The 125,850-nt window shown below is 40.8% G+C and overlaps 5 protein-coding genes across 6 annotated transcripts; 3 read left to right on the forward strand and 2 right to left on the reverse strand.

The window, feature by feature from the left end:
* Positions 1-3,084: 3,084 nt before the first annotated feature.
* Positions 3,085-6,999, reverse strand: MRPS17 (mitochondrial ribosomal protein S17). Its single transcript, XM_014068188.2, has 3 exons — positions 6,870-6,999; positions 5,476-5,612; positions 3,085-3,477 (listed from the first exon to the last, which is right to left on the reverse strand). The coding sequence occupies exons 2-3, from the start codon at positions 5,584-5,586 to the stop codon at positions 3,187-3,189; spliced, it is 402 nt and encodes a 133-aa protein (XP_013923663.1). The 5' UTR covers positions 5,587-5,612; positions 6,870-6,999; the 3' UTR covers positions 3,085-3,186.
* Positions 7,000-13,175: 6,176 nt separating this feature from the next.
* LOC106550302 (NF2, moesin-ezrin-radixin like (MERLIN) tumor suppressor) lies at positions 13,176-47,054 on the forward strand. 2 transcript variants are annotated; one of them, XM_087717308.1, is made up of 18 exons: positions 13,176-13,422; positions 16,040-16,169; positions 17,367-17,492; positions 18,592-18,714; positions 23,653-23,736; positions 26,428-26,496; positions 27,495-27,577; positions 28,736-28,811; positions 31,106-31,243; positions 32,093-32,167; positions 34,590-34,703; positions 36,017-36,139; positions 36,670-36,887; positions 38,505-38,610; positions 39,700-39,827; positions 41,067-41,226; positions 43,369-43,551; positions 44,472-47,054. In XM_087717308.1, the coding sequence occupies exons 2-18, from the start codon at positions 16,080-16,082 to the stop codon at positions 44,505-44,507; spliced, it is 1,932 nt and encodes a 643-aa protein (XP_087573434.1). In that variant the 5' UTR covers positions 13,176-13,422; positions 16,040-16,079; the 3' UTR covers positions 44,508-47,054. The 2 variants fall into 2 exon arrangements, with proteins under 2 accessions (XP_087573434.1, XP_087573433.1); XM_087717307.1 differs by lacking the exon at positions 44,472-47,054 and having other exon boundaries at positions 43,369-43,628.
* SBDS (SBDS ribosome maturation factor) lies at positions 46,672-56,898 on the reverse strand. The gene is made up of 5 exons (XM_087717309.1): positions 56,684-56,898; positions 53,753-53,882; positions 52,378-52,578; positions 50,391-50,555; positions 46,672-48,187 (listed from the first exon to the last, which is right to left on the reverse strand). The coding sequence occupies exons 1-5, from the start codon at positions 56,809-56,811 to the stop codon at positions 48,059-48,061; spliced, it is 753 nt and encodes a 250-aa protein (XP_087573435.1). The 5' UTR covers positions 56,812-56,898; the 3' UTR covers positions 46,672-48,058.
* Positions 56,899-58,887: 1,989 nt separating this feature from the next.
* On the forward strand, positions 58,888-85,456 carry LOC106540770 (S-adenosyl-L-methionine-dependent tRNA 4-demethylwyosine synthase TYW1). Its single transcript, XM_087717310.1, has 16 exons — positions 58,888-59,031; positions 60,468-60,607; positions 61,257-61,391; positions 62,740-62,841; positions 64,908-65,102; positions 67,163-67,438; positions 68,747-68,869; positions 69,826-69,943; positions 73,243-73,295; positions 76,497-76,615; positions 77,378-77,487; positions 78,164-78,341; positions 78,987-79,122; positions 79,843-79,953; positions 81,954-82,121; positions 85,226-85,456. Exons 1-16 carry the CDS (start codon positions 59,028-59,030, stop codon positions 85,445-85,447), a joined length of 2,190 nt encoding a protein of 729 aa, XP_087573436.1. The 5' UTR covers positions 58,888-59,027; the 3' UTR covers positions 85,448-85,456.
* Positions 85,457-92,381: 6,925 nt separating this feature from the next.
* Positions 92,382-104,844, forward strand: PIMREG (PICALM interacting mitotic regulator). Its single transcript, XM_087719080.1, has 5 exons — positions 92,382-92,436; positions 95,885-96,195; positions 96,848-97,146; positions 98,147-98,242; positions 103,959-104,844. Exons 2-5 carry the CDS (start codon positions 95,914-95,916, stop codon positions 104,107-104,109), a joined length of 828 nt encoding a protein of 275 aa, XP_087575206.1. The 5' UTR covers positions 92,382-92,436; positions 95,885-95,913; the 3' UTR covers positions 104,110-104,844.
* Positions 104,845-125,850: the final 21,006 nt, after the last annotated feature.

Below are 125,850 nucleotides of genomic sequence, written 5' to 3' on the forward strand. Positions count from 1 at the left end.
TAGGCACAGAGTTAAACTTTTTAAACATTTTATAATGGTAGTGTGCCTCGTGATTTTTTTCATGAAAAAAGTGTGCCTTTGCACAAAAAAGGTTGAAAAACACTGTTTTAAAACACAGAATAGCTTCCTGCAGCTTCCTGCCCATCCCCCTTTGTCAATGAGCCATTAAAGCCTGAGCTAGTCCACTTACATAATAAAAGGTTTTCCCCTTCAGCTCCACAGTGATGGGATTAAGGCATGATAATATTGGCCCTTTTACCCAACTCGCCCCATGGCATCTGAGAACTCAACCAAACCTGGATTCAAAATGCAGCCTAGAGAGTTGCCCCTGCATGGGCCCATGGGAGTCTGACAACCAATCAGAATACAAGCTCAAGATCAAAGGCCAGAGAGGGCATAAAACCAGGGACTCGGCTTCTCTTCCTTCCTTGCCTTCCCTTCTCTGCTTCTTCACACAACCTTGAAGCATGCGATCACCTTTTCTGTTCAGGATTCAAGCCATGTGGTCCTGTCCACCATTAAACCATCTTTCCAAGCAGCCTCCATGTCTCCAGTGTCTTTCCCCCCACTTGGAGCCGAACCCAGAAGGACATTTCTTCCAACACTCATACAAAGCCAAACAACTAAACTGAATAGGCTTCTCCGAAGTTGAATGCCCCATATTTACAGGAAGCAAGTAAGTTTCAGTTCAGAGAAACATCAGAGTAAACAAGTTACCATTTCCAATAAGATACAGTATTTCCTCATCATTTTGTTTGCTTCTTTGGCTTTGATTTGCCTGTTTATTTTATCGGTTGTAACTGAATTCTAGTGCTTTACTAGCACCCACCCTTCTAGAAAAATGAAATATTTTAGGAAATATTAAAAGGGCAGAATATTTCCCCTAAAAAGAGAAGTAGAAACTCAGAATGCAGAAACTCAGCCCCCAACTTGGTTAATGGGCCATTAGGCCTGGGTCAGTCTATTCTACATAACAAAGATCTACCCCATTTCATTGCCCTTCATTGCATCACCCAAGTGTCAACCAAATTTAGCATACAACCTACAAAACTAGCTATGACCTTTGACAGCAACCAATCAGAATACTCTTCCTGTGCCCTAGGAAGCTGAAAGCCCAGAGAGGGCATAAAACCCAGGGATTCTCATCTCTTCCTTTTTCACCCAGGAGCTCCAAGGCCGTGGTTCTCAACGTTCCTAATGCCGCGACCCTTTAATAGTTCCTCATGTTGTGGTGACCCCCAACCATAAAATTATTTTCATTGCTACTATGTAACACCAGGAGCCACAAAACCTGGGTGGGTGTGGCCAACTCAACATCACTCCCACCCAGTCACATGACACCTCCCCCCCAGACATGCCTACCAAGGCTGTATTTTCTGTGAGAATAGGGTCTCTCTTCTCTCCCCCTCCCTCTCATTTGTTTTTCTCTATTTTTCCTCTCCCTTTCTCTTCTTCCTTCCTTTCCTTACCCTTCCCTCTTTCTTTTTCTTTCTTTCTCATTGAATATGATAGCAAATCCAAAATAAAGTTATTAATTGTAGGAAATTGCTTCTCTATAATCTTTTCATAGTGAACTCTTAAGTTGATAGGGGCTGGCAAGATTGTACTAACAGCAATAGGATATATATTTTGATTTCTTTTGAGTTTGACAGTATAATACGTTATCCAAAATTATATTATTTTCTGATGCATTTTTTGCCATCTCTTGTTATTTTCTTTTTAAAAAATCAGACTTGCTTCCAATTTGTGCCTTCTGGCAAACTGCAGTTTTCTTGGCAAGAGATTTAGCTTGCCATTGCTTTCGTCATAGGTCTGAGAAAGTTAGTTTCTTTCTTTTCCTTTCTTTCCCCCGATTTCTCTTTTTCCCCTCTCTCATTCTCTCCCTTTAGCTCTGTTTCTTTCTCCCTCCCCCCTTCTCCTAACTTGTTTCCCTCTATTTTCCCTCCCTTCCATTCTCTCCTTCTAGCTCTTTCATTTCTCTCTCTCTCTTTCTCCTCTTTTCTCTTTCATCTCTTTCTTGCACGTGCAAGCAAAATACCCTGCACAAGGAGAGCCCTGTGCAGTGCAGGAGAACTGGAGCTCTTCCCTCCCTGCACCCAACCCACTCCTGCTGCTGCTCCCCATTCTCCTCCTTCCTGAGCCAACGCGAAGGGGACCATGGCTCGTGCTGACCTGAGTCTGGCGCTGAGGAGTCTCCTGCGCTGCGTACCCAGTTTCTCACCTTATTGCACAGTGGCGACAGTGGGAGGAGATTCATCCCCTCCGCCTTGATCCTGGCCCAGGAAAGTATTTTGCTTGCTTGTGTGCAAGAGATGAGCGCGAGAAAAGGGCTGGAGCTCTTCCTGACACTGAGTTGCCTGCAAAGGATGCGGAATCGCAAAAGCAGGTGAGAGGCTCGTGCCTTCTTAGAGCAGAGAGCAGATTGCGCGATTGGGTTAGCAGGGAGCCGCAGGAGGGACCAAAGCCTATTAAGACTGTTACCCATGCTAACCATGGTCTTAATAGGGAATCTCAATGTACGCGGTTCCCACGTTCTATTATTTTATTTTCTCCGCCTTGTTTTACACCTCAGAAATGGTACCTCTTGGCTTTCTGTAGCTCTGCCCATCAACCTCCATTACTCTGAGCCAGCTACTTTCCCAGCATCCTCTGTGCTGCGCGCGTCTCTCTTGTCCCCCTCCTCACCTCCATCCCGGCTCCTACTCCCCCTTCACACCTCTCCTTCTGCCGCGCGGGGAACCCAAGCCGCTCCTTCCCTTTGGGGCCGGTTTCTTGCCAGCCTCTCCGCGGGAGGCTCCTTGGCAACCCCTGTGAAAAGGTTGTTCCACCCCAAAAGGGGTCGCGACCCACAGGTTGAGAACCGCTGCTCTGAGGCATGTGATCCTGTCTGCCACTAAACCATCTTTCCAAACAGCCTCCATGTTTCCAGTGTCTTTTTCCCCACTTGCAACTGAACCCAGATGGACGTTTCTTCCAACAATTGGAACTGTTTAAAATATTCAGTTTGTACATTGCTTTTATGCTCCTTCAGGCAGGAGTGAACATATAATATTTTAAAAACAAATGGTGACATTTTATTGCATGTACACACTACCTTCAGTTTATTATTAATCATGCTTCCTACATAGATCAATAAAACTTTTTCCTTGAGACAGGCAGAGAAGTCCCAAATAATTTTCCAACTTTTCATTTATCTGGAGAAGAAACTGTTAGTTCTTGGAGTTTCTCACTAAGAAAGCTAGTATCTCTGTCAGTCAGATTTTCTGTGTCTGAGACACCTTCCAGGAACTTATGGCCTGCACACGGTTTCCCTGTAATGGGATCAATTACTTTCCCAACCTTGTACACAATCTCAGCAAGCTCATGTTTCACATTCTTGCTTTTTCGTTCAGGCAAAGCTTTCAGAAGGACAATGTCTCCCTCGATGCATTGTTGCTGAGGATCATGAGCAAAGTATGTTTTTCGCTTCTTGTAGAACTGTAGAAGAGGGAAAAGAGTGTGAAGATCAATGGTTGGTAGTTGCATTATTTTGGGAAAGATTAAAATTATGGGTTTACAATCTTTACTGGGCATAAGGATTCTGATATTTAAGAACACCCGAAATTTGAATTGGAAGAAATGCCATAGAAAATTATATTGTTCTTTGTCCTGCTTAGTTCTAGGGTCTACTTGTTTTGTACTATGCTGGCCTAGTTCTTATAGTAAGTTTATTGGCACACAATATGGCAAGGGGTATCGTTTTTCAACTAGCTTGTTTGCAGAGCCTGATTTGGGCTGTGAGGGAGTGGCTAGCTCAAGGTCACTCAGCTGGCTTTTGTGCTTGGTAGCGGTCATGGGAAATACCATATAAAATACTTTTACAAATGTGAGGGCTTTGAGTTTAAAGACTGCAAATAAAAAAAACCATAAAAGTTTATAAGAATTAGTGCAGATACATAGTATGCCTCCATTTACTTTACCCATGTAACAACTATATGTATGTAATTTATCCTGAAAGAGAACTTACTGGTGCTATCCAGTGAACTTTCTAGATTGCAACCATTACTCCTAATTTCTCTCCTAAATAGGTATTTTATTCACTGGCATTAATATTGATAAACAATACTGGTAGTAACTGAAACAGAGAAAAACAGAATAACAGAACCTTCTAGTCAAGATTCTAGCTCAAGCAGGGAACCCTATACCGTTTCAGATAAATGGTTGTCCAATCTCTTCTTCAAAACCTCCAGTGATGGAGCATCCACAACTTCTGGAGACAAGATGTGATATTCTTGCCTCAATCAGATTGTACCCAAACATGAGAGAGAAGAGACTGAAATAAAGAAGACCCCCCTCAATGATGTTTACCCACCAGTATCTGATTATTTAACAGTATTTGTCTGGGAAAGTACAATAGGAAAAGTTTTAAAAAGGTATAATACAATCTTAATCCAAAGCCTACAATTGACATTCCCAACCAGTGCTACTGCAATGTCACCTTTGTCTCTTTATCTCATGAGAAAAAGGAGACTCTTTTAACAGATCCTCTTTAGTGTTGTAAAACAGTGGTCCCCAACCCCCGGTCGTGGACCGGTGCCGGGCCGTGGAGTACCTGGCACCGGGCCGTGCAGCAGCCGGGGGCTATGATCGCTGCAGCGGCCGGGGGCCATGATCGCTGCAGCGGCCGGGGGACATGATCGCTGCAGCGGCCGGGGGACATGATCGCTGCAGCGGCCGGGGGACATGATCGCTGCAGCGCAAAGGCTCCTGGGCCGTGCGCAAAAGCTCCTGGGCCGTGCGCAAAGGCTCCAGGGAAGAGAGCCCCGCGCAGGTACGCCTCCCCACCCCTGCGCGCGCTCAGCGGGCCACGGTAAAATTATCAAAGGCTGACTGGTCCGCGGCGATAAAAAGGTTGGGGACCACTGTTGTAAAAGATGCTAACAGCAGATTTATATATATATAATGTATATATTATATACATATACATACATACATACATACATACATCAGACAGACACAACTAATTGAACTCATTTTCAGGGCTACAATTCAATGATAGATATATAAATTTAATATGTACAGAATTAATGTTCTTTACTGTTACCCGTAGCCAATTCAATATATTTGTTTTTTGCTGGGTATCTAGAGATCTGAGAATCAGTTTTTGTTTTAAAAACAACTTAAAAACTCAGGGTTTTTTTGCTTTTTAATTTTAAAACAACATACGTAGATAGAAACTTTACAAAAATACTGTCAGACCAGATCAAATTACCTTGAATTAACTGCATGTTAGCATTAAGATTAGGACCTGGGATCAAGTGGTTGAAGGCCACTTTTTAAGCCACACAGCATCTTATATAATCCTAGCATTGTATTTTTATATTATCTTTTCTCACTAGATCTCATAATAATGATTTTCTCAGTAACTCCATAAATTAGGCAATGGTGAGAAATGATTCTTCAAGCTTACACTCCCGGCTCTGAAGAAATCTTTACCTTTATTAAGTAAGGGTCCAGTACCAGCCTTGTTACTCTCACTTTAGCTGTCTGGTGCATTTTGGTTCCAATTACTTTCCCTATGATCCATCTTGCATGAACAGCAGACATGACTTGATTGCTATCATTCAGCTATCCTGCAAAACAAATGTAAGTATAATTTTAGTAAAGAACTTTCATGCATTGTTGAAGCCAACACAGCTGGAAAACCTTCTGCTAAAATATAATTTTTCCTAATATTTCAACTTTCTTCTCAGGGTTAGGAGTGATTATTTAAATGTTTAAACAGCTATCCATCTCACACAATTGACCGTCAGCAGCTTAACAAGATTAAAACAACAACCCTGCTAGACAATTCCTTGACCTCTAAGAAAACCCTCCATTCAACCGTAACAACAGTATTGTATTTCTTGATTCAAATACCTGGGGGAACAACCAGGTCCTCAATGCCTTGCAAAAGGCTAACAAGGCTGAAGTAATCTGAATCTCCAGAGAATGCTATTCCACAGGGCAGGTGGAGCCAGGGTTCATAAATACATTATGTAATAGAAGGGACTGGGAACCTACGCTCTCTACTACAGATAGTGAGATGGGCAGAAACAATGGGAGAGAGGTATCCCACAAATAATCTGGCCCTATGGGTCATTATAGATAATGACCAGCACTTTGAATTGCACCCAAAAAAACCTACTGGAAGCCAGAACAACTTGTGGAGCAGGATTACAAGGAATACCAAAAGCTGTCTGTACCACTGCATTGTGGACCAGCTGCAGCTTTTGAGTGCACTTCAAGGGCAGCCCCATGCACAATATGTTACAGTAATCCAAACAGATGACTAAGGCCTGATTCAACACAAGCAGGCGAACTGCTGGCCCAGGAAGATGTGCCATTGGTGCACAAGGCAAATGTGTGCAAGACACCCCCTCTGGGGAATTCTGGGAGTTTCAGACCACCCACCCTGAAGTTGCTGAAGTTTGAAAAACACTGGTTTCTAGAACGTGTGCAGGAGCAAGGAGCATTAGGCATAAAAGTCTATAGATTCTCAGTCATCCAGGTCATGGTTGTCCCAAAGGTGCTTTTTGAAAGAGAAAAGAAAGCCCTAATGGGAGCATTAGGCATTTTACCGCTTTGAGTTATTTATGAAAATAAAAGTGGGATATAAAAATAAATTAGCCATTCTGACATCAACGTTAAAACACTTCACTACCGGTAATCTTAAAAGAGGTGCCGGGCGGGAGATAATACTGGGAATTATCTGCCTCCCAGTACAATTCCCACGAATCCGCCGTTCCCGCTTGGTTCCCAGCCCCACAGAGGGAGGAAGACACCGTTTTCTCCGGGTTACCGGGTTACCCATTTGCGCCCCCTCCCTCCAAGTCATTCGAAGCCCTTACGCTCTTCTGGCTGAAACCGGGAGGTGGGATCCAAAAAAGGAAAGGGCGGAGCCAGAGCCGGAAGGATCGCCGTTTCCGAAATGACGTCTTAGAAAAGGGGGGGGGGTGGCCGGCGCCGAGAGGGCATTTCGGGGCTGCGGGAGTGAAGCGTTCCGGGTTCAAGGATTGGGTGGCTTTGGGCAGAGGTCTTCAAACTTGATCACTTTGAGACTTCTGGACTTCAACTCCCAGAATTCTTCAGCCAGCTGGCTGGAGAATTCTGGGAGTTGAAGTCCACAAGTCTTAAAGTGGCCAAGTTTGGGGACCCCCGACTTTGGGTGAAGCTGGCATCGTTAATTGAAAGCGGCATGGCTTTGACAAGCATTTCTTTGATAGCAATGGGGAAAACAAATTCAGTGTAACTGAAGCTTTTTCTAACACGCAGAGGTCTTGTAGTCTGGTTTCCTCACACTTTTAATTTTTTTTTAATCATCCCGTCTTTATTGTTATAAATAACTCAAGGCATCTAACGTCCTTAAGGCACTCCTTTTCTCCCTCTCATTTTGCTATAATTGTAACGCTGAGAGGTAAATTGAGCTGAGATTGACCTGCCTGAAATCACTTGAGACTTTCAAGAAGAGATTGGACTGCCATTTGTCAGAAATGATGTAGGATCTCTTGCTTGAGGGGGTTGGACTAGATGATCTATATGGTCCCTTTCAACTCCTGTTAAAAAACACGGGTGGCTCTCATGCCTAAAGTGGGACTAGAACTCGCAGTTTCCAACGGTGCTTTTTTTTCAAGAGGCAACTGGTTTTTCTGGGTTTATTTTGCAGATGTTTCTTTGAAGAAGCATACAGTCAGCTCTGACTGTATGAGAAGCAAACATCTTCAAAGAAAAACCAGAAAGTCCAGTTGCCTCTTGAAAAAGCACCTTTGGGGCAACCATGACCTGGATGACTGAGAATATAGGCATTTGCAGTTTCCTGGTTTCTAGCCTGGTGCCTTAACCACTAGATCAAAGTGGCTTTTGTATGTCATTAAAAGCTGTTTTAGTGGGGGTACTACATTTTTAAAATCCCCTTTCAAATGGTATTTTTTTCTGGCGTGCTGCTTATACTTTTAACAACTACATGATGATACAAAAACTAATGTCACAGTAGGTGGCAGCACCTGCTCCTCTTTGGATGGTCCTAAGAAAACCGCTAAACCGGATAATAGTTGGTTAATAGTTGCATGAAAGAACAGTGTAGGGTATCACTAGATTGAACACTTAATAACATACTGAAAAAAGGCAATGACGAACCATCTATATTGTTGCCAAGAAAATAAATGCCCATGAGAAATGGAAACTGATTTGAGGAGGAGTTTATGAAGCTTTCCTATCATTTGCATACTGGTATTTGGAAAAGGCAGATATATTACATTTCTATCAATATCCTCATGGGAAAAAATGATAGTGATACAATTCAATTTATTATGTGCATGTTTGACAAAGTTCCATTGCTTAAAATTGCTGTTTTTATATTAATACTTCAAATAATGGAATAAAAATAGAATTAATTGCACTATATCATTTTAGAGTTAAATTCAGAAAATGCTTTGAATACTCCAGTTTCTTACAAAAATATACCTAAACACATTCTCAGGCATTGTCTTCATATATTTATTCTGCATTTGTAATCCTTAGTCATCCCTACTTACTGTCCCTCGTGCCCTAATCACTTCCTGATATGAATATTGTAATGTATTTTTAATGTAGTCTTCTGTAATGTAATGTACTCCACTTGGGGTTACCCTTAAAGACTTAGACTTCAGCTGTGCAAAGTGCAGTACCCAGGCAGTTATGTGTGTTTCTAGTAGAATTAACATTACATTCCTGCTCTACAAAATACATTAGTTACCTGTTCTGACCCCCCCTCGGTCCGGTGAGTAACGCCGACACAAGCTTATTGTTAGCCACGCTTTATTCACAGCCCACACACAACTCACAAGCAAGACGTTGGCAGCAACCCAGACTCCCACAGACAAGAGATACAAAACAAACAAGAGCTTCTCCAGCTTGTTTGAATGGTTGTGTCCTGCAAAAGGTCTCCTCCCAAAGTCTCTTCTTATGTACTCTCTTGGGAGGAGCCAAGCCACAACCACCTGGGCTTGATTATCTCTTATGAATCTGTCTCCGTAACTCTGCCCTTCTTTGCCTGGCGTCAGGGACAAACTCCCTTTGATCTTCCCCACTGCTCCATGCCTCAGGCGCCTCCTGGTGGCCAACCACCCTCTTTGGTCCCTGCTCGGAGTCTGAATCCTGCCCAGGGTCCTCCACATCTTCCAGAGCCGACTCATAGGGTCCCTTGCTATCGGAGTCCATCGGCAGCTCCAACGGCTCCTGCTGGGCCACAACAGTTACCAATCATTTCCAGTTCTAATTCAAGGTGATAGTTTTGACTTGTAAAGTCCTCCGTGGCATGGAGCCAATTTATTTGAGGGACTTCCTCTCCCGGATTTGGTTCCAGTATGTTAGGTTTAGAAGACTTTTTCTGCTGTGGCACTTATGCTCTGATATACATCCCCCCCACCAAGTGAAACCGTCTCCCATCAGTTCTGACTTTCTGAAAGTCTCTCAAGACCTGACTGTGGCATCAGACTGGGCAACCCAGAAGACTGATGAAATAGCTCCTTTATTAACACCCTCCACTATTCCTTTTTTAATTTTTTTTTTTACAATTTTTAAAAATGTTTTGTAATGATTGTTTTGGGTATTATCTATTTTAGCATTGTTGTACATTGTCCAGAATCACTTATTCTGTGAAATAGGCAGCTGTACTAATTTGAAAAATGGAAATGTTGCTGTGTCATGTGAGCACAGCAAGGCACAACTTAGCCTTGTGTGTTGTGTAAGCTACACCTAGCTGATGTGGTTAGTTTGATTCAGTGTGTCATGCAATCCAGGAATATGAGTTGAACTGAGTAAGGTCATGATTGCATTATTGTGTCATTTGAACACATTATTTGAAAGCCAAAATGTGAATTATGTTTGGGGATGAAATGAGAAAAATGTTAAGTTTTAAGTAAGTAGATCAATTGATATGGCAGTACTATTCTCTACATAGCAATATACAGTAATATTTAGGTAGGATAGTTGGGATCCTGCATGTTGTGTTTCAGACCTAATCTGTATAATACCAGGTTGGAGAAGACTACACTAAATTTACTTTCAACCTTCTTACCCAAGTTGTATTTTGAAGAACATTTAATACATCTATTTGTACTTAAATGGCCAAGAAAAGATTCAAATAGACTTCGGATATGGCTGTCCAAGAGGAAGTCCTTGAAGTAGCTGAGTCAGCACAAATCAGCCTTCCAAGTAGAAAAATAATATCGAACAACTTACATGCCTCAACATCTTGTCTACAGCACGTTTTAAACAACTAGATTCCACGTTGAGATAATGGGAGGTTCTGTGGAGTTCCATTTGAAGAAAGATTGTACATCTGTGGTGTTGAAGACATCCCACATAACCTGTATAATTGCAAATTATGTTCTACAAAAAGGGCTATTTACTTAGATATTTAAAAACTAAACAAATATTGAGACACCCAGGTGAAACTATACTTCATGTAGGGAATGAACCTCTATATCACTAGCAAGACAAATATTTACATCAAAGGCTATTTCAAAGAGGATAGACTAAGATAGGTTTTCACTGCAAAAATGATGATTATGAGTACTACTTTCACTATTGATTTTAAAGTTTTTGATATGATTATATGACTAAGGAATAAAAAAAATTACCTTCTTAGATCTGCTTTAAATTTACTTCTTTTCCAACTTGCAACTATGGAACTCATGCATCTGAGACATTCTTCTGAGACATTCTTTTTGCAATAAGGGATGACCAGGCACTTACTGCCTTTTTATTTGATTAAGGGCAATGTTTATCAACCTCAGGAATCTGTAGATGTCTGAACTTCAACTCCCAGAATTCCTCAATCAGCATTAAAAACATGCGATAGAGAATATCCAACATTTCTGTGCAGCTACCTCTTTGGAAGGAGGAAATATGATTGCAACATTTCATAGAGGACTGTCTAACTTCACTCAGAACTTTACTATAAATTTCCAAGAGGCATCAAATGGTCCTGCCTGAATGTCACTTCTGGAGAAAAAAAGATGAGGTGTTTATGCTTTGTCTTTGGATATTTTGCTCACTAGGAGATGATCATTTGTTTCTACAAGTGCTGGTGTGCTGATTGTTTAAACTTTTACTTGTAGTTTCTCAGGAGCAAGGAAATTTTTGATTGCATTGATACAAAATATTAGCATTAAATATGGACATCCAGCCTACTAGTGGGTAGCACGAAGATGGTTGATTCTGTTCACCAAACCATGATTCAGTTAACAACAGATCTGCAAACACAGCCTTTATTAAAATTCCGACCCTTCCCTTTTTTTCCTTTTAGCATGTGTGTGTGTACAGTTCATGACTTACAACCATTTGTTTAGTGATCGTTCAAAATTATAATGGCACTGAAAAAGTGACATGGCCATTTTTCAAACTGATTATCGTCAAGTCAAGTAGGTTTTATTGTCATTTCAACAATATACAGTACAGTACACAGTGAGATGAAACGTTTCCCCAGGACCAAGGTGCTACATCAGACAACATAGATAAAAAGAAAAAGAGCAGAACACAGAACTACATATAGCTCTAAATCTAAGAACTTAAAGAGTGTTGAGGAGTCTGATGGCTTGTGGAAAGAAACTGTTACACAGTCTGTTGCAGTATTGCCATGATCACATGATCAAATTTTGGATGCTTGGCAATTGGCAGGTATTTATGAGGATAGTAATGTCCCAAGGTTAGGTGACCATCTTTTGCAACCTTCTGATCCAGTAAAATCAATGGGGAAACCAGGTTTACTTAACCATGTTACAAAGTTAACAATTGCAGTGATTGGCTTAACAACTCTGGCAAGAAAGGTTATAAAATGGGGCAAAACTCCCTTAATAACTGTCTTGCTTAGCAACAGAAATTTTTGGCTCAATTATCCTAAGTCAAGGATGCCTGTATATAAAAATCAAACTAGTTTTTTTTTTGAAAGAAACAAAAAACTGAAAGTACTTAAAGACTAGCAGTTGTACTACGGTAATAGCAATATAGCAATAGCAGTAGACTTATATACCGCTTCATAGGCCTTCAGGTCTCTCTAAGCGGTTTACAGAGAGTCAGCATATTGCCCCCAACAATCTGGGTCCTCATTTTACCCACCTCGGAAGGATGGAAGGCTGAGTCAACCCTGAGCCGGTGAGATTTGAACCGCTGACCTGCTGATCTAGCAGTAGCCTGCAGTGCTGCATTTAACCACTGCGCCACCTTGGCTCAGTCGGTGCATATATAAATATCTAAAACATAGATCTAGAAAGAGCTTTTATAGGGGTAGCATTTGGTTTCTGAAATTCCCCTTTTCTACATTTTACAGTTTTATTTTATTTATATTTTGTTTTTCTTAACTGCCATCTTCCTCAAAGGGAGTTGTTTTATATACTTAAAATATAAAAGGTAGTTGACTATATATATAAAGATTTACCTGTCTAGTTCTGTCCAACTCTAAGGCATGGTGCTCATTTCTTGGCTGACGGAGCCAGCATTGTCCAAACACATTTTCCATGGTCATGTGGCCAGCATGGCTATATATCAATGGTGCATGGAATGCTGTTACGTACCCACTGAAGTGGTACCTATTAATCTACTCGCATTTGCTTTCAAACTGCTAGATGAGCAGGAGCTGAGGCAGGAATGGGCGCTCAACTGGTGTAGCACTAGGGTCTCAAACTCTGTCAGCTGTTTATCTGCTAAATCTATACCCCCTCACATGCATACATATTTGTATGCACGCACACACATGCATGCATGCGCACACACACATGTATATTTGGTACTTTTGTTATTTGCAAGCCCTTATGTGAAGCTGTACAACTGAAAAGCAGGATATAAATAGTGCATGGAACAAGAAGCATATAAATGATGATTCGGTACAAGTTATCTTCTGTGTCCCTGACATGGAGAGAGATGGAGAAATAAAGAAAGAAGACACAATTAGTCATGTTCATCACACTTTAGCCATTGCAAATATTGATGCTCTGTCTATGGTTAATGATTAATTCCGCTGAACCTAGAAGGAAAGAATGGACTATAATGATGTTAGAAGACCTTGGAGTTTTTCCCCTTGTGGTAAACAGTATTTAAGAACTCATAGTGATGGTAAAGTGGGCGGAGTCTGAAGAGCACCCAGGCAGGAAATGGTTCCCCCCCCCATCACCTGGGAAAGTAAATTCTTTGATTTCTCCGAAGGCAGTCCAGCTGACATGCTCCAGTTTAGAGCAAACAAAGGAAGGGGAGCCGCTGGCACATCAGTCCTTGTATCTTATTTCTCCCCAGCGACGATGCACGTGTGGGCTACCAATTGCAACTTCGGGGACAATTGCTTTTAGATCCTCTGGAAACGGGGGAAGGGATTAAAGACGCCAATTCGACTTCAGGCGTGGAGTTTAAGCGTGCAAAGCACACCGAGCGGTAAGTAAGCAATTGGACCAGGTCTGTCTTTCTCTGCAGTTTTATGGGGAGGGGGTGGGGGGGAGAGATTTCTAGCAACAGCATTATAAAACTAGCACCGTGTTTGTGAAGCGGGAGACAACGCTAGCTTTAGCAAGAGGTTTCTGTTGTTTTTTTTAATGTGTTTTAATTTGTAATCTCAGATCCAGGAATGGAAAACAGTGACAGATACAGCTGTGCGAGAAAGACACACACACACAAACAGAGAGAGACACATATATTCTGTGTCTGCAAAATCATGCTGGGAATTTCTTTCTGCCCTCTCATTCTTTTTCCCTGTCGGTCTCTTGACATGGACCGCGGTTCATATTGGCGCCTTTACTGTTCACGCGGGGACTTCTGCTCTCTCGCTCCTGCCCGATCCGCCCCACATTTCTCCAGGGAAGCTTTGGGGTGATCTGTCATTTCGCGTGATCACTCAGGCAGAGTAACACTCCCCCCCCCCCCAAGAGCCGGCATCCTTTCTTCTTCCACGCTCTGTGCAAAAGAATACGGAGTTTTCTTCTGCGTGGGCTTGTTGTCCAAGGTATTTCACCGTATAATGCAAGATCTGACCTCCCCTCAAATTGTGGGAACCCTAAACCCCAAAGTCCTTGAGTCACTTCCAGTCCTAGCTATGAATTCATACAGCAGAGTTTGCTTATAGTCTCGTTTGCAAAACGGGGAACATGCTTCTGAACTATTTTAAGAGGGAGGCGAGGAAGTAGGATTTACTCCTAGGTCAATACTTAGGGGTCTCAAGATCTACCTTTGCTTGGCTCTTGGAGACCTTCTTTACATAAACCTATTTTTATGAGTTGTGAACTTCAGGTAAAAATGGGGAGGGGGGCGAGGTGGCAGTGCCCTTCACCCCATTGTTGACTAAGCCAAAAATGCCATCTTATTGCTAATGTTGGCATTATATAATGATATTCAACCTCTGGTCCAGTTGGATTTTGTACTGTTTCTATTATCTATTTGGGACAGCAAAATGGTTTGAACTGGTCATGCCTGATTTGAGAGACTGGCTACCACAAGTCATTCTTGCTGCTGGAACCCAGATTCTGAAATATTTGCCCCAATGTATTGTATTCTGCAGGTGTTAATATTATTCTGTTTCATATGCCAACAGCTTTTCTAAGCCTTTCTGCAGTCTTTTGGAGTTGAATTCTGTTTACATGTTTTTTAATGGGCTGTTTGGCATATTTATATTGATTTTAGGTTTGTTTTATTCATTTTTAACTATTGTGGGCAGTCTGTAAGGGCAATGTTCAGTAGACCAATGGAATGCAAAAGCGTTATTTACCACCCATGAAACATTTCAATTGGGTTGTAATGAGTTAAGTGAATGGATTTAAAAACATTTGCAGTAACTAAAGAAGGTTTCCCGGGTTACACTTAGTCTTTAAAAATGCAGAAATCCAACAGAAGCTGAGACCATCATGTGAACAAATTACTATACTGTAGTGGTATTACTTCTCAGTTGTCAGTCTATCCACTGCCTCTGAATTCTTTTTGCTTGCTGTTCTCTCCACGCCCCTTAAAAACATGCTGTCCCCTCTCCAAAATTCGGATAGTTTTTTCGATTCACTCTATGTCTGTTGCATAAACCAGAAAAGATGGGATATTTAATCACCAACATCTGCATGATTCCCCAAAGCTCTGGGAAAGCTTTGGGCACAGAATTACAGGCAGGAAGAAAGAATCATAGGATTTAATGTAAGTTGTTCAATCAAGTTGTATAGGCATTCAGCTGACTTCATAGGACAGTTACTTTTTTTTTATCTTCCTGGTTTTCACAAACTATTTGCCTTCACTAGTAAATCCAGCCTATTTTTAGCCCCACAAATATTCAATACATTTATTGACACTATCCAATTAACACGGCCTTTGGGTTTGGATCCTTTCCATGACGTATTTTTATCTGCTTCCAGAGAGATCTTCCAAATGTCATTTGGGATATTTTTGCCTACAGCCTTCACTTGAAATGAAAATAAACTTGTTCTTAGGCTAAAAGGTGGAGTTTATTTTTGATGAATGTCTGGACTTGTTTCTCCTGTGTTATCTTGGCCTAAAAGTTTATGCTGTATTTTTGGTGCCTAAGGCACCAATAGTTAAAGTTTTGCTGCCTTTTAATTATTAGTCAAATGTGTATAGCCACCCGTCTCACAATAATTTTATTACTAGTTGTGATAACTCTTGCTATAACATTGGGATAACCACCACTTTAGATGACTTTCAAGAGAATGGATCAAATTAATGAATGGTTGTTTGCCATGATAGTACACAGAAATATGCTGCTAAATATTACTTACTGAGGAGAAAGAATTGAGGGTTTCCTAAAAACATCTGTCTGGCCTCCAAAGAGAAGAAAAGGTTCTTTGATAGGACTGTTAGAGATAAACCAGAAACTTGCTGATAGGACTTTTTGAGATAAGAGTGATTGAGTGATGGTGAGCCATGAATCTATCAGAAGCTAAATTAAACTTCCAGATTCATCCGCATTATATTTGAACCTGTTATTATAAGTTAAAAAAAAAGATTGTTTCTAAGTATATTTACTTTGGAATATGTTGCTAATTATCTCTTCTTTTTTCAGACCATTTCCTCCATTGTGCTGCTCCAGGGAGGCTTAAAACATGTCTATCACGGGACTAAAGAAGAAGCAGCCTAAAATGTTTAAAGTTAAAGTTTCAACAATGGAAGCTGAAATGGAATTCAGTTGTGAGGTATTTTGTTGTTGTGTTGATTTCTAAGGGCCAGAATTTTTATCCCGTTATAAGATTTATATATCTGCTTCTCTCACTCTCTGAATGTAAAAAGCTGACATATCAAGGAAAAGATTACACTAAATGCCTTTTTTTGACATGCTAATTGTTCAATTGCAGGGATTTTTGTGATGTGAATTTAAAAAGCAACCCTTATCACCAGATTCAACTGCTGTAATTGCAGTGATTTTCAGGCTGTTTGCCTCTTACCTGGTTCATGTGCCATTCACTGATCTGTAGTATTTATTTAAGAATATCTGTTCTATCTCTGAGTGCCTGTTAGAACTTTGCCACATCTCTTTCAGTCTCTGCTTATGGCAGATAATTTCTGCTGGGCTATCAATCTCAGAAGAGGCATGGCTGTCTTTTCTTCCAACTGGATGATCTGCTAGATCAGTGACAAATCACAATAATTAGGCACCCTAAATGTACATGGTTTCTAGCTGTAGAAACCAAGTGCTTCTAGTTTAATTCAGTAAAGAAATTTGGGAGAACATTGGTTGATTGAAGTTGCCCAGAATTTAGATCTCTAAAGGAATAGGGGGAGGTAGTAGAACTGGTGTTGTTGAGGCTTGCTTTTGAAGCTATCTTGGCATTATCACATCTCACGTGTGCTAAATTAACAATTTCATTGTTTTTATTTTGTACAATGAAAGACTATACTAAGAATTAGAATTTGAAGATTCTTCCTTCGTCAGCCCACTGAGTTGAATGTGGGGCTTTTATGGGAGAACAATTCATAAATATATTTATATAGACCTTTATATGGGATAGAATCAAGATCACGTAAAGTGTTAATATCACTTTATAATGCCTTGGTAAGGCCACACATGGAATACTGCCTTCAGTTTTGGTCGGCACGATGTAGAAAATATGTGGAGACTCTAGAAAGAGTGCAGAGAAGAGCAACAAAGATGATTAGGGGACTGGAGATTAAAACATGAAGAACGGTTGCAGGAACTGGGTATCTCTAGTTTAATGAAAAGAAGGACTAGGGGAGATGTACTTGAAGAACACACAAAAAACAAATTTTGTACTTACCATCAGAGGCTCTGGCATTCCTATTTTTACACAGAGTGAATAGAGATATTTTTTCACACTCAGATGTCCTGATTATCTATCCATTCAAAATTGATTTTGTACTATTGCAATCCACAGATGAAGTGGAAAGGAAAAGACCTGTTTGACCAGGTGTGTCGTGCATTGGGGCTGAGAGAATCCTGGTACTTTGGCCTCTGGTATTCTGTCAAAGGAATGGGCATTTGGTTGAAGATGGATAAAAAGGTTTGGAATCTAAACTTTCATTACAAAACAATACACATCGAGAAAGACCTAAAGATATTCTAAAAGTTTTCTTCCGAGATGGTCAGCATTTTTTTTAATTTTATTTTTGGCTCAGGGATCTCAGTTTGTTTTGAAGGAGGGACAGAGGGCCTTCAGGAGCCAGGCCAGGCAAAATAATTGGCTCTTTTGAGAGTATTTAAGTGAATAAATCAGCTTACCTTTGATGTAAAAAAGAGTAAAATGCACCATCACAATTGTAATGGTGAAATTGGGTGTGTGTTTAGTGAGGTCAGAAGAAATGAAAGACAAAAGACCTGAAAGCAGAGAGATACCATCTATGCCCATCCTTAATTTACAATGATAATTTTTAAGTGTAAATGGTGGTTAGGCTGAAAAACACATGTGCACATTCATATTCATGTGCATTTTCAAACTACATTCCTTCTACCCCCTAATTGAAGTCCTCTTTGCCTCTAGACTGGAATATGAATGCTTCTCTACCAGTGACTCATCATTTATCTTACATTTTTGGTCCTTTAACTTTCACAGAAACTGGAGAAAAGAAGTACTATAGGGCCATTAGCACCATTGATAAGATCTTTCTCCTCTTACTATCTCCCAGGACTAAAAAAAGGGGGAGGGGGGAAGGGAGTGGAGATATATGTGTGAAATGTATCAGTTCATATGCAAAGGGAGATTGGAAACAATGGGAAAGACTAAGAAATTTACATTTGTAAATCTGAAATGGTTTGGGAATGGAAAATGCAGGAGAAAGCCTTGCTCAATTTGGTTATTTCTCCCCCCCCACACACACACTAAAGGATGAAGATCAGAACATAAAATGCATCCATCTAAATGCATCTAAATATGTGAAAGTTGAAATGCAGTTTTAAATTACAGTAATTTCTTTACCTGGCCATTGATGCTAAGAAGTTGCTACAAGCACATGTGAACTAGCAATGAGTGAGGTGCAAAAAAAAGTCCTAGGGTGACATTGTGAATTCATGGCAAGAAAGAGTGGCTTTGGGCTTCTGCTTTGCCAAACATGCTTTTCCTAATCGGAGGTGTTTAGTTGTTCTGGTTTCTTTTTTCCAAACAGGTTTTAGATCAGGATATTCCCAAAGAAGATCCAGTGAACTTTTGTTTTTTAGTGAAGTTTTACCCTGAGAAGGTTGAAGAGGAGCTTCTGCAGGAGATCACCCAACACCTCTTCTTTCTGCAGGTCAGAAGGTATTTCTTTTATTCAGAATTGGCTTTGAGATGTCATGCTTGTCTTTTGAACATCATCATTATCATCATGTTTAACCATCTATGATCATCCTCTTCCTTGGGGCACTCCTTAGGTTTGTGCCAACTTTAGGGTTCTAGGATTAGTTGAAAGTAAAGGGGTCTTCAGTGGGTCCTCTTTTGGTTTTGGGCTTGTTAGCCGATTTGTTGCTGATCATTTATATGCCATTTCTTTCTGGGCTCAATCCACCAAGAGGAAGAACACCAAAAGAGAACGATTGGTGCTATTCCCTTGCTTCATCCTTGCATAGAAATTTAGTGAGTGTGGAACCAAGAAACCTTGGGAAATGACACTAATCCCTTCGTTGGATTATACATCATGTCTGATTTCGACAGCACTGACTTCTGATATCAGTCTTGTTTTCTATTTCTTAGAGACTTGCATAAACTGCGAGCCCTCTTCCTTGAATTAATTGTTGCTCATAGATCTTCCAATTCAGGATTCAAAACTGCATCTGTATAATCAACTAATGGAAAGAGGAACTGGAACACATTCAGATACCTTCTGAGTGTGGGCAGCTAATTTTGCTGTATTTAACGAAATAGAGCTAATTGCTATATTTGCTATATTGGGAAGGGTTACATGTCCTGTTACACCAGTGCAGAAATTGGAGGATGACCCAAATGAAACAAATCCAGAATTCATGCAGAGGTTCTGTGGGAAGCCCTTTGTGTTAGAGGCTACACTTTGGATCCTTATTCTTATTCTATTTTATCTTATAAAGCACGGCTTCCCAAACCTTTTCCTTCATTATTCAAAACCATTTGTCAGAAAGTCTTATTAAACTGCAAGGACTAGTTATAAATCCCTTCCTTTAGCATTGTAGTAACTGTGACAGAAATTATCTTTTAAGTTATTTCAAAAATTGCTATGTAGTTTTATCAATTTTGTCTTAATGGGGATACTTTGGGAGATTTTCAAATGCATTTTTAGTACATGTGGCATATTTCAGTCAATTTAAATGTCTTTCTTTATTGGTTTTTGTATCATTACTAAAAGAAAAGCCACTTTTATCCAATTTGGGGGTAATTTACCTAGCTTTAGGAAGCACTGTTATAAAGTATATTTACTTTATATATTTATTAAAGTATATTTATAGTTTATGAAGTGTGGTGTTCCTTGATTTGTAGGAAATCAGAAAACATTATTGTAAAGGTAAAGGTTTCCCCTGTCCAGTTGTGTCCAACTCTGCTAGTCCTCCAAACAATTATTGGGAAGTAGATGGAGGTATCAAAAAATATCCTACAGTCCTAAGGGAGTCAATATGTAATGATTTATGATCAAGAAATGGGCTGGAGGATTCTAGAAGTGGAAGTTCACACATTGTAAAGTTGCTAAGGTTGAGAAACGGCACTTATGTGAGATGAAGGTTTTGATGAAAGAGATTCTGGCATTCAGCTCTCACCCCCAACCTTAAATTTTTTTAACACCTCTCGCCTTTTAAGCAATTGCCTAACTCTGCAGCAACCAATATGGAAAACTTCAGATTTAGTGAAATCATATTATGCAGGTAACAACCGTTCTTAAACACATGTTCAAGAAGCTTTGCATTATTCCCCACTTATGAGTACTTTGATGTAATTTCAAATTGTAAGGACACTGTTTGCCAAAAGCTGGGGAGAGGGACTCCTGGTCTTTTGTAAAAGTTGCATCTCTTACCTTTATTTGCCAGCCTGAGGAAGTGTGAAAATGTCATGCAGGTGTAAGGAGAAGGCTGTGTGCAGTGTGGGTGGGCAAGATGACCTGGAGGCTCCAGGAAGTTGGTGAAGGGGGGGTGGGGGAGTGGATCTAGAAAACATTTATTCATTGATTAAAGTATTTATAGCTCATATAAGGTTCTCAGGAAAAGCCTTAATCCATAAAACAAGCAAAGTGAAGTAAAAATGAGTGATACCTTGAAAATTTAAAACAAAAATAACAATGCCATAATGAAAACAAACAGACTTTTAAAGGGATAAAATGGCATATTTAATCTGTGCTTTGGTAAAAAGCCAGGATTTCATCTGGCATTGAAAAGCAAATATTTTTGTGTGCTCTCTGTTCTGCAGGAAAAGGAATTTTTTAGGGCAGGGGTATCAAACTCGCTTCACTGAGGGCCACATCAGGGTTGTGTTTAACCTCGGGGGGGTGGAGGGTCATGGTCAGCGTGACATCATTCATGTTGGGAGTGCCTGTGGTGGCCCAAGCGCTCTGTCAGCGAAAATGGGCTCTGGGGCCCCGTTTTCGGCCGGGATGGCCTCCTGCAACCACTCCCGAGCTCTGTTTTTGCTGGCAGAGGCACCACAGGCTGGACCTTCGCTGTTTCCAGGGAGGCTCCCCACATCAGATCTAAGCAACCTGTGGGCCAGATGCAGCCCACAGGCCTTGAGTTTGACACCCTTGACTTAGGATGCCAAAAAACAGGAGTCCTACCCCTATTACTGCATTTGATCATTATCAACCGGAGTGGGGTGCTGGATTTCAGAAACTAGTTTAATGTAAACAGCTAAAACCCTGAACACATGCTTCGGTTATTACCTTGGAACCAACTTTTCTTTGGAAGAGTTGATCCACTAGATAGAATCAATTTCCTGGCTTTTCTGCTTTTAACCATTGCCTTGACAATTATAATTGTCAATTGTGGGCTGAGCTAGTTGGAAAGAAGTCTGTTTCTCTTTTCCCTTCCTTTTCTTTTCATCTCCCTGAAAGCTACTCATTTTCTTGCAGTTCCTTCAAACCTGCCTTGGCTTGTTCCCCTTGGAGGAATGTAGTTTGGGGAATTTTTTTGCAGTTCCAAAAGAAACATAAAAGTGGAGGCAAAGCAACACGTTTGAACTTGCTGGGTTTCCTAACGTTAAAATTTAGATTTGCAGTATAATTGGGGTAAGAGTGAGAGAATAACCTATGCAAGGATTTGTATACTTAAGAAATCCAACCTGTTAAAATGTATTGAACCATTTGCTTGGTTTAAGAATGCAAAGTTATTATGTACAAGGCAATTCCCCTCATGGCAGGAGGAATGAGAAAGTCACAGTGTTTAGTAGTAGAGATCAGCTACTCCAGTAACTGTCGCCATACCTAAATGAATTTGATTTTTAAAATTGACTTCTTTAGGTTGTCCCCTTTTCAGACTTTAGGATGAGATCTGAGCTTTAATTATTTTAATTGCACTAATAATTATTATCTCTATACTGAAAAAAAAACCAGTGGGGCTATAAAGAAATAAGTAGAAAAAATTCTAAATAAAAGTAAGAATCCTTAAAACATTAAATTCAGAAATCTATACATGGATCATTTAAAAAAGCAAAAGAAAAGCAGTAGAACACCCAATCACAACTCAGTTTGATCCTGGCACAGTTATTCCGTAAATGCCCTATTTGATTGCCTTCTAAAATAAAGACAATTTAGAAATCAACTTATCTTTCTAGGCAGAGGTTCTGTGGCTCTATAGTCTTCTATGTTTGGAAGAAAACAAGGGTGTTTTCTCCCATATGTTATATTAAGATAAAGATTCCCCTCGCACAAGTGTGTTAGTCATTCCCAACTCTAGGGCGCGGTGCTCATCTCTGTTTCAAAGCCGAAGAGCCAGTGCTGTCTGAAGACGTCTCTGTGGTCATGTGGCCGGCATGACTTAACGCCGAAGGCTCACGGAATGCTGTTACCTTCCCACCAAAGGTGGTTCCTATTTTTCTACTTGTATTTTACATGGTTTCGAACTGCTAGGTTGGCAGAAGCTGGGACAAGTAATGGGAGCTCACTCCATTACATGGCGCTAGGGATTCGAACTGCCGACCTTTCTGATCGACAAGATCAGCGTCTTAGCCACTGAGCCACTGTGGCGCTTATGTTATATTAAACCTCCCAATTAAAACAAACAGCTACACATGATGAATGAACAAGGAACAAAGAGAAAAAAAACGCAAATTTTATTAAAAAGACAGGAGTCATAAAAGGGAGATAAGATAGGGTGAGTGAATACATTAAACAGAATTGGGAACTCTAGCCATCTGATCATGTTATTTGATTACAGTTACCAGAGGAGAGTAATACTGAAGGGGCACAATTTCTACAAGCTTGAAATAAAATTGTCAGTGGCACAAAAGGTATAATGGGAACTCCCCCCTCTCTTTTTCCTCAAATTGCTAGCATTCCAAATAACAAAAAGAAACTTTGCTTGATGGTTCATTCAGGACACACACAAGAAAAGCACAAGATAAATGCAGCATTGTTTTCTGGAGTTTACCAGGCCATATTTAGGGGACTGAATAGAATGTGTAAGCTTCTCCAAACAACAGTGACCTGAACAGTATTTGAATTAGACCCTACGTGCAAACACAGTGTTTCTCGGAAAGATAAAAAACAGAAGCAAGCACAGGAATTGTTTTCAAGCCTTCTTGTTGGATTTTGAAGAAGCCTTTAGCTGCTCTGGAAAATAGAATGCTGGTTTAGATGAATCTGATTTGCTAGATTTTTCCCCTTATTAATTCCGATACTCTACATTTCTATGGTGGAAAACAAATCATAGTGGAGAATTATAACTTTTCTATTTTGATTGTGGATTTTCTCAGTATCTGGCTGACCACTAACAAAATAGAAGAGTGGACTAAATAATCCCTTACTGATCTGATCTTCCAAATAGAAATTAGATACAGTTTAGAAGGTAGTTATTATGCAGCATGCTTTAAAAGCATATGTAACTACTTTGAATATTCTTGGTATTTTTGTGCATGTCTCTACAGCGGCCAACATTTATTATTTTTTTTCACTCAAAAACTCAGCTAACGGTTACATTTCAGGTGCCAAAACAAAGTCTGGGTGTCTATTATTTTGTTTTCAAGCTTTGGCTGGGTCTTAGATTTTTCTTCTCTTTTTTTTTTCCACCTTGTGTCTTAGGTTAAGAAACAAATATTGGATGAAGAAATCTACTGTTCTCCCGAGGCTACAATTTTATTGGCGTCTTATGCAGTTCAAGCCAAGGTGAGGCTTTATAATTGTTAGTTTGTCGCCTTTTATAACACATACGCAGAGTGTTAATTAACACAGAAAAGGATCTGCTGAAGCTTAGCTGGAAATAGGAAGTGGTATATTTTTCACCTCATCTGTCTCCATTTTGGGGTGTTTTGCAGATTTGTTTAATGAGTACACTCTGTTTAGATTTCGAGGGAGGTCAGTGAATTAAAACGCAGAGAGGAGATTGAAATATCTTCATTTTAAACAAAAAACCACTATGGAACAAAATGCAATTTAGACTGCAGAGGGCATTCTGAGTACAGATTGCTTAGTGAAGTTATGCTGGATCTAGCAAACAATGGGCTTATTTAACTATTGTGGATTTAATTTTATAACCATAGCATTAACTTTATGACCATGGCATAAAATGTTATAAAATTGAGTCAGTCATGTGGGTGACCCATTATACGACCATCACAACTTATGATCTATGGCACAGTCATAAGTTAGGGTCTACCTGTAAGGTGATAGTTGTTCTTCCCTACTCCCCCTTTTTCGTAATTAAAAATAATTCTGCAGCATGCATTTGAGGAATTCCTGCATAATGTCGTGTGGGAAGCCCCCACTTCTAGAATGAAAAATTTGGGGAAATATTAAAAAGGCAGAATGTTTTATTTCCCTAAAGGAGAAACATGCTCTTAAAGACAGAAAGCAGAACCAGCCTTTCTTAATAGCCCCCAGGAGATGTTTTGTGCCCATTAAGAAAGATTGGGCCAGTCTATTCAGAAACAAAAGACCTTCACCTCCAGGCATGGGATTAAACATTTTACACTCTCCTCCACCCAAATTCTAAGAACAGAATATGACCAATTAGGATTAACCCACTACCATTTAGCAGAAGACACCGAGCTCATTACCTTGCACAATTTCCTAAGGGCATTTCAGACATTGCAACCCTCCCCCCTCCTGCATTTCAGGACCTGTATAAAATCCTGGCACTCATCTAGTTAGTTGTTTCAGCTGACCCAAAACTGCTGTTGGTTCTGTTTATCATTACATTTTCTTCCCAATCATCCTCCATTTTATTTTATTCCCGACTTGGACCTGAACCGGATAGATTTTCCTTCCAACAGTCTCTTCCTGACCTTTCCTCTTCCCTGAATCATCCTTCAGAAAGTTAAAGGGGGAGGGGGGGCAGCTGTAACTGTTTCATTCATCCAACTTTTCTTAGCACTGAACAGAGAACTGCTTTACCAATCCTTGCTAGTTACTGGCAGAAATCAACCAGCTTTAGTTCAGAACTGAGGCAGATCAAATGAAATGAGTGAACATTTTCCCTTTCATTATCCCTAAATGTCTTTGGGCATATAATATATATAACTATGATAGGATGGCGGCACACATTGTAGCGAGATTTCATACTTGTTCCACTGTACTGCTAGTGGTAAACTAGCTATTTGGAGATGACTGGAATTAGATCGTGGGACTCAGTGACGCTACATGTTTATTGATTGATGAAATTTATACTCTGTCCCAAAGTGTTAACTCTGGAAGGTTTATGAAATGAATCTATAAACACAAAAATCTGGAAAATTAAACAGCAATCAATTAAAAAAACACCATAAGAACAACACACTCTGTAACCTACTTTGTTACCCATTCTGACCCAGGATCTTGGGACTCAATTTCAATAGGGCTGATGGTTTGGGGCCAAAGGGTATAATGTTTAGAGAAACCTGTGAATTATGATCTGTAAAACTGGTTTAATGATCAAGGTATGGAATACATCCAAAAGCCTATGCACTATTCAACAGCCATTGTTATAAAAACTAAGGTTTATGGACAATGTGTGAGCCCAGCTTGGATGGTTTGCTTACCAAGCCATACCACTAAACTGTAGTTCTCTCTTTAAGGGGACATTAGGATCTTCTTTTCCTAGTGATTGGTGCTTAAGTTACAGCTGGACCCATTGTAGCTTTACTGCGTTGGCGGAGTTGACAACAAAATCTAAAGGGGATCCATCAAGAGTTATGGCACTGGATCAGAGGTGGTATTCAGCAGGTTCTGACCAGTTCTGGAGAACCAGTAGTGAAAATTCTGAGTGGTTTGGAGAACCGGTAAATACCACATCTAACTGGCCCCACCCCCATCTATTCTCTGCCTCCCAAGTCCCAGTTGATCGGGAAGGCATGGGGATTTTGCAGTAATGTTCCCCTGGAGTGGGGAGGGAATGGAGATTTTACAGTAATCTTCCCCTGCCACGCCCACCAAGCCACGCCTACCAAGCCATGTCATGCCCACCTCGCCCACAAAACCAGTAGTAAACATTTTTGAATCCCACCACTGCACTGGATTCTTCTTGAGCTGTAAACTAGTGTATGTTTGGTACTAGCTGGTTAAACTTCAAGCATATTTTGTCAGTACTAAAGGACAGGAAGGTAAAATTCTCAGGACAGAAAGGTAAAATTCTGAGGAAAAGTATTTCTGACAGCGTCTTTTTTTTGCTCCTATGGAATTGCAAGGTGTAAATCACACTTCAGATTTCACTTGTAAAAATCTTTTAGAGCTTTAGCCATTTTAGTTGTTATTTTATGATCAAATGATTCAATGTTTTCTCTCTCTTTTAAAAAAGTGTTAATTTAGATCTTATACTATGCTGTCAATTCTTTGTATACAGTCTTTTCCTGTTGACTCATCTGATACTTTTTTCCCTTACAGTATGGTGACTATGACCCAAATCTGCACAAACCAGGTTTCTTAGCTCCAGAAGAGCTTTTGCCAAAAAGAGTAAGTGTTTTCACACTTTCCTATCCTCCTGATCATGAATAGGAACCCTCAGTTACCCAAAATAGCAGAATTAGCCAGATAGGGAGCAACGGATTTGCATGACTCATAAAGCAACTTCTTCCCAAAGACCAGTGATTTCTATTCACTCTTTTAGGACAGATTGTTCCTCTTTGTTTTCTAGAGAGTGGGAAATTTTAAAATTCTGACATTCGGTCAATTCTCATGCAACTATTGGAGAATGTGAGTTCTTAGCTTCTCCTTCGAGATATCTTCTCCAGGGTTATGAGCTCAAAATGAGTTTATAACCTGACCTTGGTGTTTTTATTCTGGATTAACCTTCTTCCAGATAGACTCCCGATTGCTCTTCACAAAAGGGAAATTTATGACAAAATCAAACCGAAGTTAGGAGTTTTTTATTAAGTTGCCAACAAGCTGAAAGGCTTCTGTCAGCCTCTGCTTTGCTGCTGCTTCGGCTGCCATGAAACGGGGAGGGAGGGCATGGTATTTGGGAGGGGTTACTAATTGTGCTGGAGGAAGATTCTGGAGTTCTGCTGCCTGTCGGACTACGCATGCGGAGGAGGTTCCCGCCAAGGCTAACAGCACCGACATTCCATCTTGGTGATGCCTTTCGAAGTTATCTCACATCTGACACTTAGGAGAATTATGATTGGACTGTAACTGGGATGCCAAGGGGTGGGGACTTTCGCGCCTAAATAATCAGTCTTTTCTTTGCTATGCTTCTAATCATTTATAATTAGTAAAAGTACACTTGATTTCTACCTATGGAGTCTCGTGGTCTTCTTTCCTAATTACTCAATGAAGAGGTGCTGACAGCTTCTGGAAATGGGAGTCAGTTTGCTTCTAATCCTGCAGCATTTTAAGTCATATGTAATTCTGCAGGCCCTTCCAGTTTGTCATACCAGCATGAACAGCCTTCTAGAGATTTGAAAAATAAATATTTTTGCCATTGTTTTCTTTTTTGTTCTTTACTTTTCTAGGTTCTCCGTCAATATCAGATGACCCCTGACATGTGGGAAGAAAGGATTACTGCTTGTTATGCTGGACACCAGGGAATGGCCAGGTACTGCGAGCACCCTTTGCTTGTGCAACTGTAGTTGCAAAAAAAGGAAAAAAAAAGGATTTACATCCATTAACACCTGGTATTGGGGAGGGGGGCAGTGACACACTTTCTGCCCCTTTCCAATTTGTGTGCAACACTGATGCAAGTTACACTCCTTCCATATTTTTGTGCAACATCATGATAGAAGGACAAAGGGCAGGTTTTCAGTTTCTAGTGGTTAAGGCATTTGGGGCAGTCTCTCTCAGCCCAACTCACCTCACAGGGTTGTTGTTTTTGTGGGGAAAATAGGAAGAGAAAGGAGGATTAAGTTTGTTCATAGTGTTGAGTTCTTTATAAAAATAATAAAGGTAGGATAATAAAAAAATAAACCAAGATGTCACAATACACATTACATGATTTTGACACTCTGCCCATGTTCATCTATTTTTTCCCTGGAACGTAGTAGAAGCCAATAAAAATTTAGATTAATTTAAATTCCAACCCTTGAATTCACTTCTTGATACAAAGTTTGATCAAAACAGATGGGAACTTAGAAACTCGTGTTCTCTCACCACTCTGCTTCTGGCTGTTGATCTCACCTCTAGGCAAGATGGGTGGCATACAAATCTAATAAGTAAATAAAAAACTGTATTTTTGTCAACACTTCATTTAAAGTGCTGGTTCCAGGCTTTTTAAGACTAAAAAGAACATATCTGCTTAAGAATAATCTTTTTTGATAATCTGTCCATCACTGTTTGTGGTGTGCTCTGTTCAAAGCCTTTAGTTGTTTTACAGATTGTTCCAAGAGCAGAACTTTTTACATAGCATTACCAGGACTTCAAAATATTCTTCCAGGAAAGGCATTTTTCAATTGGGGGTCATTCAGTTGAATATAAAACTTGTCCCAGAATATTTTGAATTTGTTTGGATATGCCAAGTGAAGCTATTTCTACGTCATGGTTGAATTGCCCATCTATTTATGTGATTTTTTTAAATAGAGGCTATAGTGCAATTTGTAAACATCTTTGATTAGCAATGGTAATAAAGCTAGGTAAAAGTATTTCACAGTCAGTAAACACAGCCTAGGGGTGACAGTAATATAGATCAACATGTTTTCTTTATAAAACAAGAACAATCCTTTCCAAGTCTTTTTTTTAAATAAATATTCCATTCTTCTAGATATGAAGCTGAGATGAACTATCTTAAAATAGCACAAGATTTGGAGATGTATGGGGTTAATTATTTTCCAATTGCTGTAAGTATGTGTGATTTTTAATGCATCCGATTCAGATTTTTCTGACAGTCCCAGATATTTGATTGTAAGTCCCTTGTACCTCAGCAGTATTGCTAGTTAAAAAAAAAAAACCAAACCAATGGGGTGGGGGTTATGGGAGTCATTCATAAATTCTCATCAGCATTGCCTATTGGGATCTGGAGCAATTTCCCTGACTTCAAAAGTGTTCTCCATTGTGAAATGCCATGACTCTTAAGCAGATTTCTTGTTCCAGTGGTGGGTTTCAAAATTTTTTAGAACCTCTTCTGCAGGTGTGGCCTGCTTTGTGGGAATGGCTTGCTGGCCATGTGACTGGGTGGGAGTGGCTTGCTGGCCATGTGACCGAGTGGGGGTGGCTTGCCAGCCATGTGACTGGGTGGGCATGGCCAACTTGTAAAATGTGGTGAAACTCACTTAACAATGCTTTTGCTTAGCAACCGAAATGTTGACTCAGAAACTCTGGCATTGAAGTATGCAAGTCTTAAAACTGTCAAGTTACAAGACTCTTGCACCCCTAACCCTTTAGACCCCCCCCCCGGGGTGTTCAAACTTGACATCTTTTAAGACTTTAAGGTTTACATAGGACTCTTAGAGGCGGGCGGGGCGATTGGTGAGTAAGCCAATCAGTGAGCGGTGGGTGGGGCAAGCGTGGTGCGGACGGGCGGAGGGAGGGAGGGAGCTGGAACTGGTTATAAATGGCACGATAGATTTGTGGAACATCTTCTATAGAAGAGGTTAGAACTGGCAGGAACCCATCATCCCTGTCTTGTTTTTACATTTTTCAATGTGTATTCATGTTAGCTAACCTAAAGAGAAATTCTAGTTTATAGATCCCTGATGTTTGACTCTTTTATACTGTATGAAGTAATGGGGAAGAAGCTTCCAAGAGGCAAAAGTGCTGGTTATGTACTTTATACAGAGTAGTTGAGCTGCAGTAAGGATAATTAGGTAAGACAATAAAATTCCCAGTTAAGGCAGCTGTTTATAGATATGGATAGTCCTCAACTTATGACCACAATTGAGCCCCAAATTTACGTGAGAAATTTGTTAAGTGAGTTTTACCCCATTTTATGACTTTTCTTGCCACATTTGTTAAGTGAATCATTGCGGTTTTAAATTGGTAACATGGCTGTTAAGTGAAACTGGTTTTTCTATTGGCTTTGCTTGTCAGAAGGTCGTAAAAGGGGATCACATGACTTGAACCCAGCAACCGTCATAAATATGAGTTAGCTGTCCAGCATCCAAATATAAGTTACATGACCATGGGGATGCTGCAACGGTAATAAGTGTGAAAAATGATCATAAGTCACTATTTTCAGTGCCGTTGTAACTTTGAACAATCACTAAATGAACTGTTGTAAGTCAAGGACTACCTGTATTCCTCGACTTACAACCATTAATTTACCATTAATATTGTTTGAAATTAGAACAGCTCTGAAAAAGAGTCACCTAATCTGCAAAATGGGAAAGAAATGAAGGAAGGAAGGAAGGAAGGAAGGAAGGAAGGAAGGAAGGAAGGAAGGAAGGAAGGAAGGACATGACGAGTTCTTGCACTTACCGTACATAGTGGTGGGATTCAGCCAGTTCACAACACTTTGGGAGAACCGGTTGTTAACTTTCTGACCAGTTTGGTGAACTGGTTGTTGGAAGAAATCATTAGGGCAGAGAACCAGTTGTTAAATTATTTGAATCCCACCACTGATCATACAGCTGTTGCAGTGTCCCCATTGTCATGTGATCAAAATTTAGGTGTTTGGCAACTGGCATGTATTTACAATGTCTGCCGTGTCCTGGAGTCAGGGATCACCATTTGCAATCTTCCCAACCCGCTTCCCACAAGCAAAGTCAATGGGGAACCTGGATTCACTTAACGACTATGTAATTCACTTAACAATTACAGTGATTCCCTTAAGAAACATGGCAAATAAGGTTGTAAAATTGTGAAGTGTGACTCCCTTAACAACCACCTTGTTTAGCAATAGAAATTCTGGTCCCCGTTGCAGTCATAAGTCGAGGACCACCTGTGCCATACATCTGGAATTGTGAAATGTGCATTTTAGGCCAAAATAAGTTGTAACTGATTGTTGTCAGACAGTGAATATATTAACCAATAAAGGAGAATATTTGTAGCCCAGGGTTGAAATGAGGGATCCTTGGTGCTCCCTGAAGTAGATTGTTTTCTTCCAGATGTCTCATTACCCAAATAAAATAACTTCAGCAGGGCTAGTCAGTGCACAAGATGAATATATTGATTTTAACCTTGGACTTCTCCGCAGCAAAAGAAGAATCATACAGACTTCCTGCTTGGGGTCGATGCCAAAGGGATTCATGTCTACAGCATCAATAACCGTTTCTCTCCAAATAAGTCTTTTGAATGGAGCAGCATCCAAAATATTTCTTATTCTGATAAAGAGGTAGGGGGATGTGCCACGGCAGCGGTCCCCAACCTTTCCGCCCTTGCAGACTGGCAGTGCGGTGGCGGCGGGGGAGGGAGAGGGGATGGTTTTTCATTGCATTTTTGCTACATATTTATGAAAAACATAGAACTGTTTTTTCTACTATGTCTGTTTTTCATTGTGTTGTTAGAATGGTTGTTTTTAATGCTGTAGAACCGTGATGGTGAACCTACCTATGGCACGTGTGCCACAGGTGGCACGCGGAGCCCTCTTTGCGGGCATGTGAGCCGTCACCCAGCTCAGCTCCATCACATGCACGTGCCTCGCACCAGCCAGCTGATTTTTGGCTCTCTGTTGCACATGTGGGAGACGCACGCATATGTGTGGGGGCAGGCAGGCGGGGGGATTGCATGCCCAAGTGTGTGGGGTAGGGTGGATTGCATGCGCATGTGTGTGGGTGGGAGAGAGCGCAAGCATGTGTGGTGCGTTCCCCCGTGCCCATTTTTGGTCCCAGGAGGCTTTAGGGAGGCCTACTAGGACCAAAATGGGGCACCGGGCAGGGAGGGGTATTGCGTGCATGTGCGGGGAGGTCACGGGGGATTGCACGCATGCACAGGGGATCGCAGGGGGAGCGCACATGCATGGGGAAGCAGAGGGGTAATGCACGCGCGCATGGGGGCGCATTGCATTGTGGGTGTGGGCATGTGCCCATGATTTCGGCATGCGAGGACAAATAGGTTAGCCATCACTGCTATAGGATGTCATACTTTACATCCATGGGTCTCTAGTGGAAACAAATTTTGTACATGGACTTAGTATATAATGATCATTTTTTTAAAAAACAACCACACTCCTCTTTTCTTTCAGCTTACAATTAAGCCCATTGACAAGAAAGCCGAGGTTTTCAAGTTCTTCTCCTCACAGCCTAAAGTCAATAAACTGGTGAGTGCCTGTGAGATTATCTGTGGAGTCCTTGGTGCTGTCTGACTTGGCTTTCTTCATGTAGACATTTCATTACCTAACTAGGTAACATCATCAGTGTGAGTGAATGTGGGGGAGTGGTTTGCTCCCTGTTTATGTATGGTAGTTTGCCCTGCCAGTGTTGATGTAATTGTGGTTCTCTTCTTTCTGTCCCATTTTTGTCCCATTATAAACATGCCCCATTATAATAATGGCCGAAGACAGTGGCCTGACCATACCAATCTATGCTCGGTTGGAACAGAGATCATGTGACACTGAATTGCTCTGACTGCCTAGACCCATGATTGCGAACCTGTGGCATGTGTTCCACAGGTGGCACGTGGAGCCGTTGTCAGGGCATGCGAGGCTTGTGCATGCTGGCCAGCTGACTTCGGCCTTCTTTTGAGGCCATTTTTCGCCCTTCAGAGACTTCCCTGAAGCCTCCAGAGCATTAAAAACTGGCCCTACAGGAAAACTGGAAGTTCGGGAACAGACTTCTGGTTTGCTCGTAGGGCCGGTTTTAGCCCTCTGGAGCGTTCAAGAGCCCTCAGGAGGCTTCCCTGAATGCTCCGGATGGCAAAAACAACACGAGCAAACCAGAAGTCACTTCTGGGTTGCTCGTACGGTCGTTTTTTGCCCTCTAGAGACTTCAGGGAAGCCTCCTGAAGGCCCCCGAAGGCTCCAGAGGGCTAAAACCAGACTTCTGGTTCCCGAACTTCCGGTTTGCCCGTAGGACCGGTTTTTCGCGCTCCAGAGACTTCAGGAAAGCTCCTGAAGCCTCCGGAGGTCCTCCGGGGTGGTGTGTGTTTTCGCCCTTCCCAGGCTCCTATAAAGCCTCTCGAGCCTGGGGAGGCCGAAAAAAAGCACGCCAAAAAATTGGAGCGCTGGTCATGCGTGCATGTGTGCTGTGGTCCCAAGCATAGCATTATGGGTGTGGCACGCCCGCCCACGAGCCCCTGCGCTCCCCCTGCTTTTGGCACGCGAGCCAAAAAAAGTTTGCCATCACTGGCCTAGGCGTTGCCGAATGATTTTATTTTTAGTAATAACAATTAAAGCCATAAATGATTGTGAGGAAGCAAATGAGGGAGTGGTTTGTTTTTCAGTATATACAATATCTATCTAAACATTAAGATATGTAGGATACGACTTGCTCCATTTCCCATAGCTAGGAGAGCCAAGTTAGGTGAAGATTTATTTATCTTAAACTTCCTACTTCTATTATACGGATTAAAAATGTGGAGGGAGGGAGGGGGGAAGCAAAATGTACAAGACTGGGAATATCTAATAGTCAAACAAAATAGAATTATTATTCTATTCTATTCTGAGCCAAGGTGGCACAGTGGTTAGAGTGCAGTACTGCAGGCTATTACAGCTGACTGCTAGCTGCAGTTCAGCAGTTCAAATCTCACAACTCAAGGTTGATTCAGACTTCCATCCTTCCGAGGTGGTTAAAATGAGGACCCAGATTGTTGGGGGCAATCTGCTGATTCTGTAAACTGCTTAGAGAGGGCTGTAAAAGCACTATGAAGTAGCATATAAGTCCAAGTGCTATTGCTACTGCTATTATCAATTGGTAGAAGGACCAATCATTCTCAGTTCCTAGGGCGTGTTGGAACAGCTGTCTTTAGAGATTTTCTAAACACCAAAGGGGAAGGATCCATTTGGAAGCCCAGGGAATCTGAAAGGAGGGGGAAGTGATAGAACATGCACATTTCTACCCTTCCATTTATGCTCTGGGTAGTGCTCAGCTATATCCAAGTTCTGTACGTTCCTTCATTAACCTAGAGATGTATCAACTTAAAAATATATGTGTGTAGCTCTCCATTATGCCAGTCCTAAATGAAAACAGTCTTCTAGGTAATGTAAGGTCCAAGACAAATACAGATATGGAGCAGTGGTGGGTTGCCAATTTTTTTTACGACCGGTTCAGGCGCACTTGCGTGCTCACACTTCTGCGCATGCACAGAAGCGTCTGGGCGGGCGGAGCCTCCCGCCACCGCTACCACCGGTTCACCCGATCCGGGTCAAACCAGAAGCAACCTACTTCTGATATGGAGGTTTTCAGTGGACCTTTTAACAGGAAATAATGAGGATTATCAGAATGGCTGATAATATAGCATTCCTATAGTATCCTGGTTTTTTATATTTTCCTGAGGCACGTAGACAGTAGTTGCTCAAAACCAAATCAATCAGATTAATTTTAGGTTTACCTGGAGAACTAAATTGAGTTTCCCTCCCTTCAGAGATAGATATTACTACATTGCTGAGTATTATGGCGTAATACATGAAGAATTGTGTTTATATTCTGGACTTCCCAAACACATCTGATAGACCACTGAAGGAAACAGAATACTGGAGTTCTCTTGGATAGTTCCAGACATTTTTCTTTTCTCCTTTCTTGCAGATCATGCAACTCTTCATTGGAAATCACGACTTGTTCATGAGAAGGAGGCGAGTGGATCCCATTGAGATCCAGCAGATGAAAGCTCAAGCCAGAGAGGAGAAAGCAAGAAAGAAGGTGACTCTTAATTAGATACACAAGGAATTTTTCTTTGATGCAGAATCTCGGTGTACATGCAAAGTAAAGAGTAATAATAATCATAATAATGATACCAATAAAATAATCATAATAGCAAAAATAATCATAATAATGATACCAATAGTGGGGAAGATGAGAAGGATAATTCTACAGTCATACAGAATGGGGGAATATAGAGTACTTAGACATAAAACAATACTGTGAAGATTAGGTACTCAGCAGAGTGATCGCATGAGGGAAAAAACTGCCCCTGGGTCTAGTTGTTTTGATATGTAGTACTGTATAGAAGCAGCCCAAGGGAAGGAGTTGAAATAATTTATGTCCAAAATGTGAGGGGTCTGTAGTTATTTTCGCAGGTCTCCTTTTGACTGGCACAATATACAGGTCTTCTATGGAAAGTAGACTGGCTGGAATTGTTTTTTTCTGCAGTCCTAACTATCCTTTGGAGCGATACGGCTCGGTATGGCCGTACCAGGAATATCCGGGAGAAGCAGCCACTGTACCAGTACGGTGGCTCATTGAGCCCACCCACCCACCCACATTCCATGGCCGTTTAATACTGCGACCGGCCCATTGTGCAGGCGTGCACAGCGTGCGCGACCTCCACCGAGCAACTGGGTGCCGCAGGGCGTTGGTGTGCGCATGCACGCACAGCACGCGTGCCCGTCTAGGACGCCTGGCCCCGTGCAGAGCGTACCGGCTGCACCGGGGTCCAGAACCCACCACTGCTTTGGAGTCTGTGCCTGTTATAGTGCTAACTTCCACGTGTGGCCTAAACATACGTACATATTCAATAAAAGCATTAAAATAAACTGTTTACACCTGGTGAAGAGAATTTGAAAGGGCAATGCTATGCATTTTTCTTGAGGCAAGGATGTTTTTTAAAAAAGTAGATTTTGATGTATTTCTCTATATATAATGGTGAGAAGTTTAATATGTGGGTTTTCTTTCTTTTTTTTAATCAGGAACAAAAAATTCGGATTTCCTTCTTCTCTTTTTTCTGTTGTGCTGTTTGTTGTCCAAAGAAGTATTTCTGGACAGTAAAAACAAACAACCAACCCACACTAGAAAATAAATATGAAATCAATAACTTAAACCTGCAGTTAATTTTTGGAAGATTGATTTGCAAGATGACGGGATAGGGTTTGCAAAGGATAGGTCCCAGCCCCTAGGAGGTTAGAGTTGAAAAATATGCAATATAAGAGGGGGACTGGAAAAACCAGAACAAAGTGAGCCTGGCTACATTCCGCTGTGCAGTTCTTGCAGATGTCCAACCTTGCTCATTCCCTCAGATGGAGCACCAGAGGCTGGCCAGGGAGAAGCAGCTCCGGGAGGAAGCCGAGCGAGCCAAAGAAGAACTGGAACGACGCCTCTTTGAGGTGGAAGATGAAGCTCGGCAAGCTAATGAGGCGCTGGTGAGCATTGCTGTGGTAATGAAGCCTAGTGGTCCAGGGCTTCTGGTCAATTGTCTCCATTTTGCACTCACTTAATTTTTTTATGTCATACCTTACTATTTTGTTTTATTGTTTTATTGTTTTATCGTTTTACTATTTTGTTTTATTGTTTTATTATTTTGTTTTATTGTTTTATTGTTTTATTGTTTTATTGTTTTGTTGTTTTGTTGTTTTGTTGTTTTGTTGTTTTGTTGTTTTGTCATTTTATCATTTTATCATTTTATCATTTTATCATTTTATCATTTTATCATAATTTTGTCATAATTTTATCATAATTTTATCATAATTTTATCATAATTTTATCATAATTTTATCATTTTATCATCATTTTATCATTATCATTATTTTATCATTATCATTATTTTATCATTATTTTATCATTTTGTCATTTTATCATTTTATTTTTTGAATTGATATGCCACCATCTCATTATCTAGAGAGCCTCTGGGCAACTCACCATATGAGATGCTTGTTTTAAAATTCCCCTCCAGCGCCGTTCAGAGGCAGCAGCAGAATTGCTGGCTGAGAAAGCTCAGATCGCGGAGGAGGAAGCCAAGCTGTTGGCTCAGAACGCTGCAGAGGCAGAGCAGGAGCGCCATCGATTAGAGTTGGCGGCCTTGAAAACCAGCGAGGAGAAGCGACTGATGGAGCACAAGATAAGGGAGGCTGAGCTGATTGCCATGAAGCTGGTGAAGGAGTCCGATCGAAGGTGACACTCTGTACTAGAAACTTAGTTGGTCATTCTGCATGTGCTCCCTCGGGTGTTTTTGATGAAAAACACATGTACAGGTAGTCCTTGACTTACATGATTGGTTGCTCAGCAACCATTTGAAGTTACAGCCTACCTGGAAAAAGGGAATTTTGACTCTTCTGATGTTCCATCAGCAGGGTTCTAACCATGTTTTATGATGGTTTTGCTGAAAACCAGAAATTAATCCCAGTTTTTAGCATAACTATGCTATAGCAAACAATGGATTTGCTTAACAACCATGGTATTCGCTTAACAACCACTGCAGAAAAGATCCTTAAATTTGATCAGTCCCGTGACTGATCCATTTTATGACTGTCAGGCTCCCTTATGGTCATATGTCAAGGACCTGCATTTCTGCAAGCTGCCTTATAGCACTGCGGTTAATAAGTCCCAAGGACGCATTGGCTCGGTGGCTAAGATGCTGACCTTGTTGATCAGAAAAGTCGACAGTTTGATGGTTCGAATCCTTACCGCCATGTAACGGAGTGAGCTCCCATTATTTGTCCCAGTTTCTGACAACCTAGCAATTCAAAAGCATGTAAAAATGCAAAAAATTCCCTTTGGTGGAAAGATAACAGCATTCCGTGCACCTTCAGTGTTTAGACATGCTGGCCATATGATCATGGAGAGGTCTTTGGACAGCACTGGCTCTTCGGTTTTGAAATGGAGATGAGCACCGCCCCCTAGAGTTGGGAACAACTAGCACATATACGCGAGGGGAACCTTTACCTTCACCTTACAAGTTAGAAACATTTTAATATGTTCCTCATGAACTATTATGGGTATAAATGCTAAGTGCTGCTTTCTGATGGGATCACAAGACAAAAAGTTAGGGCTGGAAAATGAAGGCCTGGGTTTAAAAGTAAAAGACCAATCCAATTATTCAGGGATAAATTATACCGTAAAGAAAAATATAACTGGGAGAAAGCAGAGGCAAGCCATTTCTCTCTTGCTGCCCAGAAAACTCCATGAATGTGTTTGTGAAGTCATAAAGAATCAGGTTTTTTTTTAATTTGTGACACTTTTTTGGACTGTATCCTGCTGGCATTCTGGTTCCTGAATTTTAGAGGGATTTTTTTACAGTATAAACAGCAAAAATGCATGCGTATAAAAAAAGTAATTTTAAAATTATATTTAATGAAGTACTTATAATTGCTTTAAACTGCAGTTATCATTAAATTGCATATTTAAGTTGCATATTACAATTTAATCAATAGTATTTAAATCCACACATTTTAAATAGTTTCTAAATTGCACATGAATGTGAAACACAAGTGAATAATTACCTCTTTTCTACTAATCTCCCAATTATTTTCTTAATATTATGGCTAATCTTTCCGTGTATAGAAAAAAAAATCAGGAATTAATATGGAGAGATCCTTGATAAACTGAGGCTTAGCAGTTACCATGGTTACCTGATACCATGGATTCTCTTAGGTTCTGCTTCTGAGTCATGAGGCAGCCGCAGAAATTATTAAAGTTTATTGAAGCCAATTGTGCTTTCAAGGCCTTAGTTAAGGACTTTCTTTGAAAAATATGGATTGATTTGCTTATGACGATAATTTGGCTTCTCAGGGTCAAAGAAGCTGAACATTTAAAGCAGGACCTACAGGAAGCCAGAGAAGCCGAAGAGAAAGCAAAGCAAAAGCTTCAAGACGTCAGCAAGTTTAATTCTCCTCCTGTAAGTTTTTTTTTTTAAAAAAAATACATGATTGCTTTAGAGATAGAATAACAATGACGTAATTTATCCTTAGGTAAAGAATAAACCTGCAATAGGTACAGTCTCTCTCTCTTTGGAAGGCAGAGAATCATGGGGAATGTAGTATTCCATTCAAAGTATCTCAGCAACCTTTTCAGCTAGAATTATGGGGCGTCTTTCTAGGAAGGACTGATTAAAAAGGAAAATGTGGAGTACTTGGTGTTCTCTGAGTTTGGTTGTTTGCTTGCAGATGTCTTATGCAACTACCATGTTTCCCCGAAAATAAGACTGGGTCTTATCTTATTTTTTGCTCCAAAAGATGCATTAGGGCTTATTTTCTGGTTAGGTCTTATTTAGGGGAAATACGGTAGTAATTGCATATGTCTGGCTGATGATCTTAATTGGGGCTTATTTGGGGGGGCTTATGTTACTTGCATCCTGAAAAAACTATGGGAGGGCTTATTTTCTGGTTGTGTCTTATTTTGGGGGAAATACGGTACTAATTGCATGTGTCTGGCTGATTATCTTAATTGGGCCTTATTTGGGGGGATTATATTACCTGTATCGTGAAAAACTATGGTAGGGCTTATTTTCTGATTGGGTCTTATTTTTTGGGAAAGGTTAAGTTTCATCATTAGTATTGATGTTACTTGCAAGGTGGTTAACTAGTTGGGTAATGAAATATTTGCAAGCAGACAACTACGTTTAGAGAGAAAAAGAAACTCCATAGTTCATTCCTGAGCTACAGATATTATCTTCTTTTAAAAAGGGAAATATTTGAAGTTGCCAAACATAGAAAGGTAAAATGAAAGGTCCCATTACATTGTGTTTGTAGATGCTTTCAGGGTAGACAATTTGTTTACCTCAGGCCAACAGGCATCTCTTTCTACTAGACTAGAGCCTATCTACACAACTTCCAGTCAGATCTGTGCTTGGCTGTAATTATGCCACCCAGTGGTGTGTGTCTTTCTGTGGCATTTTCTGCATAGCACAATCCTAGGGGTTCAGAACCTATTCCTAAACAATGTAGGATTCAATATCACAGGTTTTTGTTTCTGTGGTCTTTTCTAGCATACTGTTAAGTCTACTTCATTTCCACCTGTGGACACGAGGGATACCAATGGTGACAAAGGATTTGTAAAGATGGATTTAAGAGACATTGATCTGAAGAGGCTTTCCTTGGAGATAGAGAGAGAGAGGTAGGATTGTCCTCCTGTGGCTGAAATAAGGCCAGGCAGATTCCAGATTCAGAATGTGAATGGATGAAATTTTGTGCCAGAATGGAATTCTTCATGCTTTGTACCTTTATTCAGAACCTTATTTTGGTTCATGTTATATAGTATATTAGGGATGAAATGGCTCAGTGGCTAAGACGCTGCGCTTGTCAATCAGAAAGGTTGGCAGTTTGGCAGTTCGAATCCCTAGCGCCGCGTAACAAAGTGAGCTCCCATTACTTGTCCCAGCTGCCAACCTAGCAGTTCGAAAGCCCGTAAAAATGCAAGTAGAAAAATAGGAACCACCTTTGGTGGGAAGGTAACAGTGCTCCATGCGCCTTCGGTGTTTAGTCATCCTGGCCACATGACCATGGAGATGTCTTTAGACAGTGCTGGCTCTTCGGCTTAGAAACGGAGATGAGCACTGACTCCTAGAGTCGGGAACGACAAGCACATATGTGTGAGGGGAACCTTTACCTTTACCTACATTGGCATTAGGTATTTCTGTTCATCATAGAAACCATATCCCCAATACTAGAAATATTAGACACTAACTAGTTTTTGCACATCTATACGAACTCTATGATCTCTTACCATCATAACAGAAGCTTTACTTAAAATAGGCCAAACTCTAAGGTAAAGGAGATCTTTTGAACTTTTTATCTGAAATCTGAGCAAAGGCTACTTCAGAAATAGTAGAATCTCTTTCTTTGCCACATATGGGACAATACATTTGCATAAATTGAGCGCTATGCAGCATAAATCTTCCCCTGTTCAAAGCAAGGGTGGTGTGTCATTTCTGTGATTTGATAATCAGAGGCCATGGACTTTAGTAACGATTGTGAAAACTCAAAATCTGAGTCCAAACAAGGAATGCAAACACTGCAACTTAGACAGACTTTGTTTGCTAGATTATGAGTATACATTTTTTTTAACCTGTAAGAGCCACACAGCTTATCCATCAGTAGTTTGTGACTTTGAGCACTTCTCATCCCAAATCAGAGTATTCAATTTGGGAATTGTATTTGGTCCCACATGTTGGACCACACGTGTAAGGTACAGCTTAGTTAGGTTGATTCATTAAGATTCTCAGATCCTGAAATCTGTTTTCTTATAGTCCCAGGTACTGTACTAGTTCTGGCTCAGGTACTGGTTTAATTATGTTCACAGCCCATTTGATTATCTCTACTTTATTTACAGTTTTGTTTTGTCTGTGCTTCACAGGTTGGACTACCTAGATAAGAGTAGAAAGTTTGAAGATCGTCTAAAAGAACTCAAGACTGAAATCCATGCTCTCAAAGTTGAAGAGAAACACGGCGGGCTTCTTTCTCATTGGAACATAATCCTTGACTCTTTGGACCATTCATCAGAGAAGGAATATAAGGTTCCCATACAGTCAAGCATTTCTTTATTAAATTTGTAACAAATGCATACATTATTTTAGCACTCTTTCATGAGTCAGCTGGAGGTATCTCCCAGGCACTTGTAAGCTTGGTTTAAAAACAATGACTTTTCTTACTAATGTGTCCCTGGATCTATGGCTGAAATATTTAGGACTGTCATAATGATTCCAGCGATTAAGACTGTGGACAATAAAAAATGAGAATAGGAATGGGTTTCACCTTTACTGAATGAAATTAATAAATATAGTCAAATAAACTTCAATACTGACTACATTTTAAAAAGTGTAATAACTGCTGGTATGTAGTGTTGGAAAAAGCTTTCTTTGTTGAATGATTACCCAGTTTCTCTGAAAAGAAGCCCCCCCCCCCGATAATAAGCCCAATCGGGCTTTTGAGCACATGTGCTAAAATAAGCCCTCCCCTGAAAATAAGCCCTCCCTTAAAATATTGCAATGCAGCAGCTGGCATGAGCTGACCATGCTTGTCACCTCCTGTACTTCAAAAATAATAAGTCCTCCCCAAAAATAAGACCAAGCGCTTATTTTGGGGGTCAAAAGAAAATAACTTTGTCTTATTTTTGGGGTAGCTCTTTTCTCATATTGAAGGAAGCAAATAATCTTAAAAACAAATTAGCCTTAGTCATATACAGATTAAGGAAGATTTTACCAAGTAACCAAACTGATTTGACATAAAGTACTTTAACTGAGTACATTAGAAGTTGTTTTCCACCAGATTAAATGTTTTGAAATTGTCTCTCTTAGTCTGCATTAACCAATTGCAGCTTTTCAGGTTCTGCTGAAGGAGGCTTTCACAAGAAAGACCAGGCACTGAACTTGATAGTCTTGTGTTTTTTAGCAGGAACACCAATAAAGGATCAAAACAAGACAGAACCTGTATTGTGCACCCTCCTCTTTGCATATGCTCCATTCTTATTTTCTTTGTCCTTAACCTTAAGCAAAATCCCCTAAGCTCTGGGAGATCCCCACAGGATGTTTTTCTTGTTGTCACCACTAAATTATTTTCTGATTTAGAAATTCTTTTCCTCCTTTGTTTTCATATGTCTAAGGTAATGTGGCTAAGTGAAATGTGGGGAAGACACGGGATAACATTTAAACAGCTCTTGCTGGAATTTTATTACAAAATATTTTAAAATTTCTAAATACTACAAGACCCCATCTTCCTGAGTAATGGAGGTTCCCCTACAGTGATGGGAGTCAAAAAAAATTACTACCAGTTCTGTGGGCATGGCTTGGTGGGCGTGACATGGCTTGGTGGCATGGCAGGAGAAGGACACTGTAAAATCTCCATTCCCTTCCCACTCCAGGAGAAAGTTACTGTAAAATCTACATTTCCTCCTGATCAGCTGGGACTTGGGAGGCAGAGAATAGATGGGGACGGGGCCAGTCAGAGGTGGTATTTACCGGTTCTCCGAACTACTCAAAATTTCCGCTACCTGTTCTCCAGAAGTGGTCAGAACCTGCTGAATACCACCTCTGTTCTCCTAGTCTAGGATTCTGAGTCTCTACCATACTTGCCCTTTTATCTAAGCTGCACAAATCCCTCTCCCCGTTTCCTTCTTCTGAAATACACACAGTGGAGCTTGCATTGTCATGTCTTGAATGACAGTTCCATCACCCAATCATCCCAACTTGTGAAATTAATCTTCTACACATTCTTCTCCTGCTCCTGAATCTTTAGGTAACTACCCTTCCAGGGAAAATGACTAATAGTACAGTTGTTTCTGTAGTTCATCCCTATGAAGCTGCTTTTAGAGATGCTTCAACCTGATCATTTTTTGAAGGTGACTCTTCAGAAGAAAAAAAGATCACTTGAGTCTAATAATAGGATTCTTGTAGAATCCTGACTTGATTTTATGTATTATCCCAGCCAATACAATATTCCTAATGTTAATCATAGACATTACATATATATTCTACTTAAATCATTAAGACTTCTGGAAATAATAATTTGTGCATTTCACACAAGTGCACTTCAGTCCTTCATAAAGGGACAATTTCCAGACCAATAGAGTTAAATTTGGTTTTTTTTGGCTTTCAGAATGTTTCATGTTATCCTGAATAAATAAAACCTCAATTAATGGCTAATATACTGCTTTTTAAAAGGCTCCTGTTTGGATGAAAACTCTTGAAGCAGACCTGTTTAATAATCTTCAACCGTCCTTTTCACCATCATGCCTGCTAAACGTGATTGAGAATACCATGCCCAGTGCAGCAACAGAAAACTCTTTTCCAACCCATCCCCTGGTTATTAATAACATGGAAACAGGACACCGAAAGCACATTAAGGTAACCGGCTTTGCATTTCATTTTCTGTATTCCATATCGTACAATGTCCTATCTACAAATCTTTTCCTTTGATGATTTGTCTGTATCTCAATGAACTATTTACACAACAGTTGGTGCTCAAGATTTAAGTCAGCCACTGATTTGAGCTTCTGCTCTAGAAACTACACAGATGCTTTGGGATACTTGTGACTGGACACAAAGTGCAGTTATTCCTTGTTGCTTATCTTCAATATGCCATTGAATTTGGAAGTACCATTCAGCTCCTGGGTTCAACTGACAGATCTACTCCCTGTCAGTCAGTCAGTCAGTCAGTCAGTCTATCATCTTTCTCTCACTAATTTTATATTCCCCTCATCTGTTGATGACTCTTTCTTCAAATGCCTTTTCCCAAAGAAAAATCCAAGAGTAATCAGTACTTTCAAACAAGTATTAAAGAGAAAAGGAAAGGAGAATAGAGTCAATATAATAGCCATGCGATCAGAATTTTTAAGTCGCACAATGAGATTTTTAACTTGATATATGGAGTTATCTTCTCTCTCTGTGAACTATTGGATGAGGGGAGATTCCATGGAGTGGGGGGAGGAAGAGAGGGAGGGAAGGGTAGTTAGATTTGTTTCAATGCCTTCTTCAAATACCAATCATACCTGTCATATGTGATCACTTGATACATTATACAAATGTGATTTAGAAATGTGGTTTCTTCATTTCTTGGCTTTGGGAAGTGGTGAAAGATTCAATTTTACTCCTATTCTAATATAAATTTTTATATTTTACTGCTTCTTTATACAGTTGCCTTTAAAAAAAAATGCATATCATCTTTTATTCTGTGTTTTTAAAATGTTTCAACCCCTCTGCTCTAAGTTTAAGTCTATTTGCCTTATACCAAATATTTTTCTTATACTTTCTTTATGGCATCTTAGGTCCAACAGCACAAAACAGATGTGATCTATATCTGAAACAACAGAACGACCAGATTATCCAATTCAAGTTATCCATCCAAAGATTTCTAGACTACTTTCATATTCTGGGGAAAAAAATACACCTGCTGCTTAAAGCTTAAGAATGGAAATATTCCTTTTTCATTCCTAGGAAGTGGTGCTCATATAGGTAATACCAGCCAACCAGAGATCTAAGTTTGCAAGTCTAATACACCTTGTTATTTAATACATCATCTTGACAGTAATTGAACATTTCTATTGGGTTACTTGAAGATTTATCATGCCAATGTACGTTGTAAGAAAAATCTTAAGAAATTCAAGCAGATATATTCTAGTACGTTCCCAAAGTCAGCAATTCTATTAAGTTACTTGGGAGTTAAGAACTGAGTTGTACATTCATTTAAGAATTATGAACAACTTGCTGTTAAATTTCACTACAAGCAATGGGATTGTATCACAATTTAACTAGATTAAGGTCCTGTACATTTAGAACTTTTCATAAAAATGTAAATGTAAATTTATGATTGTGAATATTTTTATTTTTGTAAAGTGTTCTACAATTATTTCTTTCTTGTTTTTCTATGATTAAAGGACAAAATTTTAAATGCCCAAATCAGTTTATTAAAACAGAATCCATGAGTATCCTATATATGTCCTTAAGCTAAATCTGGGTTGGGTTTGTTCAGCTCTTTTGCTGAAAATAGAGCCTGATCCTATTCACACACTGTATTCTCAACTGTAAACCTATTTATTATTCTGGCACAGACTGGAGACAGTTTTAATTACTACAACAGGAGTTTCTTCTGAGTACACAAACTTAGGACTGTGCTATTATTTAATTTGTATCTCATCCTACGATGAATGAGGGTTGTTTTTTTTTTAACAAAAATAAACACAGAAATAAGTAAAGGTAACAATAAGCTTATTTTGATGTCAGTATCTAAGTAAAAAATCTGTGTTTTATTTTTGTTAAAATTCAAAGCAACATAAATCAAAAAAATTATTCTCTTTCTGTGAGAAATGAAACGGCAGGAAAATAAGCCAACGAATAAGGCTAGAAATAGGTTTAGTTTCCTTTACAAGCTAGCCCAAAACAGAAGTCCGCTGTTGAAGCTTTCTTAGCACTGGTGTTCAATTATTTGATTCCAGTTGACATGTCAACTGGTTCCTGATCACAGCTGGCTTGTGTCCTTTTTCTTGCAGCAGCCATGCTTCTGTCTAGCCATTTGACACTTTTCCATGCACAATATACAAGCGTCAAATGGTTAGACAGAAAACCAGCCATTTTGACATTCAGCACAGCTGCCATTTCTACTATGGAAGTTTGTAGCACCTGACTCAGGAGAATAAAGCCAACTTCTAAACAGAACGCATTTGGTACATGCCTTGTGAGCTGTCCCATTGAAATGGCACTTGGTCTATACTTTTTCAATTCATCCTCTGTTCCAAGGTTAGGTGAGAGGAAGATTGTCTTGTAACAGCTGTCAAACAATCCTATATAATTTACCCCAATACTCAGAATTACAACATTGTGGTTATTTTTAATGTCACTTAAAAATAAATAAATACTGAAATTCAATTCCTGAATTGTGGAGATAATGTGGGAATAGTAACAGTGATGACACTGGAAAAAAGTTGCCGCCTGGATGAGATTTTTAAAAGGGAAAATATTTGTCTGTATTGCTTAGTTTCTCATATTCTGCTAACAAAGTTAAAAGCCAGTTGCAGAACTGAGTTAGGTCCTACAGCAAGGACTAAAATTGCTTTCATTGATCTGAAGGTTCTCTAAATTGGTAAATAGTTTCTCCCAGCACTGATAGCCTTGACCATACTGGCTATTAAATTCTAGGAAATGCAGATACTTGAAAGTGTACTTGGGCTGGAAAAATGGACTAAATATATGGATAAAACAATAAGGCTTCCTGAATTTGAGACCATACTACTTGATGGGGAGGCAAAAAATTATGAGGTTCTGGAAGATAACTCAATTATTTGCTTCTCATCTTTAAGTAAGATAGGAGAAATACAATTCAAAGATGATACTGCTACATAGTGTCTTTCTTCTCCTTCACCATTTGCTAACATATAGCGGAGTCATCAAGAAACATAACTTTACATATCCATGCCACATAAGTAAGGCTATATGAAATTACAGTGCTTATCGCCAAAAAAAAGTCTGGAAAAAGAGGAAGCAGTAAAGTTTATTCATATTAGGACAAACTTTGTGAGTAGAACTCCTTGGAGTTCTTGTTAGTCATGTAGTTGAAAAATTAAATCACTGACACAGAAACTACTGAGCTTTGTGGGCTGGAGATTAGGATGATAGCTGGAAGGTGCATATTGTTAAAAAAAATAAGTCAAGGAAAGACATCGTGAAACCATCCTCAAACCTATGCTTTGGTATCTTTCTTGGCATATTAATGACAGCTTATAGACTGTAATTGGTATTCATTAGAGAACTCATTTTAAAAATCTAAGAATTTCAAACTTAAATTTGATATTCTATAATAGAAATTATTGTGATGTTGTACATCAATGTTTATAATATATATCTTTAAAGTGTCTGAGGAGGTAAAAAGTGCAGCTTTCCTCAAAGAATCCTCTTATAGTTTGCACTATGAATTCCAAGGATAAGAAAATGACAAATATCAGGCCATGCATGTATTGTTCTTTTTGACAGAAGCCCTATTAGTTTACTCATAAGAAACAAACTCACTTTAGAGTTTTGGGTTGACAATGAACTAGTCTCTGTTCTTTTGGCTCACTCTTAAATATTAAATTAGTATAACAAATAATGCTAAAATAACACTGGAGCCAAACTAGTTCTTTTACTTGGATTTAAAGGTTGTCTAGTTATAACAAATGTTTTCAAGATTAAGTTATTGTATTTCTTTTTTCCAAAATAAACTTTCTGAACAACTTCTGGTTTCAGTGTCAAGTCAGTATTTTTACAATTTCCCCTGGAGTAAAGAATTGGATCAATATTAATAAATTCCAAGAGCGACTCTGGAAAGACAGCCACTAAAACTCTTCTGATGGTCTGTAAATCACCATCCACAGAATTGAGCTACTGTATAATTAGGACAATACTATTATTGTGCACTTCATTCAAAGCAACCAATGGTTGTCTATCTCAGAGTTTACAAATCCTGCTGGTAAATCCAGACATTAATCGGCTTGTTTTGAGGGAAACCTGAGTTATTTACTCAGGATGCTAATTCTGCAGTCAATTCCTTCCTTGAAGCCTTTTGCTTTTAAGGAAAGACATTTTGGCACTTAACATTAAATTGTCACTTTGCAGGTACACTCAAAGCAATCAACATAAGCGTAAACTCTGTAAAGTCCCTTCGTTATCAGGTAATCGAAGGGCTAAGTGGGTTTATAAGGTACCTTTAGTTGATACCAACCATCAGAGTTTGGGGAAGGAGCAGAGGATACCTATATAAAACCTCAAATGGAAATAACTACATAAACCCTCAAAGGGAAAAGCGCAAAGGTCAATCCTCAATGAAGCAACTCTAGGATGCCTTTTAATACAGTCTTTGCACAGCGACACCATAAGCACCCAATTATTCCAGGCGTTCATCACCTTCTTCCACATCTTTCAGGTTGAGAACTTCAAGGGTTCCTTTGCCTTTGGTTTCACACCTGATCAATTCATCGATCTCCCGGAAGCAGCCTGGATCCACAAGGCAGACCTGCAACATTAGCACTGTGTTAGGTTGGAAAGCTTGTTGCAGCTTCTGCCAACCTGGCAGTTCGAAAGCATGTAAAAATGCAAGAAGAAAAATAGGGGCCACCTTGGTGGGAAGGTAACAGTATTCAGTGCGCCTTTGGCATTTAGCCATGCCAGCCACATGACCATGGAGACATCTTTGGAAAGCGCTGGCTCTTCGGCTTTGAAACAGAGATGAGCACTGCCCCCTAGAGTCGGGAATGACTAGCACATATGTGCGAGGGGAACTTTTACCTTTTTAGACTGGAAAGGCCATATCTTACAAAGAACTGTCCTGGTGAATAAGACCAAGGTGGACCCAACATCTTTCTTCCCAAAGTAACTTACAGGTAGTCCTTGACTTATGACAACAATTGGGACTGGAATTTCTGTTGCTAAGTGACACGGTCATAAAGCTGGTTACATCCCTTGGCAATGATAATCCCTGCCATCCCAATTGTTGTCGTTCCCATGGTCATTAGGAAAGGGAACTTCCTTTAAAGAACCAAGTCACTAGGAAAACTGGCAGGAGGTTGCAAGTCCCAAGTGGCTTGGAAGCAGGTTGGTAGGCAGGTAAATGGCTGCTGTCGAGTGGGGAAAGGCAGGAGGAAAGATTGGGGATGGTGCACAAAGGTGTGAGGGAGGCGCAGGGAGGGTATGAGAAGGAGGTATGGCAGAAATCAGGCAGGGGATGTGGGAGGGAAAGTTGTGACTTTCTCTACCAGCTTTCCTAATAACCTTCTGGAAAAGCTGGCAGAGGTCGTCACAAATGGTAATCATGCATTCATGGGGTGCTGCAGCTGCCTGAAAGGGCAAGCCCAATGCCAAGCAGTCAGATGGCAATCAAGTGACTGCTGGGGTTCTGGAATGGTCAGAACCCCCAAGGACCAGTCATAACCACTATTTGTTCAGCACTGTCGTAACTTCAGAACAGTTGCTGAACAAATGGTGGTACGTCAAGGAATACTTGTAGCTAGATGCTTGCAAGAACAAGGGTATAAAAATGATAGCCATCCCTCTATTTATTCCCATTACCTCCCTGACCAACCTGCTTTTACTCCCACTACTGTAGTTTTGTGAAGTTTGGCTCTAATGGGGCAAAACCATTTAATAATTCTCCCTTCTCTACGAATATGCTAGATCTCCTCTTAAACCCTCTAAATCACTTGTATGGTGATGTCAGTAGCAAGTTATACAAGTAGTCCTTGTTTAGCAACCATTTGCTGTTACAACATTGATGAAAAAGTAATTTTATGGCCAGCCCTTGCATGTATAAGAGCTGTGGTGGCGCAGTGGTTAGAATGCAGCATGTACTGCAGGCTACTTCTGCTGGCTGCTGGCAGCTAGCAGTTCAATTCTCACTAGCAAAAGATTGACTCAGCCTTCAATCCTTCTGAGGTCAGTAAAATGAGGACCCAGATTGTTGGGGGTAATATGCTAACTCTGTAAACAACTTACATGAACACATTTGCGGTTTCAAGTAGCGACTGCTCCACTTAACAACTAAGTGGTTGCTGGTACCATCTGTAGTCACTAAACAAGAACTATTTGCATATTGTATAAATTTCCTTGTTTTGAATTTCTTGCTAGTCTCATGTCACTCCAAGTTTTTGCAATGTGAGAATTAGATCATTTCTCACTGTTTTCACCATTCCATGGTTAATTTCATAAAGCTGTTCTCCCCCCACCCCCCAAAAAAGTGTTATAATCCTGAGTGTTTTGATTTGTGCCTTTTAGAGGTTTTACCAGCTCCAGGGTATTTTTTTAAATGGAACGGAGAAAGAACACTAAATTGGACTGGAATGTCTATATATTACACTTCTACCCAACTACGTTAAAAACCCAAAGACTGCAATTCACTGAAAGGCGCCAAATTCTCTTGAATTAGAAGAAAAAGGAAATGCAGATGTGTCACAATGGAATCTTTGCAGCATCCCTATCTTTTGCTAAGGTCTTAAATGTTCATATACCAAACTGCTCCATGCTTATCCCAATGCGCTGTAAAACATCTTCTGCAAGAACCAATGAGGTTTCCTTTACAAGCAATCATACAAATGACTGCAGTGTAAATATCGGTCCTTATTTCTACCCTCCAACACTTTGGGTATAAACCTTCTTGTATAAAACCAAAAGCACAGTAATAGCTTTTTCCCCAAACAAAAAGACTTGGACACTGGGCTGCTTACAATTTCCAGCTGTTCATCAAAATCCTCGCTTTCGATTACTTTGATCAGTGGCTTCAGCTTCTCTTTCAATCTCTTGCCTTCTTTCCGAGGGAGGATGAAGCGTAGCCTCATGTGTGCCCGCTCAATCTGCATCGTCTCCTTCAGCTGCTTGATGACTTCCAAAGCCTGCAGAAAAATCCAAACTAATGCACTGATTTTTACATTTTTATCCCGCTCCCCTTGAAAAAAAAATTGGAAAAACTTAGTCTCACTTCTGATTTCCTATTTTTAGCTATATACAACATTTGTTCTGCTGGGCATATTTTTACATCCAAGACTAACCAGTCAAACGGAGCTGATGAGAAGACCTCTTGCTTTTTCCGAAGAAGAACTGCATTGCAAGCACGAGAAGTACAGCTAACTTGTTAATTTTTAATAGATTAATACAGCACCCAAGCATTGCTATAGTTCATTCTACATGGGGCTGCCCTTTAAGATCATCAAGAAAGTTCAACTGGTCCAAAATGCTGTGGTTTGCTTGCTTGCTTAACTATTGAGGTCCAGCCCTAATCAGAACGAATGTATGTGTGGTGATTTTAAATCTGGCTTTTTTATTTTTTTTCATTATTTCTTTTTTCTCTTTTTTGTAAGCCGCCCGGAGTCCCTTGGGATTGGGCGGCCTATAAATCTTATTAATAAATAAATAAATAAATAAATAAATAAATTGTGGTACAGCTGCATTAGATTGTTGTTACTGGAGTTACACTGGTTACCAGTTTGTTTCCAAGTGCAATTCAAAGTGCTGGACATTCTCTATAAACCTCTATACAGCTTGCAGCCTACATCTGTTCTTCTTAGATTCTGCCTAGTAGAAGTAGATGAATATCCCCTCCAATTATGATGGGAAGCATTCTTCTTTTGCACCAACATGACTTGTGAGGCAACAGTGAATTCTACTCTTATGTCCTTCTAAAAACTAGGGAGAACTTCCATTTTTAAAAAAGAAATATGGAGATTGAATTGTTGGTGAATCATTGGTGCCAGAATATTACAGTATTTTATTTTACTTTGTTATGTTGTAGAATAGTTTTAGATAATGCCTCCAAATGTGAGTCCACTTGGCTTTAATCCCTATTATGAGACAGGCAAAACAAGTTGGAAATAGATAATGCTCTTTCTTGCAACGATTTCAACTTTATGAAACTCCCTTTCCAGGCCTAACTTACTATCTTGACAGCCGTAGCTGATGAAAGATAGCAATACACAGTTTTGATTTTTAGATGTTGCAGAACTGTCACTGTTTTCTGTGCATTTTCTCCACTATACCTAAATGGTTTTACTTTCTCGTAAGTAAAGACTTAGTTTGTATGAAGGAATTTTTTTAAATATTTTCCAGAATTAATAACAGTATCTTCAGGATTTAAAAATGCTGAGTTTGAAAATATCCATCCATACAACAATTGGCACAATACTGTGTTAAAAGAGAGACATTGCAAGAAATTCTACAAAATTCAATGCCCAACTAATGTTACCAATCTACAGGTTTAAGCATCTTTCAGGCATCTGCAGAAGAAAAAAAGAAGTAACTTTAAAAAAAAAAACCACCTTTCCCATTTACTTGGTGATAGGTCAACTCAAGCCAGATAATCAGGTATTCCCTGTTACTGCAAAGTAGTATATAGTCTTCAACTTATGATTGCAATTGGATTGGATTTCTGGCCATAAGTCATCATGGTCCTAAATAATGTACCCACCTAACCTGATGTCAAGTGCTTGAAATATGATTGTATGACCATGTATTGAGTGTGGGGTATATTTTATGATGGCCAGAAGTATGTTAGAGGCAGTAAAAACACCCATTCCAAAAATGTCCTAATTTTCAACTGTTGTCTGAACTGCCATTAAGTGACCAATCATAAGTTGAGGATTATCTGAAAAGGGAAAAGCTAGTGTCTCCTCATGCTTATAATTTGTAGGCACAAAGTGGCTTCCTTCGGAGATCATCTACCTGCTGCTTGGTACTTTTCCCAGGTTTGACTGAATAGTGTATATCCTTCATAGCTCTTTCAATAAGGATGACTGTGTAGGGTCTCTTGGTTTCTGGATTGACACATTTGTCTGCAACTATGGTTGCAATGTCACGAAACATCTGCTCCAGCTGACTGTGCCGTTCTTTATCAGAGACCTGCAATTCCCCTTTGGTTAAGATCTGAAACAAAGAAAAGTTTATTAGGACTTGGCCTTTTTCAAATTCAGAAGATGTTTTATGCATTGTCATTAGAAATCTGATTCTGCTTTCTTTATGAACATTAGAAGAATGGCTGTCCTAAAGAATCTCTACAAATTACAAAGTAGAAATAAAGAGTTCCTCACATTAAGTTTCATCCTTGGTTACTACATGGAGATGTTCTTCTATAGTTTTGGAAGCAGTAATACAGAAGGTCTTGGGCCAGTCACTTTCTTTCAGCCCTATGAAATAGGCAATGGCAAACCATTTTTGAAAAGCCTTGTCAAGAAAACTGCAGGGGCTTTTCCAGGCTTGTCATTATTTCAGAATTTTGTCTTCCCAGTCTACCCTACAATCTGAAACTTCCCATTACTCTCCGATCCAAGTAGGCAACATTTACCATGTTAACATTTGCCAATGATTGAGTAAGCACTGCTATTAACAATAAATGTAAAATGAGCATTGATTGAGCATTGACCATAAGAGCCACTTTGCAGATGGGCGACAAAGTTTAATTAATAATAAATATCAACAAGGCTATGGAAGACTGAATCTTTAAATCAGAGCATAAACTGCATAACATTTTAACCTTCTCACAGAACAAGCAATATGGGATGAAGCCATGAAAGAATTTTTTTTTTGCTTGAGTTAAATTTTTAAAATATTTTAAAAAGAGTCAGTGTAGTATACATTGGACTAGGACTGAAGAGCCAGATGAAGTCCATTCTCTGCCATGAAAACTGATTTTGAGCCAGATCTTATTTTACTCCAGCCCAAATCACCTTAAATAGCTTAGGGATCTCAAGTACCCTAAACCAGTGGCCCCCAACCTTTTCAGCACCAGGAACTGGTTCCATGGAGAAAGGTTTTTTTGTGGACTGGAGGGGGCATTGTTTTATGTGGTGCCTGCATCCCATGGATGGGCCTTTGTTTGCTTGCGTGGCCTGATTGCTGACATGCCACAGCCCGGTGCTGGTCCACAGATCAGGGTTTGGGACCCCTGCCCTAAACACTGACCCCAGGCTGACCTAAACACATAAAGGAATTATATTTCTACTATCTATTTTTTGTGATATATTGTTTGAGTCACCTTTAAAAAGTTTAAAAAAGATAAAATTAGACAAAAACATTATTTTTGCACAATTTCAATACCTACTGTTTTGCAGATTTCTGTCTGATCGTCTGTGCCAAAAGCTTTGACGAGGTCTTCCTTCTTTGCCACTTGACCTTTGGAGACATTCACAAACACTGAATGTGTCTGCAAAACTTCATCAAGGTCCTTTTCACTAGAAAATTAATTTTACTTGTTAAGCACATTTTAAATAATGCATGCAAACAACCAAAGTATTTAGATAGTCTTGTTTAATCCATACTGATTACTGCTCTTTAAAACTACCTCTGATTCTATTACTATTGTTAGGAATATAATTCTAATGGTTGGGTTGGCAATATATAAATCATGTAACAATGCTATACCTGTTTCTTTAAAGCATACTGTAAAATGTGATTGGTTGCTGTTTTCCTCAATTGGCCATAAGAGGGAGCCAGAATGACTGTTAGTTCTCTCTCTGTTTCGTTAGATGCTGGGCTGAACTGATCTAAGTGCCGTAAGCTATTGTAAGTTTTGCAACTGTTAGCAAACTTTGAATACTGAACTGATTATATGATACTGGACTATGTTATTTGGATTATCCCTTAACTGAAAGACATTGATGACTGACTGACTTATCCATGTATGACTTGGACTGTTTGATGGACTCTGATACCTCTATTTCCATGAAAGTAAAAGCCTATTTAAACTGCAGTGTCTCTGTATGCTGATTTGTGTGTTCTCCAACACAACTCTCACAACACTTCGCTGAACTTACTCACTCTCCCAATGGGGAGCTTACCTAACAACTATGGCAGGGGAATCAAATTAAACTGCTACATTCCATAAGCCGGATACTGTAGTGAATAATTGCAGAGTTCTATCTCAATTGGCAATGACATATTGTCAAGGAATAAGTTTGTAATTTGGTTAAAAATACACAAATGATTAGGAAACATCTAAATCAGTTAAAAATATTAAAGAAAGCAATACTAGTCCAAAGGCAAAGTCCTATCTGCTATTTATCAGTAAAGAGTTAGCCATCCAATAATATTGACTCAATAATTACTTAATGAGGTTGTTTCTCCACTGAAAGAGATGATTGTAACTCGCACCTCCTATTCAAGCAGCAGGTAGAACCTCTGGCTTTAGTGGCTTCACCCAAATTTGGTTAAGTGCTGCAGTATCAACACTACTTAAACCAAGATGCCCTGAAGACAGTATCTCATGTTCTAATCATTGGGCTACATGGAGCTACATTGGGAATGAATTCAAAACTGCACATTGTGAGACTTGTCAGTATATCATAACACCCATTTTAAGATCACTGTACTGGTTGCTAATTTCCATTCTAACCACTGAGCTGTAGTGGTGCAGTGGTTAGAATGCAATATTGCAGACTAATTCTGCCGACTGCCAGCATTTTGACTCTGACCGGCTCAAAGTTGACTCAGCCTTTCATCCTTCATGTAAAATGAGGACCCAAATTGTTGGGGGCAATATGCTGACTCTGTAAACTGCATAGAGAGGGCTGTGGAACACAGTGAATGGGTATATGTCTAAGTGCTATTGCTATTCCAGACCTAATTCAAAATGTTGGTTATTTCCTTCAAAGCCGTATCAGGCACTGTCTTTTCAAAACCAAATCTATTCATAAAGTTTTCCAAAGAGGACCTCTTAAAAATTCTTGCCCTGGAAGAAGTGCAGGGGAACGGGCTAGATGTTATAAGGCAATAAATACATTGCAAAGATTTATCTTTTTTGGTTTGCAATGCAAACAGGGGAATAGAAACTTAAATAATTTAAACAAAAGTTTACATTATTCTTCACTTGGGAGTGAGTTCTATGTCATAAAGTTCTTTATTATAAGGATGACAATTTTGAAAAGGGTACATTCATATAACTAAGGCAAATTATATAGAGTTGCATATTGTATAAAACTAGAACAAAACATGGTTAAGGCAAAGCACCTTAATCATATTTTGTTCCCTATGTTAAGCATTTATTTATTTTGTTCTGCTTTCCTTGTATCATCTAGCTTTGAAAGAAGCTACTTTGAAATTGTCATTTTCTCCAGTTTCTAGCACATATATGGGGATGTGGGGAAGACATGGGGCAGCTCCAGCTGCTTTGTTCTCTTACGCTCCTGGGTACACCTGACTGTGTGGTGAAAGGTCAGAAAGGAAGTGCAGAAGGCTTAAATTTGCCGACACCTTTTGCTCAGTGGTGTTTTATTCTTTACTTTATTTTTATAACAGTTAAATGAGCAGGATATGTTCACCACTTACTGATAAACAGGAGGCAGTGTATGAGCACTTTATTGTTTGCTGGCAAGTGGTAAAACTCCAAGAATAAATATAATAAATTCTGTCTATTTTGGGCTGATGGGAGGTTCATGAAACCTCTGTATTGAGGTAATAATATGTAACAACTTGTCTCTCTAGTCTGAGAGCTCAAAATAAGGAAGGTTCATTGTTCATTAAGTGAAATCTGTTCTGAAAGATGATCCATTTGGTGTAACTGGAGCAGCCCTTGGTCAGTGCCAATAGAATATAAATTTATCTCAAGCTTTAGACAAATTTTAAATGTCAATGACATGGGCAGCTATATAAATTGAAATATTTACCCTTGATTTTATTTTATGCTACGCCCTTCTATCTATTTGCTTATCCTTTTATCATACTACCAGGAACTGCGGTTAGTAGACAATACTTATATAAACAAGATGAATATAGAAGTGTAAATATAGTAGTTGATTTATAACAGCAACAAAGTTCAGAGTTTATGCCCTGCGATTTGCACATGCTTCAAAGTAAATATTTTAAATCAACTTGCTAACTTAAGAGAAGTTGCAAAATTGGGGGGTTATTGACTGATTTTTTATTTAGGCTAGTCTCGCACTCTGCGTAAACACGGAAACTCTGGCTTTGCCAAATGTCAGCGGACACGAACGGGAGTTTTCTGTTCCTTTCCCTGCGGCTCCCAGCCCCCACTCACGCGCCGCTCCGCCAGCCCATGACTTTGTTCCGGTAACAGGCGATCTCAAAACGCTTCCCCGCCCGTCGGATCCGCACGACGGCCACATTGGTCAGGCGAATCTGGTTAGTCGGCGTGAAGATCGCCATGATACCCCCAAGTATTTGCCGCCGCCGATGAACAGGACACAAGTCAACAGCTGAGCCTCTTCCGCCGCTCCGTTGTGACGACAGAAGTGCCCAAAACCTCGCGAGAACTGTCTCTCCAACAGTCCGTCCTTAACTCACTCGGGTGGGAAACCAATCCCCAGGACTAATGATTCCCCATTAAAAAGTGTCCTCTCGCGGTTTACCAGGAGGGATCGCACACACAAAAAAAACAAGTTTACAAATCTGACTCTTTTATTGCGGAGGTTTGATTAAAAATGCAAGTAGCGCAAATTGTTTTTAAGTTTTTAAAATAAAAAAAATAGCCAGGACGGTTGCTTAGGAAGATTTGTCTTCAAATCCTTGAACTGATGATCTTGGACTTGTCACTGTGCAGGTTCATGTAATCGTATCTAAACATTGTTTTGTTTAAACTCTGCAGGATCTGGGTCGGTCACCGGGACTAGAGGCTTAATCTTCCGCTAGAGAGAAGTTCCCTGTGGACGGCCTCCAGCATGAATCAGAGAGCGTGGGAAACGAAACCCCTGGTCGGGGTGATCGACCCAGATTGGATCCTGCAACATTATCCTGGGAAAACGTATATTCACTTTCATTCGAATTTAAATTGTTTCGATGTATTAGCCCGTTGTGGTTTGTTCATACCCTCCAGACCCAGAAAGCTCAGTGGAGCTTTAGTTGATTGATATTTCACGAGAAGAGTCCTCCACTCCTCTGCTCGCCACAGAATACCTTATGCTACCAGACTTGAAATTTTGGGCTTAAGACAATTTAGGTCTTCACCGTCTTTGGTCTGATCTAGGTGTAGTACATAAAATTATCTGCTACAATGTCCTACCTGTCGATGACTACTTCAGCTTCAACCACAACAACACAGGAGCTCACAATAGATACACTTATGGTAAACCGCTCCAAACTTGATTGCAGAAAATACTTCAGCAACACAGTGATCAATGCCTGGAATGCTCTACCTGACTGTGGTTTCATCCCCAAACCCCAAAAACTTTAACCTTAGACCTCACCCCATTCCTAAGAGGTCTTTAAGGGGCGTGCATAAACGCACCAGCCTGCCTACCATCCCTGTCCTAATGTTTCCTTGTATTCGTAGTCATTTCGTGTATTCATAATCATGTCTATACTTATATTTGTTATCTCATTCATGCTTGAAGAAAACAAACAAACAAACAAACAAAATGTCTTTAAAACCATTGATGAAAGAAATGTCCTTCTGGGTTCGGCTCCAAGTGGGGAAAAAGACACTGGAGACATGGAGGCTGCTTGGAAAGATGATTTATTGGTGGACAGGACCACATGGCTTGAGTCCTGAACAGAAAAGGTGATTACATGCTTCAATGTTAGTGGAGAAAAGAGAAGGGCTGACTGAGATGCTGAGTCCCTGGTTTTATGCCCTCTCTGGCCTTTGATCTTGAGCTTGTATTCTGATTGGTTGTCAGACTCCCATGGGCCCATGCAGGGCAACTCTCTAGGCTGCGTTTTGAATCCAGGCTTGGTTGAGTTCTCAGATGCCATGTGGCGAGTTGGGTAAAGGGCCAATATTATCATGCCTTAATCCCATCCCCTGGAGCTGAAGGGGAGAACTCTTTATTATGTAAAGTGGACTAGCTTGGCCGCCTTAATGGCCCATTGACAAAGTGGGGATGGGCAGAAAGCTACAGGGAGCTATTCTGTCTTTTAAAACATGTTTCTTCCTTTTCACAGCCAGAGAAATATTCCCCCTTTTCAATATTTCCTAGGATATTTCATTTTTCTGAGAGAGAGCTGGGTGATAACTTCCTACACCATCCATGGCTCAATGTCCCCCCCCCTCTATTCTAACGCGAAGCCTTTAGGATCCGTGTTATTTAAATGCATGGATTTTCCACTCTCCTCTCAAACTCTCCGATACATTCGATTCTGGAGACGGAAGAGGCTTTTTTATTTCTTGATGAAAAACACGCACGCTTTGGAGGGAGAGAGTTTTGCAGCGATCACCGGCGCCGGAGGGGGAACTTTCTCTTCAGCCACGGAGAGGTTAATGTCCTCTTCCCAGCATGCCGGGGGTGGAAGGTGCAAAATGGCTGCGTCTGCGAGCTCGTGGGGCGAGTGATGGGGCTGCTGGGGAACGACCCCCGCTCCGATCCCGATAGAACCAGATAAACATCGTTCGGTAGGGTCGGCAATTGCCGCTTGGGAAGGAAGACATGGGTAAGTCCTCGGAGGCGAAAAACCTTACTTAATTGTGCTTAGATGCGGTTTATTCTCCAGAAAGCATGCAAAGGTGGGGTTTTTTTTTGACAAGCGACGGATTCTTAAACCTTCAGCGTATTTTACGCACACGGAAGTCCTGGAGCTCGTTGAAGATTCAGGATCTAAAAAGTTGTATAATTTCCGTAAAAAGCAAACACGGTTCAGTTGGAAGCTGGGTTGGGCAAGGGCAGCGGTCGAAAGTTTGCTGGGAAAATAAATAGGACGATTTTGCAAGGTTTACTTAAACATTACCTGACATTTAAGAAAAAGCACTTAGTGACACTTACCCACAAGTATTCATTCGTGATTGCATAGACCTTATACTCCCCATCTCAAAATGTATTTGCTCTTCCTTGATTAGTAAATATTAATTTATAAAAGTTATAGTTTTCTTATTCGTGTAATGGTTCTGATGATTGCTTACAAAAGTACAGTAAAAATAATAGTACAAGTGTAACTAAAAGTATAAAACACAAGAAAACCAAACAAGTATGGTCAAACTTAAGTACATTATGGCAGAGCTTGCTTGATCTCTAGTGGCACTTTATTTCATATTTATGTATTCAATTTATATGTCTGCCTATCTCAAATATATAAAAAATATAATAAAGCAATTAGCACAGCATGAATCCTATCCCCACAAAAGCTGAATTAATTGTTGATGTCAAATATCTAGCAGGGCTCACAATGGATGCTATAATGATAATTAACTTAGGAAACAAAAATGAAAAACTCAAGCCAGATCTTTTGTATGTGCATTTGACATCAGTACTCATAAAAATAATGTGGTTTTGACAAAGCTGCAATCATCGTGCTTCTTTTGATCCCACTGAGGACATAACTTACAGATGATAATGATGGTGGGAAAATATCTGGGAATAGTAACTGATTGCAAATGGAGTATGAGCAAGCAACATGATGTTGCTGACAAGGCACATGCAATTTTAGGACTGCATCAACAGAAACATAATTTCTAAATCATAGTAAATAATTGTTCCACTCTTTTCTGCTTTGGTCAGATCACTGCTCTATATACCATAAAGGCTGTGGGTATCACACTTTGAGAAGGATTCAGAGAACTTTGAGCAGGTTCAGAGAAAGTCAAGAAAGATGATCAGGAGACTAGAAATTAAGTCCCGTAAAGAAAGGTTGAAGGAATGGCAATTGATGTTTTAGTAACGTATCTGAGATGCTTTAATTTTGGCTCCTGAGTTGAACAGCTTGTTGGATTTGATGTCCTTAATGGTCCCTGCCAAACAGTACAGTTCTAAGATTATACAATGATAGTGCCTCTTTTAATTTGGTCTGAAGCATGTTTACCAGAGAACAAATTTCCAATTTATCCTGATATCTGGCTTTTATAAATAGTAACATTTTGTTCTGTTGTGTTTCAGATACTCCTGCAGACACCTGGGACAATCTCCATGCTCACTTAACTTTCCTGTGGCTGAACCGATTTTACCTCTATTCATGTGCAGCTTTTGGAATCAGCCTTTGGTTTTGCTTCCAGTTCCTCAACAAAGCCAAAGAGCAGGTAATGTTATTCTCATTGTGTCTAATATTTTCAGTTCTGGTAACTTCAACCTCGATGGAAAGATGATGGAATCTCTGTGGTTGCAGCCTCCTGAGAGCTCAAGCAGTTGAGAGACTAAGAAACATTCAATAGCAAAATATCCAGAAGTATTTGCATCCCAAAGGGGGCAAATTCTTCCCATCAAAAATGTAGTACTATCTTCTGCAGGTTTATTCAGAAATTAAACCCGTTGAGGCAAACTACGCAAGTATAGTTGTAGTTTCTTGTTTTTTTCTCCAGGGAATGAAATATATTTATAGAATCGTGTATATATATTATCTGGTACATAGAACATCTGGAATGACATGATTTTGGCAAACATAGAGCCAGGATTAGGGTAAAATACAAATGTTCTGAGGATATTTTATAAGGACAAATTGATATGTTGTCCTCTCGGTATTAGTGGATGATATTTCTTGCCTGGCTACTTAATTTCTCTTGTTCAGGTACAGGATGTATTCCTCTGTAAGAGAAAACTTTCTTAGACAATTCTGTTTTTTTAACTTGTATGTCATCTGCATTGAGGCGTAAAATGACTATTTTATGGCACCAGGAAAAAAGAGATAAAGTTTATTTCTGAGACTCTGTTGTTTAAATATTTCCTTTGTAGAACAAAAATCGCCTTGCAGAATTTAGAATTCCTAAAATCACAGCTGCTGAAAAAGAACAGCAAGATCCAAGCCTTCAGAAAGTCCATGTAGCTGGAGTGAAGGTATTCTATGGTACCCAGACTGGAACAGCAAAGGTAAATAGTTCATTAATCCAGCAAGAGGTGAATTAATTTATCCTGCAGCCATGTCTTCTTTCTCCTTTCATTGAGTAGAGTTAGTTGACCATTTTCAGAAGAAAAAAAGCACACTCAGATATTTTTGGTTAATTCCTACCTTCAGAGTTTGGCCCTTTTTTATCCTAATTTGAGTCCTGAAAATCTGTTACTTATAAAGAAATAATTTGAATATGAAATTGTTTTGGGGTGTAATAAACTGGTAGTGATAGTGAACAAAAGACATAAGAAAGGGGATTTAAATGCTGTCCAATGTTTCCTTAAGTGGTGCATAGTTATACTCAAAAACTGGATCAAAATTAAAGGCTTCTTGGCTGCTACATCCATAATTCCTGCCTTGAAGTTGCAAGTGTCATGTAGCATTTCCGGTATTAGATTTGCAGTACAGAGATTACAGTTCAAATTCTCATTCAACACTAACACCGTCCAGATAATTTTCAGCCAGTAACTCTTTTTTTCATCCAAGCTCACTGGGATTGTAATTGAGGAATAACGTGCCCTTTTGGGCATTTGTAGCAGTTGTCCTGTATCAGATCAGAGAACAGTATCCTCAACTTCAGCAAACCAGCATGGTGATGCACAGAGTTTTCAAGTTCCTGTCGGAGAGCCACATTTCTATCTCTTTCTAGCAAGAGGACAAGGGCTACAGTATAAGATTGATAAGCAAAAGTGTGTGTGGCTGATCATAGATAGCATAGAGAGTAATGGAATTTGAGGATTGGGGAGAGATTGGTGTTTTGTTTTCGTTGCGGTAAGCCTATTTTTAGAGGGTACATTGTACTCTTAGAATTTTTCCATTTGGAAGACATTATTGTTGATTTTTTTATAAGGAATTGCAACCAAAGGTTTGAGAGGTTGTGTGTGGCAGGTTGCCCATCTCTGCTTTTGTGAGCTCCCACTCCAAGTCCTTCTGAGTCCTATTCAGAGTGGAGATTTTTCCTGCCAGTTTAGATACATTAATGTTTGTGTACGGGCATCTTCCAATCACAAGAGTTGCTGGAATCCTTCCATTTCAGCGTTTTCTCACTGCCAAATACTGGAAGCAGCCTCTAAGGTTTTTGTCCTCTGGGGTTTCTCCTGATATCTGCAGTTCTTAAATAATGGTGGGGATTATGTGTGAGACCAAGCTGCTGTTTCAGTGCTAAACCTTAGCATCTCCCTGCCTTGCACCCAAGAATCTTTGAAAAATAGCAAGAGATAAAACTGAAGCAATTTCTTCTTCATAGATCAGTCAAAGCATCACCTAGTGTGGCTTTCTTGTATGAAACAGATCTTCACTGGGGTTTTTTTTTTCTTTCTTTCTCTCTAGCGGTTTGCACTGGTACTTACTGAAGCTGTTGACTGCATTAATTTGCCAGCAGAAATTATTAACATGGAAGATTACGATCCGGATGACTCTCTCATAGATGAGGTTTGTACTTCATCTCTTCTAGCTGGAATGTCATTTGTGGGTCCTCATGGTTTGATGGCTCCTGCTTTAAGAGCAAGTAAAAACTGTGGCCAGGAGAGCTGTGGGAGGTGCATCACCTGAGGTCTTGCTTGGAGCTGGATGAACTGAGGATGGTTGTTTATGCCTTTATTATCTTTTGATTTGTTTGTTTTCAAGTCAATTTTGACTCCTGGCAATTTCCTGGACAAGTCCATGCAGTTTTTTTGGCAATTTTTTCAGAAATGGTTTCCATTGCTTTCTGCTTAAGGTTGAAAAAAAAATGACCACCCAAAGTTATCGCGCTGAGTTTGTGCCTAAGGCAGAATTACAATTCTGAATCTCTTAATTTTTAGCCCAGTGCCTTTAACCAAACTGAGACTCCCTATTAGATTACTGCAATTTGCTCTATGTGAGGCTGCCTTGAAACCACACCAAAATTTCATGTGATCCAGAAGGTATCGGCATACACATTCAGTTACATTATTGGTATATTACACCTCTGTTCTGGGAGCTGTATCATTACCAGTGGATTTCCAGGTACAATTTAAAGTGCTAGTCACTAAAGCCATATATGAATCTGAGCTTGGGGACTGTTTTTCCATATTAGTTTCTGTCCATACTACCTGGACATCAAGGGAAGCCTGTTAAGAATCCCCATTTCCCAAGAAGCATCGTGATGGGCAATAGTGACATTTTCTACAGCAGTACCCTACCTTTGGTATAACATGGCCCCAAAACAACAATTACCTCCAGCCTTATGGTTTTCCAGATACAGGAGAAAAAAAATAGCTCTTCTAAAGGACCTTTTTGATTAACTGTATACAGTAGAGCCATTTTCCATAGTTCTATAAATGTATCCTTTTATTTCTAGTTGCTGTTTTAATTTTATTCTAAACCTGTATTCTGTTTTTAACTATGTACCATATTTTTTGGAGTATAAGACCCACCTTTTTCCTCCCCCCAAAAAGGGTGAAAATCTGGGTGCGTCTTATACACCGAATACAGCATTTTTGGCCTCCTGAAAACCCTGTCCTGTTTTTTGCAAAAATGGGCGCGCAGAGGGTTTGGGAGGCCTGCAAAGTGCTCCTGGGGGCTGGGGAGGGCAAAAATAAGCGAAAAATGAGCCCGTTTTTCATAAAAACGGGGACTTTTTTTGCCCTCCCAAGCCCCCAGGAGCACTCTGCAGCCCTTCCAAACTCTCTGCACGCCCTGTTTTTTCGCTCATTTTTTGCCCTTCCCAGGAGCACTCTACAGCCTCCCACACCTTCCACGCAACCCGTTTTTGCGAAAAAGGGGGCTGTTTTTCTCCTCCCAATCCCCTCCCCCCCAAAGCATTGCATTTTTGCTCTCCCCAGCCTCCAGGAGCACTTTGCAGGCTTCTCAAACTCTTTGCATTCCCCTTTTTCACAAAAAGTGGGGCATGCAGAGAGTTTGGGAGGCTTACAGAGTGCTCCTGGGGGCCAGGGAGGGCACAAACTTATTTTTAAAAAATTACTTCTTCAAAATCTTGGTGCTTCTTATACTCCGGTGCATTTTATAGTCCGAAAAATACGGTAAATTGCCTAAAGTATGGTTGATTTCAGATGGACAGATTAGACAGTGACAGATGACAGAATCAATGTCCTAATGGTTAACAGCAATATCAAAATAACATTTTAATTGTTTGATTATGTCATCAAGTAAGTATCAACCCTTAGTGACCCGATAGACTTTCTTCAGAATGGTCTGTCTTCCATCAAAAGAGAATAATATTCCAAATAGCGATGTTATTTGGGAGAATTTGAGGAGAAAAAGGCTACAAAACATCTCCTTTGCATGAAAAATACCATACTAATAATATATTGAACAGTTAATAGTTTGATATCCTTGAGTGGCATGCAGAATCTGAGAAGGAATGGAGTGAGAAGAATTCTTTTCATCTGAGTTCAAAGATGAGTTATTTTGAATGAAATTTTGGCATTTCTTTTTTTACTATGAACAGTAAAGAACTGTGGTTGATTTAAATGTTATGACAGACAAAAAAAACCTGTTTTCCTTTAACTGTTCAGATAAGCAGCCAGAATATCTGCGTGTTTTTAGTTGCCACTTACACTGATGGCAAACCAACGGCGAATGCAGCCTGGTTCTGCAAGTGGCTGGAAGAGACGGCCAATGACTTCAGAGTTGGCAAAGCATATCTGAAGGGCTTGCGATACGCTGTCTTCGGTTTGGGAAATTCGGTGTATGCTGACCACTTCAACACTGTGAGTACCAGTTTCCTTTTTAAAAAAAAAAATCCCACATCTCTGCATGTTATAGATAACAGTTTGTTCTCAAGTTACAAGCACTGTTGATCTCAGAATTGTAGTTGTAAGTCATTGTGGTCATAAGTCAAACGCTATAGGACCAGTGTCAATTTTGTAGAAATGGTTGTAAAGTAAACCAGGTGATATTTTAATATCTTCTCCTTTTCAACAAGTGACAAATATAAATGGTTATATGGACTCAGTAGAAAGCCATGAAATACAATAGTGGAGCATGAACATTATTTTCACTTTAAAGAACATCTGGTGAATTTGCAAGTTAGAAGGATGGCTGAAAAAAAAATTCGCAGTCAGAAGAGTATTTTTCCCCCCACTACTCTGTCACTCTGACTGAGATGTCCAATAGTGACTGTCTTACGTGCTGGAATCTCTAGCATGTATACACTGTTGAAACAGCAACGTCTATGCTGGCTTGGGCATGTCGTGAGAATGGCCGATGGTCGGATTCCAAAAGATCTACATGGAGAATTAGTGAAGGGAAAGCGCCTCAGAGGGAGACCACAGCTGCGATATAAGGATATCTGCAAGAGGGATTTAAAGGCCTTGGGAATGGACATAAACAGCTGGGGAACCTTGACCTCTGATCATTCAGCTTGGAAGCTAAAGACGCAGCATGGCCTTCTCCAATTCAAAGAGACACTTATTCGGCAGGCTGAGGCAAAGAGGCAGTCCCGGAACCAGCGAAATTTGGGGGCTGGGCAAGGGACGAATGTATCTGCCCTCAGTGTGAAAGGGATTGCCACTCCCGAATTGGCCTTTTTAGCCGTACCAGATGCTGTTTTAGGACCTCTTTCCAGAGAACGATACCGTAGTCTTTTGAGACTGAAGGATGCCAAAGAATGAATGAGTACACGTTGGATTAATGGCATCTTTACATTTAACAGATAGAAAAATGTGTGTATTCTCTTTGATTCTCTAGTACAGTGATGGCTAACCTTTTAGGTCGCCATGTGCTGACCTGCATGCCGGAAATGGCATGCAAAACCATCCCGCCTGGACCCCACGGCCTCACTGGCCTTCGCGCGCGCAGTAGTGCCAAAACCTGGAAGAGCAGCATTCCGGCACACATGCAGGGCCGGCACCAAAACTTCCGATTTCTGGCGGTGCTCCCGCGTGCGCGAAGGCCAACTGACCAGTGTATGTGTGTGCACAGGAACGTGGAAGAGAAGCCAGCAAGGCCTCACATCTTGCGTGGGATGGCTCTGGGTGCCACTTCTGGCACGCATGCCATAGATTTGCCACCATGGCTCTAGTAGTTACTTCCTCTAATATCTTTCCCGAGTTTGCTATATACTGTATTTTTCGGTGTATAAGACACACCTTTTTCCCTCAAAAAAGAGGCAGAAAATCTGGGAGCGTCTTATACACTGAATAGAGCATTTTTTGCCTCCTGAAATTCTGCCCCTTCACCAAATGTCCATGCATAGCCTTTCGGAGGCTTTCAGAGTGCTCCTGGGGGCTGGGGAGGGCAGAAATGAGTGAAAAAAGGTCTGTTTTTTGCCCCCTGAACCTCCAGCAGCACTCTATAAGCTTCCTAAAGGTTACCCATGCCCTTTTTTTGGACAAAAATGGACCCATTTTCACAAAAAAATGGACCTTTTTTTGCTCGTTTTTGCCCCCTTCCCCCACCACCCAGGAGCACTCTACAAGCCTCCTAAGGGCTATTCATGCCCTTTTTTGAGAAAAAAAAATGGACTTGTTTTTGCAAAAAATGGGCCGTTTTTGGGAGGTTTGCAGAGTGCAAAAATGTTTTAAAATTTTTTTCCTCTTCAAAATCTTGTTGCGTCTTATACTCCAGTGCGTCTTATGCTCTGAAAAATACGGTAATATGAAGGCTCTTGTGGGTTTAGAGACAAAAGTGTTGATGGAAGTGATACAACAGGAAGAAAAAAGGAGGTGGGACAGACTCTTTTGAATTTGGAACTTTTCAAATATGCCCATTAAATCGTTCACCTGTTATGATCCAAACATTGCCTCTCTGCCTCTTGTTTCCTCTGCAGGTGAGCAGGAACTTTGACAAGTGGCTGTGGATGCTGGGTGCTCGACGCATTCTGTCATGTGCTCTAGGGGACAGCAATGTGGTGAAGAGCCAGCATGGAAGCATTGAGGCTGATTTTGAGGCTTGGAAGGCCAAGTTGCTCACGAGGCTTCAAGCTCTTGCCAAAGGGGACCAGAAGGCCTGTAGTGGGAGATGCAAAAAAGGGCAATGTAGATCCAAATCAAAAGGGAGCCAAGAAGCAAAAGAACAAGAGACCTCAAAACATGGGGGGAAAGAAGTAAGTGGAGAGGACTGGTAGAACTCTATGATTTTGGCTCTCTTGCTTGTTTTGTGTGATGAACCTTATCTATATGTGCCTATATGTATTACAGAACAATCTGGGATTTTTTTTACCCTTCTTTTGAGCTGCATGCATAGTTCCATAACTCTGAGAATTTTCTCCACCTTTTTTTTTGCTGTTCACACCTCCTCCATTTATCTTCTCCATTCACTTGTTCCAATAATTCTATTTCTTATTCTTTCCTCATTTTTTTTTTTGCTGCTGTAGAATCAAACTCATTCTTGGCTCAGTGATTCAGTGGCTCAGTGGCTAAGACACTGAGCTTGTCAATCAGAAAGTTCAGCAGATCGAATCCCTAGTGCAGCCTAACTGAGTGAGCTCCCGTTACTTGTCCCAGCTTCTGCCAACCTAGCAGTTCAAAAGCATGTAAAAAATGCAAGTAGAAAAATAGAAACCAACTTTGGTGGGAAGGTAACTGCCTCCGTGCACCTTCGGCATTTAGTCATGTTGGCCACATGACCATGGAGATGTCTTTGGACAGCGCTGGCTCTTTGGCTTTGAAACGGAGATGAATACCGTCCCCTAGAGTCGGGAACAACTAGCGCATATGTGCGAGGGGAACCTTTATCTTTAGAATCAAACATCCTATAAAGGGTTGTTTAGGAGCTGATTCTAATCCTGCTCAATACAGGAATCCTGCTGAAAGAGTCTCTAACAGTTATCTGATGTTCTTCTTACTCATTTTACCATCCTTCAGTCTCTCTCCATGTCTTTGTTTCTGTCCCACTGTCAGCTATTTCTTTTACTGCTAGACTCTCTATGTTTTTCCTGCCAGTCATATTGATAGTTTGCTTCACTCAAGAAATTGCTCTGTAGCTGGAACCTTTGTAAATGTTTCATCGTAGCTGGGTTTACTACATGCTACATCAGAATTGGTTAGGCTCCTATTCATACTAAGAGAGAAATCATTGTTTACCAACCATTACGATTGATTTGTACAGTTTTCTAAGCCAAAAATCAAACAAAGCACATTATACCTTTAAGATCCTTCAAGTGTTTTTCTTAAATTTTCTGAGTTTTACTGGTGTAATCCATGGAAAAAGTAGATTTTGAGTTTGTCTCTTCCAGGGCTACGTCTTTATGAGTTGTATTATGCTGGTTATTGGTACACACACTTCTGACCACTTTCTGGAGAAAGCATCAAAGAGTGTCAGTGCTGGACATAAGGACAACTCAGTTGATAACTCATTAACTAGAGAATGGAAACTTGACTTGTGCTTTCTTGTTCCTTGTTTTGCATGTCAGGAGGAAGAGTTCTTTGAAACCACAAGTGAGGAGGAATCAGATACAGAGAATGGTAGAGGTGAAGATAAGGTTGTGGATGTTGAAGATTTGGGCAAAGTGATGGGCCAAATGAAGAAATCTCAGGTAAGGAGAATTTTGCCCTTGATCCAAAGACCTTTCTGCTTGCACATGTGTTTCTTGACTTAACAATCATTCAGTCACCATTCAAAGTTACAACAGTGTTGAATGAATGATAGTTATGACTGGTCCTCAGAGCTCCACATGAGCGTGATCTGGGTGCTTGGCAACCAGCTTGCAATTACAGCCAGTTACAGTGTCCTGTAATCATGTGATTGCCATTGCAACCTTCCCTGCTGGCTTCCCCAGAAAGTCAATGAGGAAGCCAGCAGGAAAGTTTGGAAGTTGCTGGGTGAAGTTGTACACCTTCTCCCAGCTCCTTTGTTCTTGCACTATACAGGCCATTTGCCCAAGCCTCGTCAGGCCTCCTTTGCACCCTCTCCCACCCTTCCCATGCTACCCATACATTCTCTCCATCGCTCTCTCACAACATCTTGCACCCCTTCATGCCCTCCCCAAACTGGCAGCAGTCACTTGCCTTTTGGCTTGTTTGTAACCCACTTGAGTTTGCAACTTCCTACTGGCTTCCCCGTTGACTTGGTTGTGGGAACCTAGCAGGAAGTTGTCTTGCCTAATGATAATGGGATTTGGTTAACAAAGGCCACTGGGACTGCAGGAATTTCCATTGCTAAGCAGTAGGGTTATGCTTTACAATCCATTGCTTAGCAACTGAACTTACAGTTGCTTTTTGTAAATTGAGAACTACTTGTATTTCTAGGATGTCCCTATTGTTACGCTGCTAACTCCTGGCAGCGATAGCAGTAGAAATCACACTTCTTTCTGTCACTGAATGTCTCAGTTGCTAGTACAATCTTAATTGTCCATTGTAAAAATGCCATCCTATGAAGCTGGCCAAAGCTGTAGCATTTCCATAGCATTTTAATGGAAGGATTTCTCCACCTGTGAAGAACGAAGCAGAACAGATCAGTTCCTTTTTTTAAAAAAATGTTGTTCTTGCACAGAAAGACCATCAGATTAACGGAGAGGTTCCCATTGGAGTTGGAACTCAACATGGCAGAGGGGAGGATGAGAGAAGAGAGATGATCACCCCTGCTCTTCGAGACGCACTCACAAAGCAAGGTGATGGAGTTGCAGTGCAGGGGCAACCTATGTTGATTGTCATTATAATTAGTGTATTTACTGTAGCTATTATTGGTGTTTTAAATGCACTCAATCAATTTTATTTACAGCTAAAAGGCCCCAGCCAAGAGATGCGATGGCTCAGTGGCTTAAGACACTGAGCTTGTCAATCAGAAAGGTCAGCACTTCGGTGGTTTGAATCCCTAGTGCCGAGTAACGGAGTGAGCTCCTGTTACTTGTCCCAGCTTCTGCCAAGCTAGCAGTTCGAAAGCATGTAAAAATGCAAATAGAAAAATAGAAACCACCTTTGGTGGGAAGGTAACAGCGCTCCGTGCACCTTCGGCGTTTAGTCATGCTGGCCACATGACCACGACGACATCTTTGGACAGCACTGGCTCTTCGGCTTTGAAATGGAGAGGAGCACCGCCCCCTAGAGTCAGGAACCACTAGCATGTGTGCGAGGGGAACCTTTACCTTTACCTTAAAAGGCCTGAGACAAGTTACATAATCATAATCTAAACTTGGCATTAGATCAAATGGCTATAACAAGTAGAATATTTAAAAACATTACACAATAGATTTAAGATGCCATCTCATTCATTTGTTATTAAAAGCCTTTTTTTATAATCACAGTTAAATATCTGGCTCTTTCTGCTGGGATGCTTAGGATTTTCATTTGCAAGTGAAAATTTGCATATTCAGAAGAATCTCTTCCTGGTTTAGATTTTAAAATAGCACAAATAACTTCCTTCCAAAACTTATAAAATTTACAACGCAACAAAAATACAATCCACTCGTTTAGAGTTCCATTAAGGGACAAAATATCTTGAGAGATGGGATTTTTAAAAAATCTACCATATAACATACTTGATGACAACCCATTTAACCTGGTTTTCAAAAAGGCTATTCTGTGTTCAAATATTTAGGGAGTTGGAATGTATCATTCCCAATGTTGCAGGTGAACACAATTTAAATGTTTTAGATTATTGTTAGCCACTCGAGATGTATGTTGAAATGGGTGGCCACGTAAGTCTTTTTAAAGATTTGACAGATAGACTCTAATGTAATTGGGGAAAGGGGCATAACATTTGCAGCCATATTTCCTAAAGAAATGTCTTTGAATATTAGTAGCTTGGGTTGGGATGTTGTTCGTTTGAGCTCCTAGTTTGGCGATTTGGCTGCAAATGTTTCTTCCTCATTTGAGGAGACATCTTTAGTGCACTTTGGATTGTGCGTGTCTGGGGGAGCACTGAAATCAGACCAGGACTGATTTAGCTATTTAAAGGCCAGGGCTCCCCCAGACAAGCACAATCCAAAGCGCACTGAAGATGTTTCTTTGTGGACAAAATGTTTGCAACCAAATCGCCGAGCTCGATCGAACTCAAACCAGCAATATTATATTTCATAATATTGTCCAGACTTCTCTTCAAGCTAGCGTTTATTTCTTTATATGTTATGTTCAGAAATTGAGCAGCTACAGGAAGACAAGCTTGGATATTGCAAGAATTTTGGGAATTGGTGTAGTGATGTAGTTAGAGCTTCTTATAAGGAAACCTGATGCTCTGGCTCCCACTTTCCATGAAGCTTATTGAATAACTTCGATTCTGAGACTGTTCTTCAGTGGGTAACCCCAACTGGCGTGACAAACTTCTGCATATAATTAGGGAGCAGACCCCACACTCATTTGGACTGAGGATGTTACCTAGTAAGATAAAGACTCTGAGCTTGTTTTCTGCAAGCAAACCAGAAGCTCAGACACTATAAAGGCCTCCACTGTTGAACCCTGAGCTACATATGTCCTATTGGAACTCTTCTTTTTCCTGGTCTATTTTGCAGGGCTACTGTGAGGATAAAATGGTTGGGAGAACCATATAGGTCAGTGGTGGCGAACCTTTCTCGCCTCGGGTGCCAAATCATGTGCGCGTGCTGTCGCACACGCTCACGTGCCCACCCCAATAATTTAATAACCCCCATGCCGTGCTCCCTGCACATGCACACATGGAAACCGCCACCACCTGCTTCCCCGCGCATGACTTTCTTGGAGTCTGGGGAGGGCAAAAATGGCCTCCCCAGCTGCCCCGGAGGCCCTCCGAAGGCCAAAAACGGCCCATTTTTCAACTCTCAGTGGGCCTGGTAGGTCCATTTTTCGCCCTTCCCAGGCTCCAGAGGCTTTCTAGGAGCCTGAAGAGGGCGAAAACGGCCTCCCCTGCTCCCCTGGAGGCCCGAAATGGCCCATTTTCCAACTTCCGGTTTACGGGAACCTCCGGAGAGAGAAAAATGGCTCAACAGGCAACCCAGAAGTCCATTCCCGAACTTCCGGTTTGAGTGTTGGGCCGTTTTTCGCAGTGCTTCTCAATTTTGCAAACTTTAAGATGTGTGGATTTCCAGAATTCCCCAGCCAGCATCAACACATTTTAAAATTGCCAAGGTTAAGAAACACTGCTTTATTGTAAGAGGAGTCAGTTGGAGACAGAGCAATTAAATGGCTAGGTTTATATTCTTTTGTTTGTTTTGCGTGTTCATTTTTGTCTTCAAGTCAGTCTTGACTCTTGACAATTATTTAGTTAAGCCCTGCAGTGTTCTTGGCAGCCCGCTTGGAAGTAATTGCCTTTTCCTTCTTCTTAGGGCCGAGAGAGACTGACTGATCCAAGGTTACTTACTTGATTTTGTGCCTAAGGCTGGATTAGAATTCACTCCCCCTTTCTAACCCAATGCCTTCACCTCTACTGGTACATCAAAATGGCTCTCTTATATATCATGCTAAGCCATAATTTACTTGACCGTAGTTTATTGAATAAGGCATGCACTGAGACATAAATCATGCTTTTCACAGTATTGAAAGCAATATAATCACATAAAATAGTCAAAACCAAATAAAGCACCTTGTGCTTTACACTATTCTGAGAATTCAGATACTTACTGGAGCTGACTTTGAACAAAAGTGTTTGCTTGTATTAAAGTGCTTATATTTGATAGCCCACAAGGATCTTTATTACCATTTCTTTCTCCTAGGCGCTGCTTGGACAGTCCAAGCATGGGTTAACTTCAGCTTGCTGCCCAAGGACTGAATTTAAAGATTGTGTAGCCACGCCTCCTGCTCCCTTTAGAGGCCAGTTTAAAAAGCTCAGTCGCCCTAAAAGGATGCAGTTGGGGAGCTCCAGTCCTTGAGCAGCAGGTTGGACTCTCCAAACAGAGCAGAATAGTGTAGCCTTTTATTAATTTTGTATGGAAGTTAGAATAGGTCTTCTAGTTGTAGTTTCAAAGTTTCTCCAACCCCCTCTCTTTTTCCCCCCATTCAGGTTATAGATTAATTGGGAGCCATTCTGGAGTGAAGCTTTGCCGTTGGACAAAGGTGCTGCTTTTCGAATCAATTTTTAAATTTATTTATTGGTAGAATTTATTGGCCACCCATCTTACCATAGGGCCGTGATGGTGAACCTATGGCACACGTGTCACGCAAGCCATATTTGGTGGCATGCCAGCCGTCAGCCCTGGCACGCATGGACATGCCGGCCAGCTGATTTTTCGCCCTCCCCAGGCTTCAGGAAAGCCTCCGGAGGCTGCGGGGAGGGGGCAAACAATGGCCCCAAAGGGGCAACCGGAAGTTCATTCCCAAACTTCCGGTTGGCCTGTGGGGACTGTCTCCCCCCCCCCTCCCCGGCCTCAGGAAAGCCTCCGGAGGCTGGGGATGGTGAAAAACGGTCCCAATGGCCCAACCGGAAGTTCTGGAACAATCTGTTTCCGGCCTCCGGAGGGCTTCTGGGGGATCGGGGGTGACCGTTTTTACTCTCCTCAGGCTTCAGGAAAGCCTCTGGAGCCTGGGGAGAGGGTCACGCATGCATGCGTGCGAGGGTGGCGGGGTTGTGTGCACATGCACAAGTGGGTGGGGAGATTGAGTGGGCGCACACAATTTTGACACGCCATAAGAAAAAGTTTCGCCATCACTGCGATAGAGTAACTCTGGGCAGCTTACAGTCATAAAAATGTATCTATACATATACAGTTAAAACATAAATAATTAAACTGAAACATTAAAACCTAAAGGATCTGTTATTACTAAATCAACCACCTCTACTGTGCTGCTCTCCACCCCCCACCCCCACCGGGGCCCCAAGCCAACTGCCAGAACCAGGTTTTTAGGCCCTTACAAAAGAATAGAAGGGTTGGGTCCAATCTCACATGTGGGGGGGGGGGGAGATGTTCCAGAGCAGGGGGCCTCCAACTTTGGTAACTTTTAAGATTTCTGGGAGTTGAAGTCCACAAGTCTTAAAGTTGTCAAGGTTGGAGACCCCTGTTCCAGAGGGCAGGAGCAGCAGCAGCAGAGAAGGCCCTCCTGGACCCCACCAGCCAGAATAATTGGGCTGATGTGACCCGCAGCATGCCTTCTCTGCCAGCATGAGTGGGATGGGCCAATCCCAGTGGGGTGAGATGGTCCCTCAAGTAAACCAGTTATGGTGGCGATAACAATAGCAACTAATACAGTGGTTCTCAACCTTCCTAATGCCACGACCTTTTAATAAAGTTCCTCATGTTGTGGTGACCCCCAACCATAAAATTTATTGTTCCCCTTTCTTTCCTCCCCTCCTCCCCTCTTCTCCTCCCTCTTACCCTCTCTCCTACTCCTGATTCCCCTCTCTTACTTCCTCTGCTTTTACCCTTTCTTCCTTTCCCTCCTCCTTCTTCCTCCCTTCTTCTTCCCCTCTTTCCTCCCCTCCTCCTCTCTTCTCTTTCTTACTCTCTCCTACTCTTACTTCCCCTCCTTTGCTTCCTCTGCTTTACCCTTTCTTCCTTTCCCTCCTCCTTTCTCCTCCCTTCTTCCCCTCTCTTTCCTCCCCTTCTCCTCTCTTCTCCTCTTTCTTACCCTTTCTCCTACTCTTGATTCCTCTCCTTTACTCCCTCTGCTTTACCCTTTCTTCCTTTCCATCCTCATCTTTCCTCCTTTCCGTTGTTGTCCTTGCCTATTTACTTTATCTGATGGGTTCTCGGGGTGGCATTTCAGGAAACCCAACTTTATATTTTCATACATATCATTTTCTCTGTTACATTTTATTTTTAATAATAATTCCACTTGTATTTTTAAATTGTTTAGTTGCATTGCATTTTTTTTTTGCTCTTTTCCTTTGTGCATAGTTTATGGTACTTTTAGCAAGCAGGTTTTCATTGTGTGAATGGGGCCAATTCGGGCTCCTGAGCTTGGCTCTTGATGACAGGTCTGGTTGTGGATTTAGATGTAGTTAAAAGTACCTGGCAGCGGCATGGAAAACATAGCCGTGCACACACCCCGCACAATTACAGCCCGGAGCAGGACCTAAGCCCCTTCCTCCCTCGCAGGAACACTTTCCCTCCATTACGAAGTCTCCGAGGTTAATTGTACAGGGTGTGCGCGCGCACCTATGTGTTTTACGGTGTGGAGCCACGACGATGCTCTGCGCGGCCACTCTGGAGCCCATCCGTGGGGATTTCAAGGAACGTGAGGTGGAGTCTAAACTTCAGATTCAAGCCGCCTTGGGCCTGGATGCTGCCTTTGCCGCCCCTGCCGCCGGTCCTGTCCTGCGGGCTAAACTGAGCTCGGAGGCTTTTTGGCTCCCAGGAAAGGCTGGCAGGGGAGGACAGGCCCCGCCCATCCAATCCTTCTATCCTGAGGAATTCCACTTGGGACGGAAGCATAGCTTCATGTAGCTTAAGCCTCTGTTTAAAATCCCATTTAAAGGGCAACTTTTTAATCTGTGTTAAATAGATTGCTCGCACGAATTAACCGCTACGTGCTCCCACGCCTGGTTGTAATGATTCTAAGAAAGAAAGAAAGAAAGAAAGAAAGAAAGAAAGAAAGAAAGAAAGAAAGAAAGAAAGAAAGAAAGGGGAGGGAGGAATGGAAGGAAAAAGAAAAAGAAAGAAAGAAAGAAAGAAAGAAAGAAAGAAAAGGGAGGGTGGGAGGAAAAAGAAAAAGAAAGAAAGAAGAGGGAGGGAGGAATGGAAGGAAAGAAAGAAAGAGAAAGAAAGAAAAAAGAAAATGGAGGGAGGAATGGAAAGAAAGAAAAAAGAAAGAAAACTGGGTGGGTGGGTGGGTGGGGGGAACATAATGTAAAAAAAGTAAACTTAATAAAGTGAAACTCATGTAAACCACAAACAGCTGCTGGAGGAGGCAGGGAGGGCGTTTTATCCTGGAAAATCCCAGCCTGGCTGATCTTCTCCCAAACCAAGATTGGCAGATTAATCACTGTGCTTTAATTATGTTCAATTTGTAATAATGAAAATACATCCTGCATATCAGATATTTACATTACAATTCATAACAGTAGCAAAATTACAGTTACAAAGTAGCAACGAAAATAATTTTATGGTTGGGGGTCACCACAACATGAGGAACTGTATTAAAGGGTCGCGGCATTGGGAAAGTTGAGAACCACTGATTTAGTGCAATATAAAAAATGCAAATTATTTTTCTCGCGGACCACCAGTGAGTGACTGCTGGTATAAAGTAAATGCTTGTAGTAGCAGCACCTTCTTGAGGCTACCGTTATTTATTTTATTGTTGTTCACATTTGTCTGATAGTCGATGCTTCGTGGGAGAGGAGGCTGTTACAAGCACACCTTTTACGGCATTGAAAGCCACCGCTGTATGGAGACCACACCAAGCTTGGCTTGTGCTAATAAATGTGTCTTCTGTTGGAGGTAAAGATCTGGGACTGAATTTTTCTTTAGCAAAAATGTTCAAATGTTTGGGCCTCCAAGTCAGTGTAGATGATTGCCCGGACAAGTCCCTGCCATTTTTTTGGCAAGATTTTGGAAGTGGGTTGCCATTGCTTGCTTCTTAGGGCTGAGGGAGCTTGACTGGACCAACATCACCCAATTGGCTTCCCATGCTTAAGGCAGGAATACAAGTCACAATCTCCCGGTTTCTAGCTTGATGCCTTAACCACTACACAAGGATTGCTCTCTGGGATTGATTCTACCAAGAGACAAATGATCAAAAAAGTGCTTGCTTTAATTTTGAACCAGGGATGTCAAACTCAATTTCATTGAGGGCCGTATCAGCATTGTGTTTGACCTTGGGGGGGCCAGCGTGGGCATGGCCCGGATGGGCATGGCCAGCTTGACATTCTTATTGGGCAATTGTGGTGGCCCCAAGAACTCTGCCAGTGAACACAGGCTCCCGAGCATCATTTTCAGCTGCGACAACTTCCTGCAACCCTCTGCCAGTGAAAACAGAGCGCAAGAGGATAGAATGTGGCCCTCCTGAGCTCTGTTTTCCCTGGCAGACACACCGTGTTCCGGTCCTTTGCGTTTTCCAGGGTGACCCTGCAGGCCAAAGCTAAGCACTCCGCAGGCTGGATCTGGCCCCTGGGCCTTGAGTTTAACATCCATATCATAAACTGTCAGATTAATTCTCAGGTGCATAGCATTATTTCTTAATTATACAGTTCTATTTTTCAGACACCACACAAATCCTGTTGGCACAGAGTGGCGATGGAAGATGGACCAGCCAGAGATGATCTTGCAGGAGGCCATTGAGAACCATCAGAATTTGATCAAGCAGTTTAAAGGTAGGTGAGGCACATACTGTATAAGTATGATCTTTTTAAAAAGACATTGAATCGTGAATATAGAAATCTCTTAACACTTGAGGGAAGAGAGCCTCTTTTAAGAATGCTTCCGTTATGTCACAGCTTCCAAGTTTTTCATCCTAGGTATATATGATTAAATTGGACCCTAGGCTGTTTTATTTCTGGAAATTATAGTTGCCACACATCTGGAGAATATAATAGCAGCCCATTTGGAGAACATCAGACAGAAAGATACTGTAATAAGAAGAAACATAAGCTTTTGCTGTTCTTCTTTAGTCAAAAGAATCTTGAATGAATGTTAGTTGGGTTAAGAAGATTTGTTTACGGAAGCTGTTCTGGAAAGAGGAGAAACATTACTTTAGACTGCCCGGAATTTCCATTGCATATCATGAAGGTCGTAAGTCAAGGTACCCATACAACATTTTACAATGTTTTGCAGCAGTGTAAAGCGAGTGCCATGGTCATTAAGCAAACATTGTACCCATTAAACAAACCCATTGCTCTCAATGGGCGGTCTTTTAGGAAACCAGAAGTAGAAGCCAATTTCTATAAAAAAAATTGTAAATCATGGTGATATGACTGGACCTGAATTGATCCTCTCTGCTGCAAACTATTCTCACCAGCCTGGTTGGAAATGACTTCATTCTGTTTTTAGGAGTCCCCGGCGTGAGAGATGACCGCTTCAGAGAAGGGATGGAGGCCAAGCATTGTGCACTGTCTCTTGTTGGGGAGCCAATCATGTATCCCCAGATCAACCAGTTTCTGAAGCTGCTGCACCATCGCAACATTTCAAGTTTTTTGGTTACAAATGCACAGTTTCCAGAGGAAATTAGGTGATAATCCTAAAATGTTGTACTTCTTCCTTCCCATTTGTTGGAGCTGCAAACAGATGGGATAGCCATTTTTCTGAAATCATATCAGGTTTCCTGCCTGAGGAGGGGGTTGGACTAGAACAGACCTCCAATGTCCCTTCCAACACTGTTATTCTGTTACTTCAGCCTACAATTGGGATAATGTCCTGAGGGATTCATTGTGAAAAGTAGGCAGGCCAGAAGTACAGTAATGGCTGTAGCTTGGACAATAATTGACTTTGAATGAACTTGAAATTAAATCAATTCAATACAGTTGATATGATTATTTCCTTAATTAATAATTTCACCCATCTGTCTCTCTGAAAATTGATAGTCATGTTTGGAGAGACTGAGGAGCGCAATAGGGATTTTGGAAAATACACACGGACTCAAGATTTATGTGTTTAATTTAGTCTCTATCATGCTAGATGCAAAGTTAGATAAGAACTGCTTTCTATATCCACACTATCCCATTTTGGACCTCAGTGTCACACATGTTCTTAGAAGTAATCTGGAATCCAGAGCAGCTGCCATCCAAGATATATTGAGTTCTAACTTCTTTTTCCTAAAAAACCTTAATAGCAGCATTCCACAATTTCACAGCTTTCACTGTTGCCTCACACACAGGAATCTCCAGCCTGTCACACAGCTGTATGTCAGTGTGGATGCCAGCACCAAAGACAGTCTGAAGAAGATTGATCGACCTCTCTTTAAAGACTTTTGGAGGCGGTTTCTAGATAGCTTGCAAGCCTTAGCTGAAAAGGTATGGCATTCAACTTATGATTGGTTCCCCCTTGGCACTTGAAAATAATTGTGGATCTTTTATATCAGTGATGCCTAACCTTTTTGCCATCGTGTGCCAAAAGCGGGAGGAGTGGCCTCTCCCCCTGCTTTTGGCGCACGATAGCACGGTGGACCCGTTTTTCGTCCTCCCCAGGCTCCAGAGACTTTCTAGGAGCCCAGGGAGGGTGGAAACGGCCTCCTCCCACGCCCCATCCCCACACAGGCCCTCCAAAGGCTGGGAACAACCTCTTTTCCGACTTCTGGGTGGCTTGTAGGGCTGTTTTTCGCCCTCTGGAGATTTCAGGGAAGCCTCCAGAGGCAAAAAGAAGGCCGAAATCAGATGTCCGCCCTGGAGCTGACAACGCTTCGCATGCCCTCAGAAATGGCTCCGCATGCCACCTGTGGCACACATGCCATAGGTTTGCCATCACGATTTTATATGATTTTATAACATCATCCAAAACTTTATGAATTACATTCTTTGAGTCAAAAGTTCAGATTACAGTGAACTGTCATAGCTAAAATAAATCTCTCTTCAGTGCTCTTTTCAGTTGAAAACTAAATGCTAAATTCGGCACCAGTTATGTCATTTCGGTCTCAGACTGTGCATCCTGATGTACAGTCCTGCTCATATCCTTTTATTTGTATTTACTATTGCATGTTGCCATTGAAAACTGCTCTCTCCTAACTTTTTTTTTAGCATCAGCGCACCGTATACAGGTTAACCCTGGTGAAAGCTTGGAATGTGGAGGAGCTGAAAGCTTATTCAGACTTGGTGTTTCTTGGGAAGCCGGACTTCATAGAGGTTAAGGTGAGTTGTTGATTGTTAGGGTGGGTCCTTCTTGCCTCCCACGCGCGACCTTTTGTGTGAGTTTGTGGTTTTTCAGGCAAATGTTTTATGTATGAGAAATGGCAAATTTGACTAGGCCTGGTTCCAGCTACTTCCACAAACAATTTTAGGGGACATTTTGCTTTTCAGTCTATACCTTGCCCCCTTATTCTACATTCTGTGTGACTCCATCTGTACCCTTTCCCTTTGTTCTACCTGCTACACGACTAACTCAGAATTAAGAGAGGCTTTGCCGAGTAGCCTATGAATTCATGGCGGAAAGAACGTTAGCCATCATGAGGGAGTTCATGCTGAGGACAGACAAGGTGAAGGCTTATTGCTTTCATGCCCTGCTTGTAAGGTTCTTGGGACTATCTGCTTGGACCTTTCAAGGCTTCCAGCTGAATCTATGGAGACCGGGTAGGAAAAGAGCAGGGCCAACCGGCACATTCATTTTCTATCCAGTTTGAAGTCCTTCCCTGGTTGAACTGAACAAACATTCTTAAAGAAAAAGGTAAAGGTTCCCCTTGCACATATGTGCTAGTCGTTCCCGACTCTAGGGGGCGGTGCTCATCTCCGTTTCAAAGCCGAAGAGCCAGCGCTGTCTGAAGACGTTTCCGTGGTCATGTGGCCGGCATGACTAAACGCTGAAGGCACACAGAACGCTATTACCTTCCCATCAAAGATGGTCCCTATTTTTCTACTTGCATTTTTACATGCTTATGAACTGCTGGGTTGGCAGAAGCTGGGACAAGTAACAGGAGCTCACTCTGTTACGCAGTGCTAGGGATTCGAACCACCGAACTGCTGACCTTTCTGATCGACAAGCTCAGCACCTTAGCCACTGATCTACCGCATCCCTATAATCATTCTTTAGTCAGCTTAATATTAAAGATGTGACATTCTGATACAGGTAGTCTTCGACTTAACTGTAATTGAGACCCCGATTATGGTCACAAATTGTGAAGGTCTTTAAGTGGGTCACCATTTGATTCTGCCTGGTTTTATGACCTTTTTTGGTGCGGTGATTGTTAAGTGAACTTGGAGGTCGTAAAGCAAACCCATTGTTCACTATGGGGTGTTTTTTTTTTTGCTGGAAACCTTTTACAGCAACAACATAAATCACAGTCATGTCACTGGGAGCCACTGCAAATGCACATCAATGTGGGCCAGTTGCTGACTTCCTAACATGTGGTCACATGACTGTGGGAGTGCCTGGCCAGCAGAACTTTGAATCTAGATTAGGGATCTCCAACCTTGGCAACTTTAAGCCTGGCGGACTTCAATTCCCAGAATTCCCCAGCCAGCAAAGCTGGCTGGGTAATTCTGGGAATTAAAGCTTTGCTGGCTGGGTAATTCTGGGAGTTGAAGCTTTGCTGGCTGGGTAATTCTGGGAATTGAAGCTTTGCTGGCTGGGGAATTCTGGGAGTTGAAGCTTTGCTGGCTGGGTAATTCTGGGAACTGAAGTTTTGCTGGCTAGGTAATTCTGGGATTTGAAGTTTGCTGGCTGCGGAATTCTGGGAGTTAAAGCTTTGCTGGCTGCGGAATTCTGGGAGTTGAAGCTTTGCTGGCTGGGTAATTCTGGGAGTTGAAGCTTTGCTGACTGGGTAATTCTGGGAGTTGAAGCTGCTGGCTGGGTAATTCTGGGAGTTGAAGCTTTGCTGGCTGCGGAATTCTGGGAGTTGAAGCTACTGGCTGGGTAATTCTGGGAGTTGAAGCTTTGCTGGCTGCGGAATTCTGGGAGTTGAAGCTTTGCTGAAAGCTGAGTTGAAGAAACCTTTTTCTTACTTATCTCTTCAAAATCTTGGTGCATCTTATACACCAGTGCGTCTTACAGTCAGAAAAAATATGGTAATTTGAAACGTTACTCCATTAGGGCTTCCTAGCTCTACGCCAATACATTATATTGAACAAAAAAATCCAAAAATTGAATGTGAGAGAAGTCCAGGGGGTCTACTCTTGAATAAATGTTTCTTCAACAGGGCGTGACGTACTGTGGGGAAAGTTCAGCCAGCAGCCTCACCATGGCCAACGTCCCTTGGCATGAAGAAGTGAAGCGCTTTGTGCAGGAGCTGGTTGACCTCCTCCCAGACTATGAAATTGCCAGCGAACACGAGCACTCCAACTGCCTCCTCATTGCCCACAAGAAGGTAATTCTAAGCCTCTTTGGGTCTTTTCCCGAAACTTCTGGTTAGGAAGATTGAAATATGTATTATTGGCACTGTAGACTCTTTTTCTTCAGCTCAACCGATAGTCTTTGGCTTATAACTAACTACAGGCAAGTCCTGGGCTTACGACAGTTCATTTAGTGACTGTTCAAAGTTACGGCACTGAAAAAAAACTGACTTAGGATCAATTTTCACAGTTACGACTTTTGCAGTGTTCCACATGATCATATATATCACGTGTGTCAAACTCGTGGCATCATGTTGCCGTCATGTGACGTATCACTACATTTTCCCCCTTTGTGGAGCTGGGGTGAGCGTGGCCTGTGCATGGCGCATCCGGCCTGCGGGCTGCCAGTTTGACACCTCTGATATATATGATCAAAATTCAGATGTTGGCAACTGGTTCATACTTAGGAGCGTTGCTGTGTCCCAAGATCATGTGATCTCCTTTTGAAATCTTCTAACAAGCAAAGTCACCGGGCAAGCCAGAGTCACTTAACAACCGGATTACTAACTTATCAACTGCAGTGATCCACTTAGCAATGGTGGCAAGAAAGGTCGTAAAATGGGGTAAAATTCACCTAACAAATGTTTCACTTAATAATAGAAATTTTGGGGCTCAGTTGTGGCCGTAACTAAAGGACTCTCTGTATTTGTTTAGTGACCATTGAAAGTTACAATGCCACTAAAAAGAAGTAACTTATGACCAGTCCTTTTCCTTCATGACCACTGTAGTATCCCCATGATCATGTGATTAAAATTAAGATGCTTGACAACCGGCATGTTTTTACAATGTTTGCAGCATCCTTGGGTCATTTGATCATCATTTACAATCTTCCTGGGCAGCTTTCAACAACCACAGTCAATGGGGGGAAGCCAGAATCACTTAACAAAACATGGTTCACTTAATTGACTTCAACTATTTGTTTAACTGTGGCAAGAAAGATCATAAATTCAGGTATGGCTCACTTAACAATTGCCTTGCTTGGCGATGGAAAATCTGACCTCAACTGTGGTCATTAATTGAGGACTACCTGTAATGTTCTTGAAGCTGCTTTATGACAATTATAAACCATTAAAAACCAACATTTTTAAAATAAGGGTGCCAATATTTTTGAGCCACAGGCCTCTTCTTGATTCAGGCCATGTGATTTGTTGCTGTAAATGGTTGCCATGGCTTTGCCGGTTTGCCAAAGGCTGCCCTGTTTAGTGGGTGCCAATCTCAAAATATCCATTTAACAGAAGGAAATTCTGGTAAGATGGTTCCATATTACTCTTCTAGTCCTGCAGGATACTTTCTCTATCAGTCCAGCTTTTCCATTTTTTGTTTGGGCAAACAACATATTTGTAAGTGCCAGCATTTTTTTTTAGTGTAAGGAGGCCTGTCAGGTCTGTGATTAATTGCTATTGGAAAATCTAAAGCCAAAGTTAAATTGAGGCAAAGAGCCTAGATAATGGTGTCACAGTGACATCTATGGATACTGTGAGGGAGTCCAGCATTCAAGTCACAATAAATTTAACAACGGGACACGCAAAAGTGTGGTAAAAGAGCCATCAAAATAATAGGCACGTTATGGATACTCAAAATCGGAAATCTAATCCAACCAAGGAAAAATGACATCATGCTCCTGTTCTCCAAATGAGAAGAGATGCCCAGTCTTTTGGGCCACTTCTGGAAGTTCTTTGAGGACAATCCATGACAATCAAAAATCTCTGCTTGGTGGAGCAGGCTGTACTAAATAAATTGTAACATCTGAGCGGAGAGCAGGGTTAGGGAACTTGTATATAACTGAGATGCAAAATACTGATCTATGGCAGTAAAAAAGGTTAGCTTTGATATTAGGATGTCCAAGTGGAGTGAAGGAGGAGAGATTGATGCCTGTGGAGATTCTCAGGTCATAGCTGTCCCAAAGGTGTTTTTAAGAAGCAACTGGACTTTGTTTTTCCTTGAAGATGTTTTCACTTCTCATCCAAGAAGCTTCAGCTTCAACTGAACTGAAGGACCTTCTTGGATAAGAAGTGAAACATTTTCAAAGGAAACCAAAGTCCAGTTGCCTTTTGAAAAAGCACCTTTGGGGGAGATTGACTCAGTCGAAATCTTAGTACTCATAGCAGTGGTGGGTTTCAATTTTTTTTAGAACCTCTTCTGTAGGTGTGGCCTGCTTTGTGGGAGTGGCTTGCCAGCCATGTGACCAGGTGGGAGTGGCTTGCCAGCCATGTGACTGGATGGGAGTGGCTTGCCAGCCATGTGACTGAGTGGGAGTGGCTTGGCAGTCATGTGACTGGGTGGATGTGGCCAACTTGTTAAGTGGTGAAACTCACTTAACAACGCTTTTGCTTAGCAACCAAAATGTTCGCTCAGAAACTCTGGCATTTGAAGCATGCAAGTCTTAAAGCTGTCAAGTTACAAGACCCTTGCACCCCTAACCCTTTAGAAGAAAAACCCCAGGGGTGTTCAAACATGACAGCTTTAAGACTTATGGACTTCAGCTCCCAGAATTCCTCCTCTCGCTCTTCATCTTGATGATGTGCGGACGGGCGGGGGGAGGGAGCTGAAACCGGTTCTAAACGTCACTGTAGATTTGTGGAACCTCTTCTATAGAAGAGGTTAGAACTTGCAGGAACCCACCCCTGACTCATACATTGTTTTAAGGTTGTGTATCATACCAAAGATACCTTCAATAAACTTGGCTAGAAATCATACATCAAACTAAAGAAAGATTTGTTTAATTATGTTTTTTTTTGAAGAAAAAAAAATGGCTGGGCTCATATAGCACACTAATCCAAACAAGAAACAAGATTATTTTTTCAGTACAGCTTTCTCACTTTCTGTCTTCCAGATGGATTTGAGCTCCTAGAATTCTTAGCAATAGTCATGCTAGCTAGGGAATTCTGGGGATTGAAATCTCTACATAAGGAGAGTAACCAGCTTGGAGAAAACTGGCCGAGTGTGTTTTTTCACAGTTTTGTCCGAATCAGTATCTTATAATAAACATCTTTAGAGTAAGCCTTCTTTTTAAAAAAAAAAACAAAAAAAACCCCCACACCTCTATTATCATGATCAACTGTCTGCTTTTTTTTTCCAGTTCAAAATCGGAGGGAAATGGCACACCTGGATTGATTATGATCGCTTTCAAGAACTGGTCCATGAATATGAACAGAGTGGAGGAATTAAAACATTCACTTCTGCTGACTATGTAGCACTGACTCCTCCTTGGGCAGTGTTTGGAGCTAAGGAAAGAGGCTTTGACCCAATGGACACAAGATTTCAACGAAAAAACAAAATAAAGGACATCTCCGGATGCTGACAATTTTAAGCCGTTTTAGACCATTTTTAAGCCAGAGCTAGGATACAATCAGAGTGTTTGGTTTGTACACTTAATGTCAGAAAGCGTTGCATAAACCTTGAGACTTCTATTTCTCTTGGGGATATCCAAGGTGTTTTTTTTTCTTTTATTCTACTTAAAGGAAAATGGTAATTTATATGTTTTTTAAAAGGGAGGTAGATGTTATTAATTTATCCTTCTCATATCTCTCAGTGAGAGAGAGATGCAGGTGGTACTTGACTTATGATCATAATTGAGCCGGGAATTATATCTGTCATAACTTTGAACAGTCGCTAAGCAACTGATTGTTAAATGAGGACTCCCGTAATTTCACTTTCCAACCATATGCATCAGAGGTGGCATTCTGCTGGTTTGCACCGTTTCAGGCAAACTGGTTATGGCGGCGGCGTGAGGCTCCGCCCACCCACCCAGATGTCATCATGGTGCTTCTGCGCATGTGCAGAAGGTTCTGCGCATGCCCAGATACGTGCGCTCCTGCTACCGAACTGGTAGTGAAGAAAAGAGGATACCATTACTGACATGCATCCTCCTTATTTTTCCATTTCTCATTCTAATCCAGAAGTAGACAGCTGTGCCCTTGCAGGTCCACAATTTTTGTAGTCTGCACAGCACCCAGAATGGTAATGCCCCACATTTTGTAACCTATTTTTGCCTATTCATGTGGCATCAGGGGTGGGTTCCTGCCATCTAACCTCTTCTATAGAAGAGGTTCCACAAATCTACCATGCCGTTTAGAACCGGTTCCAGCTCCCTCCCCCTGCCCGTCCGCACCATGCTTGCCCTGCCCGCCGCTCACTGATTGGCTGGCTCACTAATTGCCCCGCCCGCCTCTAAGAGTCCTATCTAAACCTTAAAGTCTTAAAGCTGTCAAGTTTGAACACCCCTGGGTTTTTTTTTTCCTAAAGAGCTAGGGATGCAAGAGTCTTGTAACTTGACAGCTTTAAGACTTGCACACTTCAATGCCAGAGTTCCTCAGCCAACATGACTGGGGGAGGAATTCTGGGAGTTGAAGTCCACAAGTCTTAAAGCTGTCAAGTTTGAACACCCCTGGGGTTTTTTTTCCTAAAGGATGACGCGTGCAAGGGTCTTGTAACTTGACAGCGTTAAGACTTGCACACTTCAATGCCAGAGTTCCTGAGCCAACATTTTGGTTGCTAAGCAAGAACATTGTTAAGTGAGTTTCACCACATTTTACAAGTTGGCCACTCCTACCCAGTCACATGGCCAGCAAGCCACTCCCACAAAGCAGGCCACACCACAGAAGAGGTTCTAAAATTTTTTGAAACCCACCACTGTGTGACATGATCATCTGTGCTCCCTTCAAGTCACACCCTAATTTTTTAAAAAAATCCTAATGAAATGTTTCCTTGAGATCAGTGAGATATCTTGAGTCATATCTGTGGACCCTAGACATAAAACTATTCTTATTTTCTTCCGTGCAAAGATGGTTAAGTCATGCAGTACTGGAACGCGAACGGGTTTTCCCCTGTTTCTCTGAATATCTGTTGAAACAATTCTTATCTGCGGCACACCTGGCCTGAATTGGCCTGATCTAAAAATGTTTGAAAAGACCTTTAGTCACTGTGGCTCAGAGGTGTGTATATGAGCAAGCCTATTGAAATACATTTGCTCATTTTGCTAGAAATTTTGCTACAATAAATTAGAAACAAAAAGTATCCCATCTCTTGGTGTGTGGATATTTTTTCTCCCATCTGTGAACGTAGCAGTCTAGGTTTCTCTCTATATTTTTTCAGTGTTTCTCGTGGATCCATCGATATATCAATTTCTGGATTGTTTTGTTAAAAATTGTTTGCATTTTCAAAGGCAACTAACATTCTTTTCCTTAATAATTTCTGCCCCAATTAATATTTCTTCAATTTATATATCTTTTGATACCTGCTTTAAAAAAAGTTCTTAAAAGTTGGAAAGCAAGCAGAATAAAAATCTGCATTTTATACCTACCTTTGTGACTCTCAAGTAAAATGCTAATCTATTTTACTTCTTTTTTGTATTATTTATAGAATGGTGGCAGCACATGCAATAGTTTACAGATCCGACAGAGGTTCTGCCTGAGGGTACATAAAGGCTGTCTTTTTATTGATGGGATAAGACAGCCTTCCCCAGTGGGTGTCCACCAAGTTTGTTGAAACTACAACTCCCAGAATTCCTTGGCAGTCATTGGGGAGTACAATTGGAGGGTACAGGGAAAGGCTGATATAAGACGTGACAATTCAATTTCTGCAAATAAATTAAGGCAGAGCTTGGCCATTTGGCATCTGCAGGTATCTGTTTCACCTCTCCAGTTTAGTAAAAAAAAAAAAGGATTTTATAACCTTGGGGGGACCACAGTTATTATTATATTGAAAGCCAAAGTAGCTATGTTAACTGTGAGGAAGAACAAAAGTATATTTACAGTAAGAGTTTAAGCTCTGGGTTTCCGAGAATACTGCATCAGTGACGTGTGAAAAAGAAAGGAAAGTTACAATTGATTTTAAGGACTATTTAATGGTAAAGGCAATAGAAAAAATAGAATGAAAGGAAAATGGTGGGACTGTGCATGTATGCAGAGGAAGTGCACATAACTTGTCTGTGATCCCTTAAACCAGGGGTGTCAAACTCGATTTGATGGAGGACTGCACCAGGGTTGTGTTTGAACTCGGAGGGCTGGGTGGTCAGCATGGCCAGCTCAATGTCACTCGTATCAGCACCCAGAGTAGCTCGAACACTCTGCCAGTGAAAATGGAGCTTGGAATGGCCATTTTCACTGGCAGAGTACCATGGGCCAGTCCTTCACTGTTTCCAGGGTGGCCCTGTGGGCCAGATCTAACCACCCCCTGGGCTGGATTTCGCCTGCGGGCCTTGAGTTTGACACCCCTGCCTTAAACCAAAAATATTTTTTCCCAAGATTGCGGTGTGCAGGGAAGCCATTCAATCCATAGAACCAGTTTGGTCTAGCAGTTAAGGCATTAGACTAGAAACCAGGAGACTCGGACTAAGTTCTAGCAATGCCTTAGGCATGAAAATTGGCTGTGTGTCTGACCAGTCTCTCAGCCTAAGCCATCTCATATAAAATGTCATATGTTGAACACAGTTCTTTTCTACCATAAGATTTAATGCTGTTTTGATATTTAACTTTGGAATCACCACAGTTCAGGTTTCTTTTGCACGATGGAAGGGGCGTTATGTTTTTGGCAATGACACCCAATGACTATGGGTGTTATAAACCAATACTTGGGAAGGTCACCAGATGAGGGTACCTGCACTAAGTGCTCACAAATAAGCCTTTGACTCTCTTGATTAACTTTGATGCTCCTAATATCAGGTTTTATGAAAAAATACAAGCCCAATCTAGTATAATTCATCCTCCCTTATAATTGCCTCCCTTATAACAGCTGGCCATAGAAGGAAATAGAAGGAAATTTTACAAAGAAGGAAATAGAAGGAAATTTTAGCGGCCCTTTTACCTTATGCTTTTTCCTCATTTGGTTTTTGTGATTTTACTATTCAGACCAGTTTGAACTTGTCATTTTAAAGAATTCCTATGAAATATTTTATTTTGCAGTTATCGTAGCATAGTTTAAGATAAGATGGGTTATTGTCACTTTTTTCTGTGAACACGCTGACACATTAAAAATGAAATTCTGATGCTCGGTCTTAAAAAATAAAATAAAATAATTTTATTATTAGTAACAAAGGCAACAGTAAAAATATTGGGTTTCTGTCGTGATGGACTCTTGTGACGAGCCGATTGACAGAGAATGGAAGCAATTAGCTTCCTCCCATAATTGGGGCATACCAGGGGTTGTGACACTAAACACACACACAGATAGATGATAGATAGATAGATGATAGATAGATAGATGATAGATAGATAGATGATAGATAGATGATAGATAGATAGATGATAGATAGATAGATAGATAGATAGATAGATAGATGATAGATAGATAGATAGATTGATAGATTGATTGATTGTTGGAAGAAATGTCCATCTGGGCTCAGTTCCAAGAGGGAAGAAAGACACTGGGAACATGGAGACTGCTTGGAAAGATGGTTTAATGGTGGACACTACAGGACTATATGGTTTGAAGTTCTGGGCAAAAAAGAGTACATGGGAGAGAGAGGGAGAGAGATTTATACCTTAGAGCTTCCTGTTCCAGTGTAAGAAATGTACTCTGACAATCTGATTGATTGTCAGACTCCCATGCAGGGATAACTTGAAGGTTCTCTTGAGTCCCAGGCCTGGTTGAATCTTGCTGGAGGGGCTTTGAGCAATTCCTATTATGGCTTACCATAATGGCTTTGTCCTGGTTTGGATCTTGAATGAGGGATAATCTATCATGTCCTGAGGGCCATGTCTTTTGTTTTGTAGATAAGATGACCCAGCCTTTGTCTTGTAGATAAGTTGGCACCAAAATATCTGCTGGGTGGGCAGGGAGCTGGGCTCTGAGCTTATGTCTTTAGAAACATGTTTCTCCTTTAGGGAAAATGTATTATTTTGCCTTTTTAATATTTCCTAGAATATTTCATTTTTTTCTAGGAGAGTGGTGGGGTGAGTGCTAACTTCCTACATATGTACATACATACATACATACATACATACATACATACATACATACATACATACACACATGCTCTATACACACACACACCATATATGTTAATCAAAAAATAACATCCTATTTTGTGCCTATTTAATTCTTTCTCTAGCTATTATCTTATTTAATCGGGATGTAAGGTATAGTCAAAGATCTTAACGTTTAAAAAATGCATTTATTAAATTTTTGCATTTCTCATCTCACCCAAGTGACTTGCCAGTTTACAACATCACTTTGCAATAATATTTCTTTACCAAAGTCAAACTAGAGTGGGTTGGTGCTATATTTCCATATTATGCCTTTGAATATTCCCGTGACAAGAACACTCTGTGAACTTCCTGTTCTATATTAAACATTGCTGAAGTCTTATTGGCCTGATTTTCATTAAAAAGATAGCTTCCTCTTAGAGATGCCTCATTAGGTGGCCTTTACTGCCTTAGAGCCTGCTACATATCATATCCAGCAAGGAAATAATCTCAAAACAAGAACAGTATTGATTTAATATAATAAACCGTGTTCTCAACATTGGCAACTTTAAGATCTGTGGACTTCAGCTCCCAGAATTCTCCAGCTAATGTGTACATCAGATCAATTAATATTAGTAGTTATTGCCTTGGTTTTATCCATCATTTCTTAGGGCACATTCTAAGCATACAATTGCCTGGAGTCAGATAATTTAGCAAAGTGACACCAACACAATTTTGGAGAGTTATTTTTCGATCCTGGGCCTCAGTTGACACTAAAAGTCTTGCAGAGCCTGAGTGTCTGTTGTTTTCAGAATTTCCATCTTACACAATTAAAGTCCCTCCTATCTCGGTATTCCTGAACGTATTTGATCTGCCCCTTCAGCCATTAAGGTGGCTGGGACTAGCAGATTATCCTAAAGCTCCCATTCTGCTTTCCTTTAGAAATTCAGGGGAAAACACTTCACTTTTTTTACAGCACTTTGTGAGAAGGAGTTTTAATGGAGACTGAATTTGTTTTTGTTTATATATTACCAATTATTTTACAGCAACGATCTAACCTATGGATCTAATTTATGGGCTTGACGGAAGCTAGAAAGGTCAAAATTGCAGCTGTGCCCACATAACGTATCTCGCTGGGTCAAAATTTTGGCAGCTACATTTTGCAGCATGATCATTTCTAACTATAGTTATTTTATCGAGAGCCAGTTTGGCATAGTGGTTAAAGGCAACGGGATAAAAACCAGAAGACCAAGAGTGCAGAGAAGAGCAGCCAAGATGATTAGGGGACTGGAGGCTAAAACATAAACATATAAATGCTTCAGTTTGAAAACATTCTGACTTTATGATCTCAGGTTTATCCAAAGTCCAATATAATAATCATAGTTGATTGTTTTCTTGGAGACATGTCATTAGCATTTGTAACTATGGTGGCATAAGAGGCATACAATCAAAATCACGTGAAGTAGTGTATTAGTACTGCTTTATAAAGCCTTAGTAAGACCACACCTGGAAGACTGTATCCAGTTTTAGTCACCACATTACAAAAAAAGATGTTGAGACTTTGGAAAAAGTGCAAAAAGCAACTACTACAATTAATGGCCTGGAGATTAAAACATGAAGAACAATTGCAGGAACTGGGTATGGCTAGTCTAGAGAAAAAAAAAGGACCAGGGGTGACATGATTGCAGTGTTCCAATATCTGAGGGGCTGCCCCAAAGAAGAGGCTATTCTCCAAAGCACCCGAGGGCAGGACAAGAAGAATAGAAACTATTCAAGGAGAGAAGTAATCTAGAATGAAGAAGAAACTTCCTGACAGTTAAAAGAATTAATCAGTGAAACAACTTGCCACCAGAAGTTGTGGGTGCTCCAACACTGGACGTTTTTAAGAAGAGATTTGTGACATTTGTCTGAAATGATATAGAGTTTTCTGCCTAAGCAGAGGGTTTGACTAGAAGACCTCCAAGGTCCCTTCCAACTCTGTTATTCTATTCTGTTCTGTTCTAAGTTGTTTAGAATCTAATGAATCTGGCAGGAGCAATGTCAACTTGTAAGAGTTTTTAAACTGTCCTGCCTAATTTTTGCTACTCCGAAGTCTCCGATAAAGCGTGCTCCTTCCTTGGGCGCACAAGCAAGCACGTAAAAAGCAATGCAGATGGAGATCGGTGGGATAAGATTCCCAGCGGGCTCGGAGCAACGTTCTCCATTCACATTCAATTGTTTCTTCCTCCCACTCTTTCTCATGCAATCAAGGAGGGGGGGGGAGGAGCGCTAGACGCCAGCCAATCCGGTGGACGAGAAAGCGCCGGCGCCTTATTTGAAATCTTGCTGGAGAAGGAAGCTGGCCGAAGAAGGCAGGGGTGGCATACGTAAATAGCAAACGGTAAAGGTGAGTTGGAGCAAAGGGAAGGAAGGCGAGATTGGCCGTTTTCCCCGTCCTATTAGCCCCATTATAATTTTAGTAGTGATTAGATTGATTTGTGGTGTTGGAGAAGACTCTTGAGAGTCCTTCGAACTGCAAAGAGATCAAATCAATCCTAAAGGAAATGAGCCCTGATTGTTTTTGGGAAGGACAGATCCTGAAGCTGAAACTCAGATACTTTGGCCACCAAATGAGAATTGGAAAAGTCCCCGATGTTAGGAAAGATTGAAGGCAAAAGGAGAAGGGGACTGCAGAGGATGAGACCGTTAGATAGTGTTATCCATGCAATGAACATGAATTGGGGTAAACTCCAGGAGGAAGTGAAGGATGGGGGGGGGGGGCTGGATTGCTATGGTCCATGGGGTTGGGAAGAGTTGGACACAATTTAGTGACTGAAGAAGATTAGCCAAGTCCCTGATGATGTTTTATTAGCTGATGGGTGCAGGTTCTGTTTGCTTTTGCACTGCATTTGCCTAATGCTTCACAGTTAAGCTGCCAATACATAATGCCAGGAAGGGGCGTAAGAGTCTGTGTTTTATGAGTCCCAGAACACACCCAATGCTGATTTGGTCCAAGAGAGTGATTTCTCAGCCGATTTCTGTGTCCAAGGAAAAACTAGAATCTGAAGTCTCCCTGTTAGTAATCCAGCACTTAACCAAAACTTCATGCTGCTTCTCAAGTCCACAACAATTTTATTTGATTTATTTATGCCATGCATTAACTGCTTAAGTCCCCAAGGGACTGATGCATTATATCTCCCACTTTGCATTTCTCACCATCAACATCATAAGCCTTTTTTGCACACAGTCTTCTAATGACCTGTGATGACTTTTTCAGTTTGGCATTCAAAGGGAGGAAACCATAATGAAATATCTTTCTTTCGAATCTTGACTTAATCAGGAAATACCTTAGACAAATAATATATTTGCCACAAATTCTGCACTGGGTGGTGATGGGTGGATAACCTTGACCAGGTATACCCCAGTTGATAAATAACTTTTAACAATAGGAATAAATATGTAGCTCAGGATTGAACTTTGGAGTTTTTGGTGCTGATGGGTTTTTTTTTTGGTGGATGTTTCATTACCTAATTAAGTTATCTAGTTGGATCAATTAATAAGAATAGAGCTAGAAAGGACCTTGGAGGTCTTCTAGTCCAACCCTCTGCTCAAGTAGGAGAACCTGTAGCATTTCAGTCTTTTCTGAAAAACCTTCAGTGATGAAGCACCTACAACTTCTGAAGGCAAGCTGTTCCACTGGTTAATTGTCCTCACTGTTAGGGGTTTTTGCCTTTATTCCAGGTTGTTTGTCTTCTTGATTAATTTCCATCCATTGTTTCTTGTCTTGCCTTCTGGTGCTTTGGAAAATAAGTTGACCCCCTCTTCTTTGTGGCAACCCCTCAAATACTGGAATACTGCTGCTATCATGTCCTCCCTAGTCCTTTTTTCTCTAGACTAGCCATACCAAATTCCTGCAATTGTTTTCCATATGTTTTAATCTCCAGGCCCTTAATTGTCATAGTTGCTCTTTGCACTTTTTCCAGCTGACTTTTGAACACCATTTGTCGGCTGTGACCAGGGGGGCATTTGCCCAGGTTCGCCTGGTGCACCAATTGCGTCCCTACCTGAACCGGGAGGCCCTCGCATCAGTCACTTGTGCCCTTGTGACCTCAAGACTGGACTACTGCAATGCGCTCTACATGGGGCAGCCCTTGAAGAGCATTTGGAGACTTCAGCTTGTCCAGAATGCAGCTGCGCGAGCGATTGTGGGTGCACCCCGGTACACCCACATCACACCTATCCTCCGCGAGCTGCACTGGCTGCCTATTGGTCTTCGGATACGCTTCAAGGTGCTAGTCGTCATTTATAAAGCCCTTCATGGTATTGGACCTGGGTACTTGAGAGACCGCCTGCTGCCAATTACCTCCAACAGACCTATTAGATCCCACAGATTAGGCCTCCTCCGAATTGCATCTACTGGCCAATGCCGATTGGCTACCACCCGGAGGAGGGCCTTCTCTGTGGCTGCTCCGGCCCTCTGGAACGAGCTCCCCGTGGAGATTCGGACCCTCATCACCCTTCAGGCTTTCCGCAAAGCCCTTAAAACCTGGTTGTTCCGACAGGCCTGGGGCTAATGGGTTCCCCGCCCCCGCTCGAATTGTGTGGTTGTTGAGTGGTGTTTTTTTTTGTTTGTAGTTGTTTGTCCGTTGTTTTTCCTCCTGTTTGTATTCCCCCCCCCTTACTTTGGTTTGTGAGCCGCCCTGAGTCCCTCTGGGAATAGGGGGCATAGAATTGCAATAAATCAAATCAAATCAAAGTCTCAACATCTTTTTTGTAATGTGGTGACTAAAACTGGGTGCAGTATTCCAGGTGTGGTCTTACTAAGGCTTTATTAAGCAGTGCTAATACACTACTTCATGTGATTTTGATTGTATGCCTCTTATGCCACCATAGTTGCAAATGCTAATGACATGCCTCCAAGAAAACAATCAACTATGATTATTATATTGGACTTTGGATAAACCTGAGATCATAAAGTCAGAATGTTTTCAAACTGAAGAATTTAGAACTGGCACATTGAAAAACTGCTGCTTGTGTTAATGATACTTATCTTAATGTTTTGCCCAAGTCAGTGTTTTAAGCCCAACTATTTGCCCTCTGGTCAACAAAGGGCAAATTTTGCAAGTGTCAGCCCTTCACATATTTCAAAGGTGCTGAGTTTCTTTTTTTAAAATGTCCTTTAATTTAAAGAAGAGAGAAGTGGGATCTTAGCCTGTTGCAAAAGCAATCCAAGCCTTCAGCATTAACTTTATTTATAAGAATCTCCATCAAGAGCCAGGAGGGTGAAGGTGCTGGGTTAGAAACTAGGAGTCTGTGAGTTCCAAGCCTCCCTTAGGCATGAAAGCTACTGAAAGACTTTGGGCCAGTCCCTCTCTCTTGGCCCAAGTCACCTCACAGGGTTTTTGTGTGGGGAAATGGAGGAAGGAATATTATATATATTTATTTCCTTGAGATCACAGGCATGTACGCAAATGCAAAAGATGTGGTAAAATATATGAATGAACCCTAGAGAATTTTTAGGAAAAATAAATCTTGGATGTCCAAGATCTTGGATGAGGTGTTGCGGAATACATTGGAGGATAGTAGATAAAGAGGGTTGTGGAAAGAAATCTCAATCTTTTTCTACTTAATAAGTGACTACTTACTATTCACTCTAAGATAACCGTTTTGCAGGCCTGCCTCTGACAAATTAAATGTCCCTGCTATCAGTCAAGCTGTTATCATAGTTCTTTGTAGGGGATTGCCCAGCATCAATTAAATAACGTTAATGACACTAACAACAGGAAGTATTCTTCTCCCCATGTTGTGAACTTATGGACTAGAAACTTTAATGGACTTTTTTTTTTCTTTTTAAGGCTTTTGAAGAATCCAGCTCTGGGAAAGGATGGCATCTGTGTTCCAAACTGTGGGATCAAGCATTGGCTGGCGGAGCCATCAGATCCTGTCTGACTTTGAGGAGAGTCCCGTGCCAGATCGATTCAGGAAAAGATCTTCTGTGAATATGAATAGTGTGCGGATGTCCCTCCGGAAAAGAATGCCTTTAAAAGAAGTAAAAATGAATTTTGATGAGAATCCAACTTGGGAGAGCCTGGAGGCTAAGGAGAAAAGCTCAAACCTCCAGATGCTTACAAGAACAGCCAAAAATGTATTTGGAACAATGTCACAGGTACGGATGTAGTTCGATTCATGAAAAGCTAATGAATTAAGCAGATCTGCATCTACGGCTTAGAAAGTGGATTGAACTTTGTTCTTAAATTCTCAGACATTATTAATTTTCACATGCTCTTCAAGGAATCTTTTGATGGGAAACTTTTTTTTTGAACAAAACCAAAATAGAGGTACAACTAACAGGGAGCTCTGAATGGAAAGGCGTTATGGCTTTCTGAATTAAAAGTCACAGCTGGTGCAGATACTCTTCCTAATCTATTCCTCCAGGCCAAGGATATCCACAGGGAGCGAGTCAAAAAAGTCAAGATGGCGGCTGTAATCATGCAACTGAAGCCCTATTCTGGGGAGTAAGTCTCAGGCTTACTCCCCAAAGAGTGTGCATAGCATGATTATAATTTTATTTATAAAACTTATACATTGACCATCTGACTTAAATGATTTTGATAAAATAATTAATGATACTAGGTAATATATTATAGATAGATAGATAGATAGATAGATAGATAGATAGATAGAATGGTTTTTATGACCTGTGGATACGTTTTGCACATTTTTGAAAACTTTCTTATTTTTATCAAGCTGCTAGGTTGCAATCTGGAGAATATCCCCATTATCTCTCAATGTCAATAAAAACTGCCTTTGTGTTTCAGAAAATGCAAAGGAACTGCCAAGGTCCCTCTCGTGCTATAGCAGCTTCGTTGGCCAAGGACCCCAGAGGAAAGAGCAAAAGTTCCACAAAACCTTCCAACGTCTCTCCTCGGACCCCTCGCCAAAACAAGAAGCTGGCTTCCATCTCAACCCCAACATCCAGCACGAAGATTGTATCCCCATCCAGCAAGAAATCTGGGTCCTGTCAGCGTAAGAAAAGTCTCCTGCCTCTACGGAGATCCATGAGGGCTGCAGCCTTGAAAAGCCCATATGGTTCTCCAGTTTCTCTTGCTGTGAGAAGGTAAGTAGGACATTTGCTAAGCTAAGAGGTAACTTGCGTGATTTGCCACTTTCTCCTGCTGAGATGTTTTTTGACTCCCCAGGGCAGTCTAACTTGAGATTATCATTAAGTACCATATTTTTGGACTATAAGACATACCAAACTATAAGATGCACATAAATTTACAGGAGGTAAACAAGAAAAAAATAATTTTTGGCCTCCACACATTGTGCTTTTTCTGTCTGCACGCTGCAGTGCTCCATACGTCCTATTTTTTTGCCAAAAACAGGCCCGTTTTTGGGCTCCTAAGCTCTCCAAATGTTGCGTTTTCATCCTCCCCAGCCCCCAGACGCACTCTGCAGGCCAAAAGTGAGCACATTTTGGGCAAAAATGGGCCATGCGGATCACTACAGAGTGCTGGGGGCTGGGGACAGCAAAAACATGACAGGCAGAGGGTTTGGGAGGCCAAAAATGCCTGTATTCGGTCTATAAGACGCACCTAAATTTCCATCCACTTTTAGGGGGGGGGAAGGTGCGTCTTATGCTTCAAAAATATGGTAGGTCTATCCTTGATTAAACTTTTCTGAGTCAAATCCCAGTGAACACATTTTTGCTACTCTGGCTTCTCAATGTAGATCTTCCAAAATACACTATTTTTGTTTATTTAACCACAAAGGTTCATCTTGCCTGTGGAAATGTATCTTCTCTTTTGTTTATAGTCCCTTTTCCCATCTCAGGCACTCAAGACAACTGACAAGTACACACAAAAGAATCTATTCCAGTTTGAAATCCAGTTTTAAAATGTCAATAAATAACAGCTTTAACTTTTTTTTTTTAAAAAAAAACTGAATCCCTCTAGCAATCCAAAGGCTATACCTGTATTTTGTGGTAATATCGTCCGCAAATGGCATTATTTTGCTGTTCTGAAAAGAAGGGGATTGAACTGGAGACAGAGGAAAGTGCTATTCATTGGTGACCCAATTCACTCTTCACCTTTGCCGATCTCTTTTTGTCCTGGCAGGCAGTTGAGCTGTGACTTGGAGCTGGTCTCAACAGGCATTCGCAAACTGAAGCGCCTCTCTCATGCTTTCAACGACATCATTGTTCAGGAGGAGAGGTAAGTTCTAGAAATGGTCTTGCCGTTCTCATCCCTCTGTCCATAGCGGTGCCTGCAATCAGGCAGTTGTTGGGGCCTCAGATAACTTTGTGCGTGGATAAGAATGTAGGCTGGGGTCTTTGTTGTGCCACTTCAAAACAGCAGGAAACTTTGTTGTCCATTCCCAAACACAAGGGACTCTAGGGAACAAATGATACTCTGTTTCCCTGAAAATAAGACCTCCCTGGATAATAATCCCAATTGGGCTTTTGAGTGCATGCGCTAAAATAAGCCCTCCCCTGAAAATAAGACCTCCCTGAAAATATTGCAACACAGCAGCAGCCATGAGGTGACCATGCTCATCGCCTCCTGCACCTCAAAAATAATAAGACCTCTCTAAAAATAAGGCCAAGCGCTTATTTCAGGGGTCAAAAGAAAATAAGACCCTGTCTTATTTTCGGGGAAACACGGTAACTTTGGGCAAGTTGACAACATCCTCTTGCATCTCTTATAACACAGCCTCGGAAGTCCACATTCCAGTTTCTTATCACTTTGAAATGGGAAAGAGATGAAAACTGTAGTTTAAACCCTAACATAGAGATACTCCTCGACTTACAACCATTTGTTTAATGACCGTTCAAAGTTATAACGACACTGGAAAAAATGTGACTTGTGATCGGTTTTCACACTTACAAATGTTGATTTTGATTCCACAGGAGTCATAGAAAGCAGATTTGGGATGCATTCTGTAAGTTAGCTTATCTGCGGTACCTTGGCTCAAAAGGTTTTAACCTAAGGTGTACCATTTTACCCAGTTAAAGGTTACAGGAATCAGATTTTTTATAATATATAGATGCTCTGGACCTATATGCCTTTGCTAAATATCCCCAAGTAACACTTATTCTACTTCTGAATATTGATTGCAAACAAGGAGCCATAATCAAAGTTGCTGTATTCTGAGCTGAAAAAAATCTCATAAATTAGAGTGACTCATAGATTAAAGCACAGAAGATACTAATTCTTAGCTGGCATTCACTGCTTTTCCAGATTTTTTTAGACTAAGTATGTAGACACTCTAGTGAAAGCAAATTTTCTTTATTGCCATCCCTCAACTTTTCTCTTGCAAAAAGTGATCATGTTTCCAAACTGCTACTTATTCCCAAAGGATCAAAGCTAACTCTACAGGTACTCCTAAACTTACAACAGTTTATTTAGTGACTGTTCAAAGTTACAACTGCACTGAAAAAAGTGACTTATGATTGTTTTCCAGACTTATGACCATTACAGCATTCCCCATGATCACTTGATCAAAATTCCGATGCTTGGCAAGTGATTAACACTTATGACAGTTGGGATCATGTGAGCAGCTTTTGAGGCCTTCTGACAAGCAAAGTCAATGGGGAAGCCAGATTCACTTAACAATTGTGTTATTAACTTAACAACTGCAGTGATTCACTTAGCAACTGTGGCAAGGAAGATCGTAAAATGGTGCAAAATGCACTTTAACAAATGTCGCACATAGCAACGGAAATTTTGGGCTCAAGTGTGGTTGTAGGCTGAGGACTACTTGTATTTCTCTTTATTCAAGTAGAATTAATATAATTCACAATCTCATCTAGTCTGCAGATCAGAACGAACTGTGTCCTCCTTAGGTCCTACAAAGCACTCATCAGCAACTGGAAATTTCCAGTCCAAATCTGCCTCTTTCATAACCTATTTTGATCCCAGATGCTGAATCTGTAGTGTAAGAGGTATATAAGTAGTCCTCAACTTATGATCACAACTGAGACCAGAATTTCCATTGCTAAATAGGATTAAGTGAGTTGCACCTGATTTTATGACCTTGTTTGCCATAGTTGTTAAGGGAATCACTGCAGTTAAGGGACTCACACGGTCATTAAGCAAATCTGTCTTCTCCCTTTTTACTTTGCTTGTCTGAACCTGGCTGGGAAAATCGCAAATGATGATCACATGACTGAAGGATAAATCCATATGTTGGCTGCGAAGTGCCAGAATTTTGATCATGTGACCATAGAGATGCAGCAAGGGTCGTAAGTGTAAGTCACTGTTTTCAGGACATTTGTAACTAAATGGTCGCTAAATGAATGAATTGTTGTAAATCAGTTGTAAGTCAAGGACTACCTGCATAAGAGGAGTGTGGTTGGAGGTGTGAATCTTGTTTGAAATGTATTTAACAGAAATAATTGTGAGACGGTATTTCCCAGTCTTATGTTTTCAAGGACAGCTGCATGTTAACAGGGACCTGTCAGCTCGGTGGTCCCTTTGAAGTAGTCTGAATGTCATTATCATTTCATCTTATAAATCCTTTATTCCTAATGTTCTTCCCATCTACTAGTGATATGACAGTTGCTCTGATTTGTAACTGAAGATATAAACCATCAAGGTAAAACTTGTCTTGTTTTTTATTTTTGCCTGATCTGCTTGGAGTTCATTAACATTCACAGAGATTGCCTGCATGGAACAACCCAGCTCTTTAACAGGTTAATTAATATGCATGTAAAAGTCGTCTCCTCTCTTGTTTTTTTCTGATAGCAGCATTACAGGAGAAGCAAAATGTGTGCATTGATCAAATTCCTTTGGATTGTGCTGGAAAACAACATAAGGTCTTTACTCATTTAGGGATGCTGGTTGACTTCTTTGCCCATCATTGCATTGCCCACTAAATTGCAAAACGTGGCAGACTCTTGGTTCAATTGTTCCTACTTCTGACTGTTGGCATTTTTTATGGTTGTGATGGCTACCCTTTATGTCCTTGCGTGCCGAAAGTACAGGCGCGGGCATGACAGCACACGTGTGCGTGTCCACATCCATAATGTAATGTGCGCACAATACCTCCCACACGCGCCCTGCCCCACCTGTGCATGCATGCCCACCTCCCCCCCCCACGTCCCATGCATGCATGTGCGACCCTCCTGCAGCCCATTTTGGGCTTAGCAGGCCTCCCTGGAGCCTCCTGGGACTAAAAACAAGGTGCAGGGGGTGCATAGCACCCCCCCACGCATGCATGCATAACCCTCCACCCCCCTGTACATACATGCACGGCCCTCGCAGGTGTGGCAGAGACCTGAAAATCAGCTGGCTGGCAGGAGGCATGCGTGCATGCACGGTGGAGCTGAGCTGAAACGACGGCTTGCGTGCTCACAGAGAAGGCTCCATATGCCACCTGTGGCACACATACCATAGGTTTGCTGTCATGGTTCTAGGGTCTCAGGCAGAGAGAAAGAAATACAAATCTTTCCATCTCCTATCCCTTGATCATCTTAAATTTCCCTTATGAACATTGGGCTTTCTTGAAATTGGGACAAGCATCTCTGTCATTAATGATGTTTACAGGGCAGTCAACCCCAACCTGGTGCCAGCTAGATGCCGTATCTGGACTTGACTTACATAATTCTCTAATCAAGCATAGCTGGAAATTGCCTCTTGGGAGTAGCAGGTTGGAGAATACTCTTGTAGGTTGATTTTGCATCATATTAAACCATATATGGTTTGATCTTCCTATAGGAACTGTACCTCCGTGGTGTTATTTGCAAGAATCTTATTAAATTGTGGAGAAAATTCAGAATTCTTGCCTAGTGTCTTTTGCTTTGTAATACTTTTGGAGTTTTTAGACACCTTTTAGAGATTTTATGGATGGCCTGATGATGTTAACAACACCAGGTTTGTTAACTAAACTGTTACTGGTGGTTCTGCACAATATACAGCTAAAAGTATATCAGATGCTGGGTTAACACTGGTGAGTATTGGGAGAACCTTTAGTTAGGTTGACTGTTCGAGTGCAGCTTGAAAACTGGATCTCAGCAATCAGTTGTTTTTTTTCTGACACCCCCGATTTTATCTACTAACTTCACAGTGTCTTGACTAACTTAAAATGAAGAGCATGATATCACTGGTAGTTCTATGCTACCTCTCAGTGTAACACTCTTTTCTATATGTTGTTTTTAAAAAAATGTTATGTCTACTCTGAGTGGAGTTAAATTAAAGTAAATAATATGGTTGATAGGATTTGGTACTTGATGCTAAAAACTGTGATCAGTAATATAGCTAGGTGCTATAGGTAACTAGGTAACTAGCTAGGTGCTTTAATTATTTTAGAAGAAACATTTTCACACATGGAACTCACCTATGGGCATACTTCTGCCTTTAGATTCTACTGTAGGAAGTTGCTCACATTAATTTAAATGGAATGTTAATAACCAGTTTAGATCAGTAAATAAATCTTGGTTCATGCCATTTCTGAATTTCCTTGTAATTTCCACTGATAGAATTCCTATGCAATTGTAATGAATTACTGAGTTAATAACTTGAGTGCACTTAAATATTTGTCCAAACACAAAATAATGTTGTGAACATTCCTCACACAATTACTTCTCAACATTTGTTTGTAGTAATTCTCAATAAGGGTGGAAATAGCATCCATGCATGGGTTGACACTGTCCGTGCTCTGATTGGACTGAGTCTGATTATTAATTAATTAATGACCTTTATAACCTCCCTTTGTGAGTAACTCCACTCAGTTTTCGACTCAGTCCACTCTGAGACGGGCATGTTATCCAATCTTAAGTTTAAGTTTAAGTTTTATTTTATTTATATGCCGCCCTATTCCCTAAAAGGGACTCAGGGCGGCGAACAACTTAAACGTGAAGGGGAAACATACAAGTACAAAATAGACATTTAAGATGACCAACAACCACACCTGTCGAGGGGGGAAGGGAGCTCATCAACCCCAGGCCTGCCAACACAGCCAGGTTTTAACGGCTTTTCGGAAAGCAGGGAGAGAGGTGAGGGTCCGAATCTCCGCGGGGAGTTCGTTCCAAAGGGCCGGAGCAGCCACAGAGAAGGCCCTCCCCCGGGTCGTAGCCAGATGGCATTGGCTGGTGGATGGAACCCGGAGGAGGCCGACTCTGTGCGATCTAATGGGTCTTTGGGAGGTAATTGGCAGCAGGTGGTCTCTCAAGTACCCAGGTCCAATACCATGAAGGGCTTTATAAGTAATAACTCTTCTCTCCGTGATTGATAATATTTCCCTTGATTTGGACTGAAACATATTGGCGCTGATTCCTCTTGTTAATAATATGTATTGGTCAAGTTGGCCGTGAGTATTTCCAGATCGACTCTTACAGAGACCCCTACACTAATAGGCCACAGGGCTTCGGCCCCCAGGCCCAAGCGCCATCTCTTTCTTTATGAAGAGTTCGCAGCACCGTCTGCGAGGCTTGCCAAATCAGGCCACGGAGTTGATGGGCTAGAAGGCACTTGGTTCTTGCGACTGGAAGCCTTGTTGTGGCTGGTGGCCCAGGGTACGTCACAGCGACTCGGAAGCGCAACAACAATAAGGAGAGAGTGGTTGCGTGCTTAGCTCCTCTTGGCGTTCAAGGCGGAATGCGGTGCCTTCGCAAGGAGCGGCGTGAATAGCCAGCCTAGCTACATACCTCTAGCCCACTGCACCACTCTGGGGAATTCTGGGAATGATGTCCACATATTTAAAGTTGCTCTGTTCATTGCTGTTCTACAGCATTATCCTTATCAATTTGTTTTTCTAGTGCCTTTTCATACATGTTTCCTCCAGGCTCTCCAAATTTACACTGTCAGCTTCGTGGACCAGTGACTTAGCCACCACGAGGGTTTTCTGAGGAAGGAGAGGCAATGTATGTCCTTGCATGCTCTCTTGACCAATATTCCTTGGTGGTAACAGTTGTTTCTTCTTGTTTTGCAGAGATCAGGCAATCCTAAACTATTATGAAATCATGGCACAGAATATTCGTGCGGTGCAATTGCAATCCGGAAGCCTGGCTCAGTGTTTTCGGAGGCAGGCAAGGAGAGTACGGTGGACCTGTAGCAGCTGGGCTGATAGTCACTTCAAATAATATTAACCTGGAAACATTTGAAGGAAGGACTTTTGAATGAGTTTTAATAAGCTTTTAAAATCCATATTGAATCGACTCCATATAAGCTTGTATTGTAAACTGCTAACTTATAAGAAACCTCATGTGTCCTTTTTATAGACTATGTCAAGGGTGTCAAACTCAAGGCCTGCGGGCCGCATCCAGCCTGTGGGGTGCTTAGATCTGGCCTGCAAGGCCGCCCTGGAAACACCAAAGGACCGGCTCTGCCAGTGAAAATGGGCTCCCAATCTCCTGAGCTCAGTTTTAACTGAAAGAGGGTTGCAGGAGACCATCCCAGCCGAAAATGGAGATTAGGAGCCTGTTATCACTGGTAGAGCACTCGGGCCACCACAAGCGCCCCTGATATGATTCAAGCGGGCCACACCCACCCCAGCCTCCCAAGATCAAACACAACCCTGAGGCGGCCTTCAATGAAATTGAGTTTGACATCCCTGGACTATGTATTCAAGTTTCTACATGGAAATTTGACTCTATTTATAATCTTAAAACAAACTGAGGTTGCCTTTTGGACTTTGTTCATTGTTACAGAGTCTTAACAACTTTGTATACTTTTTAATCCATGCCTTCTTTCAGCATCTTATTCTCATTATGTTTTGTTTAATTTGTTGGAACTGTGGACTCTGAAAGAAAAAGTACAACGTGTAGTATGGAATCCAACTTTCTCAGAATATTTGATTGAATTAAAATAAAACACTAACATTCAATTTCTTATATCCAAAGAGATGTCTAGAAGATTATTGATAATATACTGCAATATCTTTGGGCACTGGAAGTGTTGTTCAGATTCAAAACCAACTCCATACAAGTAGTCCTCTACTTATGACAATTGAGCTGCAAATTTCCATTGCTAAGCAAGACAGTTGTTATGTTTGTTTTGTCCCATTTTATGACCTTTCTGGCCACAGTTATTAAGTGAATCACTGCAGTTGATAAGTTAGTAACATGGTTGCTAAATGAAGCTGGCTTCCCCATTGAACTTTGCTTGTCAGAAGTTCACAAAAAGAGACCCCATGATCTGGTGACACTGCAACTGTTATAAATACATGCCAGTTGCCAAGTATCCAAATTTTGATCACATGACCGTGGGGATGCTTCAACCGTCATGGGGAAAATGGTCAGAAGTCAGCCTTTTCAGTGTCGGCGTCACTTCAAACAGTCACTAAACAAGTGGTTGTAAGTTGAGGACTACCTGTGTACAATTTCTGTGGCCAGCTGTGGATGCCAGATTTTAAGAAGCCATCGGAGGAAAAGAAACAAATTAGGGTGGATACTCTTTAGGAAGAACATCAGGACACCAAACCAAGAATAAAGAATCATATGATGGCTATTTTTAATATCCAGAAGGAAGTTACAAAGAAAGAAGAGATTGTTTGTGTTCCTTTCTCCCCTCCTCAGTGATTAGCTGAGGAAAATTCCACTCCTGAAGTTACTCTTTGCAATTAGACATAAATCACTCCTGGGCACCAATAAATTTCAATTCTTCCGTATTAAAGATTTTTTTTAAAAAAGGAAGCTTAAAAACTAATACAAAGTAAAAAAAGAAATAAAAGAGTTCGAGTTTCGAGTTTAATAAAATTGGTATGCCGCCCACTCCCATTGGGACTCTGGGCGGCTCACAACAGGACAAAAGAAACATTCAAAATTTAAGAATAAAAAAATACAATTAAAAGTCCGTAACATCCATTCCATCTAAGCGAAAACTAAGAAAATTAAGTTAAAAAAATTACAAAGAAGTGGCTTCTCACGTGCTTTACAACATTTATAAGTTCAGCTATAAATGTGTCTATGCTTACAGCACGACTCTTGTTTATATGCTTTCCTGCCTAATCATCAAAAATTAGGAATCATAAGTTCTTTTTTGCCTCACAAAATGCCTGTAAGGGGTTTCAAGTCAGCAATAAATGTAAGTCAATTTGGCCGTCTTAGCAAATTCCACCGTCTTCACTAACAATTCCTCTGTTGTACATATTACCAAAACTTTCCACGATCTCACTGCAATTATCATATACAAAAGCAAAGTTCCATAATTTATTTCCAACTATTTGTACATCAGGCCCAAAAGTAAAATACAGGGTCTTAATTGTATAGTTAAAATACACTCTGAATCAGTGTATAGGTAGTTCTCAACTTACGACTAGAATTGGGACCAGAATTTCTGATACTTTGCAAAGCACTTGTTAAGTGAGATGTGCCTGATTTTATGATCTTTGCCATGGGTGTTAAGTGAAACACTGCAGCTAGGCAAATTGTGTGATTGTTAAAAGCAAATCTGACTTCCCCTATTGACTTTGGTGGGAACGTCACAATCACATCCTGGATGCTGGGAAGCCACCTGTGGAGGTCACATGGCAATCACACCATCCCATGCTACAACCATCATTGTATGTAAGTTGCTTTTTTTCAGTGGTGTAACTTTTAAACGGTCACTAAACAAGTGGCTACAAGTCAAGAACTACCTGTATATTTCTGAATCCAGAATTTTCTAGCTTTTTTACACATCGACCAAATTCTGGTATAATTTCTGTTGAGGACAGGGACATGTCTATGTCTAGTTTAATGAAAAGAAGAACTATGGGAGACCTGATAGCAGTGTTCCAACATCTCAGGGGTTGCCACAAAGAAGAAGGAGTCAAACTATCCTCCAAGGCACCTGAGGGTAGAACAAGAAGCAATGGGTGGAAACTAATCAAGGAGAGAAACAACTTAGAACTGAGGAGAAATTTCCTGACAGTTAGAACAATTAATCAGTGGAACAGCTTGCCTCCAGAAGTTGTGAATGCCCCAACACTGGAAGTCTTTAAGAAGATGTTGGATAGCAATTTGTCTGAAACAGTATAGGGTTTCCTGCCTATGCAGTGGGTTGGACTAGAAGACCTCCAAGATTCCTTCCAACTCTGCTATTGTATTGTATAAGAGTTCAATCAATCAGAACCGAGCTAGAAGAGATCTTGGAGGTCTTCTAGTCCAGGGGTCCCTAACTCCCCGTCTGTGGACTGGTACTGGGCTACATCATGCCAGAAACTGGGCCGCATAAACAAGCGAAGCCCCATCCATGGGATGCAAGCAGCATGCGAAATCATGGCTCCTCTGGTCTACGGAAAAACCTCTCTACAAGGAACCACTCCGTGGTGCCCAAAATGTTGGGGACCTCTGTTCTAATCCAACACCCTGCTCAAGCAGGTAACCCTATGCCATTTTAGATAGATCTGTGGTTTTGCATTGTGTGTCCAAAAAGAAGCTGCAGTAAATGCAAAGGCCCATTGAGCCAATTGTAGCCTCTCACAGTGACCAAAGTTTCATTTGGACTGAGCTAGGCTAGGTGTACCGAAATTTCTTTTTATTTTTTTCATTGAATAGAATAACAGAGTTAGAAGGGAACTTGGAGCTCTTCTAGTCCAACCCCAGCCTAGACAGGAAATCCTACACCACTTCAGACAAATGGTTATTCAATATTTTCTTAAGAACTTCGGAGTAGTTTCCTAACCAAGGACAAATCAACCACTTCCTTAATGGCTTTGAGACAGATGTCTAAAAGTGAATTATTTCAGGAAATACTCTAGTTAAGTTCATGAACGCCACTAACTTCTTAATTTTATTTATCTGGTTTGGGTTTTTATGTTTGTTTTACAACAAACATGTTTGTTCTGTTATTTTAGAGCTGGACTTTGGTTCTTCTTGTGGCTATGGCTTATTGGCACGAACGTGACTAAACTGAACAATAGAATATTGTTAGTAAGGAATGTGCATATTATGTGAATATAATTAAGGTTAGTTTATAGCTTTCTCTCCATTTTGAAAATGCATAAATAAATGCATGTATGGATTTTAATCCCTGCAATATTAATGCAAAAAAAAACCCCAATAAAGAACCTTTGATGAAAGGGCATAGACAATCTGTTAAATCCAGTCAGATTGAAAAGTGTCAACTTCTTCCAAGTGTTACATGTAAGAAGATTGTGATCAGAAAGGTGTGTGGAAGCAGGTCTTTTCAATCATTGCTTCCACACTTTGGAATTCTCTCCCCACAGGAATCCCATCTCCTTTTTCTCTTCTAGTTTTGAGAAGGGAGTTCTCCCTAGGATAAGAGAAAGACATGTTGTGAGCTAAGGCTGGAATGTGGTGGGAACATGACTTTCTACATTTTTCTGTTTATTTTTATTGATTTTTGTCAATTTTGCTTTTGTAAGGGCTTTATATTTACTATTTAGAATTTAGAATTTTAGAATAAGAGTTGGAAGAGACCCTGGAGGCCTTCTAGTTCAAACTAGAAGGCAAAAAACCCTACACCACTTCTTAAAAACTTCTAGTGTTGGAGCATTCACAACTTCTGGAGGCAAGTTGTTCCATTGGTTAATTGTTCTAACTGTCAGGAAATCTCTCCTTAGTTCTAAGATGCTTCTCTCCTTGATTAGTTTCCACCCATTGCTTCTTGAAGGGCTGCATTTTCTCAGGAGGAGACTATATTGGACTGTAGGCACAGTTGATATGAATGGTAAGTTGCTCTAGAGTGTGAATTGTTTTCTTTTTTCTAGTAGGAAGCTGAAGAATTGAACTGATTATGGTGTGTGTGTGTGTTTGTATACACATCAAAAAAGTTAGGTTAGCGGCTTTGATTGCACGAACAAAGCTGTATTTTATTTTATATGGACACTTCCTTGAGCCTGCCATCTTAACTCTTCACTGGGCCCCCTGATTAACTGTTTTGAGAATTAAACTAAGAGCTACCTGTTTGCCACTCTGTTCCGCTCTGCCTTTTCCTTTCCATTTTTCAATTCAATATCTTTTTTTTATATGGTTAATTACTGGCTAGTCAAGTTTTATAAATTAAGTACATTGACACATTTCCTGATGCATCTTGATGATTCATGCCCCATCAGAATTATGTATTCTCTCAAGAGTCCCTCTTTATTATTAGAAAAGAAATAGGTTTATATATTGAAAGAAATCTAAGCTTTTCTTTTGAAGGTCCCTGTTTATGAAAGGTTATCCAGGTTAGGCAAAAAATAGCCAGGAACATCATATATATATATATGATTCACAAACACACACACATACACACATCTATATAATTTAATCTTTATTGTCACTTTTTTTCTGTGAACACACCGTCACAAATTAAAAAATGAAATTCTGATGCCCACTCTCAAAAGAATGTGTGTATGTGTGTGTACGTATATATCCCCATAATCACACACACACATATATTGTTGTTAGTTGTGAAGACCCATTGCAACCCCATGGACAATGTTCCTCCAGGCCTTCTTGTCCTCTACCATGCCTCAGAGTCCATTTAAAGCTCACGCCTACTGCTTCGGTGACTCCATCCAGCCACCTCATTCTGTGTCGTCCCCTTCTTCTTTTGCCCTCAATCTTTCCCAGCATTAGGCTCCTCATTAGGTTGCCAAAGTAAGAGAGAGAGGGAGAGGGAGGGAGAGAGAGAGAGAGAGAGAGAAAACATACATACATTTACATACACACAAATATATATGTATACATATACATACATGTATGTATGTATGTATGTATGTATGTATGTATGTATGTATGTATGTATGTATGTATTTAAAGTCACAACCCCTGGTATGCCCAAACATGGGAGGAAGTCTACTGCTTCCATTCTCTGTCTATCGGCTTGTCACAAGAGACCATCCACACAGAAACCCAATATTTTTACTGTTGCCTTTGTTACATTTGTGTTGTATTTGTGCTGATAAATAAATAAAGGGAGACTAGTATAGATCTATTTCAAGCTATTTAGCTCTCATCAGCTAGCCATACCCTTACTGGGATTAGAACCTGTGCTGTATTACATTTTAGGCAGATGTGTTAACCATTAAACCACAAGGTTCTCTTCCTTATCAACTGAGCCAGGGAAATAGGTATGTATTTAAAGTCACAACCCCTGGTATGCCCAAACATGGGAGGAAGTCTACTGCTTCCATTCTCTGTATATCGGCTCGTCACAAGAGACCATCCAGACAGAAACCCAATATTTTTACTGTTGCCTTTGTTACATTTGTGTTATATTTGTGTTGATAAATAAATAAAGGGAGACTAGTATAGATCTATTTCAAGCTATTTAGCTCTCTATAGAAATAGATCTATACTAGTCCCCCTTTATTTATTTATCAGCACAAATACAACACACACACACACACACACACACACACACACATATTCCATTTTGAATATATAGTTGGAAAAAGTATTGAGAGTTAACAAGGTTGATGCTATATGGTACAAAGCTGTTATAGAAATGCCATTCACGCTTTGCCACCTGTAAACTGTACAATAAACTGTACAACAAAACAGCTTAAAATACACTTTAAACAATTCAAATAAAAACGATTGAAACAGTGGGAACTGAATAGTTCATTGGTCTTCATTATAGCACAAAGATTCAAACCAAACATCAAGTACTTTAGGAAAATGCCGTACAAACATATTGACAGGAAAACGAAGCCTGTTGCCTATGAGGTGGCAGCAGTTTTCTTGGCCATAAAATGGACCTGGTTTACCTTTGGGGTGTTTCTCTCTCCCCACTTAGCCTAATATTGCTTCATTATGGTTGACTGACGTACTACAATTCAAGTTGGGATTTGCTTAGCTTTACAAGATCAGCCAAGGCCAGATAAATATCACTACTTAGTTCAACTAAAAGGTATTTGCCTATCTCTGAAAGGATCATAAGTAGTGTCAGGTAACGTTTCTGAGGAAGCAATTTCAGGCTAGTGGACTTACTATTAATAGTTACTATTGTTACTATGGGGCCTACATATTGTGGTTAAAAGCTAGAAACCAGGAGACACAGTTCTCTGTTGGTCTTAAGCAGAAGGAAATTCAAGCCACTTCTGGAAAGTGTTGCCAAGAAAACTACAGCGACTAATTTAGTCGGTTACCAGGAGTCGAGACTAACTTGAATAGGAAGAAGGAAAGGGGGGCTATCAGAAAGCCTTGGGAGTTGACTTTTAGATGGAGAAAATAAACACATAATCAAAAGATGTATTATTCAGCCTTAGAAACCAAACATTCGTCCTCAGCTGTTCAGCATTAGGCAGGATTAATACAGACTAACCATGGATGACTGCAATGAATCATGTCTTCAAGTTATCAGAATATTAAAATGAGTTATGAGAATAACTTTGAGGAGCAAGCAAAAGAACTGCAGAGCAGGAATGAAATTTGAGAATAGGTGTCAGACTTCACCCTCCTTAGTTCTCTTTAAACTAAAGGCAGGAATGGGTGGGAGTACATTCAGAGTTGCAAGATTTTGTTACTGCAACCTTATAATAAAAGTTTTAATATTAATAACTTTGGTGTTCAGATCTGCTGTACCTCAAAATGTAAATTTAGCGCATTTCTGATTTTCCCCCTCCCCAACCCCAATTTTTCTCTTTTATAATTTTGGGCATTCTTTTTTACTTAGATGTTTTTTATTTCATAAAAAGTTTAAAAGATTGCCTTGAAGACACAATATTAGTATTAGTGCTATTATTAATGAGAAGCCCTGTCATCAAATCAAATAGGAACACAAAGAAAGGGCCTGTCAGGCCTGAAGCCATCTTTTCTTTTGGATCTTTGGCCTGCCACACTTTCTATAATTCTACTATGCGTTTTCTATTGTGGGAAAATGGGAGGGTGGATTGTAAGGAGTCACATACTATGTAGCCACAACAAAATTCTTTCTAGAAAGCCAAAGTCATCCTTTGTCTTTGCACCTCTGTACCTGACCGGAATTGGATGGATGGAACTATCAGCATGGCAGTGGGAGATTGGACCATGGGATGGACTTGTGGGTGTGGGAGACAAGATCTTGAACTTTCAACTGGGTGGGAAAAACCAGGAAGCTTTCAGATTCGGGTTTTCCCAGATGTGCCAACATGGCTCTCTTAATAAATTGGAACTTTGAGCAATATTTTGCCTTGGACTCTGATTTACTTTGGGATGCTATTTGGAACCCTGACATGGCCTCTTATACAGATACTACTTACGATCACAATTGAGCCCCAAATTTCTGTTGCTAAGTGAAACATTTGTTAAATAAATTTTGCGCCATTTCACAACCTTTCCTGCCACAGTTGTTAAGTGAATCACTGCAGTTAAGTTAGTAACATGGTTGTTAAGGGAATCTGGCTTCCCCAATGACTTTGCTTGTCAGAAGTTGGCAAAAGATGATCACATGATCTTGGGACACAACGATCATCATAACTATGAATCAATTGCCAAGTGTCTGAATTTTGAGCATATGCCACGGGGATGCTGCAATGATCATAAGTGTGAAAGACGGTCATAACTCACTTTTACAGTGCCATTGTAACTTTGATCAATCACTAAATGAGCTGTTGTAAATTGGGGGAAAATATCATCATAAAAGCCAGCACAATACCACTGAAAAAGAAAAACAAGAAATTCAAGAAGGAACCAGCAACAAAGATCTCTCTGGTAAAGTGAAAGACAAAAAGGATAAGTACAAAAAAATATATGGAAAAAAGGGATCCAGAATTAAGGCAGGAAAACAGCAGATAGCCAGAATCTGCAAAGAGGAAGTCAGGAAAGCAAAGGCTCAGAATGAACAAAGGCTTGCAACAAAAGTCAAAGATAAAAGATAAAAAAAGGTTCCTTTCAAACATATAATTAGAAACAAGTCAAGGAAACAGTTGTTCCACTAACGAGATAAGATGACAAGGAAGGAAGTAACAGGCAGTAAAGAGAAAGCAGAGCTGCTTAACTCATTCTTTGCATCCGTCTTCACACAAAAAGAACCTATAGCCCAACCTACCAAAAACATAACTGTGAAAGACAAAAATGAAATTAATGAAAATTAAAATAAGAAAGAAAATGGTAAGAGAACACCTGTTTGACCTTGATGTATATAAATCACCGGGACCTGATGGATTACATCCCAGAATTCTGAAGGAGCTGGCAGATGTTATCTCAGAACTTTTGTACCATATCTTTCAAAAATCCCGAAGCACCAGAGAACTACTATAGCAATAGCAATAGCAATAGACTTATATACCGCTTCATAGGCCTTTCAGGCCTCTCTAAGCGGTTTACAGAGAGTCAGCATATTGCCCCCAACAATCTGGGTCCTCATTTTACCCACCTCGGAAGGATGGAAGGCTGAGTCAACCCTGAGCCGGTGAGATTTGAACCGCTGACCTGCTGATCTAGCAGTAGCCTGCAGTGCTGCTTTTAACCACTGCGCCACCTTGGCTCTACTAAAGGATTGGAAAAGAGCTGATGTGGTTCCCATCTTAAAACAAAAACAAAAACGAGACCCAGGAAACTGCAGACCAATCAGCCTAACATCAATACCTGGCAAGATACTCGGGAGGAGAAAAAAAATAGATCAGTGAACATCTAGAAACAAATAAAGTTATAACTAGCAGCCAGCATGGGTCTGTTAAAAACAGATCATGCCAAATCAGGGATGAAATCCACTTACTTTTGCTATCGGTACGGTACCAATGTGAGCATGCGCTCACATTGTTTGTTTTGGCTCAATCAATTCAAATTTCTCTTTGTAGGAGCAAAATGAAACAATATCTGACATGTGGGGCTCCGTAGTTTTCTTGCAGATGTTTCATTACCCAAACTAGGCAGCAGCATCAGTGATAGTAGGGAATCCTCACTTCCCACAAGTATTGATGATGTTACCTAGAGGAACTGAATGTTCACAAGAATAAACCAGAGGTGGTATTCAGCCAGGTCTCTATGGTTTGGGCGAAATGGTACTGGTGGCTGCGGGATGCTCCACCCACCCATCCCAACGTAATGTGTGAGCACTGCACATGCGCAGAAGGTGGTGCTCATGTGCAGACGCGGCGTGTGCACTCACACTTGCGAATCGGTAGGGAAGGTAAATGAATCCCACCTCTGGAATAAACATATCTTCACATACACACATGCCCCTCAAGCATCACCCTAGAATCAGCATGTAGACACTTCACCCAGGACAAGCTCCCCCTATATAAATCTGTGACTGTACCCCATTTCTCTGCAGCTGCCCCTAAAGACAAACTGTTTTGCTTTTAGGAATAAATATTTCTTCTTTCTTCTCACCTGTCTGGATCTCGTTTTCATTTATTCTTGTGCAGGCCCGGCCCAGTTGGAACCCCAAATTATAGCAATAGCACTTAGACTTAGATACTGCTTTATAGTGCCTTACAGCCAGGGGTGGGTTCCAACAGAGACTACTGCCGGTTTGCTCAGGGACACGCTGTGCACATTTCACGCGTGTGTGCTTGCTACACACTGTGTGTACATGCGCAGTATAATTAAAATTGCTCTGCGCATGCACAAAAGCAAAAAATAAGGTGGGAGGACCAGTTCAGGGTCATGGCAGGCCTGGGTCGCTGCCGGTTATAGTGACCCAGGCCGCCAAGCTACTACTGGTTCGGCGATCACTGCTTACAGCTCTGTCTAAGTGGTTTACAGAGTCAGCATATTGCCCCCAACAAACTGGGTCCTCATTTTACCCACCTCGGAAGGATGGAAGGCTGAGTCAACTTTGAGCCTGTTGAGATTTGAGCTGCCAAATTGGCTCATAATTATTCTTTTGACATGACTTTACCTGCACAATCTACAAAGCTTTGTCAGTTTCAACCGTAGCTATAGACATTTGACCCTTATCCCTCTGTAGATGCTTACCTAGTTTTCATTTTGTTGTCATAATGTGGTGTTTAAATGCAGTCTGTTTGGTTGGTTTATTACTCAATTTATTATGTGAACTCAGAAAATAAGTCCAAGGACGAAATGGCGAACTGAAGACAGCGCCATTAAAAGAAAATAGCCTTAGGGAAACAAAAGAAAAAAAATGAAATAAAGAAGGTACGTTAATAGAGAGAAGTAAATATGATTATGTTTAATATTATCATTTTAATATTACAGAATTAATGCTAATGTAATGAATATTGTTGTAAATCTGGATTATCATTTTACAAAGATATTTGTAACCAGAAGACACACTGCTTAATTGAAGATGGAATTTTTTATTATATTAAAAAAGAAAATATATTCAAAAAGAAAAAAAGAAAATACCCACCATGCTCAAACCATGGTTGGCACTAAGGCTGAGCGGGCACTAGGTTGCATACATCCTTTTCTAATCTATTTTGAAAGTTGCTCGGTTAACTGCTTTTCAGCTTCTAGGGCAGTGTTTTTCAACCACTGTGCCGCGGCACACTAGTGTGCCGTGACATAGTGTAAGGTGTGCCGTGGGAAAATTACTTTATATATAGTCAATATAGGCACAGAGTTAAAATTTTTTAACATTTTCTAATGGTGGTGTGCCTTGTGATTTTTTTCATGAAAAAAGTGTGCCTTTGCACAAAAAGGTTGAAAAACACTGTTCTAGGGAATCTTTAAATCGATATGTTTTACAGCATCGGGCAAGTTTTCTTCAATCCTTAATGAAAAAAGTATTAAGTACATGTTTAAGAACATTAGAGGGAACCAGAATAGAGGTGGTATTCAGCAGGTTCTGACCAGTTCTGGAGAACCGGTAGCGAAAATTTTGAGTAGTTCGGAGAACTGGTAAATACCACCTCTGACTGGCCCCGCCCCCATCTATTCTCTGCCTCCTGAGTCCCAGCTGATTGGGAGGAAATGGGGATTTTGCAGTACCCACCCCCTGGAGTGGGGAGGGAATGGAGATTTTACAGTATCCTTCCCCTGCCACGCCCACCAGGCCACCGCCACCAAGCCATGCCATGCCCACCAAGCCACGCTTACAGAACCGGTAGTAAAAAAATTGAATCCCACCACTGAACCAGAAGGAACTAAAGATTCAATTAAAGGAGAAAATGGTGCAAACTACTTTAACATTGGACACACTGAAGAATATTTTTGAAAAATGGACTGAGAAGCTAATATTAAGAGTATCCGCCTCTATAGGGATATTGTGTTTAGAAGATGTTATGGAAGAGGGACAAGTTATATCTGAGAAGAATTGAGACTAATCTGAAGATGGATTTAAAAATGACAGCCTGGGAGAATGATATGAAAAAAGATGCTACACTTGATAGTAGTCCAATAAAACTTATCTTAACTAAGATATCTGACTGATATCTTAATTTTTAAAAGGTATAAAGCAAAACAAAATAAAAAATGATTTGAATAATTTTTCTTATTAACAAAATAAATTTGTTTAAGCTTGAAAGAATTTTTCAGCACAGGTAACTCAACATAGGTGACTGGACATTTATAAATTTTTAATTTTCAGAACAAGGCCTAATATTTATTTAATGGTAAATATGTTATCAGGCTAATTGTTCTTGGATTTTAAACTATTTTATTTGCTCATATATTTTTATTTGCTCTCCTTTTGTTGAGTCCTATGATCAATCTTCTTGCTAAATTAATAGAAGAGCAATCTAATTAAAAAATTCACATTTTGGGGCTTTGAACATGGGCTTTGAACATGAGACTTAAAAAAATAGAAAAGCAGATTATTGTCTAAACTGAGGTCTTGGTAATCACACAAGCAGCTGAAATAACTATATAGATTATAGAACCACAACATAGTTAAATATTATCATGGGTGTCACCCCAGCAGTGAATAAAGTAATAAAATATGTACAATTAAACTGAAACTACTTGGATTCTGGTTGGGGACCTTTGACTGATTTGCATAATTGGCCACCAGATTTCTGGAAGATGACTTTTTTCATTACTCCGCCCTAAAACTGCACTGATAGGAAACTCAGCAAATATAGATATAAACTTCCTTCTCAGCAGTGGTGGCCATTCTAGGGTCAAATGTTAACTTTTGATTCAGAATAGAATTCAACAAGGGAGTAAAGATTGTGATTGAGCACCACCCTCCAGACCTTCCGCGTAGCCCTTAAAACCTGGCTGTCCCAACAGGCCTGGGGCTAAAGACTTCAACCCCACCCAAATAGTATGACTGTTGCGCTTTTTAACGATGTATTGTCTTCATGTATGTAACTTGTTTTGTCCTTCCCTCCCCCTGAATTGTGAGCCGCCCTGAGTCCCCTCAGGGAAAAGGGCGGCATACAAATAAAGTAAAATCCAAATCCAAATCCAAAATGATAACAATTAAAAAATAGCAGTAGCAATTTTGGCATTAAAAAAACTGAAACTATTTAAAATTCAGGAGAGCTTGTTGCTAGAAGGATAGAGCAGAGACATCATCTGTGGGCTTCACTTTCACAGAAACTACATAAAGATCATGCAAACCAGGGGTGGGTTCCGGCAGAGAGTACTGCTGCTTTGCTCAGGGGTGCATCACACACACACGTGCACTTGATGCGCAGAAGCAAAAAACAAGATGGCGGTGCCTACAGCGCAGCCAGAAGAACCGGTTCGGGGGCGTGGCAGGCCTGGGTCGCTGCCGGTTCCAGCGACCCAGTCCACCAAGGTACTACTGGTTTGGCCAACTGGTCCAAACCAGTTGGAACCTACTACTGATGCAAACCCAGAATCATATAGACCAATATCCCTTATTAATCAGGATGCTAAGATTTTTACAGCAATATTGGCAAACAGATTGAATATATTTATAGATAATGATATTAAAAATTAAAAGATTCGAAGAGAAAGATAGTGAACAAAATCTGAAATGATTATAAAAGAATGTGAGATGAGTGAAGAATATATAGGTAAAGGAGAATTGGGGAAATATAGCGAATATTAACTGAATTAGAAGAGCAGGCAAAAGGTTTAAAATTAATTTGGGAATTAGGTTTAGGAGGAATAAATGATAATGATTGGAAAAATATTTGGAATAGAAGAGTATATAAGAATATGTCAGTTAGAGTTAAGGGGCTGCTGCGATGGTTGTAAGCGCACAATGAAAAGTCATTTTTTCCCAGTGCCATTGTAACTTGAGTTGTCACTAAGTGAATGGTGGTAAAGATATGCCTAGTCTTATGAAAAGGACTAGGGGGTGACATGATAACAGTCTTCCAATATCTCAGGGGCTGCCACAAAGAAGAGGAAGTCAAGCTATTCTCCAAAGCACCTGAGGGTAGAACAGGAAGCAATGGGTGGAAACTAATCAAGGAGAGAAGCAACTTAGAACTAAGGAGACATTTCCTTACAGTTAGAAAAATTAATCAGTGTAACCACTTCCACTTCCTCCAGAAGTTGTAAATGCTCCAACACTGGAAGTTTTCAAGAAGAGATTAGATAACCATTTGTCTTAATATAAGAGCCAAGGTGGCGCAGTGGTTAAATGCAGCACTGCAGGCTACTGCTAGATCAGCAGGTCAGCGGTTCAAATCTCACCGGCTCAGGGTTGACTCAGCCTTCCATCCTTCCGAGGTGGGTAAAATGAGGACCCAGATTGTTGGGGGCAATATGCTGACTCTCTGTAAACCGCTTAGAGAGGCCTGAAAGGCCTATGAAGCGGTATATAAGTCTACTGCTATTGCTATAAGTATAATCTTTATTGTCATTGTACTTAAATACAACAAAATTGGTTATTGTTATATATTTGTTGTTGTTAGTTGCAAAGTCATGTCCGACCAATCGCAACCCCATGGACAACATTCCTCCAGGCCTTCCTGTCCTCTACCATCCTCCGGAGTCCATTTAAGCTCACGCCAACTGCTTTGGTGACTCCATCCAGCCACCTCATTCTATATCCTCCCCTTCTTCTTTTGCACACAATCTTTCCCATTACTAGGCTCTTCTCCAGTGTGTCTTTCCTTCACATTAGGTGGCCAAACTATTTGAGTTGCCTAATATTTACTTAATGGTAAATATGTTATCAGGCTAATTGTTCTTGGATTTTAAACTATTTTATTTGCTCACATATTGCAGAATCTCTCCTTTTGTTGAGTCCTATGATCAATAAAAGCAATCTTCTTGCTAAATTAATAGAAGATCAATCTAATTTAAAAAAAAACATATTGGGCTTTGAACTGGAGCCTTAAAAAATAGAAAAGCAGATTATTGTCTAAACTGAGATCTTGTTAATCACACAAGCAACTCAAATAACTATATAGAACCACAACATTGTTAAATATTCAATTCAATTCAATTCAATTTATTAAATTTATATGTCGCCCTTTTCCCCCGAAGGGGACTCAGGGCGGCTCATAACTCGAACCAATCCATAGGTTCGAACCATATTATCATAGGTGTCACTCCAGCAGTGGATAAAGTAATAAAATATGTATAATTAAACTGATACTACTTGGATTCTGGCCTGGGACCTTTGACTGATTTACCTATTTGGCCACCAGACTTCAGGAAGATCACTTTTTTCATTACTCCACCCTAGAATTGCACTGGTAGGTCCATTGGGGAAATTCCACAAACATAGATATAAACTTCCTTCTCAGCAGTGGTGGCCACTCTAGGATCAAAGGTTAACTTTTGATTCATAATAGAATTCAACAATGGAGTAAAGATTGTGATTGAGAGAGAGAGAAAAAACCTGATAGCAATTTTGGCATTAAAAAAACTGAAACTATTTAAAATTCAGGAGAGCTTGTTGCTAGAGGGATGGAGCAGAGACATCATCTGTGGGCTTCACTTACTTTACTTTTTACTATTAGATTAATGTTTAGAAATGAAAGGGAAACTGGTATGGCTAAAAAAAAATATGAACCTGTAATATAGAAGCCTTACAGGTGCATATTGAATGATTCAGTTATTTGATTTTGCATGGGAAAACCCAGCTTCAAGTCCCTGTTCAACCAGGAAGCACACTAGGTAACTTAAGGTTAGTTTGTTTTGTTTCTTTTTATAGGGACAAAAATGCAATGATATCTGACATGTGGGGCAGAGGTGGTTCCCCTTCTTTTACTGCCGGTTTGCTCAGGGACGTGCTTCGGGCATGCGCACACTTGATGCGCACCAGGGATGGGTTCCTGCCAGTTCTAACCGCTTCTATAGAAGAGGTTCCACAAATCTACAGTGTCATTTACAACCGGTTCCAGCTCCCTCCCCCCGCCCATCCGCACATCATCAAGATGAAGAGCGAGAGGAGGAATTCTGGAAGATGAAGTCCACAAGTCTTAAAGCTGTCAAGTTTGAACACCCCTGGTTTTTTTTCCTAAAGGGTTAGAGGTGCAAGGGTCTTGTAACTTGACAGCTTTAAGACTTGCCTGCTTCAAATGCCAGTTTCTGAGCCAACATTTTGGTTGCTAAGCAAGAGCGTTGTTAAGTGAGTTTCATCACATTTTACAAGTTGGCCATGCCCACCCAGTCACATGGCTGGCAAGCCACTCCCACCCAGTCACATGACTGGCACACCACTCCCACCTGGTCACATGGCCAGCAAGCCACTCCCACAAAGCAGGCCACACCTACAGAAGAGGTTCTAAAAAATTTTGAAACCCACCACTGATGCGCACTATGTGCGCATGCACAGTACTAAAGAATTACTTGTACCTGCACAGAAGCAAAAAACAACATGCCATGGGCACCGCTGATAAAACCGGTTCAGGGGTGTGGCCAGCCAAGTTACTACCTATTCGGCCAAACTGGATAAAACCGGTAGGAACCCACCTCTGATATGGGGGTCCTTGGTGCTTTCTAAGCTTGGTAGTTTTCTTGTAGATATTTCATTACTCAAACTAGGTAACAGCATCTGTGATAGTAGGGATAATAGGAAATCGTCACTCCCCAGTGATGGGATTCAAATAATTTAACAACCAGTTCTCTGCCCTAAAGATTTCTCCCAACAACCAGTTCACTAAACTGCTCAGAAAGTTAACAGCTGGTTCTCCTGAAGTGGTACGAACTGGCTGAATCCCACTACTGTCACTTCCTACAAGCACCGATGATGTTACCTAGTTTGGGCAATAAAACGTCTCCAAGAAAACAACCCCACTCAGAGAGCACGAGTTCCCCTCATTTCAACTTTGAACTACATATATTCTCCTCTGTATTTGAGATATGTCATCTTGAGACCCCCAAGAAAATATGGAATATACATTTAGATCGGAAAAAAAGGCTGAAGCAATACATGATAGCCATATTCAGCTATATTAAAAGGTGTAGATTAAATAGTCAGCAGGAATTTTTCATGTGCTAAGAAACAAGGACCTAAAATACTATGTATAATTTGCAGCTACTATCATTTCATTTAAAAATAAGGAAAAACTCTCCATCAGTAAATAAGATCTATTACCACAGTGGAACAATCTACCTATGCAGATTGTGGTTTCTTCAACTTTGGTCATTCTTAAGAAGCTAAACAACACCTCTCCCTGATATTTTAACTGGTTTTCCTACACAGAGGTTGACTAGATATTGTGCTCTCTTACAACCATAGACCTCTAGGATTCTACAGTGTTGGAAGAAATATCCATCTGGTCCAGTTCCAATATTTCTAAGTGGAGAGAAAGACACTGGAAACATGGAGGTTGATTTGAAAGATGGTTTATTGATGGACAGGACCACATGGGTTTGAAGTCCCAGGCAGCTGACCACATGGAGTGGAGAGTGAGTGTTATTTATACCCTCACTTGGGCCTTGCCCTTGAGCTTCCTGTTCTTGTGGCAAGGACATCTATTCTATTGGTTGCTGTCAGACTCTGATGGGGCTATGCAGGGGTCCTAACTAATTTTGTAGGCTTTCTGAGTCAAGCTTGGTTGAAATGTGGGCTGATGCAATGCAGGTCCTATTGTGGCTGAATGGCTTTGCCCTGATGGATAATCCCATCATCCTGAAGCTGAAGCTGTCCTGAAGCTGATCCTGAAGCTGTCTCTTGTAGCTAGGTTGTTCCCAGTCCTGCTGGGGCTATTAAGAAAGGTGTGTGGGGGCTTCGGGGGGAGGAGCCTGCCGCCGTTGGGAGCTCAACGAAGCTCCTGTCAGGATTCTGGTTCGTATATCTTATAAGATCTATAGATATCTCCCCTTTCTGGCAGAAAGGGGCAGGGAGAAGGTCAGTCGTTAGGATCTCTTTGTAATTCATAGCTTTTTTTGCTGTGAATGGAGAAGAGGTTCAACATTAGCTGAGCTTTTACTCCGGCCAGTTTTTCCGCAGCTGCCTTTTTTGCAGCCCTAGGCAGATTGCCCCCCCCCCCCCCCAGGACAAAGCTAAGCTATTTAAAAATCAATCCGGGCGGGGACCATTCCTGAGGAATTTCTTCCATTACTATCTAAAATACCAGCTTCAACTTCGCAAAAGGCTCCCTTTTTTTTTTAGCTGCGTCACAAGATGGCGATCTTGTAGCTTTTGTGTTTGATGTGACGTACTTAGTCAGCCCTACCCTCCTGAAGGCTTCTCTGTACTAATTGTTAAAAGATTAACTGAGGGGAGCAGAGACTTTGATTCTTGGCTCGCTTGATTGTTTGTCTTTTATTTTTACTCTGGAATGGCTCCCAAATCTAAACAGAAGCGCTTCCTTAATAACATATCTCAAAAAATTGCTATGAAGCCGCTACCCTTGCCTCCTACACCCTCCACGGGAGATTTGTTAACACAAGAATTTCTACTCAAAACGCTTAATGATTTCAGACAGGAAATTAATAAACTGATATCGGATTTATATGATCAATTTGATGCTAAAATTGCTCAGGCAAAGGAGGATATGATCGGAGTAATGACAGTCATGACAGATTATATTGCTGAAACGGAGGACAAATTGGAACTTTTGGAAGAAACTAACCTTAATTTGATATCCAAAATTCAAACGTTACAACAGGAAATGGAAAGTGCTCAAAAACAACTTGTCATGATAAATTATAATAAGACTGCCTTCGCAATAAGAGTAAGAGGACTGCGTGAAAACCAACAGGAGAATTTGAAACAGATCTTCTTTGAGGCTCTTAGCCGCTTGGTGGGAAGTCCGGGACTTAACTTTGATTGGCAGATTCAAAAAATTTACCGTCAGAATTCGTGGGTAGCAAAACAGCGACAGCTTCCGAGGGACATAATTATATACTTTACCACAAGGGAATCCAGAAATGAGATAATACAGAGGCTCTATAATAAGAGGTTGAGAATTGATGGACAGGACTTGATTGTTTTTAAAGAGATACCATCTCAAATATTAAGAACAAGGAGAGAGTACACTTTTTTAACCGAAGAACTCAGAAATTCTCAGATTCCATACAAATGGGAAGTCCCAGCTGGCATTACAGTTACATTTGGCAACCAAAAACACCGCATTAATTCTGTCTGTGAAGCCCGAGAATTTTACTACGAGACCCTGAAGGCGGGACTTCCTGACTCATCCGGATCTGGAGAGAGACAAGGAGAAGGAACAGACAAGCAGCAAGACACATGGCTACAAAGGCGGAGGGTGTTGCTTTCCTCTTCCGGAAGGGCAGAAGACTAAAGAATAAAGACCTAGCGATGTTCTTAAAACTTTATGATTTCTGCCTGGGATAAAATGGAAAAGTTGGACATGGAGACTGAAAGAAGCGTTGCTGACTGTGGACACATATTGTATATAAGATTTGTTTGAACTCTAACTCAAACTGCGCATGAATTATTTTCCTAGGCGAGGAGAGCGGAAATTGCGATCTTTTTGAGTTGTGGTCTGGGACGAACGGAGTTGGGAGGCGCGTGGGAGAGGGAAGGGTAGCGAAAGCTTAATTAGACTACTTGGGGCTAGAATGCAAGCTGATGTTTGTTTGAGTTGCTATTTCAATATAAGGTCAAGAAAGATTGGTCGGAGAGTCTCCAGGAAGGTGGAGTAAATATGTGAGGAGCAATGGACGCGGATAAAATATATATGTGGATATGGATAAAGGCAGGGTGGAAGGTAAAAAATTTACATGTAGAGGTGGGTAAGGATAGAAAGGGAGGTGTTGGAAATGAAAAATGAAAGAAGTACTTGAGTTTAATGGTTTTATAGAAAGGTTTGGATATTCGGATAAAAAAGAGATAAATTAAAGGTCTGAATAGATAGACAAAGCAATGAGACTTTTAGTTGGGGAATCCTAATTGATTAACTTACCTGGCTCTAATACAGTTTGAAACCCTGCAAGTAGTAAAATAACCGAAATTTGGAACGAGCTACATTGTTTAAGATTTACAGATGATGGGAAGCTGTGTTAACGTAGTGGGTTTATTGACCCTTCTTGTTTTTCTTTTCTTTTTGTGTGTGTGTGTGTTTTTTTTTTCTTTTCTATTTTTTACTATTCCCTTTTTTTGGCTATTCTTTTTTTTTTTTTAATTTTAAAGTTAGCTAGCTTTATTATACTCAAGTGCTTGTTAAAGAATTATGCCGGGTATGGGACCTGCGAAGCCGTAAGGGGGTTAGGGAGGGGGGATTATAGGGGGGAGGGGGGAGGGTGGAATTACAGTTTCAATTCTTAGAACAATAAGAATTCACTTGTATACTGCGGCTTGTTTTCCTTTTTTTTTCTTTTTCTCTTTTATTTTTTAAAAAACAAACTGAATAGATTAATTGTAGGGATACACCAAAGTGAGGAGAAGAGGGAAAGAGGAGGGAGAAGTAAAGAGGGAGCGAGAGGGGAATGTAAGGAGGGTGAGATGGAGGGAGGGGGAGATGTCTGAGGGGGAAGGGAAGTAGAAGAGGGGAATGCTGGAGGGGAGAAATGAAAGTTGGAGGGGGAGAAGAGAGGGTGTATGGGGGATTGAAGTGTCATGTTGGGTTTTTTTTTTTTATGGTGGATTTTTTTCTCTTTGTTTTTTGTTACGCACAGTATATAAGTGATTGTATAAAATGAAAATGAAAATGAAATAAATAAAATGTACTCTTAAAAAAAAAAAAAAAAAAGAAAGGTGTGGGCTATTTTCCAGGATTATATTTCTCCTTTAGGGAAATATATTATTCTGCCATTTATAATATTTCCCCAAATATGTCATTCTTCTAGGAGAGGGGTGGGTGCTATCCTGAGGTAGTATTCTACCGGTTCGGACTGGTTCGCCTCAACCGGTAGCGGAAATTGTGGGTGGCCCCGCCCACTCACTCCGGCTCTACAGCATCCCATTTAGGCCCTTTTTTCACCAAAAGCGCCTGTGCGGAAGGCTGTGCACACGCGCTCACATTTGCGAACCAGTAGGGAAGGTAAGTGAATACCACCCTGATGCTAACTTTATACAACAGTAAATAAAGAAATGCTTGCATGCATAGGGTGCAGAGGTGGGATCCACTTACCTTCCCTACTGGTTCGCAAATGTGAGCACAAGAGCATGCACAAGAGGTCACACATTATGTCAGAGAAGATGGGGGGAGCCTCCTGCAGCCGACACTACTGGTTCGCCCGAACCGGAGAGAACCGGCTGGATACCACCTCTGATAGGGTGACTACAGCCCAGTGAGTTTGAAGAACTCTTGCTGTCTTGAAGACAAAAGTGATATGATTAGGAACATCCCACAATAGTTGTACAAGAGGGGATTAAAGGTATAAGCATACCAGTTTGCCTTTTCAAAGAGGATTTTGTGACTGGGCATCTCCAATGTTGCATCCATCCATCTTGGGAATGATCTTTTCAGTAAATCCTACGTACTTATTTCCTTAAAACGTTTATACAGCTTCCAATATTAAAATAAGACGTTCTTTGACAGAAGAGATGGCTCAGTGGTTAAGACCACTGAACTGAAAAGCTCACTGCCCAGGTTCGAGACCCAAATGCTACAAGATGGGGTGAGCTGCCGTTCTCACCATACTTCCTGCCAACCCAGCAGTTCGAAAATATGCACATGCAAGTGGAAAAATGAGTACCACTTCGGTACCCATTTGGTCTCATTTACTATTAAAGGAAGCAGGATTTTGATTTTATGATAACTTTTCTAACATGGT

The sequence above is a fragment of the Thamnophis sirtalis genome, unplaced genomic scaffold, assembly GCF_051295495.1.
Source record: "Thamnophis sirtalis isolate CommonGarterSnake01/CBP01778 unplaced genomic scaffold, rThaSir2_p1.2 scaffold_6, whole genome shotgun sequence".
In the NCBI taxonomy this organism is placed as follows: Eukaryota; Metazoa; Chordata; class Lepidosauria; order Squamata; family Natricidae; genus Thamnophis; species Thamnophis sirtalis.

What these genes read in the sequence shown, in the direction of transcription:
- LOC106550302 (XM_087717307.1), top strand. Translation starts at nt 16,080, where the DNA reads ATGTCTATCACGGGACTAAAGAAGAAGCAGCCTAAAATGTTTAAAGTT. An exon ending in TTTCTTATTCTGATAAAGAG is followed by an intron (nt 31,244 to 32,092) that starts GTAGGGGGATGT and finishes CTTTTCTTTCAG; the next exon opens with CTTACAATTAAGCCCATTGA. An exon ending in AGCCTAAAGTCAATAAACTG is followed by an intron (nt 32,168 to 34,589) that starts GTGAGTGCCTGT and finishes CCTTTCTTGCAG; the next exon opens with ATCATGCAACTCTTCATTGG.
- MRPS17 (XM_014068188.2), bottom strand. Translation starts at nt 5,586, where the DNA reads ATGTCTGCTGTTCATGCAAGATGGATCATAGGGAAAGTAATTGGAACC. An exon ending in TGGACCCTTACTTAATAAAG is followed by an intron (nt 3,478 to 5,475) that starts GTAAAGATTTCT and finishes CCTCTTCTACAG; the next exon opens with TTCTACAAGAAGCGAAAAAC.
- SBDS (XM_087717309.1), bottom strand. Translation starts at nt 56,811, where the DNA reads ATGGCGATCTTCACGCCGACTAACCAGATTCGCCTGACCAATGTGGCC. An exon ending in ATGGGCTGGCGGAGCGGCGC is followed by an intron (nt 53,883 to 56,683) that starts GTGAGTGGGGGC and finishes TTAATTTTCTAG; the next exon opens with TGAAAAGGACCTTGATGAAG. An exon ending in AGACAGAAATCTGCAAAACA is followed by an intron (nt 52,579 to 53,752) that starts GTAGGTATTGAA and finishes TCTTTGTTTCAG; the next exon opens with ATCTTAACCAAAGGGGAATT.
- PIMREG (XM_087719080.1), top strand. Translation starts at nt 95,914, where the DNA reads ATGGCATCTGTGTTCCAAACTGTGGGATCAAGCATTGGCTGGCGGAGC. An exon ending in GTTTCTCTTGCTGTGAGAAG is followed by an intron (nt 97,147 to 98,146) that starts GTAAGTAGGACA and finishes TTGTCCTGGCAG; the next exon opens with GCAGTTGAGCTGTGACTTGG. An exon ending in ATCATTGTTCAGGAGGAGAG is followed by an intron (nt 98,243 to 103,958) that starts GTAAGTTCTAGA and finishes CTTGTTTTGCAG; the next exon opens with AGATCAGGCAATCCTAAACT.
- LOC106540770 (XM_087717310.1), top strand. An exon ending in ATGCTGACCACTTCAACACT is followed by an intron (nt 65,103 to 67,162) that starts GTGAGTACCAGT and finishes TTTCCTCTGCAG; the next exon opens with GTGAGCAGGAACTTTGACAA. An exon ending in CAAAACATGGGGGGAAAGAA is followed by an intron (nt 67,439 to 68,746) that starts GTAAGTGGAGAG and finishes TTTGCATGTCAG; the next exon opens with GAGGAAGAGTTCTTTGAAAC.